Source organism: Chiloscyllium plagiosum, unplaced genomic scaffold, assembly GCF_037043375.1.
Source record: "Chiloscyllium plagiosum isolate Xiang-an unplaced genomic scaffold, Cpla_swu_hap1 HiC_scaffold_2, whole genome shotgun sequence".
In the NCBI taxonomy this organism is placed as follows: Eukaryota; Metazoa; Chordata; class Chondrichthyes; order Orectolobiformes; family Hemiscylliidae; genus Chiloscyllium; species Chiloscyllium plagiosum.
The window spans coordinates 106,790,520-106,934,698 of NW_028270140.1; the positions used below are offsets into that span (position 1 = coordinate 106,790,520).

A 144,179-nucleotide genomic window follows, 5' to 3' on the forward strand; every position below is an offset into this window, starting at 1 on the left:
TTGTGTGATTTTTAAATTTGTACACCCCAGTCCAACACATCTCCAAATCAATCCTGGAGTCCTCCTACTGTGGGACATGTGTTGCAAGGAGGGAGAGGGAGAGGAGAGCCCGCCTCCTCTCTGCGGTGATTGGCTGGTGTAGCGGACAGTGTGGATTGGTTGACGCTGCTGTCACTCTGGTGTTGGTGTTATTGTTGTTGTTGCTGAGGATGTTGTCGATGTCAACCCTGCCTCCGGACCCTTCCTACTTGGACTGGTTCTGTTGGGAGGAGGTGTCCAACGGATTATACTTGATCCGTGAGCGCTTTTTCGAGGCAGGGAAGCGGATCAATATTTGGCTGCTGCAGGGCTCCCAGCGGGACCTGGTGATAGACACAGGCCTGGGCCTGAGGAACCTGCCCAACTACCTGGTCTCCGTCGGCCTCATCGGCCACAAGCCGGTTCTCGCTGTGGTCACTAACATCCGCTTCGACCACTCGGGAGGCCTGTACCACTTCGGCAGGGTGGCAGTGCACAGAGCGGAGGCCAACGCCTTGATGCGGGGAGACAACTTCGAAACAGCGACGTGTCTGTATGACTGGGAGGTTAAAAGGCCCCCTCACCGGGGCTGGAGAGCCAAAAACTTTAAAGTACACTCTGTGGCACCTGACCGGATACTAGACGATGGTGTGTATTCATTAGTGATCCTGGTAACAGTGCAGGCCTTGCATTTATTGAGCGAGTTTAATACGAACGAATCAGGTTTCCTTGCCTTGCTGCTGCTCCGTGCAGAGAGTATTAAAAAATCCTGCCTTTCTCCTATAAAACCCTAATCTCGACCGGGAAGACGTTGGGTGTTATCCTCAGTTCTGAGTTGGGGGTTTCAGACCTGAGTCAAAAAGTATGGTGATGGAAAAGCACAGCTGGCCAGGCAGCATCCGAGCAACTGGAGAGTCTACATTTTGAGCATAAATTCTTCATTCCTGATGAACAGCTTATGCCCAAAACATCGACTGCCCTGCTCCTCGGATGCTGCCTGGCTAACTGTGCTTTTCCAGCACCATACTTTTTGAATCTGATCTCTGGTGTCTGCTGTGCTCACTTTCTCCAGGCTTTCAGACCACAAATTACGTAGCCTCCACGATGTTAGTGGAAAGATTTGTCTAGAATTGTTGCTCTGTGACTGTGTTGGTTGACGCTGTTAGGAGTTGATTCAGATGTCTGTGATAATTAGCAATGCTAATTCTACCAGTGCTGACACATGAATGATGACTTGGGAATGTTATAGATGCAAGTGGAGTACTATAAATGCCTTCATTATTTCAACCAAATACACACCATTTAACTTCTTTCTCTAGCTCTTATGTTAGTTGGTACCCATGGGGTTTCACTCTCAGATACAGCCTCTCACTTCTTTGACTGTTCCAGTGCCACTTCCTCAATTGGGTCTGTTTTACCTGGTTCCATTTCTACTTGTTTTGTTACAGGTAGAGTCACTTACAATAATTTAGTTTCCTAATTACCATTACCACATAAGTCTCAGTAGGCTGCATCCTATCTCTCATCCACACTTGTTTTATTTATTGGGTCAGCACATTGTTGGCAAGACTAGCATTTATTGCCCATTTCTACTTATAGAGTCATAGAGATGTACAGCACGGAAACAGTCCATGCCAACCAGATATCCCAATCCAATAAAGTCCCACCTGCCAGCACCCGGCCAATATCCCTCCAAACCCTTCCTATTCACATATCCATCCAAATGCCTTTTAAATGTTGCAATTGTACTAGGCTCCACCACTTCCTCTGGCAGCTCATTCCATACACATACCTGTACCTTTCCCTTCTCCCCTAAACCTATGCTCTCTACTTCTGGACTCCCTCACCCCAGGGAAAAGACTGTGTCAAATATCCTATCCATGCCCCTCATGATTTTATAAACCTCTATAAGGTAACCCCTCAACCCCCGGGAAAACAGCCCCAGCTTGTTCAGCCTCTCCTTATAGCTCAAATCCTCCAACCCTGGCAACATCCTTGTAAACCTTTTCTGAACCCTTTCAAGTTTCACAACATCTTTCCAATAGGAAGGAGGCCAGAATTGCACATTGTATTCCAACAGTGGCCTAACCAATGTCCTGTACAGCCGCAACATGACTTCCCAACTCCTATACTCAATACTCTGATCAATAAAGGAAAGCATACCAAATGCCTTCTTCACTATCCTATCTTCCTGTGACTGCACCTTCAAGGAGCTATGAACCATCACTCCAAGGTCTCTTTGTTCAGCAGCACTCCCTAAGTGTATTACTATTACGTGTATAAGTCCTGCTAAGATTTGCTTTCCCAAAATGCAGCACCTTGCATTTATCTAAATTAAACTCCATCTGCCACTTCTCAGCCCATTGGCCCATCTGATCAATCTTGAGAAAATGAAGATGTGTTACTATCTTGTAATGTTACCCTGCTACTTGGAAACAAGTTCCATCATTTTGACAAATGAAAGGAGTATAGATAGAGAATCCAAATCAGGATGGTGTGATTTCAAAAGAAACTCTCAGGTGGTGGAACCTCTTTAAGTGTTGTTCAAGCCGCACTCTTCCACACAAGTGGAAAATACTGTATTACACTCTTGATTCATTTAATGTAGGTGGGGAGGTCGATAAGTGAGTCATGCAGTAGAATCACCAGCCTATAACTGCTGTTGTAACTAGAATATATATGTGGCTGATCAATTAGTTTTAGGTGAATTTAAGCCCCGAAGATGTCGATGGTGGGGAATTTTTAAAAACCTATTTAATGGGTTGGGAGTATCGCTGGCAAGTTGAGCATTAGTTTCTCATCTTAATTGCTCTTGATCTAAATGGCTTGTTACATAGGACAATTAAGAGTCAACAACATTGTTGTGGGTCTGGAATCTCACACACAACCAGGTAAGGCAAACCGATTTTATTCTGTTATATACAGTTGTGAAGCAAATGGATTTTTAGGGCATTTGGTGGCACAGTTACCATTACTGAGACTAGTTTCATACTCCAGATTTCTTAGGGGAATTTAAGTTCTACCAGCTGTCTTGGTGGAATTTAAATCCATGTTCGAGCATTAGCATGGGCCTCAGGATTATTACTGCAATGATATTCCGAGTACATCACCACCTCTCAAAATAATAATGCTATTGTACATCAAATTCTCTATATTTAAACCTTTGACAAGGTGCTGCCCAGGAGGCTGCTAAATAAGATGGTGTTCAGGGCAAGGTATTGGCATAAATAGAGGATTGGAGGACTGGCAGGAGGCAGAGATTAGGGATAAAGGGGTCTTCCAGGATAAGGTCAGAAGTCAGAAGACACCAAGTTATAGTCCAACAGGTTTATTTGAAATCATAAGCTTTTGCAGCACTGCTACTTTGCGAGGCTCCTTTTTCAGGATGGCTGCTGGTGACCTGTGGAGTTCTACAGGGTTCAGTATTTGTACCATGATTCACATTGTATGTTAACGACCTAGACGATTGAACTGAGGACATTGTTGCTAAGTTTGCAGATGCCACAAAATAGATAGAGGGACACAGTAGTGTTGAAGAAGCGGGAAGGTTATAGAAGGACTTTGACAGGCTTGGAGGATGGACAAATAAGTGGGAAATGGACTACAAATATAGGAAGAAGAATAGAGGTGTAGACTATTCTAAATGGGGAAATGTTTTGGAAATCTGAAGCGCAAAGGAACTTGAGATTAACATGCAGATTCAGTTGTCAGTTTGGAAGGCAATTACAATGGTAGCATTCCTTTCAAGAGAGCTAGAATACAAGGGTAGAGATGTACCACTAATTCTGTATAAAACTCTTGGCAGATTGCATTTAGAAGATTGTGATTGATTTTGGGCCCCATGTCTAAGAAAAGGTGTGCTGGTATTAGAGGAGTTCCAGAGGAGGTCCACAAGAATGACGTGTGGAATGATGGACTTGTCACTTGAGGAGTGGTTGAGAACTCTAGGTCTGTGCTCAATGGAGTTTTGAAGAGTGAGGGGCAATCTCATTGAAACTTACATAATATTGAGAGTCCTGGATAGAGTGGATGTAGAGGCTGCAGAGGGTTATGGAGGCCAGGGCATTGAATGTATTTAAGACTGAAATTGATGTGTTCTTGATTAGTGAGGAAATCAAGTGTTATGGGGTGAAGGCAAGAGAATGTGGTTGAGAAACACATCAACTATGATGGAATGGGCACAATGGCCTAATTCTGCTCCTCTATCTTATGGTCATACAGAGATGGCCATTGCCTGATAACTCTGCTTTCTCTCCATAGATGCAGCCAGATTGCTGAGTTTTTCCAGCGATTTCTGTTTTTGTATCTGACTATCATGACTGGGTTGAGAAACACATGATTCTCCCGCTATCTCTCCATAATTTTTGATGCCTTACTAATCAAGAACCTATCTACGTTTACTCTGAGTGTATGCACCCCGGTCCTAGACTCTCCCATGAGGGGAAATATTCTCTCAATATTTATCACATCAAACTGCATTAAAAATCTTCTATGTTTCAATGAGATCATCTCTCATTCTCCTAAACTCCAGTGAGTAGCATCCCATCCTATTTAGCCTTTGCTTTTAAGACATTCCCTTTAAATCAGTGAACATCCTAGAGAACCTTCTCCGAACTGCCTCCAATGAAATGATCTCTTTCTTAAATAAGGGAATGAAATCTTCTCACAGTCCTCCAGATGTGGTCTCACTAACACCTTGTACAGTTGCAGCAAAACTTAAGGGCCAACATTCTGTTAGCCTTCCTGACTACCTGTGTACAAGCTTTCTGTGTTTCATGCACAAGTACCCCCAAGTCCCTTTGTGTTGCAGCTTTCTGCAGTTTTTCTATATCTAAATAATATTATAATCTTTTGTTCTCCCCTCCAAAATGAACAACTTTGCATTTGCCCACAGTATACACTTTGCCCATATACTGAAGCTATCAATATCTCTGGTGGATAGTTCACCTCCATCTCTGATTGTCATTGACATCAAAGTTGCTGAGGTTCCTTAATGCCATACTCAGTCAAGATGCTGTCTTGATTCACGGCAGTAACACTCACATTATCTCTTGAATTGAGCTTTTTTTTAACCCATGTTTGTACTAAGGTTGACAGAATCTGAAACTGATTGGTCCTGGCATATTGCAAGCTGAGCACTGGATAGCAGGTTGATGCTATTAATTGATAGTGTTATTGTTGCTGTCTTCCACTACAGTAGCCTGATGGGGCTGAAGTTTCCCAGTACGTGCCAGTATCCTAGCTATACTGGAACAGCTTGATGAAGGATGCAGCTTTTTGTGAGTACAAGTTTGATGTTTTGGTATGTCAGGGTCCTTAGTCTTTGTTGCATCCAGTGTCTTCAGCCTTTTTGATATCAAGCAGAATGAGCGGAAATGGTTGAAGACTGATCTATATAATGGTATGATACGATACTCCTTAAGAGGTGGATAGATTGACATCCACTCAGCATTTCTGGCTGAAGATAGTTGTAAATGTTCAGCCTTGTGTTTTCCATTACCATGCTGGGCAGCCCCATCATCCTCTAGTTCACTGTTCAGTTGTCTATCACAATTCATCAGTGGATGTGTTAGACTGCAAAGCTTAGATCTGATTTGCTGACTGTGAATGTTGCTTAGCAATGTTTGATGTGTACAGTTTCTGTTCGGTATATACACAAACATGTACCCGTTGTCTGGTGCTACTTCTTGCATGCTCTACCATACTCATTATCAAACCAGTGTTGGTTCCCTGCCTTAATGATAAAGGTTGTGAGAAAAATGCTAGGAAATGTGGTTACAGATTTTGATTGAACACAACTCTACTGCAAGTGATGGCCCTCACAGATGTCCAGTTTTGAGATACTGGTTGTTTTCCAAGTCTACCTATTTAAAATTTGGTAATGCAGAGAATGTGTCCTGTCCTTTGTTTACAGACTTGAGTTCATTTCCAAGGGGATTGTAAGGTGGCGATTCCAACCAGTACTGCTTTGGATAAATACACTGACAAAAGATAGATTGGTACAGACAAGAGGTGCTGGTGTTGGACTGGGATGAACGAAGTTGGAAATCACACAACATCAGGTTATAGTCCAAGATCAAAGTGTCATATAATTGAAATACATCGCATCGATTTGATGACACTTTGACTTTTTACTATTAATTGTGTCCTATGATCCTGTCCCACTAGGTACCTGAAAAGCTTGTACTTCAAAATAAACCTGTTGGCATATAACTTGGTGTTGTGTGATTTCTAACTTAATAAAATATCGGTCAATGATGTTCTCTTAAGTACATTTCAGATACGCCCCCCCCCCCCCCCCCCACCCCCCCCACCTTTCCTTCTTCATCTACTCAAATATTATCCCAATTGATATTTTGTTAATGTCCCCAGATGAATCACTATTTAGTCCTTGCACTTATGTAATTTCCAAACAGACTTGTCTCTCTACCTAAGTATCTCAATATTTGGAGATGTATAGATTATCCTCAGTAACATAATCAGAGCCTTTTTAGCTTCTTTATTCAAACCAGGTAGATTCTGTCATTGCTCGTGGTCTCTCCTCCCCCCCCCCCCCCCCCCCCAACACTTTAGGTATTTCCAAATCCATGTATTTTCATGCCATAACATAAGGTTTCTTTGAAAGGGGCGTAAATGATAATGACAGATTTGCTGTTTGTGTCAAGTAATTTTAGTGTGTTTTGGTAGAATCATGAGAGGTAATGTGACATAAATGGTGTACTTTTACAATGGATATAAGAACAATGAGGTCTGAGTTGATGTACATGTGTATTTGAAGTTAACAGGATAAATTGAGAAGACTGGCTATCTATAACACTGGAGCAGGAGTAAGTTACAGGAATAGTACCTTTGGCCCATGATGTTGTGCTTAACAGGACACAAATGTCATGACCTGAAAGAAGGTGCAGAGGAGACTTAATAGAATGGTTCTGGGTTCATGGAAGTTTGGATAGGTGGGAAAGCTACAGAAGTTAAGTTGGCCTCCTTGGAGAAAAGACAGTTTAGGAGATGTTTAATGAATATACCAAAAAATCATAAATGGTTTCATGGAGTAACTGATACTATTGGCAGAAGGATCGATAAGCAGAAGACAACAAATATATTTGAAAACAAAATTTACAGATGAGCTGAGAATTTAATTTATGAAGTGAGTTGTTATCAACATGCAATTGTTGATAGCATCCTTGCTATAGGAAGGATGTTGCAAAAAAATGAAAGTGTTCAGAAAAGACTTATAAGAATGTTGCCAGGGTTTTAGGATTTGAGGTATTGGGAGAGGCTGAATAGCTTGGAGCTGTTTTCCCTGGAATGTCAGAGGCAGAGGTTAATGGAGGTTATTAAAATCATAAGGGGCATGAATAGGGTAAATAGACAAGGTCTTTTCCCCGGAATGGGGAGTCTAAAACTAGAGGGCATAGGTTTAAGGTGAGAAGGGAAAGATTTTAAAAAAGACATTTTGACCCAGACAGTGATGTGTGAATGGAGTGTACTACCACAAGAAGTGATAGAGGCTGATACAATCACAACATTTAAAAGGCATCTGAATAAAATCCGAAAGAACTGCAGATGCTGTAAATAGAGTTTGAGGAAGGGTCACCAGATTTGAAACGTTAACTCTAATTGTTCTTTAGAGATGCTCCCAGACTTGCTGAACTTTTCCAGCAATTTTTGTTTTTGTTTAAAAGGCATCTGCATGGGTATGTAAATAGGAAGGATTTAGAGGGGAATGGGCCAAATGCTAGCAAATGGGACTAGATCAGTTTAGGATATCTGGTCGGCATGGACGAGTTGGACTGAAGGGTTTGTTTCCATGCTGAACATCTCTATGACTATTTCAAATGATCAAATTCAGTTAGAAATATCAAAAAGGATTGTATGGCTATTTTAAAATGAAAATAAATTCTTTCCTATAGGGAAAGATCCGGGAAGTGGGATGAATTGAATAGCACTTCCACAAACAATGTGTCAAAGCTCTTTTGCTATGATTCCATGATTAAAAATAGTGTAATAGGTTAATTTAGGTGGCAAATTGGCATCCTGCTAATTATTTAGGACTGTTACCACCTAATGTAAAATTGGCTGACTATTCATTACAATGCATTTTACAGTAATGCATTTTGATAAAATGTATAACAAGAGTGAACCAAACTGTTTTCAATTGTGATAACATATTACAAAGCAATGAGTAAATTCAGAAAAATACAAACATCTTTATTACTGGAGATTTCAACTATCCTTGCTATGTTAACATGAGTTCAAATATTTACATTAAATCTTAAATGTAATTAGCAAGGATTCCAAGAGAGATTTGAGACTTTTATGCTTTTCATGTCAGGTGACATTATTAATCTTGGAAACCGTCAGCTCACTGTTCTACACATGCCTGGTCACTCCAGAGGTAGCATCTGCCTTCATGACCAGGAGAACCGCATTCTTTTTAGTGGAGATGTAGTATACAATGGAACTCTGATTGACTGGCTCCCTTCCAGCGATGTCAGTGACTACGTTCAAAGTTGCAAACGTCTAATGACTCTAGTGGACAAGAACCTTGTGACAAAAGTGCTGCCAGGTCATTTTGACACCTTTGATGCTGAAAGACTTTACAATCTGGCCTCAAACTATGTTGCTAACGCTGGTATGTGCCATAAAATGATGTCATCTGCTGCAAGATACATTGCAAGTATAACGCTTTGGTGGAAGAATTATGGCAGATGAGTGGAACAATAAGACAGGTAGTTCAAATGTTATCAGTGTTTAAGCTTACAGGTTTCTTTTAAATAAGATTGCAAGAGGAAGGAATGTATTTATAAATCAAATAATGCTCTGTTCTTGGGTAGTTTTCAATTAACACTTACCATTGGAGGACAGTGTTTCTGAAACCACCTGTGCAAATGTAGGAGTAATTTGATAAAGCAAAAATTTGACAATAATTTAGTAATGTAAATTTTGATTATATTGTTATGAACGTATAAAAATAAAAGTTTATTTAACAAAACTTTCTTTGTAAAATTCATATAGTAGGTCAATTTTACATGAAAGACAGCCCTGAAAATTAGTCAGACAAAAATTCAAACTTTTTTTCATTCCATCCGTGAATTTAAAAAAAAAATCTGGGCTGTTTGTTTTTAAAATAATAGATTGATGACATTTAGTTCGACTCAAATGAAATGGGTCTCACCTGTTTTTTGCCTGGTAAATGGAAATAACTATAAAAATGCCTGCTTAAATTGTATTCACTATTTTTACACCCACCGTGGGTCATATCAAATAAACTGTTTTCAAGAAGGGAAGGAAACACTTCCTCGGTTTTATATCAGTGTTAAGAATGAGGCGAAGACAATCCTTAACCAATTTATGATAATGGAGTAGGAAAGTTGTGGTTCTAGTCTTCTCGGTGAGCAGCATACTAAGAATAACTTTTCTAAGATGAGCAGCAACCGTGAATGGCATGATACAGCCAGCTTTGTATGCAGGTAGGCCCCTTCCAACAATAGTATTTGGGTAAATTATTCATTACTAATTTTTCTGCATGAAATAAACTATATTCTGCCAGTGAAACCTATTTGCCTAGTCTATTAATTTGTTATTTGCTGAGTAAGTTGCCTCTATTAGTTCTAAACTTTTCCACATTTTATACTCTTTGTTACTGATTTCTCATCTTTAAAATATTTAGGCTTATATGATAAGATTGCCTTATCTTAACCTTGCCTTTGACAAGTGAAACTTCTAAGTTTGGACTAACCCAGTTTCATAACAGGGTTGATGGACTTTGTGGATTTGTAGTTGGGTAAGCTGTGTTTGCTGAATGTTTCAAACTAACTTTTGCTGCAACCCCTAATTGTAGCATTTATCCTATAATATTTGAAAAAAATATTGGTTGTTTTCACGAGATATGCTTTGCTCACAGAACAATATACAGCCTTATATTGTGCTGTATAACAAGGTCCTGTAGTCATTGTTGAAATGAAATGTAAAAACATCTTTCATAATGCAAATGCATCGCTGCATTGTAGATTCAAGGCTGCAATTTATAATTTTTAATGTAACGCTATTTCTGCAGACTGTCTGGGAAGAACCCTGTGGATGTGTGTATACATATGCATGGAGCTGTGCTTTTGGCAAGTAAATTTTACGTAAATGAGACATGGGCAGAATGTTTGCACACTCAAACACTTAAATAAGCTCCACTTCAATTTACAGTATGAAGTGTCAAGGAAAAATGAATCATCCATGCATGAGCTAAGGTTTAATTGAGGAAAAACTGTAGTCATACTCCCTGTAATGTCTAATAAAATACTATAATATTATGTACTCTAATTCAGCTTAGCCATGACTCTAATTTTATGTCCAAGAGAAGCAAAGTTTCGCTGCAACTTTGATGACTGTTTTGCAAATATCTTGTATATGTGTTAACCTCTATTATACTGGATAAGGCATTTCAATTGTTTTTCTCCATTGTGAAACACTTTACAGTAGTATTTTTGTCTTACATTGTGTGCTTCTTTACCAGTTGTACTTTCTTAGTGTTAAACTTAATTTGCTATATATTTTCCTTTTTGATTACCAGTCTATATTTTGCTGTGCAGTTTTTCCCATTCATCTTGGATTTCTTTGGTTTGTAAAGTTTGGCATGATGCTAAATAAAAATAAATCTTGGGGATCTTTGGAATATCTCAATTTTGAGGTAGTAGAAAAAATTAATTAATTGATTTTGACATTAGATGCAAAAAAAACACAAATGAAATACTTATATTTTCCCTTGATTGTTTTCAATTTTTATATTTCAAATAAATGATACAATTAGATCAAATATATTATGAGTATTTTTTTCTGAAAGTTATGTGTCTCTTATTGTATTTTAAAATGTGTGTCTAGCTTTTTAGAATTTAATTGTTATCCAAGCTGGAATAAATGGAACACAATTTGAAAATCACAGGATCCAATTCCCAATTATGGGATAATTATACTTCACCTCCACATTTGCTCATGAGTAACATCAGGATAAAAGCTGAAACCAAAAGATCAGCAGAAAAGTACTCTGGATGTGAGTGCTGCATCAGTATTCCTTGTAGGGATAAAAAGAGAACAGGTTTCTCAAATTTAAAAAAAAACTTTTTCTCTTGGATAAATTGATTCTAATAATCATTTTTAATACAATAGTTCAGCTTTTTAAAATTCACTCACAGGATGTGGGCATCGCTTGCTAGACCAAAATTTATTGACCCAACATTTATAGTAGTTTTTTTTAAATACTGATATCAGTTTCTAAATTCATTTAATCTTTTCCTGCCCATTCTAAAAAAGTGGCAGTTTCTACATTTATTTGTATTCATTGTGGATCTAACAAAATAAATGTGTTCCCATCTAGTAAATGTGTTTATCCATTGCACACACCTTGCCAATCCCACCCAGCTAATCCAAATAGTACTATTAGTGTCTACATAAGCAATGGTTGGCAACCAAATGCTGAAAAATATAGTTATGATTAGAATATATTTGTGAAAAAGATGGAGGGGGGGCAAGGGGAGATATTCCTGCTTTAGTGTAGTGGATGTAGAGTCTGTGCTGTTATATGTTGAGTCACGTGAACCAGGAGTGTGCTTGGTTAAACATGCAAACTTTCACGGTCAGATAAATCCATCGTTCTGTCCACTTTCTGCTGTTTTGGAAATTAAGATAGTTGTGTATATGGTCTCACAGAGATACAAGTTACTTACTATATCATCTGATTGATAACTTATTCTAATAACTCCTTTGAAGTAATAAAAGATATATTATGAATGTCAGAAATCTGAAATAAAAGCAATGTGCTGGAAACATTCAGCAGATCATGGCATCATTTTTGGAGAAAGAAGCAGTTACATTTTGTGTCGAGACTCTTCCTCAAAGAGTCATGTTCATCTTGAAATGGTAACTGTTTATCTCTCCACTGGTGCTGCCAGACCTGAGTATCTCCAACATTTTCTGTTTGTACTCTTAAGTAATATTTTCTTCCATTTGTTTAAATCTAATCTTGCTCAACTTGTACTGGTTTTTGGAGAAACTTAGTCGATCTGGCGGCATCTGTGGAGAGAAAGCAGGGTTTTGGGTCCAGTGTCCTTCTTACTACCAGATACTGCCAGACCTCCTGAGATTCTCCAGCAATTTCTGTTGTTGTTTCCAGCACCCACAGTTCTTTGTCTTTTTTTGTACTGATGCCTACTTGTTTTGCTGTTCTGTATCAAACTAAACATCCCTGTCTTATACTGTTTTTTTTTCTTTTCACCATTTCCCAACAAAATTTATTGGAAGTTGAGGTTTCAAAAGCAAAGTGCATTTGTACAACTTTACAAGAAAGCACTGGCATAAAGATTAGTTAAAATGCATAAAAGCAAATTACTGTGGATGCTGGAATCTGAAACCAAAAGAGAAAATGCTGGAAAATCTCAGCAGGTCTGGCAGCATCTGTAACGAGAGAAAAGAGCTGATGTTTTGAGTCTAACTGACCCTTTGTCAAAGCTGTTAGTTAAAATGCATATGGTTTAGGCTTCAAAATTTCCCCAAAACAGAAAACAAACTGTTCATTGAATTGTCTCAGTAATAGCTAAATAATTCACACACACAAGTTTCTTGGTGCTTTGTAGTAGTCGTCTGGCATTGGTCTCCTCTCTGGATTGGAGCACAAAGAGAAAAATGGGAACAAAACACAGCCTTTTAAATATCAAGTTGATGGGACAAGTTTTTGGAAGGTTTGAAAGGTCAAGATTGCAGGAATATAGCAATAATCTTTATGCCAAATTTTCTTTATATATAGCAGATATAAAATGTTATTTCATATTATTATTTGAAGTTAAATTGTATTGATGAGACACTTAGTTCAGTAATAACTGTGGCCCTGAATATTTGTTTGTGAAATAAAGCAGTTTACATATTTGTTTCTGACCTTCTCTTAATTAGCATTGGTGGACTTCAGTAAGGTGTTCGACAAGGTACCTCATGGTAGACTTGTTAGCAAGATTGAATCACATGGAATAGAAGGAGAACGAACCATTTGAGTACAGAACTGGCTTGAAGGTAGTAGACAGTGGGTGGTGTGGACAGTTGCTTTTTAGACTGGCAGCCTGTGACCAACAGTGTGACACGAGGATCGGTGCTGGATCCACTGCTTTTTGTCATTTATATAAATGATTTTGATATGAACATAGGAGGTACAGTTAGTGAGTTTGCAGATGACACCAAAATTGGAGGTGTAGTGGACAGTGAAGAATGTTACCTCTGAGTACAAGGGGAGTCCAAAACTAGAGGGCATAGGTTTAAGATGAGAGTGGAAGGATTTAAAAGGGACCTCGGCAGCAACATTTTACACAGATGGTGGTGCGTGTCTGGAATGAGCTGCCAGAGGAAGTGGTGGAGGCTGGTACAAATACGACTTTTAAAAGGCATCTGGATAGGTATATAGATAGGAAAGGTTTACAGGGATATGGGCCAAATGCTGTCAAATGGGACTAGATTAATTTACGATATCTGGTCGGCATGGATGAGTTGGACTGAAGGGTCAGTTTCCGTGCTGTAGATCTGTATGACTCTTTGAATCCAAGTTACCTTGATAGGTGTAAGATTGGAGCAATTTTAGTAGTGTGATTTTAAGAGAATATTTAAAGATCCTAAACTCTTTAAAGCCTGACTGATCCAAGCCTTGTTGGTTTGACTCCCTTCAAATATCCCCTCATTCACTCTCCAGTGACAAGTCCAAATCTTACTCTGTTCTCATGTTTTATTACCTAGTTTCCTCATCCCAACAAGTTTTCTCAAGGCTCTCCACAATTTAGTCCCTATTATTCTAATGAGAGCTCCAGAAGTGTGCACAACATGCCAAGTAAAGCACTTTACAGTATAAGGATGACATCTTTCGATTACTTTTTTTAAATCGAAATACAACATCCCATACGCTAATCTTCACAGCACCCAGACATTGACACAATGATTTATCTGCTATGACCCAAAGACTCCTTTCCTGATTTGTCTGTCAGTATCTTTTAACTCCTTAATGCATATTTCATTGCATAAATTTGAATTTATCTATCTTAGGCAGCAGCTGCCAGTTGTTCACCTACTTTGACAACCACCACATGCCCCCAAAGTTTTCCAATTGACTGTTATTTAGCCACTGCTGATACTGAGCTGGTTTCAGTCAAAATGCCAGTGCCATCAGATGATAATGAAAAAAAATACAAGACCATAAGTTACAGGTACTGACGTTGGCCATTCAATCCATTGAGTCTGCTCTGCTGATCTGGTGTTTCCCAACTCCACTCTCCTGCCTTTTCCCCATAACGATTGATTCCCTTTTTGAGTATTTTCCTTATTGTGGTCCAGAGACATTTTATAAGTTGCAAATGTGTTAAGTGGATGAGTTGAGGTTGGAAATGTTGTGGATAACCAATAATGCCTGACTTTAACCTACTGCTAAGTGTAACTGTTGTATTTCAACTTCTAAAATGTGTGTTTTGTTCTTTTTTTTCTGACTTCTTTTGATTGTATTCTGAACAATTGTATTCTTGAATTTAAAATAAAGTATTGGTGACGAGCCCCAGACTGTAACTGACATCATTCTGTATCAGCTGAAATGTGCAAAAGAACAACCTTTTTTTTATCTCCCTGTAATCTTCAACCCCACATCACCCATTGGTTTTTCCCCTCCTGGAGAAAGCCACATTACTGCAGACCTTTTATGAAGTCCAGTAGAGAAGAGGTGAAAATGAGGGGACAAAAGAACGAGAAATAATAGCAGGAAGGACTTAATGAGTAGATAGGATCAGGAATGTACGGCTGATAGTGTTGAATACAGATAAAACGATTCAATGAATGGTCAAAAGTTTTTTTTGAGAAGAACAATGATGGCAGAACTACAGGATAGAAGATGGTATCTGGTGAGATAAATGTTAACATTAAATAATGTGGAGATCAGTAGGGAGATTTGGTGGTCACCAGTTTAATGGGAAAAATATTTGCAAGGGTCACAAACTGGGTGTTATGGACAAGATGAACCAGGAAAGAGGAAATCGGGGCAAATAGAGAAATATGCCAGTTTGGGATCAGTTCAAGGAGAGCTGTAAAGAGGTTTAACCCAGTAAATCAATAAGCGATGGGAGTGGTAGGGTCACCTGGTCAGAAGGTCTCAAAATCTGTCACAAAGACACAATGAGCTAGTGAGTTTTGAGAAGATTTGTAGCTTAGGTTGAGGTTCTGGATGTAAGTTTGCTCACTGAGCTGGAAGATTAGTTTTCAGACGTTTTGTCACCATTCTAGGTAACATCATCAGTAAGCCTCCGGTGAAGCGCTGGTGTTATGTCCCACTTTTTATTTATGCATTTAGGTTTCCTTGGGTTGGGAATGTCATTTCCTGTTCTTTTCTCAGAGGCTGGTAGATGGGGTCCAAATTGATGGGTTGTTGATAGAGTTCTGGTTGGTGCGACCGTCTGTCTGATGGTTTTCAATGTTAAGCAGGAAAAAGGAAGGAAACACTCAATACACAAAGGAAAGCTTGATAAGGACTCAAAAAAGATTAAAAACATCATTATCCTACTTGCAGACAAAAGATGCTCAACAGTCATGTTAAACCAAACAGACTATTTTGAGAAAGTGAACACACTGCTTGTGGATACCGATACTTACCAATAGGTGGCAATAAACCTGATGCCACAACTAGAGAAATGAATCACAGCCTTTGTCAAAAACATTTCAGACATCTGGCAAATTAAACAAGACAGATTTTCAAAAAATGAAACCAGCCGGATCCAACATATCACGTTTTTCTGGATTACCCAAAATTCACAAATCAGGAACCCCCCTCAGACCCATCGTCTCATTACTTGGGTCACCAACATATACATTAGCCAAGGAACTACACCAAAGACTAAAACACTTAGTAGAAGACTCGTGCCATTCCATTCACTCAACCCAAGAATTCCTGAACACCAAAAACACCAAGGTAGAAGAGGATGAAATAATGGTCTCTTTTGATGTTCACATCCATCAACATCAATCTGGCCAAAGAGACACTGACTACACTATTAGAAGAACCAAAGACACGTACACCAAATACCACTAACTTTATCAGCAAGGACAACATATTCAAGCTAGTTGACCTATGCCTTACCACCCACTTCACTTTCAATAACAAAACCTTCAGACAAACCAACGGAAGACCCATGGGATCTCCGATATCAGGCTTCTTAGTAGAGGCAGTAATGCAGAGACTCAAACCATCAGCTCTGCCAACCATCCAACCCAAACTTTGGATCCACTAGAAGGATGACACCCTTGTCATTGCTAAATGAAACAAATTAGAAGAAACCTTCAAGACCATCAATATCCTTACTGGCATAAAATTCACAAGAAAGGAGGAAAACAACAACAAACTGCCGTTCCTAGATGTCACAGTAGAGCAAACAGTTAATGGGGAGCTTTAAACCAGTGACTACAGGAAAACAACACATACGGACTGTTAGCGCGGATGAAATGATATCAGTCCGAGCCCAGAGTGCGGTTCAACAATTGGTAACGTTTATTACTACAGTAACGCCAACGGAGACCAACCGAGGTCCGAATCTCGGCTGCTCTGCTGTTCCCGCGCGCAGCTTCATATTAGATACTTTTAGTTGTCAGGATGTGTGGGATTTGAGGATGAATGGGATGATAGTTCCCCATCATCACTGGAGTAGGTGCGAATAGGCTGTTTCCTGCCATCCCAGGAGAGTTGCAGGGCACGCACAATAGGGTGCTAATTGGTTTATGTAAAACGGGTCCAGGTATTATCTGCTTGTCTCTCTCTGTGAGGGCAGGGGCTAGCACCCCCCCTTTGTTCCCTTGGGGTGTTGGTGTGGATTGGTCTGTCCGTTCCTGTCTGGTGGATGCCTGTCCTTTGTGTCAGGATGGCTCCGTATCGATGGGTAAGGGTTTCAGTCAGTCTCTTGATGTGATTAGGAGATGGGTTTCCATATTTAATTAATTCCGGAGTTTTGGTCCATGAGTCATGGGTAATGTTGGTCTAGTGTGGATTCTATCTGTCCTCTGTCTCCTATCTCCCAGTCACGTGGGCGGACCGGCAGCTGCTGAGTTTTTGTGGGTTTAAAGCTGCGACTGCTGTTTAAAACACAAAAATGAATTCTTATCGTTTCCTGATGTAGGCATAGTCCCGTGGCAAAAGCAGGGCGGCTCTGATGCCCGCTTGCAGGACTAAATATTGAACTACAGAAGCAATCATCCCAACACCCACAAATGAAGCTGCATTAGAACATTATTTCAATGAGCCACAACACTCTGCAGCACAAAGGAACTATGAAGAGCAGAGGAAAATCACCTATACAGCGTATTAAAAAAAAATGGGTACCCAGTGAACACAGAAACTGATTTCTCAACAACAAACCCAAACAAGCAGACAAAACACATCGACAAACTCTAACCACTCTCCCCTACACGAAAGACATCTCAGAATCGACTGCCAGACTACTCAGACCTCTTGGCATCACTGTAGCCCAAAAACCCACCAACACACTAAAACAACAGCTAATTAACTTAAAAGACACTATACAGGCAACAAGCAATATAATGTCATTTATAAAATGCCTTGCAAGATCTGTGACAAGCACTACATTGGACAAACAGGCAGAAAACTAGCCACCCGGATACATGAACATCAATTAGCCACAAAAAGTCATGACCCACTATCCCTAATAAAGAAGAGCAGCACTTTGGCTGGGACAACAAATCCATCCTAGGACAAGCCAAACAGAAACAAACATGAGAACTTCTAGAAGCATGGCATTCCAACTGGAACTCTATCAACAAACACATTGATTTGGACCCCTTCTACCACCTTCTGAGAAAAAGAACAGGAAATGGCATCACCAACCCAAGGAAACCTAAACACAAATATAAAGCAGGACATAACACTAGCGCTTCACCAGAGGCTCACTGATGATGTTACCTAGTATGGTGATGAAATGTCTGAAAACAAACCTTCCATCTCAGTGAGCAAACTCATATCCAAATCATGAGTTTTTTGCACTTATTATTAAAGATAAGCATGATTGCAATAGAGGAAACAAACCAGAGATTTCACACTTGAGGAATCAGAGAATAGTAAAGAATTTTAACAGAAATATAGTGCTTTACATAACCACTGGGTATCTGTAGGTGCTTTAGAGTCATTAAGTACTTTTGAAGTGGAGTCACTTATAATACAGAAAATGTGGCAGTCAATTACACCCCCCCCCCTCACAAATAACAGTTTGAAACGGAATAGATAGTCTGTGATGATAGAGATGAATATGCACCACTGAGTCACCATTTCTCTGGCTGAAGAAATTCCTCCTCATCTCCGTTCTAAAAGGTTGTCCCTTCAACCTGAGGCTGTGCCCCCAGAATCTAGTTTTCCCTACTAGTGGAAACATCTTCTCCATGTCTACTCTACCCACGATTCTCATGATCCTGTAAGTTTCAATCAGAGCCTTCCCCCATCCTTCTAAACTCCACTGAGTACAGACTCAGTGTCTCATCCATTCCTCATATGACAAGCCCTTCATCCCAACAGCATTCTTGGAAACTACTCAAACGCCAGTCAGTATGGCAGTCAGTTACACACACAACTCTCACAAAATAATCTTTACAAGGTGGATGTGGAAAGATATTTTCTTCTGTGGTTGAGTGCAGAATGAGCAGACATTGTTTTAAAATTAGGGTTCAGCTTTTTAGGAAATAGATGAGAATTTTTTTTCCCTCTCAGAAGATTGAGAGACTTTGGAATATTGCCTCAAAAAGTAGTAAAAGCAGTCTCATTAAATCGTTTTGAGGCACAAAAGTAGATTCTTGTTTGGTAAAGACTATCAGGTGTGGTTTAGAATATGGAATTAAAACAAAACAAACTGATCTTATTTATGATTTGGAGATGCCGGTGTTGGACTGGGGTGTACAAAGTTAAAAATCACACAACACCAGGTTATAGTCCAACAGGTTTAATTGGAAGCACACTAGCTTTCGGAACGACGCTCCTTCATCAGGTGATAGTGGAGGGCTCAATCCTAACACACTGAATTTATAGCAAAAATTTAGTGTGATGTAACTGAAATTAAGCTATCACCATTGTTAACAGCTAACCCGAGAATGCAACTTTTTTTAAAAAAGGTTTTGTGATTTACACATGAAAGAAGTGAAACTATCACTGTATTCTAACAGATGAAAGGCTTAACAGACATTCAATTTTTCAATGTATAATTTCAGTTACATCATACTGTAAATTTTTGCTATAAATTCTGTGTTAGGATTGAGCCCTCCACTATCACCTGATGAAGGAGCGTCGCTCCAAAAGCTAGTGTGCTTCCAATTAAACCTGTTGGACTATAACCTGATGTTGTGTGATTTTTAATCTTATTTATTAGTGGAGCAGTCTTGAGGGCTTTTACTCTTTCATGTATTTGAACGTGGAAATTAATTATAATGTGTGTATCGGTGGGGAGGAGAAGCCATCTGTTTCTGGGGCTTCTGGAGAACTTGACTGAAATTTACATGATAGAACTTAGCAATAACCTGCTATTTGACACCCAGTTTGGGCGACTCAGCTCCTGACATCATTATAGCCTTGGTTGAACATGGACAAAAAGAGTTGAATACCAATCAGGCAAGAGAGTGACTGCCTTTGACATCAAAACTGCATTTAACTAAATGTGGCATCAAGCAACTCTAGTGAAACTGGAGCCAATGGAAATCAGGAAAAATTGTCCACTGGTTGAAGTCAAACTTGGGTCAAATCAAGATGGTTCTGAATGATAGAAGTAGTCATTTAAGCTCCAGAGCATCTCTATAGGAGTTCCACAGTGTTTTATCCCAGGCCTAACCTGCTTCAATCAATGTCATTCCCATCCATAAAGTCAGAAGTGGGGATGTCAAAGATTATTGCACAATGTTCATTATTGCAAAACCATTCTCATCTCCTCAGATATTGAAACAGTCTATGCCCAGCTAGCCAGTTCCACACTGACTCCTAAATATCCTGAAGATAATAGTGATGAGCTGCCCCTTGTGGTGTAGGGACTCATGCACTGCTGCTGTGGAAGTTCCAGGACTTTGACCCAAGGACATTCAAGAAATAGTGATTATAGTTCCAAGTCCAGGTAGTGTATGGCTTGAAGGGGAATCTTCAGGTTGTAGATCTGCCCCTTTATCTCCCCATTTCTTTGTCTCAAAGAGAGTACCAGAACAATCTAAATTAACTCTGGAACTGGTAGTTCCCTCCTTGCAACTTTTCAAGTTATAAATATAGATTTATGAAAGGGAAATTGTATTTGTCAAAACTACTAAAGTTTTTTTTGAGGACACAAGTAGTAAAAAGGATAAGGGAGAACCAGGAGAAAAAGTGAGGACTGCAGATGCTGGAGATCAGAGTCGAGAGCATAGTGCTGGAAAAGCACAGCAGGACAGCAGGTCAGGCAGCATCTGAGGAGCAGCAGAATCGATGTTTCGGGCATAAGCCCTTCATCAGGGAGAACCAGTAAACATGGTGTATTTGGATTTTCAGAAAGATTATAAGAGAGTTCCACATTAAATGTTATTATGCAGAATTAGAGCACATGGAATTGTTGGCAATACACTGGCATGGATTAAGAGTTGAGTAGTCAGGAAATGGACAGTAAGAATAAATGGGTCATTTTTGAAGCAGAGGATAGTGACGAGGAATTCCACAGGGACCAGTCCTTGGGCCTCAGCTATTCAGAATATCTATCAATGATTTGGATGAGGGAATCAATTAATACGTATAAGTTTACTGACATCTTAAATTAGTTGCAAGAGAGAGTGACAAGAAGGATTTGAAGAGGGCTCAGGGAAATTTAGACATGTTTACAGAGTGGGCAAATACATGACAGATGCAGTATAAATGTAAAGTTGTTAATTTCAGAAGGGAAAATAGACTGGCAGAGTATTCATTAAATGATGGCAGATTGGGAAAGGTTGATATACAGAAAAATATGGATGCCATTTTATATTGGCCATGTGAGAGACGCAGTGTTTTTTCCTCGAAGTCTGGCCCAATCAGGTCCATGATGCAAGACTCTGTGCTCTAAGGGTTGTTCCCTGGGATACACATGAAGACAAATAACAACTGCCCCTGGAGGACCATAAGCTCAATGAAAGACTCTCTTTAGTCTTCCAGAAACTTGTTGGACTTCCAATTCAAAGATCTGACCTTGACCAAGTGTTGTGGTCTGATATGTTCTAAGGTCCAGGAGTACATGCCAAGGGATGTGCTAAGATTAGAGTGGTGCTGGAAAAGCACAGGTGGTCAGGCAGCATCCGAGGAGCAGGAAAAATTGACGTTTTGGCCCTGATGAAAGGCTTTTGCCCGAAACATCGATTTTTCCTGCTCCTCGAATGTTGCCTGACCGGTTGTGCTTTTCCAGCACTACTCTAATCTGGACTCTGATTTCCAGCATCTGCAGTCCTCACTTTTGCCTAGGGGATGTGCTAAGCCTGGGGCAGGTATTACCAAGGCACAGTGGGGAAATGGCATAGTCTCAAGTCTTTCTGCCATAATATAATGAGGATCTATTACATTCAAGATCTCCTCATAGCTTTAATGAGAATGTGAATAGTTCTCTCTCATTTTGGTAAGTTACCTTTTTTGTGATGGATTGGAGCCCGCAATATGGAATGTTAGAATTTCAGTATATGCTTTGTGTTGTATATATTTAAAATTTATGAATAAAGTATATTTTTGCAATTAAAAAAAATCTACTTTTATTCCAGTCATCCTTATTTGACACCCACTGTCTTCTTTGAAACCTGCTCAATCCTGCACTACACATGCATTATTAAAAAGGGAGCATATGCTAATGGATATCCCACAATTTTTACAATGTGAGCATTACCTTTTTTATTACAAAAATATATTTTATTCATAAAAAATACTTCATGAACATACATAAGGTACTAAAACATTTCTGTACAATCTTTGCAGACAATGAAAACAAACATATTGAAATTTGACATCCTTTAGGGTTCCCTGCAGTTGCAAACAAAGGTATTTGCTATTCATGCAGGACACTATATACATTTTGAGGCGGCAAGGGAATGTGATAACCAAACAGACCCTCGTCGTACATTGGCAGAAAGACCTTAGATGTTGGTCTTTCCCTGCTACGCTTTGGCGGCAGCTGCTCCAAACTTTACTGCATCCCTCAGCACAGTCAATTCTTTACTGTGGAAGACTGACAAGTTTTGGGCAGACCAAACAGTTTTTCACTGAGCTGATGATCTCCCAGGTGCATTTGATGTTTGTCTCGGTGTGTTTCCCAGGGGACAACCTGTAGAGCACAGACTCCTGTGTCACAGAGCAGTTTGGTATGAACTTTGCCAAAAACTAATGCATGTCTGTCTGCAGACATTCTTTGCAAAAGCACAATCCAGAAGAAGGTGTTTAACAGTCTTTTGCCGTGCCACTGCTTCGAGGACAATGTGAATGGTGGTACGTACAATAAGGATCTGACAAGTTGTGACCTTCTTGCCACCATCTAAGCTACATTTAGTGTTTGCTAGAAAGTGCTGGCGATGATGCATTCTGCCAAACGATTTTGACAGTCTGTTCAGGGAAACTACTCTCTCCTTTTCCCACAATGTCTATTATGCTACATGCTGACACTGCCCGATGGACTTGTGGTCAAATGTGTATTCTTTTGCAAATGTTTCCATGAGGGACAGGTGATATGGAACTTGTACTACAGCAATAGGGCCAGGCCTATTGCTTGTAGTACAGGGTCAGGTTAGAACCTCAGCATTTAGTGACATTTGGTGCTTGCATATCGAGGATCTGTGCTCAGCACTCAAAGGTGGCCATCAGGATGAGGGTAGCATTAGGTACATTTACTGCCCCCACTTAACTAGGGCTTTAAACATGGTGTCCCTGTGGACACAGTCCATTTTTGACCTCCAGATGTAATGGAAGATGGTTTGGGTGACTGCAGTGACACAGGTGCGGGGAATAGGCCAGACCTGCACCATATACAATAACACAGAATACCTCACCTTGACGACCAGACTTTTACCTGCAATGGATAGGGAGCGGTACTCCCATTTGCCCAGTTTCTGCCTCACCTTAGTGAAAATGTCCTTCCAAATTTTGGTGCATGCCTCAATATACCCAGCACCTTAAGATAATCTGACCTAAAGGATCAGTCGCCATAGTTCTCAAACAGGATGGCCTCATTTTTGCCTCAATTTACTCCGGAGGCAAGTTCGAGCTGGTCACAGATGCTCATCATTCTGCACACTGACATCAAATCAGAGCAGAAAATGGCAACATGATACACGTCAAGGAGGCTTTCACCTGCAGCCCTCTGCTGCATGGAGTAGTCATCACTCTCAGGTTCACATCCTTCCTGATGGATTTAGCAAAAGGTTCTGTACAATCCACAAACAAGTCAGGAGAGAGTGAACAACTCTGCCTAAGTCCAGATATGATTGGAAACTTTGATTCCCATCCACTCATTGACTCAAAGTCATGTTCATACAGCATGGAAACAGACCTTTCAGCCCAACTCATCTATACCAACCAGATTTCCTAACCTGAATTAGTCCCATTTGCCAGCATTTGGCCCATGTCTCTCTAAACCTTGCATATCTATGTACCTATCCACATCTCTTTTAAATGTTATACTTGTACTCGCCTCTACCACTTCCCAACTCCTATACTCACTGCTTTGACTGATGAAGGCAGGCGTGTCAAATGCCTTCTTTACCAACCTGTCTACCTGTGATGCCACTTTCAAGGAACTATATACCTACTCCTCTAGGTCTCTCTGTTCAAGAACACTCCTCAGGCCCCTACCATTAACTGTGAAAGTCCTGCCTGGTTTGTCTTACCAAAATACAATACCTTGCATCTAACCTCATCTGCCATTCCTCAGCCCACAGGCCCATCTGATTAAGATCCTATTGTACTCTGAGCTAACCTTCTTCACTGTCCACTTGTTATGGACTAGGCCAGACCACTCAAAAACATTCTTAAGCTGGCAAACCAGACCATAACTTTGCAATTTGTTTTGATAAGTGTACAGTGAAAATTACATGAAGTTAGCTAGCTACGTTGACAACCAGATTTTAAAACAGACAAAAATGTATTCACAAAACTACACAATGAAAAACAAAGAATAAAATAAAGAACCCCTCCAGAACTCAGTCAATCAAAACTAGACTTAATTATGCTGTTCAGAATATACACAACAATCCCAATAAGCAAACCCCCTTAAAAAAACAGTAAAAATGGAACAAATGCTGACAGGTTGAAGTTAGAAAGGCAGAAGGAGAGAGACATCCTGTTTCCACATAGTCCACTGCTGAACCTCTAATTAGTTCTGGACTGAACTGCTCAGCTAGAGAGCTGACCACCCCACTTTCATTATACAGGTCACTTCTAAAATATGATCACTTTGGCCTGAAGTCTCATCTGTTTACATATAAACAAAAAAACTCTCAAGATCCTTTAATATCTAAACTAAACCAGTCTAGTCGGAACCAGGAGCTGTTTATGACCCCTTTGAAAAAAAAGCAAGGACACAGTATCCTTGAGAAAAAGAATAGCTTTTAGAAAAAAAACGACCAGCTTTGTGACACACTATATCACCAATTCTGGTGTCATCTGCGAACTTACCAACCATGCCTCTGTATTCTTATCCAAATTGTTTATATAAATGAGGAACATTAGACCCAGCACTGATACTTGCAACACTGTTGGTCACAGGCCTTCAGTCTGAAAAACAATCACCTACCATCAACATATGCCTCCTACTGTCAAGCCAATTTTGTATCCAATTGGCTGGATCTCCCCAGATCCCATGTGATCTAATTTTACTAATCGGTCTACCATGCAACATGTACCGGGAAATAGAGAAGGCATGTCAGAAAGGCAAGGTTACATTGATCATGGGGGACTTCAATATGCAGGTGGACTGGGTAAATAAAGTTTTTAGTGGATCTAAAGAAAGGGAATTCATGGAATGCTTACAGGATGGCATTTTGGAACAGCTTGTCATGGAGCCCACAAGAGAGCAGGCTATTCTGGACCTAGTGCTTTGCAATGAACCAGACTCTATAAAAGATCTTAAAGTAAGGGAACCCTTAGGAAGTAGCGACCATAATATGATAGAGTTCAGTCTGGAGTTTGAAAGGGAGAAGGCAAAATCGGATGTAATGGTGTTACAGTTGAATAAAGGTAATTATGAGGGCATGAGAGAGGAACTGACTAAAATAGACTGGAAGCAGAGGCTAACCGGGAAGACAGTAGAGCAAAAATGGCAGGAGTTTGTAGGTATAATTGAGGACACTGTACAGAGGTTCATTCCCAAGAAAAGAAAGACTAACCGGGGAGGGATTAGACAACCTTGGCTGACAAAGGAAGTCAGGAAATGTATTAAAGAAAAAGAGAGATCCTATAAAGTGGCTAAGAACAGTGGGAAATCAGAAGATTGGGAAGGATACAAAAGCAAACAGAGGATAACAAAGAGTGTAATAAGAAATGAGAGGATCAAATATGAAGGTAGGCTAGCCAGTAATATTAGAAATAATAGTAAAAGTTTCTTTCAGTACATAAGAAACAAACGACAGGCAAAAGTAGACATTGGGCCACTTCAAACTGATGCAGGAACCCAGTGATGGGAGATAAGGAAATAGCAGGAGAACTTAACAAGTACTTTGCGTCAGTATTCACAGTGGAAGACATGAGTAATATCCCAAAAATTAAAGGGTGTCACGGGGCTGAGTTGAGTATGGTTGCCATTACGAAAGAGATCGTGCTAGAAAAGTTAAAAAGTCTTAAAATTGATAAATCTCCTGGCCCCGATGGGATACACCCTAGAGTTCTGAGCGAGGTGGCTGAGGAAATAGCAGAGGCATTGGTTGAGATCTTTCAAGAGTCACTGGAGTCAGAAAAGGCCCCGGATGATTGGAAGATGGCTGTTGTAACCCCTTTGTTCAAGAAAGGATCAAGGCAAAAGATGGAAAATTATAGGCCAATCAGCTTAACCTTGGTTGTTGGTAAAATTCTAGAATCCATCATTAAGGATGAGGTTTCTAAATTCTTGGAAGAGCAGAGTCTGATTAGAACAAGTCAACATGGATTTAGTAAAGGGAGGTCATGCCTGACAAACCTGTTGGAATTTTTTGAAGAGGTAACAAGTAGGTTAGACCAGGGAAACCCAGTGGATGTGATCTATCTAGACTTTCAAAAAGCCTTTGATAAGGTGCCACACGGGAGGCTGCTTAGCAAGGTGAGGGCCCATGGTGTTTGAGGTGAGCTGCTGGGATGGATTGAGGATTGGCTATCTAACAGAAGGCAGAGAGTTGGGATAAAAGGTTCTTTTTCAGAATGGCAGCCGGTGACGAGCGGTGTCCCGCAGGGTTCGGTACTGGGGCCACAGCTGTTCGCATTATATATTAATGATTTGGATGAGGGAACCGGGGGCATTCTAGCGAAGTTTGCCGATGATACGAAGTTAGGTGGACAGGCAGGTAGTACTGAGGAAGTGGGGAGGCTACAGAAGGATCTAGACAGGTAGGGAGAGTGGTCCAGGAAATGGCTGATGGAATTTAACGTGAGCAAGTGCGAGATCTTGCACTTTGGCAAAAAGAATAAAAGCATAGACTACTTTCTAAATGGTGAGAAAATTAATAAAGCCAAAGCACAAAGGGATCTGGGAGTGCTAGTCGAGGATTCTCTAAAGGTAAACATGCAGGTTGAGTCCGTGATTAAGAAAGCGAATGCAATGTTGTCTCTTATCTCAAGAGGGTTGGAATATAAAAGCAGAGATGTACTACTAAGACTTTATAAAGCTCTGGTTAGGCCCCATTTGGAGTACTGTGTCCAGTTTTGGTCCCCACACCTCAGGAAGGACATACTGGCACTGGAACGTGTCCAGCGGAGATTCACACGGATGATCCCTGGAATGGCAGGTCTAACATATGAGGAACGGCTGAGGATACTGGGATTGTATTCGTTGGAGTTTAGAAGATTAAGGGGAGACTTAATAGAGACGTACAAAATAATACATGGCTTGGAAAAGGTGGATGCTAGGAAATTGTTTCAGTTAGACGAGGAGACTAGGACCCATGGACACAGCCTTAGAATTAGAGGGGGTCATTTCAGAACAGAAATGCGGAGACATTTCTTCAGCCAGAGTGGTGGGCCTATGGAATTCATTGCCACGGAGTGCAGTGGAAGCCGGGACGCTAAATGTCTTCAAGGCCGAGATTGATAGATTCTTGTTGTCTAGAGGAATTAAGGGCTACGGGGAGAACGCTGGTAAGTGGAGCTGAAATGCGCATCAGCCATGATTGAATGGCGGAGTGGACTCAATGGGCCGAATGGCCTTACTTCCACTCCTATGTCTTATGGTCTTATGCTACAGCTTGTTGAAGGCCTTGCTAAAGTCCATGTAGACAACCATCTATCACTCTGCCTTCATCTATCTTCTTGGTCACCTCTTCACAAAACTCAATCAAGTTTGTGAGATACAATTTCCCATCCATAAAGTCATGCTGACTATCTCTAATCAGTCCTTGCCTTTCCAAATGCATGTAGATTCTGTCTCTTAGACTCCCCTGCTAGGGGCACCACAATTTATTCCCTAGCTTCCCATAATGTCCTGGAGTACAGTTGATAAATCCTGGGGATTTATCTACCTCACTTTTCAAGACCTTCAGCACCTCCTTTTCTGTAATGTGGACTCTGTGGCTGGACAGGCCACTCAAAATAATGAACTTATCTTGGAGTTACAAAAGATGGACAATGATTAAAGCATGCTGGGAAATGGGAATCAGCCTCGACCAAAATGATTGTGCTAATCAATATCTGCAGAACCCAGATAGGCTGCAGCCACCAGCATCTGGATCAGTGGTGCTGGAAGAGCACAGCAATTCAGGCAGCATCCGAGGACAGGCAAAATCGACGTTTCGGGCAAAAGCCCTTCATCAGGAATAAAGGCAGAGAGCCTGAAGCGTGGAGAGATAAGCTAGAGGAGGGTGGGGGTGGGGATAGAGTAGCATAGAGTACAATAGGTCAGTGGGGGAGGAGATAAAGGTGATAGGTCAGGGAGGAGAGGGTGGAGTGGATAGGTGGAAAAGGAGCTGGGCAGGTCGGACAAGTCCAGACAAGTCAAGGGGATCGTGTTGCTGGAGGTTAGAAACTAGGATGAGGTGGGGGAAGGGGAAATGAGGAAGCTGTTGAAATCCACATTGATGCCCTGGGGTTGAAGTGTTCCGAGGCGGAAGATGAGGCGTTCTTCTTCCATGCGTCTGGTGGTGAGGGAGCGGCGGTGGAGGAGGCCCAGGACTTCCATGTCCTCGGCAGAGTGGGAGGGGGAGTTGAAATGTTGATTGGTTCGGGTGTCTCGGAGATGTTCCCTAAAGCGCTCTGCTAGGAGGCGCCACGTCTCCCCAATGTAGAGGAGACCGCATCGGGAGCAACGGATACAATAAATGATATTGGTGGATGTGCAGGTAAAACTTTGATGGATGTGGAAGGCTCCTTTAGGGCCTTGGATGGAGGTGAGGGAGGAGGTGTGGGCACAGGTTTTACAGTTCCTGCGGTGGCAGGGGAAAGTGCCAGGATGGGAGGGTGGGTCACAGGGGGGCGTGGACCTGACCAGGTAGTCACGGAGGGAACGGTCTTTGCGGAAGGAGGAGAGGGGTGGGGAGAAAAATATATCCCTGGTGGTGGGATCTGTTTGGAGGTGGCGGAAATGTCGGCGGATGATTTGGTTTATGCCACCAGGAGACAGTTTACAAATAAACCTCGTAGCTGTAGACCCTATAATACACACAAGAATTTGTGTTTGAATGGGACAACAGAATGTCATCCCTCGGATAATCGGAAACATCAAGATGTGCACCAGACATAGAGGTGCCTCGCATCCCTATTTGGAGGAGGCTATGTGTATCCAGCACCTCCACTAATGGACACTTAAGAACCAACCTTCCATCAACATGTCAACACTTGGTTGGGTTCAACCAATCAGGGTGACCAAACTTTATTAATCCATTGTAACTTACTCAAGACACTTCTAAAAGAGATGAATCACTGCAAAACCACACCTGGTGTGGTACCTCATGAATAACCAAGACAATCTTGAAATCATCAGAAGGCAACCAGACATCATCACATGGAACAGGGTCAAGTTGTTGTGTGGTGGTATATGATCATCCAGAGTTAGGTTAAAGCACAGATAAATTGGTAGAGTAAATTGTTACTTTATAGTATATTGTGTGAATAGTATTGTTAAATGAATAAATATTATTGTTTTAGTATTATTAAGAGTTGACTCACAGTTCTTTTGCTAGATAGGATTTGAAACACTGTGGCTATCACAATAACGCTTCAATACATCTTTATTTTATTTCCCGAGTTCCCTATCTTCCATATCTTTCTCTACAGCAAATACTGATGCCTTTACCTGCTTATGCTCCTCAGTGTTGACCCTCGAGTTGCATTCGGTGAACTGATGCATGCTGATACTAGCAACTCCGCTTTTTAATTCTGACTACCGGTTTTTGCAAAGTATTTGATATCCCGTGGAGAGAGCCATCAGTAGTGTCTGGAATGGTCCTCGCCCACCCACAAAACGTCACTATGCCACTAATTTAACCCCACCCCCGGCCTCGCGACCGCCTCTGATTTGTAACCGTTCTCCGCGAGCTTTCAGTAACGGTTGGTGAACCTCACATAATTGGCAGCACTCCCAGCCAATAGGAAGATGAAATTGACAGGTCGTCCTATCATAAGCAGTGGCGATGGTGATCGGTTCTGGCCAATGGGCATTGAGGAAAGTCGGGAGGTGGGTTTTTAGTGCTGGTGCGTCCCTGGTCCCTTTTCCCTGCGGGTGGTGTTGGGGGTTTATTCCTGCAGCAATGAGTGTGTCGCTGAGGTAGGTCACTGCTTGGCGTCATTGAAAAGAAATCCTTGAAAAGCAAAAGCCCTATTTTCTTTCCCTCTACATGGGGGGAGGGGAGGTCAGTGATCCTAAAGCCGCAGCTTTCACATTGTTTATTCCTCTGTGTGTGGTGGCGGCGGCGGCCTCTGCATCGACGGCTGCCAGTTGTTATCGCTGCCCTGAGGTCAGCAGGCCGAGCGCTAATACCGCCGTTGGCAGTTTCCTACACAGCTAGTCCTTTTAAAGACTTGAGATATGCCTAGCATCTCAAAACACCCCGTCGACATCAAGTGTCGTCAGATTCGGTCGTTGTTACGATGCATTTGGTTTAGTAGTTAGGGGTTGTGCTGCTCAGTGCCATCCAACAGCGTGTGAGTATCGTCACCCTGGATTTTTCATTTGATCAGCCAGTATCTGGCATATGTGGCCTCAGTACCTGACGTTCTACTGAAATTTACCAGTTAATTTTATACAAGTCACGCTAACAGCCACTTTAAGAACGTTAGTTGTGGATCCTTAATTGCTGGAGGTAACGCACTCCCATGCAAGGGACTCTTTTGCAAACAAAAGGCTCAGTGGTTAGCACTCCTGCCTCGTAGCGCCAGGGTCACGGTTTCGATTCCAGCCTTGGGCAACTGTTTGCGTGGGTTTCCTCTGGGTGCTCCGGTATCCTCCCACAATCCAAAGATGTGCAGGTTAGGTGAATTGGCCATAATAAATTGCCCATAGTTTCAGGGATATGTAGGTTTGATGCATTAGTCAAGGGTAAATATAGTGTAGGGGAATGGGTCAGGGTGGGTTACTCTTCAGAGGGTCGGCGTGGACTTGTCGGGCCAAATGGCCTGTTTCCACATTGCAAAAAGTCTATGATTCTGTCGAGAAAAGAAGACCAACCACCCAAGTCTTGTGGCCTTTTCAACAACTGAGAGCTCTCATTTCCTTGGTGCTTTCTCTATGGAAACATCCATTTAATCTGTTGACTTGCCAACCAAGCTGCATGTATTTGCTTTCTATTTTTGTTTTTCAGATTTGACTTTTTTTTGTAGCAGACGTAACTAATGGGGTAATTAATGCAAGGATCAAAACTTCGACATTGCGAATAGCTAGGGCCTATGTATGGGGATATCAATGACTTGGATATAATATTTCCAAATTGTGGATGATACAAAGTTAAGTGGGAATATGTGTTGTGAGGAAGAGATAATGTTGCTTAATGGGATTTGGACAGGGCTTAGTGAGTAGGGAAGAACATGGCAGATGGGATATAATGTGGGGAAAAAGAGGTTACCCACTTTGGCAGGAGAAACAGATGTGTAGAGTATTTTTAAATGGTAGGTAGTTGGGAGGTATAGATGCACAAAGGGACCAAGATGCTCTTCTTGATAAGTCATTGAAAGTTTAAGATGCAGGTGCAGCAAGCTATAAGACAGCTAACAGAATGCAAGCAATTATTGCAAAGCATTTAACAACAGGAGTAGTGAAGTCTTGCTTAAAATGTACAGAAGTTTGACACGCACTTATGTATTGAGTACTATTTTAATAGAATTAAAGGGTCATTAGCAATGTCGATACAAAATTGGATCACTGACCGGAAAGTGAGTAATGGCCAATGGATATTTTTTGGGCTGGATGAAGGAGTGGAGTTGAAGTGGAGTTCCCCAGGGATCTTGGTGTACAAGTGTCAGTTTGAATATGTAGTCGTTACATCACTTAAACTATGACGAGGACAATGTAGTCAAAAGGACATCAATAAGTTGAAGAAGACAAATGGGTAGCAGATGATATTCAATGCAGAGAAGTGTGAGGTGGTGCATTTTGGTAGGAAAAACATTGCATCACCTTTTTATTTCAAATGTCTTTCAATCTAGAGTGCAGGAGCAGAGGGACGTGTGTGTGTGTAGATCACTGAAAGTGGCAGGAAAAATGGAGAGCACTAAGTAAAGCATACAGTATTGTCTGCATTTTTGGGGTTGAGAGTATAAAAACAAGGAAGTGATGTTGATTTTTTTTTAAGATACTTGTTGGACCTCAGCTAGAGTACTGTGTGCAATTCTGGGTACTTCTTTATAGGAAGAATATAGACACAATGAAGAGAGTGCAGAAGGTGTTTACAGAAAATGTTTTGAGATGAGAAACTTCAGTTGTGAGGATAGACTTAAAAAGTTTGGACTTTTCTTTGAGACCGGGCCAAGAGGAGATATGAAAAAGGGTTTCAAAATTGAGTGGGCTAAATACAGTAATTAAGGAGAAACTTTTTTCTGCTTGTAAAAGGAACAAGGACGATGGGGTATAGATTTAATGTGATTTGCTAAAGGACAAATGTGATATGAGAAAAATAAACTTTTTCACTCAGCCAGCAGTTAAGGTACAGATTCCACTGCCTGGAACAATGGTGGAAGCAGATTCAACCGAGGCATTCAAAAGGGCATTGGACTATTTGGATAAAAATAATGTGCTGGGCAAGGGTTGTCAAGAAACCGAACTAGATAATGAAGCACATTCCTAGAGCTAATGCTGGCAGGATTGGACCAGTTGTAGAGTAATTCTTTTACTCTGAGGGTTATAAATCTTTGGAATTCTCTACCTCAGTGGTTTTGAAGCTCAGTCTATCTTTGCCAGTTTGATAGATGTCATTTTAACTTTGCTAAATTAGGACACCTGTTTTGGAGAGATTTGAATTGAGTGAAAAATGGGCGTGAATTTGGGAGTTCACCAAATGTGTAAGAAAGTTGGAGATTTGGCAATTTTTAAAGATTGAGATCTTTCTCCCCTTAACGAAAGGGTTGGTGATCACAAATTGGGAGGAGAGAGGCAAATCTGAACTGAGAACTGTTTAAAATGTCATTAATGTCGGAGCCAAGAAGGGGGTTTATCAACTGCAGTTTAGAATGAATAAGAATTGAAAGCACAGGAAGTGGGTCTCATGACATGAGAATGATGGACAATAGGAGAGATGTCTCAAGAAAGGAACAAGTTCAGCCCTAGAGCAGAGAGTTTTCAAGAAGTTTATGATGAGCTAGGAAAGGACCTGCAGTTGATTGGAATGGTTATGTCACACTGATTTTTTTTAAAACAAAATCCACAAATTTCTACTTGTCATGAGAATTGCGTGAAGTGGTCTTCCTTTATAAAAATAAGCATTTGAGAATTATTCTGGAAAAATGAGCAATTGCAGATATTAGCAGTACTTGAGTGCTTTCTGATTTGGCCGTAAATGCTTAAACCAGTTGATTACCTATTCTGTTTAAGTCTGTGTCCCTTCAACTTGTCCCTTGTGGCGATGAGGGTTATATTAGAAGGGAAGGCCAGTTTGTATATGTGTAATAGGTTTTGTAGGGATTAGGTTTACTAGGATTGAGGTTGGGATGTTGTTTAGTAGATCAGTAGCGGTAGAAATTTGTGCTGAAAGGATTCTGGAAGGCCAAAGGAAGCAAGTGCATGAAATCTCCTCCAACTCCCAAGTTATCTTGCAAGTCAAACGGCATATTGACTTAATGTTGAGTCTCTCACCTTGTCTTTTAAAACCAGATGAAGGATGAAAAAGTAACCAATGTATTCATTAATTTTACATTGTATTGGGTGATGAATTTATACTGATTTTTGTTATTATTAAATTTAGTAAATTAATTTGTGGATCCCTCTACCTTCAGGGAACATTATTTTTATGTGTAGTGATATTAATTGCCTGAAGCCTGTTTGGGAGCTACAAAATAAATGCTATTTATAGCCTATGAGCTATTTGATTTGAGTTAGTATCACAGCCACTAATGATCGAAGTTATATAAACACAGAACATTACAGTGCAGTGCGGCCCTCAATGTTGTGCTGACCTGTGGAACCAATCTGAAGCCTATCTATCCTTCACTATTCTATTTTCATCCATATATTTATATATTGACCATTTAAATGCCCTTAAAGTTGGCGAGTCTACTACTGTTGGAGGCAGTGTGTTCCATGCCCCTACTACTGAGTAAACTACCTCTGACATCTGTCCTATATCTATGTCCCCTTGTGCTAGCTGTCGCCAACTGAGGAAAAGGCTCTCACTGTCCACCCTATCTAACCCTCTGATTATATAACTCAATTAAGACACTTCTCAACCTTTATTTCTAACAAAGTGTCCCAAGTCCCTCAGCCTTTCCTCATAAGACCTTCTCTCCATACCAGCAACATCCTAGTAAATCTCCTCTACACCCTTTTCCTAAGTTTCCACATCCTTCCCATGATGCAGTGACCAGAACTGTATGCAATACTTCAAGTGCAGCCACACCAGAGTTTTGTACAGCTGCAGCTTGACTTTGTAGCTCTGAAATGCAGTCCCTCTAGCAATAAAGGCTTACACATAGTTTTCCTTTTTTAACAACCCTATCAACCTGGATGGCAACTTTCAGGGATCTATGTATGTGGACACCGAGATACCTCTGCTCATCTCCATTAGCCCAGTAGAGTCAGATGTACAGCATGGAAACAGACCCTTCAGTCCTACCTGTCCATGCCGACCAGTTATCCCAGCCCAATCTAGTCCCACCTGCCAGCACCCAGCCCATATCCCTCCAAACCCTTCCTATTCATATCCCCATCCAAATGCCTCTCAAATGTTGCAATTGTACCAGCCTCCACCACTTCCTCTGGCAGCTCATTCCATGCACGTACCACTGTGTGAAAAAGTTGCCCCATAGGTCCCTTTGTATCTTTCCCCTCTCGCCCTAATCCTATGCCCTCTAGTTCTGGACTCCCCCACCCCAGGGAAAAGACTTTGCCTATTTATCCTATCCATGCCCCTTATAATTTTGTAAACCTCTATAAGGTCACCCCTCAGCCTCTGACACTCCAGGGAAAACAGCCCCAGCCTGTTCAGCCTCTCCCCATATCTCAAATCCTCCAACCCTGGCAACATCTTTGTAAATCTATTCTGAACCCTTTCAAGTTTCGCAAGATCTTTCTGACAGGAAGGAGACCCGGATTGCATGCAGTATTCCAACAGTGGCCTAACCAATGTCCTGTACAGCCGCAACATGACCTCCCAACTCCTGCACTCAATACTCTGACCAATAAAGGAAAGCATACCAAATGCCGCCTTCACTATCCTATCTACCTGTGACTCACTTTCAAGGAGCTATGAACCTGCACTCCAAGGTCTCTTTGTTCAGCAACACTCCCTTGGACCTTGCCATTAAGTGTACAAGTCCTGCTAAGATTTGCTTTCTCAAAATGCAGCACCTTGCGTTTATCTGAATTAAACTCCATCTGCCACTTCTCAGCCCATTGGCCTAGATCCTGTTGTAATCTGAGGTAACCCTCTTCGCTGTCCACTACACCTCCAATTTTGGTGTCATCTGCAAACTTACTAACTGTACCTTTTATGGTCGCATCCAAATCATTTATGTAAATGACAAAAAGTAGAGGGCCCAGCACTGATCGTTATGACACTCCACTGGTCACAGGCCTCCAGTCTGAAAAACAACTCTCCACTAACACCCTCTTCTACCTTTGAGCCAGTTCTGTATCCAAATGGCTAGTTCTCCCTTTATTCCGTGAGATCTAACCTTGCTAACCAGTACTGTTCATTGCTGTTGCTTCTTCCAAAGTGAATCATCTCTCTCTTTTCCGCATTAAACTTCCTTTGCCACCTCTCAGCCCAGTTCTGCAGCCTATCTAAGTTGCTCTGTAATCTGAAACATCCTTCAGCACTATTCAAAACTCCACCGATCTTCGTGTCATCCATAAATTTACTAACCCAACTTTCTATGCCCTCATCTAGGTCACTTTTATAAAAGACAAACAGCAGTGGACCCAAAACAGATCCTTGTGGTACGCCACTGGTAACTGAACACCAGATGAATATTTCCCATCAACCACCACCCTTTCAGCTTTCAGCTAGCCAATTTCTGATCCAAACTGCTAAATCACCCTCAATCCCATGTCACTGTATTTTGTGCAATAGCCTACCTTGGGGAACCTTATCAAATGCCTTACTGAAATTCATATACACCACACCATCTGCTTTACCCTTATCCATGTGTTTTGTCACCATCTCAAAGAATTCAGTAAGGTTTATGTGGCATGACCTACCCTTCAGAAAACCATGTTGACTATCCCTAATCAACTTATTTCTCTAGATTGATAAATCCTATCTCTCATAACCTTTTCAGCACTTTACCCACAAACAAACTAAGGCTCACTGGTCTATAATTATCAGGGTTGTCTCTACTCCCCTTGAACAAGGCCAACAACATTTGCTATCCTGCAGTCTTCTGGCACTACTCCTGTGGACAATGACCACATAAGTATCAAAGACAAAAGCTCTGAAATCCCAAGTTTCCCAGAGAATCCAAGGATAAAAACCATCCAGCCCAGGGGACTTAGCTATTTTCATACTCCAGCATTGCTAACGCCACCTCCTTGTGAACCTCAATCCTGTCTTGTCTAGTAGCCTGTATCTCAGTATTCTCCTTGACAACGTTGTCTTTTTGCAGTGTGAATATTGATGAGAATTAGTTATTTAACGCTTCCTGTATCTCCTTGGACTCCATGAACAACTTCCCACTAATATCTTTGATTGGCCCTAATCTTTCTCTCGTCATTGTTTTACTCCTGATATACCTATAGACAGCTTTAGGATTTTCCTTGATCCTATCTGCCAGTGACCTCTCATGTCCCCTCCTGGCTTTTCTTAGTGCTCTCTTGAGGTCTTTCCTGGCTAACTTGTAATTCTCAAGCACCCTAACTGAGCCGTCACATCTCATCCTAACATAAGCCGCTGCCTTCCTCTTGACAAGAGATTCAACCTCTTAGGAAACCACAGCTCCCTCGCTCAACCACTTTCTCCCTGCCAAACAGGTACATATCAAGGACACTGAGTAGCTGTTGCTTAATTAAGCTCCACATTTCAATTCTGCCCATCCTCTACAGTTTCTTTCTCCATCCTATGCATCCTAGATCTTGCCTAAACTCATCATAATTACCTTTTCCCCAGCAATAACTCTTGCCCTGCAGTATATACCTATCCCTTTCCATTGCTATTGTAAACTTAATCAAAGTATGGTCACTAGCACCAAAGTGCTCACCTACCTCCAAATCTAACATCTGGCCTGGTTCATTACCCAGTACCAAATCCAAAGTGGCCTCCCCCCTTGTTGGCTTGCATACATACTGTGTCAGGAAACCATCATGCATGCATTGGACAAAAACTGACCCATCTTAAGTACTCTAACTATAATATTTCCAGTCAATATTTGGAAAGTTAAAGATCCCTATAACAACTACCCTGTAACTCTTACTCCTACCCAGAGTTATCTTTTCTATCCATTCCTCTATATCTCTGGAACTATTTGGAGGCCTATAGAAAACTCCCAACATGGTGACCCTCTCCTTAATGTTTCTCACCTCAGCCCATACTACCTCAGTAGATGAGTCCTCAAACGTCCTTTCTGCTACCGTAATACTAATCTTGACTAGCCATACAACACCTGCCCCTCTTTTACCATCTACTCTGTCCTTCTTGAAACATCTAAATCGCAGAGCCTGCAACAACCATTCTTTTCCCTACTCTATCCATATCTCCGAAATGGCAACAGCATTGAAGCCCCAGGTACCATGCTGCAAGTTCACCCGCCTTATTCTGAATGCTACAGGTGCTGAAGTAGACACACTTCAAACCACCTTCCTGCTCGCGGGCGAACTCTTGTGACCTCAAAACCTTATTTTTGACCTCACTACACTGAACCTCCTGGATGCTGGAACTACAATTCAGGTTCCCATCCTCCTGCTGAACTAGTTTAAATCCTCCCGAAGAGCATTAGCAAATTCGCACCAAGATATTGGTACCCCTCTGGTTCAGGTATAGACCATCCTGTTTGCAGGGGTACTACCTACCCCAGAAATGAGCCCCAATTATCCAGGAATCCCAAACTCTCCCTCCTGCACCATCCCTGTAGCCACGTGTTCAACTCCTCTCTTCCTATTCTTTGCCTTGCTAGCACATGGTATGGGTAACAAACCAGAGATGACAACTGTTTGTTCTAGCACTAAGCTTCCACCCTAGCTCCCTGAATTTCTGCCTTCCATCCCCGTCCCTTTTCAACTTATGTTGTTAGAGCCTATGTGGGCTACAACTTGGGGCTGCTCCCTTTTCCCCCTCAAGGAGCCTGAAAACACGATCTAAGACATCACGAATCCTGGCTCCTGGGAGGCAACACACCAACTGTGAGTGCCTCTCACTCCCAAACCTAATAATGAATGCTAAGCTCATCTCTTTCCCCCCCATTCTCTTCTGAGCAATAGGGGACAGACTCCGTGCCAGAGACCTGTACCCCTGGTAAGACGCCTCCCTTTCCCCCCCCACCCCCCACCACCACCAAAACAGTATTCAAAACGGTATACTTGTTACTGAGGGAAGCAGCCATAGGGGTTCCCTGCACTGCCTGCTGGTTCCCTTTCCATCCCCTGCCTGTAACCCATCTGCCTTTTTCTTGCACCTGAGGTGTGATTACCTTCCTGTAACTCCTCTCAATTACTACTTCCACCTCCCAAATGATCCCAAGTTCATCCAGCTCCAGTTCCCTAACACTGTTTTCGAGGAGCTGGAGTTGGGTGCGTTTCCCGCAGAAAGTCAGCAGGGACGCTACTGGTGACCCTTACTGCCCACATTCTGCAGGAGGAACATTCAACTGCCCTAACCACCATTCCCAACATTCTAAATTCCTAAAGATACTGCAGCAAAATTAAAGGATTAGAAGAAACCTAGTTATTTTACCTGGCTCACAGACCTTTTTTTTTGGTTAGAGGGGGATGGATGGGGGATATAAGCTAAGTAGTATTTTGGGTAACGCAACCAGCTAAATATGTTACTTCACTTACTCAGCAGTCCAGTGTCTGCTCCTGCTCAGCGTGCATTCCGCCTATTCAGGAGGTAAGTTTTTAAATCAGTGACTCCCCTTCCTGTCACACTCCTGGTCAGCGCTCCTGCTCTTGCTGCTGCTGAAACAACAAAAAGTTAAAAATCAGTGAGTTTTGACAAGATTTGAGAAAAATCACATGACACCAGGTTATAATTCAACAGGTTTATTTGGAAGTACGTGCTTTTGGAGTGCCGCTCCTCCTTCAGGTAGCTAGTGGAGCAGGATCATAGGACACAAGCGTATAGCAAAAGATCTTAGTGTCATGCAACAGATGCAATTTATTGAACAAACCTAGATTGGTGTTAAGCCTTTCATCTTTTAGAATGGGTTGCAAGTTTTGGTTTGTTACTATGTAAATTCCAGAACTACTTTCAAGTCACATTCTCGAGATAAGGTTTTATAAAAAAACGGTGACATCTCAGCTCAGACAATCCATTAAAGGTGAGGTTAGAGTCTGTGTATTCCAGTCTTGAGTCAGACTACTATTTTCAAAGTAGGAATTTATAAAATTTCACAGATTATAAAAAATACTGACTGCTGACAGATTGTGTGCTTTTTGAACGAAATAGAATGTATCTGCAAATTCACTATCTTGAAGCCAAAGATATCATCCAACTGAAGTCTTCAGGTATTAAAATAAATTAATTGGTACAGACAACATAGAAACATTAGAATCTCTACGGTGTGGAAGCAGGATATTTGACCCATTGAGTCCACATTGGCCCTTGAACAGCACCCCACCCAGACCTGCCCTCACACCTTCTCCCTATAACCCTGCATTTTCTATTGTCAATCCACCTAGCCTGCACATCCCTGGATAGGTTTAGCATAGCCAGTCTACCTAACCTGCACATCTTTGGACTATGGGAGGAAACTGCAGCATCTGGAGGAAACCAAGGCAGACACTGGGAAAATGTGCAGACTTCACACAGGCAGTCACCTGACAGTGAATTGAACCCGGGTCACTGGCACTGAGGTAGCAATGCCACCATGTCACCCTCTGGGTCTCTAATCATCTTTTTGAGATTCATTCTTAAGCAATGCAAAAGCAAAATGCATTGAGTGGTGGTGGGGGGGCACGGGCACGAGGTGGTGTCATATGGATACAGATGATGTGCCCTGCTCATCATAGCCAATCAAGGGTGGTCAGTGCCTCAGTGCTGGGGATGTTGGCCGAGTCGAGGATGCTGGTGTTGATATGTCTTTCTTTCCAGTGGATTTGCAGAATCTTGCGCACTACTCCAGCGCCTTGAGATGTCTACTGTAGACAACTCACGTCTTGGAGCCAGAAAGGAGGAGGGCAGGAACTACTCCCACTTTGTAAACTGTGATCTTGGTGTCGGATTTAATGTTGTTGTTGTTATCCTCTAAATACCCTTTTCCTCAGGTGGCTGAAGGCTGCTTTCGTGCACTGGAGGCGATGTTGGAACTCTCCTTCGATAACTCTGTTGGCTGATTAAATGCTTCCAAGGTATTGGAAGTGGTCAACATTCTCTAAGGTGTCCCCATGGACCAAGGTGATCCGGGGGGGTTGAGGTTGTTCCACAATGCCAGGTCGTGTTGATGGAGGAAATTCATTTTGTGGGTATTTATGGTGAAGCTCATAAATTTGTATGCCTCTGTAAAGGTGCTGATGGTGTGCATGTGTGCACGTGAGCATTGTCTTTATACTGTAGCTCAATGACATTGGTTGGATGGATTTTGGTTTTTGCTTGAAGGCAGCAGGGTTGAATAATTTCCTACAGGTCCTGTAAGTTAGCTCCACTCCAGTGGAGAGCTTGTCGACTGCAAGGTAAAGCCTTGTAGCAAGGTATATTGAGAACAGTGTCGGGGTGATGGCACAGCCCTGCTTGATATCGGTGCAAATGGGTCAATGGTGCAGCCATTTGTCACTACCATGACTTCCATGTCATTGCAGTGCAGGTGAAAGATGGTGAAAAATTTCACAGCGCAACCAAAGTGGAGAAGGACGCTTCCCAATTGACAGTGTCAAAGGCCTTTCTTAGGTTAAAAAAGACCACGTACAGGGGTAAGTTTCCTTCTGCAGCTGTTGCACGGTGTAAATCATGTCCGTGTGCTCTCCGTAGCAGAAGGTCAAAATGCAACTTTGGGAAATGTTTCTCAGTCACAGGGAGGAGATGGTTGATAAGGACCTTGGCAATGACTTTTCGACGAGTCGACAGCAGGAAGAATTCCCTGTAATTTGCAACTCTATTTTGTTCCCTTTTTTTTTTTTTTGAAAGTTCTCATGATTATGGCATCTCTGAGCTCTTCCAAGGTGTTCCCTTCTTTCCAGATAAGGCAGCAAAGGCGTGCAGCTGCAGGAGGTGCTCTTTGCCTCTCCACTTCAGTGCCTCTGCAGGGATATTGGCTGCTCCAGCAGCCTTGCTCTTAAGCTGGCAGACAGCCTTCTCTACTTTGTGCAAGGCTAGGGTGTTGTATTCTGTGGGATCAGTGACAGAGCCCTGGTTGACGAGTTCTCTGAAGTGCTTCCACCCAGCTTTTTTTTTTTTTGATGGCTTCTTTATCCTTGGTAAGAGTCACTCAGCCCGTGGCCAGCAGTTAGGTTGGGGCCTTGGGTGTTTGGTCTGTATATGGTCTTAACAGCGCTTGGTTGTCGGTCATTTGTTTGGTCTCCAGTGCTTTGTCCAGCGACCACCTGTTCTTTGTTGCGGGTTTGTTATTGGACATCTGCTTTCAGCTGCCTGGAGGCCTGCCTTTTTCTATTGTGTAGTTGTTGTTTTACACTAAAATGCCACGTCTTTCTGGCTTAATAGCTTGATCATTCTCATCAAACTAGTCTTGTTGTTTACTGCTTGAGTGGTCAACCGAGTATTTGCAGGCAATGATGTTGGCACTGGAGTAAATGAGTTGGTCCATCAGTTCGTTTTTGATGGCAAAGCCGCCTCCATGGATGCAGTGCTTTTTGGCTTTACCCTTTGGCAAAAGGTGTACCCAGCACCTCGCCTGCCAGGTTTCACTCAGGGTAGTGATGTCAATATCATAGCTCCTGAGTTCCTGGGCAATGATGGCAGTGTGACATTCCAGTCTGTCACTGGTGGGATTGTTCATAAGGGTCCTAACATTCAGGTCCCAAACATCATCCTGAGGATGTGGAAGGTACCTGTGCGAGGATTCTTTTAACGTGGGGAAACAGTTGCACACAGGTTACCACATGGGTTTAGCAGCGCAAGGTCTTGGTCCAGTGGCAAGGGGCGTCCAAGACAACTGGAGACCAGGTACAGCTGTTGGCCTGAGATTGTCTATACTCCACCGCAGTCAAACAGTTCGGCACTGGGCAGTGCCTCACACTTGGAGTGCGAGGTCTGAGGTGAGGAGAGATGGGGAAGGGAAAATTCCAAGGAGGACAGTGTGGTTGCTGCCATTGTCAGTCTGAGATCGTGAAATCACCGGACTGGGGATGGGGCTTTATAAGATTACGGATGGGGAGTGTATTATAACAGACAAGAGAAGTAACAGTGACCTGTCTTGGATAATGTATAGTAGCTGCAATGACTTAATCAAGATATCTAACAATCGGTCTCTGACTGTGATGTAATTTAAGTATTAAAAATTCAATTCCTTTTACTTTTGATTGTGACTCCACTGCAAATGAGTTTCGATTTGACTATTTTCATTCTTGCAATAAATCATCGAACAGTTATGACACATTTGGACAGCTGATCTTACAAGTTCTTTCTACCTTGCTATTCTAACCAGGACCGAATCTACTTCCACGATGCTGTCCTTGGCAGTGTATCCAAGACCAAAGCCACTTGCGGTGTAAAGAGTTCTTCCTTATGTTGCTGTTGCCTAATTTGCTATCACTAAATTGTGTGTTTTAGTTTTTGAGCCTTCTGCCAATTGGAGTAGTTTCAATCTAATATCTACTCATTTCTGTCTAGACTTTAGAGTTTTGAACATTTCTATCAAATTTCCTTTTTTTTTCCCCTCAGGAGAACATCCATCTTTTCCAATCCATCATGTAACTGAAGTCTAATATCCCTGAAGTCATTCTCGTAACTTTTTCCTGTGCCAGCTCTGAAGTGATTGATTGTCAAGCTGTTGCATGAATGGCGTGGGACAGCTCTCCCAATTTTGGCACATGGACCTTGGATGTCACTAAAAAGATTTGTCATATTGAGTGCCAGTTGGTTCCCTGTTTGCTGAGTATCTGGTACAGCTACATGGCTTGCTAGGACTTTTATAAGGCAACTTCATTTTTTGGAGTGGAATCCATATCTGGGTCAGACCCAGCAACAGATGACCGGTTTCTTTCTCTAAGGAGAATGCTGAACCAGATAGGATTTGTATTGCCTAGCAATTTCATGCTTTATCATTTCTGAGCTTAGCCTGCCAGTTGTCTTTAATCCAGTTTACCAAGGATTGGTCTGTTCTCAGCCCAATACAAATGACCCTTGTCCTGATTAGTGTTCAAAATCAAATACTGGTTAGAGAGAAACTCCTTGTACTGTCTGGCAGTCACCCATTCCCCTCTGCATGTTGTTCATAAGCTGAGCAAACCACTTCTATAAACATGCCATGCGACACTCAACCTCCTGAGTATGCAGTGACATTAGCTACCATTCAAACTTCAACCTGGAACATTGCTCGGAAAGCAAGTGGCTGTTAACTCTGATGGTGTTATGGAAAATATAATGTGGTGGTTTTCCCATGCAGTTAAATGTGAAAAGTTATAATTCCGAATTAAAAATAAGTTAATTGAGGATTGATTAGTTTAGAGAAATGTTTGCCCTAAGTGTTCGGTTTGGAGGAGACCCAAGTGAGGTCAGAAGCTCGTTTAGTTTCTCTCTTTTTAAGAGGTCTGAGAGTTCAGGGAAAACAACTGCCTTTGTAGAAATGTTTTTTATTGTGTAACTTTCACATCAGAGTTTGGTTAGAAATCTGCAGGTTACTGGAAACAGAAATTTTAAGTTCTGTTTTGAGAATATTAATGTAAAAGGTGGCGTCATCTTACAATTAAGAAACTGGGGAGGATCCGGTTTAAAGATTTTGATAGTGGGGTAAATTCTCTTGATCGCGATCTCGAAATTGGTGTTGGGAACTGTACTGACTATATTTTTCATTACAAATGGGAATGTGGCTAAATTAGCCCAAATATGATGGGATCCACGATGGTTAACTTCAAACGATTTTGTATAATCGTTAGTAAAACTACATTTGCTGTTTATATGGCTTAACATTTGGATTTGAGTAGCTGTTTATCAAAAGGTGAACAAAAATTTTAAAATTTTTACTTTTTTTTTCTTTCAGAACTGAGCTTGTGATAGATAAGCCAAAAAGGAAAAAACGCCGAGAATTAACAGAAGAACAGAAGCAGGAGATTAAAGAAGCTTTTGATTTATTTGATACTGACAAAGATGAAGCGATAGATTATCATGAACTAAAGGTAAATTTTGGTTTAAAAGCATTTTGATAGCTGAGTACTGCATATTAAGGAGTTTTATTGTTAATGCCTCCGCTTAGATTAGATTCCCTGCAGTGTGGAAACAGGCCCTGTGGCCCAACAAGTCCACACCGACCCTCCGAAGAGCAACCCATCCAGACACATTCCCCTACATTTACCCCTAACACTATGGGCAATTTAGCTTGGCCAGTTCACCTAACCTGCACAACTTTGGACTGTGGGAGGAAACCAGAGCACCCGGAGGAAACCCACGCTAACACTGAGAGAATGTGCAAGCTCCACACAGACAGTTGCCCAAGATGGGAATTGAACCCGGGTCCCTGGCACTGTGAGGCAGCATTGCTAACTACTGAGCCACCGTGCTGCCCAAATTTTTGATTTGTGGATTCATTCAAATTAATTTGCTTTTTCAGGCAGTTGGTGATAATGTTGTCTTCTGTAGAAAATGGATATTGTACAGTTACTAAAAATTTTACAGCAGGAGAACTTATCCTGCTATTAATTCATGCAGTAATAGTAACAAAATACCACCAGATGGCTGGATCACCTGCTATGTTAGACACACTGATAAAGTTAGGAACGCCATGAAAAACACTTTTTTTTAATCAAAACGTCCTGCATCTACTTGTAGGTTTGTTTAGAAGCCCAAACAATTGATTTGTCAGTTCGTAACTTGTCACCATATCTATGTAATCTTTTTTAAAAAACGTATCAAGTTTTATTAAATGTGTACATAGTTTTTTTTCAATGTTTTTTTTCTCTGCTGACGGTTTTCAGATCCTTTTTATTAGGTGGAGTGAAGCATCATCAATCAACAGGTGAAGTTGTATGCCTTCAGTAAAATTTTTATTTTCTTAATTTAAAAGCCAAATGCTGTTTTTTGTCATTCATCATCCCACCCCACTGCTGCTATCTTTTCTTTGTGAGGGGGTAAAAAAGCTTGTGAAAGTTAGTAATTAAGGTGATAGTCTCTTGAGAAAGTTGGGTTTTGTTTTGCAAGGCGAGTTAGACCTCCAATTCCAGATAATTCAGATGAATATTATTAACTAATTTGCAATGTAATTGGTTAATCAAAATAGTATCATCTTATAATTAACTACATTTTATATCACCTTCTTGCTTCAGGATTGGTTCAAAATGTATTTAAATGGTTAATTTTCTTTTCTATAGAAAGATCGTTCCTCTTTGCAAGCATATTAGAAGGTGGGTTTTGTAGGCTAAAACAATTTTGAACTCTGAAAAAGTTTCTTGCAATTTCTGACAATTGAAAAATGTTTTTGAGATTAACTTTTAGTATTTTCTCTCAATTCAATTTACAATTTCTAACATTTCTTTTCCTCTTCAAAACAATAAATTAATCACAGTCAGTCCAGAATATGATTTCTAAACCTTTTTAGACTACAAGATATAGGAGCAGAATTGGGTAATTTGGCCCATTGAGTCAGCTGTGCCATTCACTCATAACTAATGAACTGATTTTTAAACCAGACCATGCATTTTTAAATTTTCAATTAAGGCAACAGTATTGTTTTGAAGTTCTAATCAGGTTAAAGCAAAGTGTTTTGAAAAAATTAAATTGATGAGCTGCTGCTTTACACAGTTGCACAAACCTTTATTCAAAATAAATCCACCTAAGTCTTTACATAAAATTAAAAGATTTCCCAAGTCAGGGTGTACAATCTTAAATTGAAATGAACACAATCTCTCTTGTGCAGAATAAATACATTGATCCAAAAGTCTCATGATTTATTTAGATGATGTTTTCAGCTTGCAAGTTCAAGGATCATTCACAGTTCAATTAGTTCAGAGGAAATAAAACTAGTTATCCCTCAAAGTAGTGCACGAAGAAAACCATTTAAGTAGCATACATGGTGCTGCAAAAGCATTTGTGATATATGCTATAAGAAGCGTAATTAGTGTGTGGGGTTCAGCAGTTTTTTAGTTCCTTAGGGCTTTGGCTCCCATGTATTACTGGCACTCTCTGTAAAGCAGATTTTGTTTGGTTGAGAACCTTTCACATTTGGATGATGTCAAAACGTTATTTATAAGGAACTTGCTGAAAACACTTTTCAGTCTGTGTTTCTCATAGTAACGTTAACTGTCCGCTTTCATTTTTGTTCTTGACCTTTATTTTTTAAAAAAAAACTAAAGTTCTCTTGTCATGAGATTTGCTGTAGTGGTCTGTTACACTCATCTGTCTTTCACTGTTCATGCGCATCAACTAGTGATCATCTATAATAATGGTAAGTGATCAGCCTGTTGTTTTATCAGTCGCTATCTCACAATCATTCTGTTTCACTTTCTTTCATCCCTTGCATTATCTTTGTAATATTTCATTGTAAATTTTCAATTAGTGTAATTGGTTTGACATTTTGCAATTGGCTGCTCAATTTCCTGCACCTACATTCTTGGGTGGTATTCCTTTAGCTTTTGTTTATTTTTGTAGCTGTTCTATATTTAGGTGTCTTCCTTGGTCGCTGCCTTTTATTAGAGATGATATAATTACAGTATTAGCTCCTTTACTAGAATCTCCATATTTTGGTGCCTTAAATGATCACTTTACTAGTACAATTTGATCTTGCCATTTGCTAGTGCAATTCTTTTTAAATCAATTGCTAGGAATTAACATTTTTTTTAAAAAAGTTTTTATCTGTCTCTACAGCAATCAAAACACTGATCAAATCGTAGCCTTGTCTTGCTTATTGAATGGAACAATCCATATGCAAAAACTAGGATGTTGTGGTCCATGTCAGAATGGACTTTGTGAATTCTCCTGCTGGGGTTATATGGTTTCCTGAGTAATACGCTTCCTATCATAGATTATTTTACCTGAAAACCACACTCTCCACAGATCTCAATAATAGTTTATGACTGTAACACTTGAGTCATATTGAATGTGTCTGTGTGTAATTTTGGAATTGGCTTTTAAAATTTGCTTTTCAAAATCGGTCTGTTCACAGTTGTCGTATCTGGGGCAGATGGGGCTTGAACACAGGCCTTCTGGCCCAAAGGTAGGGATGCTACCATTGTGCCACAAGACCCTCCAGTTTTAGGTTTTTTTACTATGTTAATTAGGCAATGTTTGAGATTGTTGATTTAATTGCTTGGTGATCGTATATGCTTTATTAATTGAGGCCACCCTATCTTGGTAAAAATCCTATGAAGTTGGTAAAGTAAGATGGACAAGCTGTCATAGAAAGGATGATCTTACAAATGATTAACATGTAAAATTAATTTGGAGACAATAGGAAGTGCAATCAGTAAAATGATCATCAGTCCTTTTAAAGAGTACTCTGGACCTGAATATACATTAAATAATTTGAGATTGATAATGCATTGAGCTAGTGCATGTTCAGGATGCCTTTGATCATACAAGGGGAGTAGTGGACAATTGAAGTTAAGCTCTGGGTTTTTGTGATTCAGGAAACAAAGCAAAACTTCAACCAACATAAAAAGGCATTTGTGACAATCGACCAGTTTCTCAATCTGGCTTTCTGAAGTAAATGGACTGTAATATCAATACCAGAGAGTGGTGGCTGTGTGGAATGTTCTGCCCCAGAGGGCATTGGAGGCCCAGTCTCTGGATTCATTTAAGAAATAGTTGGATAGAGCTCTCAAAGATAGTGGAATCAAGGGTTATGGAGATAAGGCAGGAAGAGGATACTGATTAGGAATGATCAGCCACGATCATATTGAATGGCGGTGCAGGCTCGAAGGGCAGAATGGCCTACTCCTGCACCTATTGTCTATTTTAAAGTATTTCTTTTGTGCATTTTTTTAAAATTATGTAAAACTTTATGAAAATGTCGCTACCTGGAATGGATCTTGTAGTTAACAAAAACTAGTAAATTTTAAAGTTGGTTCTCAAATTCATTCTATAATGGAATTGACTCTCGTCTTAAGATTGAAGTGAGCACCAAAATCTTAACCTTTTGCTTAGATTCCACCTTCAGGTTTACTTGAGACACTTTGATTTCTATTAACTTTGTTAGCCTGTTTCAACATCTTTTTAACGTCATTGAGGTCTTGATTCTGTTGTATACAGTTTTAGTTGAAATAGTAATTTCTTTAGTAAGATTAGATGGTGCTGGATTTCTGTCTTTTTTTTTCTTTGTATACTTTCAATTTTAACAATTCTAATGAACTTTGTCTAACATCACTGGAGACAGAAGCATATCATATTGCAAAGGCCAGTGGCAGGCTGGAAGATGAAGACATTTTTAAACATCAACAAAAGGTTATTAAAATGTAATAAAAGAGCAAAGATAAAGTATAACAAGATAGCTAGAGAAGAATACAAAAATGGATAGCAAAGGCTTCTGTAAGAGTATACAAAGGAAGAGTAGCTAAAATGAATATTAGTCCTTTTGGACGATGACCCTGGGGAGTTAATAGAGGGGAACATTTAAATGGGGGAGATACTAAATCAATATTTTACTTCTGTTTTCAGTGGGGACACTAGTATCATCCCAGTAGTGATGTATAATGCAGAGGTTAGAAAAGGAAGAACCTAACAATTATCATCACAAAGGGGAAAAGTACTGAGCAAGCTATTGGGATTGAAGGTAGACATGTCCCATGGTCAGATGGCCTACATATTAGGGTCTGAAAGGAAGTAGAAGCAGAAAGAATGGGTTACTGGTCATAATATTCCAAATTTTCCCTGGATGCTGGAAAGATTCCAATGGATTGTAAAAATGCTAAAATAAAAATCTTATTCAAAAAGGGAGTGAGGCAGACAATAGGAAATGATTCAGTTAATTTAACATCTGTCATTAGGAAATTGTTAGAATCCATTGTTAAGGAAGTAAGAACAGGATATTTAGCAAGTCAAGAACGCCATTCATCAGAGTAAGCATGGTTTTATGAAGGGTAAGTTGTATTGACTAGAATTCTTCGAAGATGTAACTAGCAAAATGCATGATGGGAATCCTGTGGATGTAATACGCCTGGACTTCCAGAAGGCCTTTTGATAAGGTGCAACATGAATAATTAATACACAAGTAGATCACATGTGATTTGGGATAATTTATTGGCTTGAATAGAGGATCGGCTAACCAATAGAAAGCATAGGGTTTGGATAAATGGGTCTTTTACTGGTTGGCAAGATGTAACTTGTGGAGTGCTACAAGGTTTGCTTGTTGGGTACCAATGATTGACAGCTTGGGTGCCTGCATTGGAGACTGAGCATTCAATACATCTTTATTGTAATAGTAATTTAAGATCTGGGCATTTTCTTTTTCTTTAGGCCTTGACATTTTTCTTTCCTTTTAGGCTGTTTGTTTTTATTTCTGCTATTGTGTTTTTTTTAAATAAATCCTTGGTTTTTGTAACCAAGAAGGTGCTGGAGAATGATGACTGTGGAATATAGGAAAAGTAGTGTTACTTCTGCAATTCTAATTACTTATACAAAGTAAATGAACTCACACCAGTGTGTAATTGTTTTAGGAGAAAGTGAGGTCTGCAGATGCTGGAGATCAGAGATGGAAATGTGTTGCTGGAAAAGCGCAGCAGGTCAGGCAGCATCTAGGGAACAGGAGAATCGACGTTTCGGGCATTAGCCCTTCTTCAGGAATTGAAGGGCTAATTGTTTTAGCCAAGAGCTGAGTCAACAAGAATGGAAACTGTGGAGGAAATACATAATTGTTTTTTTATTAGCTAAAATTGTATGCAAGAATGAAACGTGACTGCAAAACAATGGTAGATATTGCAGGTGAATAGATAAGATGCTGTGAGGGGAGGAAGTTAAGCTAGATACGCCTGTACAAACAGTAGGTATAAACATCTGTTTCCCACTTTTACAGAAACACAGGAACAAACCCCAATTAAAAGGGTCATAAGGATCAGTATGGCAGGGGAAGGTACAGATGGAGGGAGTAGATAATGGTGAAGAAAGAATATGCCTAACAATGACTCACAGCGGGATGAGGTCAAACGGCCTTGAGGCCAGATCTAAGCATTTTGTCACAGACAAGGCCGGATAAGGCAAGAGATAAACAGGAGTAATGGGTGCCGGTCTTAGGGAAGTGGAAGATGTAAACAGGGGAGGAGCATTGAAAAACAAAAAACAAATTATATAAATATCGTGTAATAATTGAATTTGGTGTGTGTGTGTCCCTTGCCTTGTAGACACTAGACATCACACCCTCTTGCAAGAGTAAAATAAAGGACACTCCGAGACAAAATCTGAATCAGTACTGCAATTATTGAAGTGTGTAAGCTTTGTTTCTCACAATGACTTTGTACACACTTCACTATACTCCGTATTCTAAACCTTGAGTACACGTGACAAAATCTAATACTATATTGATGATTTAGATGCCAAGATAGAAAGTACTATAGCCAAATTTGCAGATGATACTAAAATAGATCTGGAAGGTAAGTTGCAATGAAGAAATAAAACATTACAAGTGGATACAGATACGTGATGTGTGTTTAGCAGGTGGAGTTTCAATGTGATTTAAGTGCGAGCTTTATCCACTTTGGACAGAGGAATAAAAAGACAACTTATTCTCTAAATGGAGAGAAATTTCAGTGTAAAGGGATCTTGTGTCCTTGTGCATGAAGTATAGAAACCTAGTATGCGGGTACAGCAGTTAATAAGGAAGGCAAATTGAATTTTGGCATTTTATTGCTAAAGGAATAGAGTAGAAAAGCAAGGAATTGTTGCAACAGAACAATACAAGATATTAAAGTGGTTTGACAAAGTAGATGTAGAGCAGATGTTAACACCATGATGAGATCAGCCATGATCACATTGAATGGTAGAACAGGCTCAAGGGGCAAAATTGCCTTCACTGGCTCTTGTTTTTCATAAGAATATGAGAACTCTCAGTTATGAGAGTAGATTTGAAGAAGTTGGGACTGTTCTCTTTTGGAGAGAAGGCTGAGGAAAATTGTTTAGAGGTTTTAAAATCATGATCAGGTTGCATAGAATAGATGGGGGAAAAATGCTGTTGCTTGTAAAAGACACAAATGCGATGGCATAGAACGTTACAGCGCAGTACAGGCCCTTCAGCCCTTGATGTTGCGTGACTTGTGAAATTAATCTGATGCCCATCTAACCTACACTATTCCATTGTTATCCATTTGTATGTCCAATGCCCATTTAAATGCACTTAAAATCGGCGAGTTTACTATTGTTACAGGCAGGCCGTTGCCTCCTAATGAGTAAAGAAACTACCCCTGATATCTGTCCTAAATCTATCACCCCTCAATTTAAAGCTATGTCCCCTCACCATCCGATGAAAAAGGCTCTCACTGTCCACCCTCTCTAACCCTCTGATTCTCATATACATCTCGATTAAGTCACCTCAATCTTCTTCTCTCCAGCAAAAACAGCCTTAGTTCCCTCAGCCTTTCCTCATAAGATCTTCCTTCCATACCAGGCAACAACCTAGTAAGTCTCAAAGAACTCAGTAAGGATAGTGAGGCATGACCTACCCTTCACAAAACCATGTTGACTATCCCTCAGCAAATTATTCCTTTCCAGATGATTATAAATCCTATCTATTTGAACCTTTTCTAATACTTTACCCATAACTGAAGTAAGGCTCACTAGCCTATAATTTCCAGGGTTGTCCTGACTCCCCTTCTTAAACAAGGGAACAACATTTGCTATCCTCCAATATTTTGGCACTACTCCTATTGACAACGGTGACATAAAGATCGAAGCTAAAGACTCCCTGGCATCCCAGAGAATCTGAGGATAAATCCCATCCGGCCCAGGGGACTTATCTATTTTCAGATCATCCAAAATTGCTAAAACCTCCTTTGTCAACCTCAGTCCCATCTAATCTTGTAGCCTGTATCTCCTTTTTCTCAATAACATTGCCCTTTTTCTAATGTGAATACTGATGAAAAGTACTTATTAAGTGTTTCCCTTATGTCCTCAGATTCCACACAAACTTTACACTACTATCTTTGATTTGCCCTAATCTTACTCTTGTCATTCTTTTATTCCTGATATATCTATAGAAGGCCTTAGGGCTTTCCTTGATTCTATCTGCCAACAACTTCTCATGTCCACTCCTGGCTCTTCTTAGCCCTCACTTTAGATCTTGGCTAACTTATAACACTCAGCCCCCTAACTGAGCCTTTACGTCTCGTCCTCGCGTGAGCCGCCTTTTTCCTTTTGACAAGAGCATCAACAACTTTAGTAAAAAATGGCTCCCTCTCTCATCAACTACCTCCCTGCCTGATATGTATATACTTATCAAGGACCCACAATAGCTGTTCCTTGAATAAGCTCCACATTTGAAGTGTGTCCATCCCCTGCAATTTCTTTCCCCATCCTATACATCCTAAATCTTGTGTAATTGCATCATAATTGCCTTTCTCCATTATAACTCCTGCCCTGCGGTATATACCTATCCCTGTCCATTGCTATTGTAAACGTAACTGAATTATGGTCACTATCGTCAAAGTGCTCACCTCCCTCCAAATCTAACACTTGGCCAGGTTCATTCCCCACTACCAAATCCAGTGTAGCATCGCCCCTTGCTGGCCTGTCTACATACTGTGTCAGAAAACCCTCCTGCGCACATTGAACAAAAACTGACCCATCTAAACTACTTGAACAGTAGTCTTCCCTGTCAATATTTGGAAAGTTAAAGTCCCCCAGAACAACTACTCTGACACTCTTGTTTCTATAGAGAATCATTTTTGCTATCCTTTCCTCTACATCCCTGGAATAATTCGGAGGCCTATAGAAAACTCCCAACAAGGCGACCTCTCCTTTCCTGTTTCTAACCTCCAGCCCAATCTACCTTAGTGGATGAGTCTTCAAACGTCTCAGCTGCTGTAATGCTGCCTTTGATTAACAATGCCACCCCCCGCCCCTGTTTATTACCATCTTCTCTGTTCTTGCTGAAGCATCTAAATCCCGGAAACTGCAAAAACCATTCCTGTCCCTCCTCTAGCCATGTTTCTGAAATGGCCATAGCCTCAAAATTCCATGCTGCAAGCTTACTTACCTTATTCCAGTCACTCTGGATTTTAGTGATTTGCAAAAGAAGCAAGGGAAATGATGGGGTATTAAAAAAAAACAACTTAATCTTCAACTTGGGATAGAAAATGCACTGGCTGGAAGTGTGGTGGAAGCAGGTTCATTTGAGAGGGAATTAGTTGATTGTTTGGATAAGACTAATGTGAAGAGTACTTTGTGGGGTGATAAAACAGGAAATTCCAGCTGGCTAATGCTTATTTTGAAGTGCCAATACAAGCATGATGGGCCTTCAGCACCATTAGACTTTGTAATTTCCAAATGTAAAATAGACACCACTAATGGATAGCTTCCACAGTTACATCAACAATTAAACCATTTAAAATATTAACATCATGGCTGAACAGTTCACATCCATTATCTTTGATGCATACCTAAATATATAGAAATTTACTTTGACCTAGCACTAATGACTGAGCTGATCTCGTATCACTTAAGAGTTGTAATTTGTCTGTCTAATTTAAAGACAAATGTTGAGACTTCACCTTTGAACCACAATTTCTATAGTTCTTTGCTCGTGCCTTCTCCAATAAAAGCAATTTAAAGCTATTGGTTTGTCACAAGCTCCCCCTGCTGGTACAGCTTCTTCTGCAATCACCATCTATTCCCACATGCTGCAGTTATGGCTTTTAATTTTCAACATTTGGCTTTTTGTCTTTTTTTTTTATTTTGACAATTAACCTCTTGATCCCCTTGAATTATATTTGACCTTCGAATTGTCTTTTAAGTGGGAAGTGTCTTTCCCCCCCCCCCCCCTTACCTTTCTCCGTATTCACTACTAGATACCTTCTCTCAAGCCTCTGTTGGTTTGCAAACAATGTTCTGCTACTACTTGCACACTTGTGACAATTCAGAAATCAGCCATTATTTCAGCTGCTTTTCTCTTGAGACTTTATTTTCTGCTATGTAGGATCTTCCTTTTGTAAAAGGAAACTTATAAAATTATTCATTCCACCCATCATATCACAACTCTTACAAATTTCACAGAATTTTGATTTGTTTCTTTTTGATTTCTCAGCTTTGTCTGCAAGCTTCTGAAACTAAGTCATATGTGTTTAAAACTGTCGTTTGCTATCGTAATCTGATTTTAGATCCAAAAAGGGCACCTATTTTTAATGCTTTCTCCTTGCATTGCATTGAAACCAAACTTCCTTGCAACTTTTGCAACTTTGTAGCAACTTGCATTACTGACAAAATTCCTTACAAAATCAAAATCAGAATTAAATTGAGTTTAATTTCCCTGCTGTTCTGTGGTTGGAATAATATTCTTTGTCAATCTGATTTCTACGCATTTCCTTTCCAGAATTCAGGATTTTACTTTTTGAAACCTATTTTCATGTTTTCTTTACGTTTGGAGTTCTATCAAGATTTTGCATTTCTTTAGATTTCTATTTGTTTCATTTTGCAACTGAATCCTAGTTAATTCAATCTATTTATGATCTAAATTACTCCTTTCAGTTGTTTGTGTTGAACAGTTGTTCAATAATGTTTACTTCCCAGCTGTTTCCAATTCTCTGTCACCAATTTGTTAACTATTCATAATCATTGATTTCCTGATCATAAAACATTTGCATATAGCTCCTCCACTTTGAGGGACACATTAGCAAATCTTAACATGCCTATTTCTTTTGCTGATGACCTTGAAATAACTGCTGATTAAAGAACTGGTTGAGCAACGGGAGACAGTAGTAGTAGTTAAAGGGAGTCTCTCGAAATGGAGAAAGGTGACCAGTGGTGTTCCACAGGGGTCAGTATTGGGGCCACTGTTGTTTGTGATATACATAAATGATCTGGAAGAGGGCACTGTTGGTATGATCAAGTTTGCAGACCACACAAAGATTGGTGGAGTGGCAGAAAGCATAAGGGACTGTCAGAGAATACAGGAGGATATAGATAGACTGGAGAGTTGGATGGAAAAATGGCAGATGGATTTCAATCCAGACAAATGTGAGGTAATGCATTTAAGCAAGACTAATTCTAGAGTGAATTATACAATGAACGGAAAAGCCTTGGGAAAAGTTGATGGGCAAAGAGATCTGGGAGTGTAGGTCCATTATACCTTGAAGGTTGCTGCACAGGTGGATAGAGTGGTCAAGAAGGCAACGTAGGATGCTTGCCTTCTTCGGACAGGGTATTGAGTATAAGAGCTGGCAAGTCATGTTAAAATTGTACAAGACATTGGTTTGGCCGCATTTAGAATACTGTGTACAGTTCTGAGCGCCACATTAACAAAAGGATGTGGACGCTTTGGAGAGGGTGCAGAGAAGGTTTACGAGGATGTTGCCTGGTATGGAAGGTGCTAGCTATGAAGAGAGGTTGAGTAGATTAGGTTTATTTTCACTAGAAAAAAGGAGATTGAGGGGGGACCTGGTTGAGGTTTACAAAATCATGAAGGGTATAGACAGGGTGGATAGAGACAAGCTTTTTACCAGGGTGAGGATTCAATAACTAGGTCATGCTTTCAAGGTGAGAGGTGGAAAGTTTAAGGGGGATACACGCGGCAAGTACTTCCCACAGAGAGTGGTGGGCATCTGGAATGCATTGCCAGCAGAGGTGGTGGAGACAGGGACAGTAGATTCATTTAAGGTGCGTCTGGACAGATGCATGAGTAGGTGGGGAGTAGGGGGATACAGATGCTTAGGAAATGACAGACCGGCTTAGAGGGCCGAAAGGTCTGTTCCTGGGCTGTAAACTTTCTTTGTTCTTTGTACCAGGAAATACCCATCTGATTCATTAATGTTCTTCGGGAAAGGAAATCTTTCACCTTTTTTATCTGGTCTAGCCTAAAGTGGCTCACAGCAATATGATTGACTCTTACTTTCCCTCTGCTGAGATTTTGTAGTGATTTGATATGACAAGGTGGCTTGCAAGGCCATTTCAAAGAAATGAAACTGGAGGGACCACCTGGCTTTGCCCTAGACACAAAATTGGCCATGGCAAAAACAGCCCTGCAAAGTCCCCCTAACTAACATCTGAGGGCTAGTGGAAGACTTATCACGCAGACTAGTGAGAAACAGCCTGATGTAGTCATACTCACAGAATCATACGTTACAATGTCCCAGATACCACCATCACCTTCCATGAGTACATCCTGCCCAACAGCAGGATAGACTGAGTAGATGTGCCTGGATCATCCATTTGACATTGGCTGCAGATCGTGCAAATGCTTCAGCCTTTATTCTGCACTAATGTGCTAGGTTCCCCCATTATTGAGGATCAGGATATTTGTGGAGCAGCATTCTCCAATGGAGTGTTGAATTGTCATCAACTAGACCTGACAGGACTACCAAGCTTAGATGTGATCCATTGGTTGTAGAATTGTTAGCCCTGTCTTTCTTTCTGCTTATGCTTTTTGGCCTGCAAGTCGTCCTGTTTGCGAGCTTCACCAAGTTGATACCTCCTTTTGAATGTACTTGGTGATGCTCTTGGCATGGCCTCCAGTTCTCTTGACTGAGGGTTGATCCTCTGTCTTGATTCCATTGATAGATGCATTTCTAGCAGAAATATGTAAGGAGGTCAAATGAGTCATTTCCCTCTTGTTAGCTCTCTTATTCCCTGTTGCAGACTCTGGTCCAATATTTGTCTCTTAGAACTTGATGAGCTCAGTCAGTAGTGTTGCTGCTGAGCCACTCTGAGAGGCATTGAAGCCCCTGCCCAGAATACATTCTGCTTCCTCGCCATTCTGCGTGCTTCCTCAGTGCTGGTCAACATGGGGAGTACAGAATCATTGCTGACTCAAAACCTCGGACCACACAAGTTTCAAATTCAGCAAACACTTTATTTTGTTTAAGCCAGCGAGAGATCAGTAGTCTATGATCCAGAGTATCAAACAAGATATCTCTGGATGGATTAATGACAGATCTGATTTCTAGCAAAAAGGCAGTATACTTTGTCGCCCATATGTACAAAACTATTTTGCATGTTTCACTTCTCACACAATGTAATGTTTCTACCTCTAGTGAAGTTCTCATAATTCAAAAGTTGATAATCAGTACATAAAGTCTTGTTCACATAAGTCAAAACAAAATTGATTTAAATGTTTCTACATCTGGTGGTGTGCACCCCGTACTGGCCTCCTACCTGCCCTCGACCTCTTCATAGCAAACTGCCGCCGCGATATTAACCGCTACCTGAACTCCCCCACCCCTCCCACCCACTCCAACCTCTCACCCTCGGAACGCGCAGCCCTCCACTCCCTCCGTTCCAACCCCAACCTCACCATCAAACCAGCTGACAAGGGAGGCGCAGTAGTAGTTTGGCGCACTGACCTTTACACCGCTGAGGCCAGACGCCAGCTCGCAGATACCTCCTCCTACCGTCCCCTTGACCATGACCCCACCCCCCACCACCAAACCATCATCTCCCAGACCATCCATAACCTCATCACCTCAGGGGACCTCCCATCCACCGCCTCCAACCTCATAGTCCCACAACCCCGCACCGCCCGTTTCTACCTCCTGCCCAAAATCCACAAACCTGACTGCCCCGGATGACCCATCGTCTCAGCCTGCTCCTGCCCAACCGAACTCATCTCGGCATACCTCGACACGGTCCTGTCCCCATTAGTCCAAGAACTCCCCACCTACGTTCGTGACACCACCCACGCCCTCCACCTCCTCCAGGATTTCCGCTTCCCCGGTCCCCAACGCCTCATCTTCACCATGGACATCCAGTCCCTGTACACCTCCATCCCCCATCACGAAGGACTCCAAGCACTCCGCTTCTTCCTTTCCCGCCGTACCACCCAGTACCCTTCCACCGACACCCTCCTTCGACTGACCGAACTGGTCCTCACCCTGAACAACTTTTTCCAATCCTCCCACTTTCTCCAAACAAAAGGAGTAGCCATGGGCACCCGCATGGGCCCCAGCTATGCCTGCCTCTTCGTAGGGTATGTGGAACAATCCATCTTCCGCAACTACACTGGCCCCACCCCCCATCTTTTCCTTCGCTACATTGATGACTGTATCGGCGCTACCTCGTGCTCCCACGAGGAGGTTGAACAGTTCATCCACTACACTAACACCTTCCACCCCGACCTCAAATTCACCTGGACAGTCTCGGACTCCTCCCTCCCCTTCCTAGACCTTTCTGTTTCTATCTCAGGCGACCGAATCAACACGGACATCTACTACAAACCAACCGACTCCCACAGCTACCTGGACTACACCTCCTCCCATCCTGCCCCCTGTAAAAACGCCATCCCATTCTCCCAATTCCTTCGTCTCCGCCGCATCTGCTCCCAGGAGGACCAGTTCAAAATACGTACAACACAGATGGCCTCCTTCTTCAAGGACCGCAATTTCCCCCCCGACGTGGTCGACGGTGCCCTCCACCGCATCTCCTCCACTTCCCGCTCCTCCGCCCTTGAGCCCCGCCCCTCCAACCGCCACCAGGACAGAACCCCACTGGTCCTCACCTACCACCCCACCAATCTCCATGTACAGCGCATCATCCGCCGTCACTTCCGCCACCTCCAAACAAACCCCAGCACCAAGGATATATTTCCCTCCCCTCCCCTATCAGCTTTCCGTAGAGACCACTCCCTCCGCGACTCCCTTGTCAGATCCACACCCCCCACCGACCCAACCTCCACTCCCGGCACCTTCCCTTGCAACCGCAGGAGGTGCAACACTTGCGCCCACACCTCCCCCCTCACTTCTCTCCAAGGCCCCAAAGGAAACTTCCATATCCGCCACAGATTCACCTGCACCTCCACCCACATCATCTACTGCATCCGCTGCAGCCGGTGTGGCCTCCTCTATATTGGGGAAACAGGCCGCCTACTTGCGGAGCGATTCAGAGAGCACCTCTGGGCCACCCGGACGAACCAACCCAACCAACCTGTAGCACAGCATTTCAACTCCCCCTCCCACTCCACCGAGGATATGCAGGTCATTGGACTCATCCACCGCCAAACCACAACAACCCGACGGTCGGAGGAGGAGCGTCTTATCTTCCGACTGGGAACCCTCCAACCGCAGGGGATGAACTTGGACTTCACCAGTTTCTTCATCCCCCCCCTCCCCCCACCTTGTCTCAGCCGGATCCCTCCAGCCCGGCACCGCCTTCCTGACCTGCAGTCTTCTTCTTGACCTCTCCGCCTCCATCCTACTCCGACCTATCACCCTCACCTTGACCTCTTTCCACCTATCACATTTCCAACGCCCCTCCTCCAAGTCCCTCCTCCCTCCCTTTTATCTTCTCCTGCTGAACACTCTCTGCTCATTCCTGAAGAAGGGCCTGTGCCCGAAACGTCGAATCTCCTGTTCCCTGGATGCTGCCTGACCTGCTGTGCTGTTCCAGCAATAAAGTTTCAACTTTCTACATCTGGTACCATTCTCATGCGTAAAAGTAGATACGGCAAGCCGGTTAATAATGTTTCTACAGTTCAGCCTTCAACGCTATTATCCCCTCGAGACTGATTACTAAATTTAGTAATCTCAGACTAAGCCCCACTCTCTGAAACTGGATCCTCCGTTTTCTGACCCATAGGCCACAATTACTGAAGATTGTGGACAGTATTTCATCCTCATGAACACAACACTGGAACCCCCCAGGGGTGCATACTCCGCCTGCTACTGTACTCACTGTATATCAATGACTGCGTCGCCAAATACCGAGTAATGCCATTTACAAGTACGCTGATAACACCACCATAGTCGGTTGAATCTCAGATGGCAGTGAAGCAGATGACTGAAGGGAGGTGGAAGACCTGGAACAATGGTGCACTAAACAACCTAGCTGTCAATGCTGGCAAAACCAAGGAATTCATGATTGACTTTTGGTGGGATGTTACTCATGCCCCCCCTACACATTAACAGCACATGTTAAGCTGCTGGGAGTGGTCATCCACAACAAGCTTTCTTGGACTCTTCATGTGGACACACTGGTTACAGAGGCCCAACAATGTCTCCTCTTCCTCAGGCACCTGAGAAAATTTGGCATGACAGCGAATACCCTTGCCAACTTTTATAGGTGCACCACCGAGAGCATTCTGTCTGGATGTATCGCTACTGGGTACGGCAACTGTACAATTCAAGATCGGAGACGGTTACAGAGAGTGGTGAACTCAGCCTGGACAATCACACAGGCCAACCTCCCATCTCTAAAATCCATCTAGAGGGCCTGCCATCAAGGAAAGGCCGCCAGCATTCTCAACGATTCATCCCACCCCACCCTGGCAATGCTTTTCTCCAACCTCCTTCACTGGGGAGAAGGTACAGAAGCCTGAACACATGTACCAGCCGGTTTCAAAACAGTTTCTACCCTACTGTTGTTAAAATACTGAATGGACACTCAAACTCTTAGCATTCGCCTGTACCTATGACTTTGTTTTTGCCACTGTTTACCTATTATTTACTTATCTATGCTATTTAACTGTGATCTGCCTGTATTGCTCACGACAAAGCTTTTCACTGTGCCTCAGTATATGTGACAATAAATTCAATTCAATTTGATTCGATTCATCTACGTAGTACGGGAAGAAGCGTATACTAAAACATCTCCAATGTTACGCAGAAACTCCTGCATTCTTACAAATCATGTTCTCACATTCACTGACTGCAGCTGCCATTTTGAATTTATAAGACCAATTATTATTGCAAATCAGTGACTTACTTTTGATTCCCCAATACTTTATCATCACCTGAGGGTAGGGTGGAAATTAGCAAAAGATTTTCTTTCTAATTTGATCTGATGCCATGAGGCTTCACAGTTCAGTCTGTTAAGAATTCAGAGTAACTCCCTCCCAACTCTTTACCACTGTGTTGTCACCTTTGCTGCATCTGTTCTGCTCTTGGGGCAAGATGTACTTTGTGTAGTGTTGTCTGGGATATAGTCATATTTGCAAAACCTACTTTACAGCCAATTTTGTGCAGTTACTTGACTAGCATATGTTGGCAAGGAGGCCATTGCACCTGAGGACTAGTGCCAAAATTGGGAGAGCTGTTTGCTGAGAAATCCCAAACTCTATGCCTGGAATATGGTTGGGGCTTATTTCACCTCTCTCCTGGGTTTATCAGTTGTTTAGGCTTTCATGAATCCTTAAATGTCCAGTCACATCAATTATCACTGATTCCAAAGATAATTGGTCACATTTTTTTTTGAACCTAAGTAGTATGACTCTAACCATCATCAGGTCATTTCCCATTTTGCACTGCTAGTGGTTATGCTAAGACATCTTGTGAGAAAACTGGCCATGATAATAGAACACGAGTAGTTAAGTATAAACAAATGAATAGCTTGACCAGGTTTCAAGTTTCACTTTCCGATTATTCAAAGAAATCCGTTATCAGAATTGAATCAAGAAGAATTGTATTCATGCAAGTCCCCCTAACTTTTTTAATCCACATAGGAGCATAATCATTCTGCTTTCTACAATCTCCTGATCTGGAATTATTGACTAAATTGACAAAGTATGTTAGTTAAACTTTGCTGAAGCTATATTCCTTAACAAAAGTCTTTACCTCCCAGTGACTGCTTGAGGTAGATTAGATTACATTACAGTGTGGAAACAGGCCCTTCGGCCCAACAAGTCCACACCGACCCGCCGAAGCGAAACCCACCCATACCTCTACATTTACCCCTTCACCTAACACTACGGGCAATTTAGCATGGCCAATTCACCTGACCCTGCACATCTTTGGACTGTGGGAGGAAACCGGAGCACCCGGAGGAAACCCACGCAGACACTGGGAGAATGTGCAAACTCCACACAGTCAGTCGCCTGAGGCGGGAATTGAACCCGGGTCTCAGGCGCTGTGAGGCAGCAGTGCTAACCACTGTGCCACCGTGCCGCCCACAAACAGTTATGTGTAGTTATGTGTAAATTGAATGTCTTGTCACTTTTGAACTAAATCCCCATTCTTTGGGCCATTGTACAATGCAGGTTGTGGCTCATTTTGTATTAGTTACTTTTTCCACATGAAGGTAATGTGACTTGTTTGACTTAGGAGTACCTGATACAATTTTGGATTGTATTTGCATTTTGTTTATGGAGTGAAGGATATGTTATCTACATTAGGTTAGGGAAGTAGTGTGCATCTTTTGAAACCTTTTTTCTAATTGTACAATTTGCTAGAAAATGAGGACTTTTTTTTAAAAAGATAATGGTCAAAAAGATTACATTTAGTTTTGTCAGTATATTGCTAGTGTTAGAATTATCACTAATATTTTTAACTGCTCTATCAGGTTGCAATGAGAGCCCTGGGATTTGACGTAAAGAAGGCTGACGTATTGAAGATACTGAGAGATTATGATCGGAATGGCACAGGCAAAATTTCTTTTGAGGACTTCAATGAAGTTGGTAATTTTGCTCTTAAGTTTTTGCATGTTTTCAATCCTGATCTGAAAAGTTCAGATTAAACTCCTAGATAGATAAAATCATGGAATTTTCACAATGTCATAGAGATGTACAACATGGTCCATGCTGACCAGATATCCCAAAGAAATCTAGATCCATTGCCAGCATTTGGTCCATATCCCTCTAAATCCTCCTTAATCATATACTCATGCAGATGTCTTTTAAATGTTGTAATTGTACCAGCTGCCTCTACTTCCTCTGGCAGTTTATTCCATACATGCACCCTCTCTGCATGAAAATGTTTCCCTTTGGGTCCTTTTTAAATCTTTCCCCTCTCACCTTCAACTTATACTCTCTGGACTTCCCCTATCCTAGGGAAAAAGACCTTGACTATTCACCCTATCCATAGCCCTCATGATTTTATAGGCCTGTACAAGGTCACCCCTCTGACACTGTGGAGAAAATAGCTGCAGCTTATTCAGCCTGTCCCTGTAGCTGTTTTTTTTTTAAACTTTTTCTTATCTCAGAGTTGGACTACTCCAGTTTAGTATGGAAGGGCAGGTGAAGAATGAATGTTTCTTTGGAAAAGCAAATTGATTTAAACCGAGTATTTTGAGCAAAAGTTATTTTAATAGTATCTTGGAATGATAGTATGTACATTCTTCTCTACTATTCCTCTCAGATGGAATCTGATTTTCCATCTTGCTTTTTGGATCGGATCTTTCAATGTTACTCCACATTTACAGGAAAGAAACAGGCCATTTGGTGTATGAAAGTGTTTTTTTTTGTTCCACATGAGTCACATCTCACTGAAAATTGACATTCAATTGTGTATTAATGTTGCAAATGTCTAATAATGTTGGACTGTAATTCATGTACGACAAGTTCTTGGTCTTTGAAAGGCATCAAATGGCTTGAGGAAAGAAAACCAGTCTCTCTGGGAAATGGGAGGGAGGATGAGGTACCCTCCTTGTGAAAGCTTTCTTTTTCAGTATGTAGTTAGAATCTGGAGGCAGGAATAAAAATTGAGACATTCAATAGGGTATTGGGTGATTGTTCCAATTGGAACAAATGTGCAGCGTTACAGAAGAGAAAGCAGAAGATCCAGAAAAACAGATTATTGGCACCAAGTTAAAATGCTGAGAGCCAGTTCAGATAATTGACCAAACAATTTCTCTCTGCACCTAAACCTAACTTTTACAGAATCATTTACTGCAATATTCCTTTCTATATACATCTCATTTTGTTCTTAAATTATGGTTATCCCTATTTTCTATAAATTTGAGGATGTGATTTTTTTTTTGTTTGCTATTATGTTATAAAGATCAAAATATTTTCAAGGAGGTCATGCAATTGTTGTCATCTACCATGTCTGAAGTGATTTCTTAAGTTTTATTGCTGAAGCTTGTTTCCTAAAACGCAATTGTCTAGGTTTGATCACCTTTTCTAATATATTACGTGTGACTATTGGGAAGCACCTGGGGCACAGGGCATTAATACTTGTAGTATGCTTCAATACAAACCTGCCGAAAGAATTATTATGCAAGTATACCAGTTAGGGTGATATGAGTTATACAGGTCAGGTATTGTGCAAGGCTTAACTAGTCTTTCATTCTAATATAGCATTCTTTATTAGCTGAGGTATATAATATAAGAATAGGAAAATGATGCTCAAGTAAAATACTAATTTGCAGCTGTGTTTAGTTGTGATCACTGCTGTATGTGTGCTTGCTTTAGTGAGGGTAAAGAACAGATTTATCACATCTAGTCTAGAGGATTTAGGATTTGAAGACAGATTGGACAAGCTCCTGTTATCCTATTCGGAACCAAGGCAGAGACGAGAATTAAAGTTATAATATTGAGGGGCTGAGAATACATAGGAAGGCTTATTCTTTTTAGCTGAAGAGTCTATGTAGGCTGAGAGGTAGGAATCTTACAATTCCCAGTGAAATGCGGAGTTCCAGTTCTGCCCAAAAGAATGGTCAGGGTAGAAATCCTTAACTCAAAAGCATGTGGATATGCACTTGGCAGTGTCATAACCTAAGACTATGGACAAAATTCTAGAGTGATTATGTAGAATGGCTCCTCATCAGCTAGCACAGATCAGATGAGCCAAAGGACTTTCTGCTTTGCTGGCCATTTCTATAATTCTATCCACTATTTTTAATAAAGCAACCTTTGTTTTAATCGGCACCTTATGATCCTCACTCCCATCAAACAAAAGGCAAAAAAAGTATTTATCTGAAATAACAGGCCTGCAGCAATGTGGTGGATTCTGAACTGCCCCTCAGAAATGGCCCATAAAGCCATTGGTTCAAGGTGAATTACAGATGAACAACAAATGTCCAGCAATGCCTACATCCAATCAAATAATTGAGCAAAGGACAGTGTATAACCATAAGGGGTAGTGAGAACCACGATTACACTGGATTGGGGGATGATTGATTCCTTTCTATCTTGGGAATCTATATCCAAAAAATGGGTGTGGAGGGTAATTAAGGAGATCCCTAGTGGTAGAGTTGACCACATAAAACCCCTCATACTGGACCCAAAACAGAAATAACTACTAACCTTTAAGAGAAGGTGGAAGGTAGACCCTAGGTGAAAGCGCCAATGTGATGTACATTGTGTTCATAGACCTTTGTTTTGCTCCATAACATGTGGCTTGATATTAGGAAGCAGAGGTTAATAGCCGAAGGATGCTTGTTGGACTGGAGGCCTTGTGACTAATGTGTTCCTCAGGACTTGGTGCTGGGTCTATTTGTTATCTATATCTATGATTTGAATTAGAACATACAAATCATGATTTGTAAGTTTGCAGATGACGTTAAAATAAGTGGTATAGTGGACAGTGAGGAAGGTTGTCAGAAATTGCATCAGGATCTTGATCAGCTGGGGAAGTGGGCTGAAAAATGGCAGTTTAATACAGATAAGTGTGAGGTGTTGCACTTTGGAAAGTCAAATCAAGGTAGGTGTTTCATGGTAAATAGGGCAAGGAGTGTAGTGGAACAGAGGGATTTTGGAGTTCCAGTTCTCTGAAAGTGGAGCCAGAGGTAGTCAGGGTAGTGAAGAAGGCTTTTGGTACATTCGCCTTCATCGGTCAGGGCACTGAGTATAAAAGTTGGGAAGTTATGTTGCATTGTCCAGGAGATGGTGAGGCCACATGTGTTCAGTTTTGGTCACGTTGCTATAGGAAGGATGTTATTAAACTGGGAAGAGTGTAGAAGAAATTTATACCAGGACTGATTTATAGGGAGAGGTTGGACATGCTAGGAAACTGAGGGGGAAATCTTAAAGAAGTGTATAAGATCATGAGAGGCAAGGGTAGATTGAATGCATTCTTTTTTTTTTTCCAGCGTTGGGAAATCCAGGATTAGAGGGCATCAGTTTAAGGTAAGAGGGAAAGAAAAAATGGGTACCTGTTGGACAACTTTTCTTTAAGAGGGTGGTACACATGTGGAATGAACTGCCAGCAAACAACATTTAAAAGGCATTTGGACAAATACATGGATAGGAAAGTTTTTAGAAGGATATGGGCCAAGTGCAGGGAAACTGAGTTAGCGTGGATGGACATTTTGGTCAGCATGGACCAGTTTGGGCCGAAGGACCTGTCTCTGTGCTGTTGGACTCTCTGACTCTTGTATTATCATGACCTCCAATGTCCAAGTAGTCAGTTGAGGCGCGAGTGAAAAGGGTCTCTGCTGCAAGTTTTATTTAAGTCATTTATGCTGGAAATGAAGTAATAAAAGTGATGAGCAATATGTTAGTGTGTGTTTCCACATTGATTATGTGGACCTCTTGATCAACTGGCACACTCCCAGTCCCATAGGCGCCAGTTAATAAAAAGCTTGCTCTACTTTGACATCAATTAAAATAGATTACATTGGGTTCTACTGTTTTTAATTAGAGGTCTCTCAGTAATAACTTTATCATGATGATCTGTGAAATTTATTTTCAACCTGCAAGCCCGCATTTAACATATTAAATTGCACAATTTTTAATGCATTTTATTAAATATACTATTTTGCAATTGTTTTGTTGCCTGATTAGTGACTGACTGGATTTTGGATAGAGATCCACAAGAAGAGATTCTGAAAGCATTCAAACTGTTCGATGATGATGACTCTGGTAAAATTAATCTTCGAAATTTACGCCGTGTTGCAAGGGAGCTTGGTGAAAACATGACTGATGAAGAGCTGCGTGCAATGATTGATGAATTTGATAAAGATGGAGATGGAGAAAGTAAGTGAATTAACATTAGCATGCAGTCACCTCCTATCTATTTTACCTATACCGAGAATTTTAATCTAAAAGGCAGGAGTAAATAATTTTACCCTTTTTACCTCGCTGAGATAACTCTCATCACTCTTAAGTGTTTTTTTTTTAAATTTCTATGTTCAACTACAACAGGAAGTATCTTTCTTTCTTGCACTTTGTCATGACCTCTCAGGGTCTTCTGTTTCAATCAAGGTACCCCTCACTCTTCTGAATTCCAACAAATACAGACCTAGTGTCTGAGAAATGTCCCATTTCCACTAAACCTCTTACGCAGACCTTGTGAAATTGACATGTTTGTTTATTTCACAATATCATGGGAAGAGGTCAAGACCGCCCAGCACTGATTAATCATAACCTCTCCACTCCGCTACAGGTGTACAGTATACAGTTTATAAAGGGTTACAAATGGCTGATTGTGTATTACAGAACAATACAGACTAACTACAATAGATAGGCTAACAATACTAGGAGTACTGCAGATGCTAGAGATTGTAGTCAAGGTGAGTAGTGCTGGAAAAACACAGCAGGTCAGCAGCATCTGAGGAGCAGGAAAATTGACATTTCGGGCAAAAGCCCTTCATCAGGAATGAGGCTGGGAGTCTCTGGGATGGAGAGAAATGGGAGGTGGGGGGTTTGGGGCTGGGGAGAAGGTAGCTTAAGATGCAGTAGGTAGATGGGGAGGGTGGAGAGGATAGGTGGGAAGGAAGATTGACAGGTGGGACAGGTCATGAAGACGGTGCTGAGTGGGAAGGTTGGAACTCTGGTAACGTGGGGGGGGGAGAGGGGAAATGAGGAAACTGGTGAAGTCCACGTTGATACCATGGGGTTGAAGGGTTCCGAGGCGGAAGATGAGGCGTTCTTCCTCCAGGTGACCTTACCACCCGACACCTGGACGAGGAATGCCTCATCTTCTGCCTCAGCACCCCTCAACCCCATGGCATCAATATGGATTTCACCAGTTTCCTCATTTCCCCTGGTGTTGTGCGATTTTTAACTTTGCGGAAGTACAGCAGCATTGTCAGTGAGAAAATCCAATTAGCGAGTCATTTAACTAACATGTTTCCTCCGGTCAGGAAAATTGCTGTTCACAGTCAATTCCTGTGAATAGCTGTCAGCAATTTAGCTAACATGTCTCCTCGCGTCAGGGAACATTGCTTCCACACTCAAAATGGATTCCCTTGATTTCTATTGAGTTTCGTTTTGTTTAAGAACCATAAGAACTAGGAGCAGGAATAGGCTATCTGGCAATTTTGAGCTTTCTCGGCCATTCAATAAGATCATGGCTGATCTTTTTGTGGCCTCGGCTCCACTTATGCCTTCTCACCATAATCCTTAATTCCTTAACTGTTCAAGAAATTATCTGTCATAGTTTTAAAAACATTTAATTTGGAAGCCTCTACTTGACAGGAAATTCCATAGATTCATAACCCTCTGGGTGAAAAAGTTCCTTCTCAGTTCAGTCCTAAATCTGCGCCCCCTAATTCTGAGGCTATGCCCTCTTGTCCTACTTTCACCTGCCAGTGGAAACCTCTTCTTGATTTCTATCTTCTTTGTTCCCTTCATAATTTTGTATTTCTATAAGATTTCCCCCCTCATTCTTCTAAATTCCAGGTGAGTACATTTCCAGTCTACTCAGTCTTTCCTCATAAGCCAACCCCCTCAACTCCAGAATTAATGTAGTGAACCACCTCTGCATCCCTTCTAGTGCCAGTACATCCTTTCTCAAGTAAGGAGACCAAAACTGCACGTAGTACTCCAGATATGGCCTCACCAGCACCCGATACAGCTCAACATAACCTCTGCTTTCATACTCAATCCCTTTTGCAATGAAGGCCAACATTCCATTTACCTGTTGCACCTGCAGACCAACCTTCTGTGATTCATGCACAAGGGCACCCAGGTCCCTCTGCACAGCAGCGTGCTGCAATTTCTTACCACTTAAGTAATTGTCCTTTTTGCTGTTATCCCCCTATTGAAATGGGTGACTTCACATTTATTAACATTGCACTCCATCTGCCTGACCTTTGCCCACTTGCATAGACTCTGTGCTTTTTTGTAAAGTTTCACAGTGCTCTGCATACTTTACCACTCATATTCATGTCATCCGCAAACTTTGACATACTACATGTGGTCCCCAAGTCCAAATCCTCGATGTAAATTGTGCATCATTGCGGTGCCAACAGTGATCCTTGAGGCACATCACTAGTCACTGTCAACTAGAAGAGCACTCATTTATTCCCATTTTTTTGCTTCCTGTTGGTTAACCAATCCTCTATCCAATCTAATACACTGCCTGTAATGCCAATCATCTATCTTATGCAGCAGCCTTTTGTGCAGCACCTTGTCAAATGCCTTTTTGGAAATCTAGATACACCATATCTACTGGGTCCCCATTGTCCACAGTCTAGTAATGTCTTCATAGAATTCCAAAAGATTACTTAAGCATGATCTGCCCTTTATGAACTGGTGCTGCATCTGCCCAGTGGGACAATGTCTATCTAGACGGTTTGCTATTTTTTTCCTTGATAATAGACCCAAGCATTTTCCCTATTACAGAAGTTAAGCTAACTGGTCTATAATTCCCTATCTTTTATCTACCTTCCTTTGGAAAACAGCAAATATGATGTCACTGTTTAAAATCTGCTGGGACTGCCCCAATGTCTAGTGAAGTTAGTCTCAGTGACACTAGGTCAGATGCTGCTTGTTGCCAAGGTTAGTCATATTCTAACCACTTTGGCCAAAACAGATAAGAGTTGAACTCCAATGTTATAATGAAATTAGCTCAGAAGCTGAATAGCCCCTGTAGAACACATTGCGTGTCAATGAACAGACATGATTGTAGAACATAGAACATACAAAAATACAGCACAGAACAGGCCCTTTGGCCCACGATGTTGTGCTGAGGTTTAGTCCTAATGTGAAATATAGTAGCTTAACCTACGCACCCCTCAACTCACTGCTATCCATGTGCATGTCCAGCAGTCTCTTAAATGTCCCCAATGACTCTGCTTCCATCACCACAGCTGGCAACGCATTCCATGCACACTCAATTCTGTGTAAAGAACCTACCTCTGACGTCTCCTTTTTACCTTCCTCCTAATATCTTCAAACTATGACTGCTCGTACCAGTCAAACCTGCCCTGGGGAAACGTCACTGGCTATTGACTCTATCTATCCCACGCATTATCTTGTATACCTTGATCAGGTCTCCTCTCTTCCTCCTTCTCTCCAGAGTCAAAAGTCCGGGCTTATTCAACCTTTCTTCATAAGGCAAGCCCTCCAGTCCAGGCAGCATCCTGATAAACCTTCTTTGCACCCTTTCCAAAGCCTCGGTATCTTTCCTATAGTAGGGTGACCAGAACTGGACACAGTATTCCAAGTGTGGTCTCACCAGGGACTTGTAGAGCTGCAGCAAAACCTCCTGGCTCTTAAACTCGATCCCCCTGTTAATGAAAGCCAAAACATCATCTGCTTTCTTAACAACTCTATCCATTTGGGTGACTACTTTGAGGGATTCTATGTACTTACACACCAAGATCCCTCTGTTCCTCCACACTGCCAAGAATCCTGTCTTTAATCCTATATTCAGCATTAGAGTTCGACCTTCCAAAATGCATCACTTCGCATTTATCCAGGTTGAACTCCAGCTGCCATTTCTCATCCCAGCTCTGCATCCTGTCTATGTCGCATTGTCAAATTTTTCACCCACCCCTCCACCTCCTCATCCAAGTCATTTATAAAAACTACAAAGAGCAGAAGCCCAAGAACGGTGCCCTGCTGGACCCTGCTCAACACTGACTTCCAGGCAGAATACTTTCCATCTACAATAATTCTGTCAGCCAGCCGATTCTGAATCTGGTTAGCCAAATCTCCCTGTATTCCATACTTCCTGACTTTATGAATGAGCCTACCATGGGGAACCTTATCAAATGCCTTGCTGAAGTCCGTATACACCACATCCACTATTTGACCTTCTTCGACCTGTCTTGTCACCTCCTCAAAGAACTCAATAAGATTGAGTTGCCCCTCACAAAGCCATGCTGACTGCCTTTAATCACACTATGCTTTGCCAAATAGTTATAAATCCTATCCCTCAGAATTCTTTCCAAAACTTTGCTGACCACAGACATAAGACTGCCTGATCTGTAATTGCCAGGGATTTCCCTAATACCCTTCTTGAAAAGAGGAACAACATTCTCCTCTTTCCAATCCTCTGGTATTGTGTTGGTATCACTTGATACTATTAATGATGACTTCCATAATTTTGCTGATGATCAAAATTACACTGGCATTTCATGACAGATTTGGATTTATCTCGCTTTGTGTGGACTGAACATACCCTGGGCAATATTCCACGTTGAATATATGTCAGTGTTGTGACTAATTTTGGAGTGCAACTCTCGAGTCTTGCTGTATTTACATGTTAACTTTGATTTCCAAACAAGAACACATGTTATTCAAAGTTTGTGAGAAGATTTGTAGCTCGTTGTTGTGGTTCTGTTCGCTGAGCTGGGAATTTGTGTTGCAGACATTTCGTCCCCTGTCTAGGTGACATCCTCAGTGCTTGGGAGCCTCCTGTGAAGTGCTTCTGTGATCTTTCCTCCGGCATTTGTAGTGGTTTGAATTTGTCTGTTCCGGTTGTCGGTATATTGGGTCCAGATCGATGTGCTTATTGATTGATTGAGTCTGTGGATGAGTGCCATGCCTCTAGGAATTCCCTGGCTGTTCTCTGTTTGGCTTGTCCTATAATAGTAGTGTTGTCCCAGTCGAATTCATGTCGCTTGTCATCTGCGTGTGTGGCTACTAAGGATAGCTGGTCGTGTCATTTTGTGGCTAGTTGGTGTTCATGGATGCAGATCGTTAGCTGTCTTCCTGTTTGTCCGATGTAGTGTTTTGTGCAGTCCTTGCATGGAATTTTGTACACTACATTGGTTTTACTCATGCTGGGTATCGGGTCCTTCGTTCTGGTGAGTTGTTGTCGGAGAGTGGCTGTTGGTTTGTGTGCTGTTATGAGTCCTAGTGGACGCAGTAGTCTGGCTGTCAGTTTGGAAATGCTCTTGATGTATGGTAGTGTGGCTAGTCCTTTGGGTTGTGGCATGTTCTCGTTCCATTGTCTTTCCCTTAGGTATCTGTTGATGAAATTGCGGGGGTATCCGTTTTTGGCGAATACATTGTATAGGTGTTCTTCCTCTTTTTGCAGTTCTGATGTACTGCAGTGTGTTGTGGTTCTTTTGAATAGTGTCTTGATGCAACTTCTTTTGCGTGTGTTGGGGTGTTTGCTTTCGTAGTTCAGGACTTGGTCTGTGTGTGGCTTTCCTGTATACCTTTGTGGTGAATTCTCCATTCGGTGTTCTCTGTACCATCACGTCTAGGAATGGGAGTTGGTTGTCCTTTTCTTCCCCTCTAGTGAATCGGATTCCTGTCAGTGTGGTGTTGATGATCCGGTGTGTTCTCCATTTCTGTTTTTAATTATTACAAAGGTGTCATCCACATGTCTGACCCAGAGTTTGGGTTGAATTTGCGGTAAGACTGTTTGTTCTAATCTTTGCATTACCGCTTCTGCTATGAGTCCAGAGATGGGTGAGCCCATGGATGTGCCGTTGATTTGTTCATATATTTGGTTGTTAAATGTGAAGTGTGTTGTGAGGCACAGGTCCAGCAGTTTGAGTATGCCGTCTTTGTTGATAGGTTCACCGTCCTGTTGTCTGTTCTGTATGTCCAGCAGGTTGGCTATTGTTTCTATGGCTAGGGTTTTGTCGATAGAGGTGAACCGTGCCATTACATCGAATGAGACCATGGTTTCTTCCTTGTCTATGTGTATATTTCTGATGTCCAAGAATTCCTGTGTTGATTGTATAGAGTGTCTGGATCCACTGATCAGGTGTTTCAGTTTCTGCTGTAGTTCTTTTTTTAGGTGAGGGAGGAATCTTCTTTTCTGTTTTCCCACCAATAAGACCATAAGTAAAGGAGGCCAAATGACCTAATTCTGCTCATCAAGCCTGCTCTGCCATTAGTTCATAGCAGATATTTGTTTCTCAGCCCCATTCTCCTGTCTTCTCCCTGAAACCCTTGATCCTCTTACTAATTAAGAACCTATCTATCTGTTTTAAGTACACTCAGTGACTTGGTTTTTACAGCCTTCTGTGGCAAGGAGTTCATCAAATTAACCATCTGCTTGAAGAAATTCCTCTCGTCAGTTCTAAAGGATTGTCCCTTCACCCTGAGGCTGTGCTTTCACGTCCCAGTCTCTCCTACTAGTGGGAACATTATTTCCATGACCATTTTATCCAAGCTTGCCATTATTCTATGAGTTCTGATGTGAGGAAAATCACTAGTCTTTGACTCCGAGTCGGGGATTCAATGACAGAGTTTATCGTACAAGGAAATACCAGAGCTCTGGGGAGCAAAAGACACCAACAGCACAGTGGTCAGCTGTGAGTCCTCTCTCTATCCGGAGCACATGTCAAGATACTTTTATACATTTTGTAATACAATAGGTCAGTGATGAGGTTAGTGTCTTTGTGACATAGTTTGTTTATTGTAAACATTGCAGAATCGTTAGTAGTTTTGGTGCAGTCATTGTCAGTTTCAGTGCAGACATTATCAATTTCAGCGTCTGCGCTGAAGTCCATTACTGTAGTAATGGGTGCTAATCGTTCTTCCTGAGAAGGACGATTTCTGCAGCCCTGGCTATTAGCACTTTGTATTGAGCCATATCAAACAGTTAGCGTTTCTATCAAAGGTATTAGCTGGACCCAGACACTTCGGCAGGCAGTATACGCTACTAATGTGTTCTCTCCCCCACCTGCCTTAAACTAATCAACTAAGTTGAGTGCATTGTGCTGGCATTCTGGTGGCCCCATGCAGTACCTGTGTTTGCTGTGCTGTCTCTCTCCATATTGTGGTCTGGAGGCCATCTTGTGTGTCAAGCAGCCAATTTATGGCTCAGCGGCTATCTTGTGTGGCTGTCTGCCTAGTTGAAAGTGAGGACTGCAGATGCTGGAGATCAGAGTCAAGGTTCGAGTGGTGCTGGAAAAGCACAGCAGGTCAATCAGCATCCGAGGAGCAGGAAAATCGATGTTTTGGGCCAAATCACTTCATTAGGAACTCCTTATTCTTCTAAATTCCAATGGGTATTCATGAGAAGGGCTTTTGCCTGAAACATAGATTTTCACGGCACGGTGGCACAGTGGTTAGCACTGCTGCCTCACAGCGCCTGAGACCCGGGTTCAATTCCAGACTCAGGAGACTGACTGACTGTGTGGAGTTTGCACATTCTCCCCGCATCTGCGTGGGTTTCCTCCGGGTGCTCCGGTTTCCTCCCACAGTCCAAAGATGTGCAGGTCAGGTGAATTGGCTATACGAAATTGCCCGTAGTGTTAGGTAAAGGAGTAAATGTAGGGGAATGGGTGGGTTGCGCTTCGGTGGGTCGGTGTGGACTTGTTGGGCCGAAGGGCCTGTTTCCACACTAAGTAATCTAATCTAATCTACTCCTCGGATGCTGCCTGACCTGCTGTGCTTTTTCAGCACCACTCTAATCTTAACTCTGACCTCCAATATCTGCAGTCCTCCCTTTTGCCTGATTGATTTTAACCGTATTGCCAATCCTGTTGCAAGCACGTTTGCCTAGTTTCATCCTGCCCCTTGCCATCTCCCGCTTCAGTGCTAATGAAATCCCCCTTATCTTTCTAAACTGCATTGAGCCCAAACCAAGAGTTTTCAATTGCTCTTCCTGTGACAAGCCCTTGATCCCCAGATCATTCTTGTAAACCTCCTCTGGACCCCCTGCAACACAAGCACGTCCATCCTTGAGACCAAAACTGCTCACGATATTCCAAGTACAATCTGACACCAATGTTATATAGCTTCAGCAGTACCTCCCTGCTCTTGTATTCTAGCCCTCCACAAATAAATGCTAACATTGCATTCCCTTCCCAACTGTCAACTGAACCTGCATGTTAACCTGAAGAGAATTCTGAACTACGATCCCCAAGTCCCTTTTGTGCATCAGATTTATGAAGCCTTTCCTCCTTTTTTAAAAAATAGTCTGTCTCTCCTTATTACCAAATTGCAAAACTTCACACTTTTCCCCTTTATTATATTCCATCTGCCACATTTTGCCCATTCTCCTGGCTTGTCCAAGTCTCCTACACTTCCCACGTCTTCAGCGCTATCTACCTCTCCAACTATTTTTGTTATCTGAAAACGTAGCAACAATGTCCTCCGTTCCTTCATCCAGATTGCACATATATAATGTGAATGGTCCCAACACTGACCCCTGAGGAACTCCACACATTACTGGCACTCATTCTGCAAAAAGACCCTTTTTCCCCCCCCCCCACTCTGACTTCTGCTAGTCAGCCAATCCTGTATCCATGCCAATACCTTGCCCCTAACACTATGGCCACTTATCTTTGCAGCTTCCTTTGCGGCACCTTGTCAAAGGCCTTCTTGAAGTTATTAATGTAGACCCACTGGGTTGCAGTCTGCCAACTTGAAAATGACTACTTTATTCTGCATTCTCTGTTCACTGAATCCAAATACATGTTATTATAACGTCCCATATATTGTGCATTATAGCAGCTGCTTTCTAACATGTCAATCAGAATGGTTTTGAAAATCCACATGTGCTCTAACTGCTGATTTTAATCCTTTAATATTTTACCAGTTGCAATATCACACAAATTAATGGATTTGTTAAAGTAGTTTCTCTGTCCTTTTAATGCATGTAATCTCTACTAATTCATATTGTGATTTTCCTTTTTTTTTTATTGCTCTGATATTGTATATTTTCTTAATGTCTTTTAGCATCCTGTTTAAATTTCCTCCTTGAATAACAGGTATATATTTCTGCTTTAATCCAAGGGGACTGTTCTAAAATCTGGGAAATTGTAGATGATCAAAACCTATAATATCTATAATTTTTTTGTAGTCCTATATTTTATTCAAAAAACAGTTTCTAAATCATTGGATATACAGAATTTTCCCCTTTAGACACTTAATGAGAAATGTACTAAATATTACTTTTTTACCAAAGCCTTGGTTCCCCACTTTTATTTCATTGTCTAGTACAGACAAAGTATTTAATGCTTCTTCCATTTCATTTTCTCATTTCTAATATCCTGTTTATTGCTTGTTTCTAATCTTGCTAGAAAACGTTTGACAGATTTCAGTGTATTGCACTAGCTTCATTTTTTTTTATTTTTGCCTATTGGGTTTGTTTTGCTGAATTCTAAAATCTTCATGGTCCGTAAGCTAACAAAGGAAAAGGCTTAGGTAAAAGTAATTCATTACATTATACGTTTTGGGTTGTGATTCAAGTTAAAATTCCAATATTTATTTGTTCAGAAACAGAAATTGCTGGAAAGACTCCGCAGTCTGGCAACATCTGTGGAGGGAAATCAGAGATAATGTTTCTGGTCCAGTCACCCTTCTGAGGAATGTTTCTGATGTGCTGGAGTATGTTAGAAACAGGGCACTTCAATTAACAGATTATCACCGTACTTTGACAGTTTATTTGGCAAGTTTACTTTGTGAAACAATTAGATTGCTAAACCCTTTCAAAGCTATTCTGCTTGCTCTGACAGCAAGTGTATATCTTGCAGGCAGCACTGCTGCCTCATAGCACCAGGGACCCAGGTTCGATTCCAGCCTTGGGCAACTGTGTGTGGAGTTTGCACATTCTCCCCCTGTCTGTATGGGTTTCCTCCAAGTGCTCTAGTTTCCTCCCACGGTCTGAAAGATGTGCAGATCAGGTGAATTGGCCATGTTAAATTACCTATAGTGTTAAGTGCATCAGTCAGGAGTAAATGTAGGGAAATGAGTCTGGGTGGGTTACTCTTCGGAGGGTTGGTGTGGACTTGTTGGGCCGAAGGGCCTGTTTCTACACTGTAGGGAATCTAATCTAATGTGTTTTGATTGTCTGAAGTATGCAATGTATTTATGTACATTTTATTTCATTTAATATTGCATGTGGTTTTTTTAATGTGGCAAATGCAGCTACCTGATTGCCCAGCATTTGGTGAAAATGTAGCAAAATCCTATTGGGCAAATCTGCTGTGGATGATTTGTTGTCAGGCCAATATGTAAAACTGTCTTGAGCATATTCCTGACCCTCACTATTGCTGCAAATTTGGTCTGCCCAGTATTTATAAAAGTTGAAGTCCTTCATGACTACTGTGTACCAAAAAATTGACGACTAAGCGGAGGGGGGAGGGGCAAATAACTTTTTAAAAAATTTTCCTAAACAGCAATCCCTAATTATAGACTTTGCAGTCTATAGAAACAAGCTCTAGCTTCTTTCTTGGCAAACTCCATAACTTTTTCATTTGTTCCAATAAGTTCATACCACACTTTGCTCCTGTTAACTCCACACAATTTTAGATCCATTTTAGTAATCTGTTCTTGTAAATAAATTGACTCCTGCGCTAGCCGGAGTCTTCATTGCACCTTTTCTCAGTCAAGTGTTTCCTCATCTCCTTAGGGATGAGCTCTGTATAATTGCAACAATACCTTTTTTCATTTATTCTCCAGTCTGTGTTAAAAGAAAAATGTTATGCAAGCTCTGAGTTGTGCTATCCCTATGTTAACTCCTTACTTGGAACAAAGACAACAAATCCCTTTGAATTCTAAAATTTGCTAGTGCCTTTCACCTTTTCAGATTCTGCCTTTTTGTTTTTATCTACCAAATGTTTAATTTCATTCTTCCTTATAACTGTTTAGGCTGTCAAGGTTACAGCTAGCTCTGATTTAAGAGATTAATAATCTACGATGAAATTTTGGCGCCAGCTTCAACACTGGAGTGCTACAAAGGACAATCGGGACATTTTGAGGATGTATCACCATTCAGTTGGTCTGAAGGACAAAGGATTTGCTGATCCAGCAAATCCTGTGTTTTAATTTTGTTCTTAATTCTCATCTGAATTTGAGCTCTTCTTCCATTTTGTCCTTTGCAAATGTTCCAATCCAGAGGTTTTTGGTTGGTTTTGTTTAACTTGCTGCATGTATTGGGCCAATTTGAGCCAAACAAATGTTAAGCAAATAAGAAAGAAGAGTCGCATAATAAGTGAAGTAAGGAAGTGGAACACCATAAATAAATGCCTGCCTATGACTTTCCCATTGTAGCTCAGTAATTTGGCTAAATACGTAGCTGATACCTTGGATTTTTGTGTAATACAGTTCCCGAAGAGTTCAGGAGCTCAATTACATATGTTGAGCAAGAGTCTGCATCATATGGGCTCAGATGAAATTTTAGTAAGCTATGCTAGAACAGTTGTATTTTGATCAATTCAAAGTTGAAATAAAATTAGTGATTCCTATTCTCCCTAGTAGTCTTGTAATGGAGTATTGTGCCTAAAAAGTTGTGAAATGTAATAGTATACATCAGCATGATCATTGGAGTCTCCAAATAATGTGAGCAGAGTTGTGACAAACAAATAAAACATTTAGTAACTGGGTTAATGTTGTTAAAATGAATTAATGTTGAAACCTTTCTCATCAAATGTTGTTGTAATTGTTTTTATTTTCCATAGTTAACCAGGAAGAATTCATTGCTATTATGACTGGAGACATCTGACCTTCATGAAAAAGATTACAGGAATATTGAACAAGTGATTAGATGACTTTTTTTTTTGTTGTCTCTGTCCAAGCACTGCGTGAGGAAAAAGAACCAAAAGAATACATTAGGATTTCTACAGTACCATCGAAAACCAACCAAATGTACTTAAACTCTTGTCATTGTTCCCAGATTATTTAATCACAGTTTTGTATTTGTTCTTTTGCTTCAAAACTCTATAAAACAATGTAATTTTATTTTTGGCATTTACTTAGCATAATTTTTATACTTTTTGGATACATCTTCAATGTTTATATTAATGTCACAGTGGAGTGTACCAGGTAGTCTTTAATAAAATATGCATTACATGTACCTCCTTAAATGTTTGCCATTTATGCACTTTTTTATATATATAAGGCTGGAAAGTGTAGTCACTTGTCATTTCTGCCAAACATTCTAGGTTGCTATTAGCAAAGCTGCTTTTTTTATCTTGTCTGACATGTCACCCTGAAGCTCAAAACATTGGTAATTTTCTAAAAATTATCAATTAAAGCATCCAAACTTGAATTAAGGCAGTCATTGCATTTCACATTTTTTTCAAACTACTAGTCTGTATCCTAAAATTATTAGAAGCAGGAGAAAGCCACGCGGCCTTTGAGACCACACTGCTGTTTATGGCTGAACTAAAGTTGCCTTACTGCTACTTCCATGCCTGCCTTACCCATAACTTTGGACTCCTTTAACATTCAAAAACATAGCTGAATATTTTCAAGGTAGAACATTCGAGGGAATGTTATTAATTCTATGTGCTGAAAAAATCAACAGTACTGTGGAAAACCATTTCCTCCTCCCAGTGGCAGTTCTGGACTCTGTGCAAACAGAAACATCATCTCAGAATCTTATCATTCATAAAGATCACCTTTTCTTTTAATGACAAAGAAGACAGGGATTTCTTTTAAATGCTTGAAGATGAACATTTCCTAGACTATGGGAAAGCTTAGGGATGAATTATATTGTACTTTTCAAAGAGTCACCACAAAAATAAAAGGGCCAATCTTCTTTCTGCACAATATCATTCTCCAATTTACATCCTGTCCTTTTGTACCAACATATTAGAGACAATAGAATAGTTTTGCAAACATTTATGACTTAGGTTCAACAATCAATTCTGCCTCTTGATACCATTTTTAATCACCCCAGTCTTGACCCTAAATGTTGTTCTGAATCCTGTATAACCACAATACGTTTGGGGAGGATGTTCCTGGATTTTAACCCTGCAACTCTGTAGCTAGGGATATGATTCCCAGCGAGGAGGATGATTGGCTTAGATAGGAACTTCGTATGGAAGTCATTTATTATCGCTAGTATATTTTTACAAAAAAAATGAAAACTTTTAAGTCGCCATACCTCTGCACCTATATTAATAACAGGAGGCATAGATGGGAAAAGTTTTTTTTTGAAAATTAAGACCATGCCTATTTAGTCCAATTCCTGGCTCCTGGGTTCAGAAAGGTAGTACTGCTGATCCCCGGAAGGAAGACATGGCAAAAGCCACCCAAAGGATTCCCAGGCCGCAGAATGCTGGGCTGAAACTACCACCGTGCTGAAGCAGCCAGCCTCTGCCAATGTAGCAGCTGATACCAGGTGCCCATGCTCACCTGTCTGCCTCCTTGACATTGATTCCAGAGTCTTACTCTGGACTCACCAGCTGTCTCGCTGCCATCCTCCAGGCTCACCAGCTGCCTTGCTGTCACCCTTCAAAGTCACACTTTGGGCTCACCAGCTGCCGACATGTTCCCAGACCCCAATGACCCCTTCATACTGCCTCCTGCCAAAAAAAATTGAGAAGACCAAGGAAAGAAATTAATGGTGGTTTCATGTATCTGCTACTCTTTCCTTCTAGATGGTTGGTGATCATATGTTTGAAGGTGCTTTGGAATGAGCCTCAGTAAATTTCTGTAATGAATCCTGTAGATGGTGCTGCTACTGTGTGTCATTGTGGAGGAAGTGAAGGGATACCGTGCCAATCATGTGGGCTGCTGTATTATTCTTATTATTCTCTCATGGGATGTGGGTGTCATTAGTCAGATCAATATTTGCCCAGAAAACAGTCAAAAATCAACCCCATTGCTTTAGATCAGGTTCACATTTAGGCCTGAAGAAGTAAGTTTGGAAATTTCCTTCCCTTAAGGGCAAGTCGTGAATGAGTTGGAATTTTACTACAACCTATTACATGGTCAGCATTTTCATTGATTTCAAATCTCATTGTAATCTATTCAAACCCATGTCTGTAGAACATTAGCGTGGAGTTCTGGTTGCTAGTCTCGTGATATTACTGCTACTCCACCCTTTTCCTAGATGGTGTCAAACATGTGTTTGATGGTGCTTTTGGAGCTGCACACATCCAGGCAAGTGGAAGTAATTCTGTCATATTCCTGATTTGTGGATGTTGGACAAGCTTTGGAGGGTCAGGAAATGAGCTACTCGCAGGATTCTTGTCTTCTAACCGGCTCTTGTAGCAACTGTATTTGTTGGCTAGTCCAGTTTCCAGTCAGAGATAACCCCAGGATGTTGATTATAGTGATTCTTCAACTGCTTCATCATTAGGTTAAAAGTGGGGATGTTCGCCAATAATAGCACCATATGTGACTCCTCAGATACTGAAGCAGTCCATGTTCAAATGCAACAAGATCTAAACAATATGACAAGTGGCAAGCAACCTTCATGCCACAAATGCCAGGCTATGACCATCACAAATAAGGGACAATCTAACCACTGTCCCTTGGCATTCAATAGTATTACCATCACTGAATCCATCAGTATCAACATGTTGGGGATGATCATTGACCAGAAACTCAACTGGACTCATCACACAAACACAGCAGCTACAAGAGTAGGTCAGAAGTAGTCGTGAGTAACTCACATCTTGATTCCTCAAAGCCTGTCCACCATCTCCAAGGCACAAGTCCAGAGAATGATGGAATACTCCCCACTTACCTGGATGAGTGCAGTCCAACAACACTCAACAATCTTGACACCATCCAGGACAAAGCAGCCCGCTTGATTGGCACTACAGTCACAAGCGTCCACTCGCTCTACTGACACTCAATAGCAGTAGTGTACTGTCTACAAGATGCACTGCAGAAATTCACCAAAGATCCTTAAATAGCACCTTCCAAACCCACAACCACTTCCATCAAGAAGGTCAAGGCCAGCAGATATATGGGAACACCACCACTTTCAAGTTCCCCTCCAAGTCACTCCCCATTCTGACTTGAAAATATATCAGCATTCCTTCACTGTCGCTGGGTCAAAATCCTGGAATTCCCTCCCTAATGGCATTGTGGAAGGCAGTGGTTCAAGAATGCAGCTCACCACTGTTTCAAGGGCAATTAGGGAGGGACAATAAATGCTGGCCAACCAATGATGCCCACATCCTACAAAATGAATAAGTTAAAAAAAAAATTAGTAATAGTGCTACTATTGAATGACAAGGGGTAATGGTTAGACCTGCAGTCCTCATTTTCTCTTGCAGTGGTTACATCTGTTGTTAGAGATGGTCATTGCCTTACACTTGTGTGATGTGACAGTTACTTGCCACTTACTAGCCTAAACCTGGCTATTGTCCACCTCTTGTTGTCTATAGACATGGCCTGTTTCATTGTCTGAGGAGAAAGAAGTGGTGGTGAATATTCTACAATCGGTGAAAATCCTCACTTCCAACTTTTATGGAGAAAAGGCAATTGAAGATGGCTACCTAAGGACAAACCCCTGAATAACTCCTGCAGTGTTCTAGAGTTGAAATGATTGACCTCGAACAAGTACAGCCATTTTTGCTTTGTGCCAGGTATGAGTCCAACCAATGGAGAGTTTTTCCTGAATTTATATTAACTAGTTTTGCTTGGGCTCCTTGATGCCACATTGTCAAAAGTTTCCTTGATGTCACGGATAGTCGTACTATCTTCACCTTTGGAGTCCAATTGTTGTTTTAATCAAGGCTGTTATGAAGCCAGGACAGATACAGTACATGGGTAAATACAGTAAAGCTCTCTATCTTTTTTTAAAACTGAAATTGAAACTCCCTCGACATCATCCCAGGATATGGACAGCACAGGGTTAGGTATAGAGTAAATCTTCTGCTGCACTTTTAAAATGAAAGCAAAGCTTCTTTGACATTGCCACCATCAAACACTCTCTGGAAAGAGAGTCAACATGGGGTTAGGTACAGATTAAAGCTCCCTCAACTCTTAATCTGAAAACAAACTGAAAGTAAAGCTCCCTTGACACTGTTCCAATCAAACATTCCCAGGAAAGGTACAGTATAAGGTGACGTACAGAGTAAACCTCCCTGTCTACTGTCCCCATGAAACTCTTCCAGGACTGTCATGAAGTCAGGAGAGTAATGCCCTGGAGGAGACCAAACTTATATCAGTGAGCAGGTTATTGGTGGGCAAGTGCTGCTTGATAATACTCCTGATGACCTCTTCCTTTAGTTGGCTGGGCTGAAATTGTCCTGCTTTTTATCTACAGCTAGTGTTGTAACTGGAACAGTTTGCCTAGAGGTGCAGCACAAGTCTTCAGTACAATTGCCAGAATATTGCCAGGGCTTATACTTCTGCATTATCCAATGCCTTCAGTTATTTTCTGATATCAAGAAGTCAATTGAATTGGCTAAAGACTAGGATATCTGATGTTTGGAGAACTCTGAAGGAGCAGAATATGGAGAATCCACTTGTACTTCTGGGTGGAAATGTTTTAGCTACTTCTTGTGCATTAATATGCTGGGCTGTCCACTATTGAAGATGTGATATTTGGTGCTACTCCTAACATGCTATCATATGGAACTCGCTGCCTGTGCTTTGGCCACTTCAACTAGTTTATGTACCAAAAATACTTTAAACAAATGCTCTTGATAGTGAGGTGGACAGAGGAACACAGAATTTGGTCTGCAGTTCAATTCAATTTTATTAATAAAATATTTCTTATTAACAAAATGTGTCTGACTAAAAAGACCATGTGAGCATTTCTCAAAATCTCACAACATATACTCTCTATCTAGCTCTATCTGTCTGAGAAAGAATATTATCCACAATGATTCACATGTCTGAACTGGGCCATTAGAATCCTCTTCTTCCTTGACATAGGGCTGGCTCTCTTCCACGAAGGTGGGTGTTGCAGGTAAGGATGGATATTCTCTTCAGTCTCCTTGGGTTGCTTTATGGTCTCTGTCCCTGCAGTCTTCACCGAGGGAATGGCACCTTGTTGTATGTTTTTATCCATCATCCCTGACTTTCCAGAATGTTCTGTGCCTTTTGGCCAAAGGGGTCATGAGCAGGGTTCAAATCACCCAATGGGGTCACACTGACAACCTTCACCGTTGCTATGCCAGGAATGTGTAAAGTGCGTGTCCTTAGTCAAGATGCCAGAAAGTCTAATCAAAACCTCTCCATTATACAACCCTTGGGCTGGTTGTAACTGGTTTACCTTGAACATTTGTAACCTCTTTGACCTTGCTTTCCACTGCTTTCTGAAGCTGATGGCTGCTGTTTAATTTAGTGTGACCAATTTTCTGTTGCTCCCAATTTCTCTGGCTTTAGGTCAATTTAGAATGCATAATTTTGGGCCTCTTTTGGTCACTTGACCACAAGCTGTGAAACGGTTACCCTTGCTGGTACTGTCATAAGCAGGCATATTTGTGACAGGCAGATGGTAAGGATGAGGTCAAACGTTTTTCCTTTCTCTTGGTTTTCTCACTCCCTGTAGCAGAACCATTCCAGCAGTTACGTCCTTTAGGATTCGATCACCTTTGTCACTTGTGATGCTGCTGAGCCAAGTTTGGTAATAGACATTGAATTTCCCCTGCTCCCAGAATATATTCTGTGGCCTTACCACCCTCAGTGTTTCCTTCAAAGGTGCTCAACATGAAGTAAAACAGATTCATTGGCTGAGGAGCTGCAATCCTTGCCATTAAACATCATGAGTTTGAGAGACAATATTGCGGAATCCCAGGAAAACTCCATCCCAACTGTGCACCATTGATGTTGTGTCTCTTGCTGGTGGGATAGGATGTCTGAGGGTTACCCAGGGATGTTGATGGTGGTGTCAGGGACATTGTAAGGTATGATTCTGCGAATATGACTGTCAGGCTGTTGCTTGACTATTCAGCAAGGTGGCATCCCAGCTTTGGCACTAGCCTCCATACGTTAGTAAGGAGGACTTCTCAGGGTCAGCAGGACTGAATTTGACATTGTCACTTCCAGTGCTTAGGTTGATGCCAAGTTCTCTATCCTGTATCATTTTTAAGAAAAAGATGTTTTAGTAGTTTTATCTAACTGAGTGATTTGAGGGCAGTTAAGAGTCAACCACATTGGAGTTACTGGATCTGGCCAGACCAGGCAGATTTCCTTCCTGACAGGGGATTGATAAATCAGATGGGTTTGCAACAATGGTTTCATAGACATGATTAAATATTTAATTCCAGAGACTTTAAAATTCAAAATTCACCATCTGTTATGACGCAATTGAACCTGAGTTCCCAGAACTTTACTTTGGACTACTGTGACAGTATCACTGCTTATCATTCCTTCCTCCCCATTTATGTTTCTGTTCTTTCTTGTTATTATGTACTCGATCAATTAGACCCCACTTCTTGGAATTTTGGCTCGCTAGTCAAATTTTCCATACGCAGCTACCCAAACCTCAGCAGCTAATAACCTCTCCACCTCCATTAATGGCCCTGTATATGCTAGCATACATCAGCTCCCCACTCTGTAGTACCTCAGATTTTAAATTTGCATCCTTTCGTTCAAGACCTTCCATGGCGTTCCCATTTCAATTTTTTGTATTTTCCTCCAGTGCTATAATTATAGCCTAAACTGTCTGCACCACTGCAACCTGTTTCTGTGGCTTCTCCTATCTTACAGTTACCTTTGACAGCCATGCCTTCAGATCTTCATTCTGGAATTATCTTATTGCACTCTCTTCCTGTACTAAGCTTCTTGCTGCTCCTTTTACATTTTATTAAAGTCTACTTATTTGGCAAAGTTTTAAATTCTTGTTCCCAGCAGAGACTCTGCAGTGCAGAAAGAAGCCATTCAGCCCATCAAGTCTGTAGCAATCCTCCAAAGAGCTTCCCCCACCCGACCCCATCCCTGTAATTCCACATTTCTCATGGCTAATCCACCAAACCTGCATATCTCTGAACACTATGCATAATTTAATATGGCCAATCCACCTATTCTGCAGAGACTGTGGGAGGAAACCAGAGCACCTGGATGAAACCCATGCAGACCCACGGAGAATATGCAAATTCCACACAGACAGTCACCCAAGGCTAGAATCAAACCCAGGTTCCTGGAACTGTGAGGCAGCAGTACTACCCACTGAACAACTATTCTTTTGAATCAGTGTGTGATTTCTTTAGGGCCCTGAGAGTTGCATTGTGCCTAAATACCAATAGGCATGTTATTATTTCCACGAGATTTGCAAAGGTGAAGCAGCTTTAATAGTGAATTTTTGTAGTGAAAAATTAAAGATGAGGGAAAGATTTGTTCTTTTGATTGAAGAATTGAGGCATCAATTTGAAATGGTCACGAGAGTGAAAGAAAAGGTTCAGAACACTGGGTGGAATCTTCTGAGCCCACTTGGAGCAGGGAAAAAGGCCAGCAGTGAAACTTAATTGTACAAGTGCTGAAAATTCAGCACCCAATGGAAGGATAAACTTGAGCAATTAATTTATTGGAAATTTAAAGATGAGTTGAAAGTCCTGACAGTAGCATATGCATATTCATTAAATGCCAGCTCAGCAGAATTAAGTTCCTCAATCAATCAAGCTCTACACAATGCCTTATCTGCAACATGCCTTCACATTCATGACTACATAACAGAGGCATGTAGCAAGTCAGGTTTTCATCTTTGAGAACTTTGAAAGAAGTGTCCGCTGCTTTGTCCTCTTTGCCTAGGAGATTTGAACACTCCCCAATGATTGAGAATTTATGTTGTGTGTTGATGGTCTAAGTGAAATGGAGGATGACAAAGCAAGTCAGACCTTTCATTGTTTTATAGAATTATAACTATCCTAATGGAATATTCTTGATAGTTGTTGAAGATTTTATTAGATAATGCAGTGAGACAGACCGATCTGTTGGCATTTCATTTTTCAAAATTTCCATCAGGATAAGACTTGACATGGTTGTCTTCAGTTGCTGCACCATGTTGTTATAGAATGTATTTCCCACATACATAGACGTACGTAGATTGACAGTGCAATTTTTAAAAAATATAATTTAAAATTGGATTTGCTGTGTTCATTTGTCTATGTGTATAAGAACATTTAAAAAGGAAGATATATTTTTCTTATGAAATAAAATATTAAGTCTTGAAGGATGGATTTTCACCATGGAGGCAGATAGCCCACGTCTCAGTGCACCCACCTTGCATGATTTTCATTTGATGTGGGGCAGGTGGGGAAATGAGCATCATGGTCAGGCCAGCGCAGATTGGAGGTTTCTACAGGGGTTGCCAAGTGTTGAGATTATCTGTGTCAATGGCCCACCTCCATTCTCTGGGCCTATATCATGATTGGTTCATTTAATATTAAGTTGTCTAACCCTCAGTCCTCACAATCCCATTGGCCCTTCATATCTTTCATGCTCACTCTCAACCCATCATTCACCGCCAATGGTCCCTCACACTTTATAAACCAATCTATACCTGTCCAACTACCACCATGGCCTCTCAAATCATCGAAACCAACCCATACACCCACTCATCTCCATGACTCCTATGCCAAATTAATGCCAAGCCATGCCGTCCTATGTGCCACCAGCCAACTTGCCTGGTATCCACCATTATCAGGACCTGTGTTTTTGCAGTTTACAGTGCTTTTAGTCATTTCCTGATATCATGGAGTCAATTGAATTGGGCTGAAGACTGGTATATGTGATACTGGGGAACTCTGGAGGAGGCAAAGACGGATCAAACATTTGGCACTTCTGGCTGAAGATTGCTGGAAATGCTTTAGCCTTATCTTTTGTGCTGATGTGTTGGACTCTCCATCACTTAGGATGGCATATTTGGTGTTATTTCTGGTATGCCCTCAAGTGGAACTGTGTAATGGTCACTCCTACAGATACTGTCATGAACACACACCTGGGACAGGCAGATTTAGTGAACACAAGGCCAAGTACATTTTTCCTGTTTCTTGGTTTCCTGCAGTAAAACCAGCCTAATCCCAGGAGAAATGCTGAGATGAGGTCAAATAAATTTCTATGTATCTATTACACTAGGTGTAACATGCATGTAATTCAATACAGTCCATCCTCTCAAATTCTTAATTGCTTGTAAGTATTTGTATTTATGATCACATAAAAGACATCTAATCCTTTAATAATCACTTTGAGATGTCAATCAAACTAACAGCCCTTTCCCAACCCAACCATCATAAAGATAGGTTGCAGAAGCAGTCAAGCATAATAATAGCCTTTAGGATTATATCTGTTGAAACTGCTAAAGCTGGCATTCTTTATTCTCTCAGACATAGGCAAGAAGTTTCTTTTGTCCAAATGGCAGGGGTTTTAAATATCCTGACATCTCTACAGATCTTATCCATTCTTCATGATCATGTACAGCTCCATCTAAATCAATGGAAAGCGCATTGCAGGTTGAGGCCATTCTTAGAGTGAAAATTGGATCTGTTCATCCTGTTCATTATGCTTAAATAGCCCGGCCGATTCATAATTCATACCTGAGCTCTTCACAAGTCATCCCCTACCTCTTACCAGCAAAAACAAGATGTGCCTGAAATAGATGTGAGACTTCAGATCCAGGTCTCATCTGTCATTTTTAAAGATCTTCAGAGTCTTCACAACTCTGTGAAAATTCAAATTAGTTTATGTGTATTTATATTTTCATGTTTTTTAGAGGTATTCATATCAACATTTTCCATGCTGTTTCATTATGCTTTTTTATAACCTGTCCTATTTTCAACAGTTCCAACGAACATAAAGGAAAGGCTGAATAAGTTAGAAATCAGTCTGTAAAACCTAGAGAAACCTATGTAAGATAACAAGTAGGAGAATATCAAACTCCACATCAATTTGTCTATCTCACTGCGACAATACAAACGTTTCTTTTAAATAGAATGCAAATGCTTGAAAATGATTTTACTATTTTTTTACTGACACCAGATGGCACTCTTTCTCCTGAATGATCAAAATGTCTCAGCTCTAAATTCGTGATAAACAATTAAAACAGTTAAATATCTGTATTCCCAATTTGCCTGCAGGAGAACAATATTTAGCTTTGTATTAATTTGCCATATTAAAAACTGTCTGTTACATATGCGATGTTACACTGCTGTCTGTACTCCAAATTTCACTTGCTCATATTTCTTAATTATAAGCATAACAATTCAAATCATAATTCAATAGCTTGTAACCACAGTTAAATCAGAATCAACAATTATCAACTAGGAACAGTAAAGTATTTTCTGCAAGATTAAATTAACAATCATTACACAGGAAAGTTGACCAAATAAAAGAGTAACAGTGAATCAAGCCATTTGTGCTGAATAGCTTGGTAGGAAGGTTTGTGAACTTTTGTCTCGAATAGACTATGGCAGTAATTTTGAACATGTAATAATGCTGATATAATTTGACTTCCAACCGATTGTGGGAAGCTCTACATTGGATTAAGAAATGATTGCATGTCTGTGAGCAAGAAGTTATTAACACGTTGGATCTCTTTGGAGGCCAGTTGCCAACAACATATTGCGAGGATCAGTGTTTAACCTGCTTCTCTTTACCATCTATATTAATAACCTGTGGATGTAGAGGAGGAAAGCTGTTATTAGGGAAATGGGCCCACTTTTGGCAAATGGCTTTGAACTTGGACAAGATTCTGTGGCTTTATGGAAATGGGAAGCACCAAAACTGACCTTATCCACAGAAGAACAGAACTCCAGACTTGGGTGAAAATAAAAAATGTTGCTATCTTAGTTCATAGGTGCCCAACTAATGCAGAGATGTAATCTTAAACAGTTCTCTACTGCATTTCTAAGATAATCCATTATAAAGTAAAACATATAAAGTAAAACATTTTGTTTGTGATCAGAGGTTTTGGATTTAGTGGAGAAGGAGGTTATTTCAGTGTGAAGGCCTAAGGCCTCATGGTCATTTTAACAGAGTCTTGGGACACTTAACACTTTGAAACTTGTTACTGGTTGTTATGAGGATTGTGGGACGGAGCGATAATGGATAGAATCAGAGGCCTCAGATGGACAGTGGGTCAGTGCTGTTGGGGAATCAGGGCCTTGTGATGGTCATTTTGGAATACCTCCTCAGTCAGTATAGAGAAACCTCCTGAATCCACCAAGTCCTCACCTTAATGAAGTTATCATAATCCCCACTGTTTATGAAACCTGGACAATGTCAGTAAAAGTACAAAAGTATTATTATAGTAAATATCCAACCCACTAGCTTGAATCAGCTTGGTTGTCTGCCCACAGTCTGACCTCAATTAAAGCTGGAAATGGATTAGAAAGGGATTCACATCAGGAAACTGTAGTATAAATAGCTGGAAGGGCCATGAAAGGGTTCGTAATAGATGTGTGAGAGTAACACCACCAACTGTCATGATATCAGACATTACATGGGAAGGAAACTGTCATGATTGGAACCAGGTGGATCTTATTAACTATGAGATCCTTGATTGGGGTTGTTAACCTGAGCCAATCGAGGGCCCTGGCTGACCAATGTAAACAGGGAATAAATTCCCGCATTGGATGACTGTGTGGAGTTTGCACATTCTCCCCGTGTCTGTGTGGGTTTCCCCTGGGTCCTCTGGTTTCCTTCCACAATCCAAAGATGTGCAGGTCAAGTGAATTGGCCATGCTAAATTGCTCTTAGTGTTAGGTGTGTTAGTCAGGGATAAATATGGGGTAGGGGAATGGGTCTGGGTGGGTTACTGTTCGGGTGGTTGGTGTGGACTTGTTGGGCTGAAGGGCTTGTTTCCATACTGTAGGGAATCTAATCTAAAGTGAGGATGATGAGTGGCTGGGAGGGGAACCAGCAAGTGGTAGTGTTCCCATGTACCTGCTGCTATTGTCCTCCTAGATGATAGACATTCTGGGTTTGGAATGTGCTATTTAACGAGCCTTGGTCAATTTCTGCAGTACATCTTGTAGATGACACACACTGCTTCGACTGAACATTGGTCATAAAGGGAGTGAATGCTTGTGGATGTGGTGCTAAACCAGGAGGTGCTTTTTAAAAAAAAATAAAAAGGGGATAACTAGATTGGCTGTCTTTGAGGTAGCTGGAAGGTGTGTTAGTGTGGACCAAGAGCTAGAAGGGACTTCGAGGTGAGATACTTTGTGGCCAGAAGATGGGATAAGTGGGTCATTTGTTGGGTTGCCAGAGGTATCTGTGTTCTGTGTGCACTGGTTTATTGTTTGGTTGATTGGACTGTTTTGTATGTGACTGTGTCTACTGTTTCCTTTTAGTAAGATAAGGTGGGATTTGGAGTTTGTCCGTGTTTCCCTGTGAACTGGTTGTACGATGGGTTTTGGGGTTTGGCCCAGCCGCCCCTTTCCCATGTAAGTTGTTGTTTCTTGAAAACTGCTGTTCATTGTTCATTGACTGTTTGTATGTTTGTATTTTGTATAATTTGATAAAATATAAAAAGTGACTTAGAATTTCCTCAGTTCAGGGGACTGACACTGAGCTGGCTGGCCACAGCCAGTGTACAGTGCACATGTAAATAAAGGAAGACTTGGTGATGGGATAATGACCTCTGTGCAGTTATTTCAGAGACCTTGCATGGACTTGACTTAAACATATTAATGTAGTGTGCATATTGTTTACAAGTAGGCAGCAAAGTAGTGTTTGTTAACATGCACAATTTCTTCTCGCCATTTCTTCATGGTCTCTGTCAAAAGTTTACAACACGCATTGATTGCTGAGAGTCTAACCTCCCATCCAACATAACTCATCTGTTTTCTTCAGTAAATTCAGGAAACTGGGTTGGATGCGTATAACGACTGGTTAGAGTGTGTGATAGATTAGTGAAGATTGCAGATCGTGAGTGAAAAGGATGCTACATATTTCTCTTCCCAAATGTAGTAATTCAATGAAACAATCCATTGCCTTATTGTGTAGTTACTGAATCGCTGCCTTCCACAAAAAAAATTAACTGCATCCTCCTGGGTTTGGTAATGGTGGCATCATGAAAGAGATGCATCATAACTAATATAAATTGTGGTCAATGTTTACATCTCATATGGACCAAATTGTTTGATCAGAGTCAAAATCCGATTTCTGACTTAGGTTATGTACAAAGTTACCTACTTGTCTGCTTGCAATTTTGGAGCCCGTCTCCCAATGCCTAGGATCCTTCATAACTGATGCAATGCAGCAATGCTCACCGGGAGCAGTGGACAGAATCTTTGGATAAGATACATCACCCTTTTGTGGACTAGCTATTGTATTCGACCAAGTAAAATGTTGAAAAGCCACTTTGTGAGAAACTATGAAGAAAAGTATAGGAGGTGAGGGTGACATGTGGGGGATTGGGGCAGCATGTGCATGAGTAAAGGAGTAGAGTGGTGGTAGGTGAGGAGATTCGGCAGCTGATCAGTGAGTGAGGGTGTGACATGACAGATGGGTGGGGGTGTGGTCAAGTCAGTTGGAGGAGAGAATCAGGCTTGGACAAGGTGGAGGTGGGCTGGGTACCAGTTGATAGATAGTTGGGTCAAGTTGGGGTCAGGTGAACAAATTGAGGAGGTGGGGTCTGGAGTGGTCAGTGGAGTAGAGGGCATGCCTGCTTTGCAAACATTCGACTTATGAGCATTTGTACTTGCTAACAGGATCCCATACAGGGGTGTAATTTTAAAGATCTGGACATTTCCTTTATTTACAAAAAGCTGCTTTATATTGTCCCACATTGTGTTCTGACCTGCTTAGAATTCATCTTGTAAACAGACTTACCCTTTACTATTAACATTCATGTCAATCACTTTCTTTGCCCTGCCTCATAGGCTTTATTCATTTATCCTCTGCCTCTCATTCCACACTTCTGTGCATACTGATAATTACTGGCATTCCCTTATCCTCTGATAAAGGGTATAGGCAATATTAATTCGCCTCCCACCTATACCCAATCTTACTCTCTTTCTCTCAGCCCCTTGTTTCCTGTCCTTTCCTCCATCTACTTATCTTCTTCCACTGCCCTAATTCTTTCCAGACTCTCATGTTCCTCTCTATTTTTTCCACAGCCTCCTTTAAAGTTATCAGCCTGTCTTTTCTTCAAATTCCCAAACTGGTTGTTCACATTTATAAGACATTTTGCTCTGGTTGCTAAACTCTTCTTGGTGCTTTTAGAGCCAATGAGAGCTCACATTAAATGCCAAAATCTATCAATACCACTGGTGTTTTATATCACCTCCTTGATGGGGTGCTCAGATAAATGTTATGGCTGCTCTCCAAGTTTGCTTCTGTTTTCCTTATTTACAGAAATTGGATAGCAGTGGCTTAGAGGCTGTCCTAAATTTCACCTACGCTTTCTTTCCATTTAATTCAATAAGGCAGAATATAAAATTGGTCACTACCTCACTGCTGCGCATTCTGCCCCTGGCAGAAACAGTTAAACCAAATTCTGCATGCAGCGAAGATAGACTTGTGCTGGATCCTATCACACAAATTTACCTGATTTGCCAACCTGAGCATTTCCCCTAATTCGAATAGGATACGGGCACAGGAAACACTTTCCCAGGGAGCTTGGCCTGTAGCACATTTGGCTGGGAAGCAAAACTTTGAGACAGGGAGTGGCTCCTGAAAGGACTGCAACTAGCCATTAGAGGGGAAGTTGTGGTAAGACAGGGAGGCTGAGTGATCCCAATGGCATAGTTGAGACATGTGCTGAAGACTGCTCCCTTTGATACTGAAGAGTCAGAACTCCTACTGCAGAAAGAGCACAAAAAGTCAATGATCCTACTTGGGACATGGAGACTACCATCTAATAAAAGTACAGATGCAATTTATTTTGAAATTCACTGACCAAATCCATGCATAAATACACTTCCTAACCAGTCAGAAATCCCTACAATGTGGATGCAGGCCATTTGGCCCAATAAGTTCACATCAACTCTCAGAGCATCCCACTCAGACCCACCCTCCTACCATATCCCTGTAACCCTGCATTTCCCATGGCTACTCCACCAAGCCTGCACACCCCTGGACACTCTGGGTAATTTAACATAGCCAATGCACATAACTTGCACATCTTTGGACTATGGGAGGAAGCTGGAGCTTCCAGAGGAAATTCACACAGAACAGGAAGAACGTGCAAACTCCACACAGATAGTGGATTCGAGGGTGGATTCGAGTTCCTGTCTCTGTAAGGCAGCAATGCTAACCCACTGAGCCACCATGCTGGCTAGGTTCCTGCTTGCTGTGCCTCCATTGCTCATTTGAATACTGATATCTAGTTTGCCTTGCTCTTATTTTATGATTCGTTCATGAGATATAGGTATCACTGGCTAAGCCAGAATTTATTGCCCATCACTAATTGTCCAGAAGACCGTTAAGAGACAGCAACATTGCTGTGGTCTGGAGTCACAAATAGACCAGACCAGGTTAGGATTGCAGATGTCCTGAAAAGGTCAATAATGAACCAGATTTTTTTTCTAATAATTGATAGTGATTACATGGTCAAGGAGAAAGTGAGGACTGCAGATGCTGGACATCAGAGTCGAGAGTGTGGTGCTGGAAAAGCACAGCCATTCAGGCAGCATCCAAGGAGCAGGAGAATCAATGTTTCGGTGAAGGGCTTATGCCTGAAACGTCAATGCTCCTGCTATTTGGATCTGCTTGACTGGCTGTGCTTTTCCAGCACCACACTCTCAACATTGATGTCCAGCATCTGCAGTCCTCACTTTCTCCTTGACCATGTAATCACTATCAATTATTAGAAAAAAATCTGGTTCATTATTGACCTTTTCAGGACATCTGCAATCCTAACCTGGTCTGGTCTATTTGTGACTCCAGACCACAGCAATGTTGCTGTCTCTTAACGGTCTTCTGGACAATTAGTGATGGGCAATAAATTCTGGCTTAGCCAGTGATACCTATATCTCATGAACGAATGAACACTCGTTACATTTCAAATTTTCATTGATTCATTCATCCTGCACCCAACCCCCATTCAGCTTCAATTCAGCCCGTCTGACATGCCACACTGTCTTGCCAAATAATGCGGGGTGACTTGTGACGTCTGGAAATTGGACACAGGTTCCGAGCTGGTCTTGCCTCACCATAATATCATCAAGCAGATGGATGGTGTATTGGTTTTCCCATTTCAACTTAGATAAATGAAGCTCTTGGGTGTTCTCTTGTTCAGTCAGGTATTCAAGGGAAAAAGTAATTTTCTTTACTATTCATTTTTAGAAAAGGCCCATGGATGGCAGTAGTGTAGTACATTTTGCTGCAAAATTACCCATTGTGACCACTTAACTATGGGCACACCCATAACGCCTTCCCAGCGTCTGCAAGACTTCATACATTATGTGGAGCCTTGGAAAAGCGACCCTCATGTTTATGCTGCTGAGAATCTTTCAATGCAGTTTGAACTCTGCTGTCTCCTGAGTTCTTTAGAACACTGAAGTTAACAGTTTTCTGATTAGGTGGAAATTTTCTAACCTTCAGAGATGACGAAAATGCAAATATAAAGTATTTTATTCTGGCTGTGAATTTGGATCTCCATTCACTGCACACTGTAATGCTGATACTACTCATCCAGCTCAAACATTGAAGATTTGGTATGGTTTTCTTGTAAGCCCTTTTGTGGTCTAAAAAATAGCTAACCTACCATTAGGTCACCCAGTTACTAGTTATTTATTCAGTAATTGCTATTTTTATGCACATTGTCTTTCGTCTTTGTGGTGGAGTAGAAATGCTATGTTATATACACTGATAAAACAACATCCGACCATAATGAGCCTATGCGATGTTACTGTGGATTCTTGAGTTGTAACACAAACAGAAGTATAGACCATATATTGTCTGCATGTCATCCGTGTGTTGAAATTTTTCCCACACGTCTGTAAATAGTGCAATTTACAGAACCAACTGCTTTATTAATCTCCTTCCAATGATATAGACTTTACTGCAATTTTTATTTTTGTAATTGCACCATCGGTTGTATAACATTCTTTTCCTCTTAAATCAAAATTGCTTAATTAACCTTTCACAATAAATTCTCATTTTTGTTACTTATGTGTCCTCTTTCAAATGATTGAATACTTCAATTCTATTTGTTGTAAAATACAACCTCAGACTATTAAGAGCAAATCTAATAGGCTAATATGGATATATGCACCATAGATACCAACAATTAAGTTATACCCACAGATTTTGAGGTTTTTAAGAATTGTTGTTAAGCAGTTTGAGTCATTTCTTTTTATTCCTGAAGTGTACTATAGAAGTTTCAATTGATGATGCTTACAATGCAAATTATATACAAGCTTTTATGGAAAGTACATTTACTAACTAACGGACAAGGTCATAAGATTCATCTTAAAGTCTGTGGATGACTATAGAGACAAATCAAGAAGTGGTTTGGAACTAACAGTGGATAGATATCAGCTTAATGTTTGATTGTTCTCAAGAACGCTCAGCAATGGAGTAAGTTGGGCAATATCGAATTGGCTGCCAAAGTATGCATCTTGTTTAATTTTCTTTAGCTTCAGTTGAAAAGAAAATCTGGCAGAGTGTATACTGAGTTGTCAGTTTGATTTTTCAAGTTTTGTGCAATCTCGGAAATTTAAATCATCCCCTGCAGAATATAGCCTGAAAGCTAGTTAATTGAGCACTGGTCAGATTGTTCCTGCAGTATTGTGGTCCCCACATTACACAAAGCTGCAACACTTTCTAACTGACTCCATGACACAGCTAGACTGAAATAATCTTCCTGACACACCCTGAAAAAGCATTGGACAGATTGGACTGAAGTCTGACCCTCATACTCTATGGCATTGCTGCTGGAGCAGGAACTTATGGACTGAGATCTTTCTCCCCAGTCTTAAGAGTTTTGTTACATTTCTGTGATATGACTGAGTGCTAATATAAAAGCAAATATTATGTACATATACTATCCTTTAATATGTCTTTTGCCAACAAGCTGTAGGCAGATCGAATCAGACAAAGTTTCACTAGTCTCATCCGTTGTGGGCTCTAAGTCTACACACCCTGTAATCTTTGACTGAATACAGTTTGAAGTTGTCAGATCAAAACTTCTCAGCATGTTCTTTTTCTTCCCTTTGAGCTATCCATCCAAAATGGATCAAATAATCTACCCACTGTTGTCACAAACTCTGGATGAAATTCATTCATTTTTCAAATCCAATTCTTGAACAATCTTGTCAGTTAGCCAGTTATATTGAACATAAGAGCCAGAACAAACTGTTTAGCCCCTTTGTAACCCTTGTTCTGACACCTTTCAATAAGATCATTGCTGATCTCTAACATTCCTCCATATAACCTTTGTCCCATATTCCACATTACCTTTGGCTACAAAAACAATCTTAGCATTAACATCTTAAATTTGATCTAGCATCAATTGCTGTTTACAAAGGGATGTCTAAAATTCTGTTATTCTTCACATGAAAATGTGTAGAGTAAAAATATTTCCATTCAATACTGCATAAAAAAGGATCAATGATATAAATTGTTTCTAATTTAGAGTGTAAAGATCTCAGAATTAATCTGTGAACAGTTAGCTGACCTCTATTTGAGCAGCAATTAGGACTCAGGATCTTGGAAGGAGAAAATATGCTGCCCAATGATTCTGCTGGAAACTGCTCATGCAGGATGGAAGTGACTTTATGTTTGGACCTGGTTGTGGTGGAGTCTATGATCAACTAACCTGCTGACTTTCAGGGCCGTCTCCTGACCCTAACAGCCTGTGTATCAGTTCACGGATAGCATGATTGGAATCAGAGAGGAGCTTCATTATAATAGAGCAAACTTTGTTTTAACTGACATCTTATAAACTGGCACTTTCGATAAACCTGCAAATAGTACAAACATCAAATATGGGAAATTTACTATTTTATTATGATCTCAGCGATGTCCAAGTAGTCAGTTGAGGGTGTGAGTAAGGAGGCTCTCTGCTGATAAGTTTTATTTAAGGCAACATTGCATTATTATTTAAGTGACTTTTATGTTGTAAATAAAGTATAATTGACGCATGTATCTCTTGCTTACTTTTCTATGACTTAATGTTTGTGTTTTACATTGCCGAGGTGGACCTCTTGATCAACCGGAATATTGGATCCAGCAGCACACCGCTGGTGCTATAGATGCCGGTTAAAGAAGTTTGTTTTATTATGAATGGCACAGAAATACTATGGAACAGGAATCTTTGTAGAATCATGAAGCCTACCAGGAACATTCAAAATGGTGGTGTGATCAGAATCTGGCAACCTCCCTGCTATTTGTAACAGGTATTATTTTTGCTGGTGGCAGAGGTGGGGAACAAGGGCAAGATGTGAATCCCTCATGTGGGAAACCCAAACTCAGCAGGGCCATTTGGACTCATCACTGAGTTCAAGGAAACCCCATTTACTCTGGAGCAAGAGCCTTAAACCACACTGAAGATGTTACAAATCATTCGAGAAGCTGCAAATGCTCTTGAAGGTAGGATAAGGTTTCTAGAACTGTCAGCTGTCAAGTTATTGAAATGGGTAGTCCTATGCACATTGAAAAAATACCTTACCTAAACCTGTGTCTGAGAGTTACAAAACTCAAGTAGACAAGGTTTTAAATAACCAGTCTGCTAATTAAAAAAAAATGCAGGTCTGCATTTGTAAGAGTTGAAAAAAAGCCTGTTCTAGGAAATATAATAGTTGTTTGTTCACACAAAGCTAAATGCTACCCTTACAAATATTATCTTGCCTGCTTTCCTCAGCTTTATCCTGAGCATACAGAGGTGAGGGTGTAAATTCACAGTTTGATTGATTAGGATTAACTGACTTTGATATCGGATAATGAATACAAATATTTGTTCTTATGAGTGATTAACTACTTGATGGGATTTAATTGCACTGAATGGGTTGAGAATGTGTTTAATACAGTGAAGTCTGCAATAATTTGTAAAAAAGTCACAGTATCAAACTCCTAAACTCCACTTATAGAATCACAGAACCCCTGCAGTGTAGAAGTAGGCCATTCAACCCATTATGTCGACACTGACCCTCCAAAGAGGATCCAACCCAGACCCCCTACCATATCCCTGTAACCCTACATTTCCCATGGCTAATCCACTTAGCCTGCACACCCCTGGACACTATGCGCAATTTAACATGACCAATCCACCTAACCTGCACATCTTTGGACTGTGGGAGGAATTCAGAGCACCCAGAGAAAATCCACGAAGACACTGGGAGAATACGCAAACTCTACACAGACAGTCACCTGAGGGTGGAATTGAACCAAGTTCTAACTATTGAGCCACCATCCCTTATGGTGAATACTGGATGACTTGACATGGAGGCTGTAATGAAAAAGGATGATAGATGGTGGAGGAGGCTGGTCACATCAGGGTGGTTGGAGGAATAGTTGGTATCAGAAGGGATGAGAGATGATTGTGGCTGGTTGGATGAATGAATTGACATGTATGGCCTGGGGAGTGGAGGGGGTGAAACTTGTGGATGTGAGGGCTAATGAGCTGAATGGTTACTGTCCAAATATCCCTGTGAATGAAGGCATATCTTTTAAACAGCTTGCCTGAACACATGATAGCCCCTATAGCTTCCTCTGATCTATGTCTGGAGGCAGTGGGCCGTACATCAGTCCCGATCCCCTGAGAACAAAAATCCAGCCATTTGTAGTACATTTTCCAGTGGCAGATGTGCTGAACAGGGTATTTCCTAACTCTTGCTACCTGACAATGTAGAAGTGAGCCAGGCTGGTGTCTTTCATATTCGTTACTGCACTATTTCCATATTTAGAAGCCAGAATATAATTTGATACCCAAAGATGGTAGAGTTTGTGCTGGAAGACACATAGGAATGGGAAACTGATAGGCCTTGTGGTGCAGAGGTTTTGTCCCTACTTCTGGACTAGGAGGCCCAGCTTCAATTTTCACCGGCTCCAGAGATGTGTAATCTCTGAACAGGTTGATTAGAAAATGTCTAGAAATGGGAATCATTGAGGAACTTGAAATTAATAAAGAACATTTTGAAATTGAGGATTGCCAAGCTGGGAGAAATGAAGGTCAGGGACCACAGGGCTGATGTATACCCAGGCTTGATGCAAGTTAGGACACGGACAGCAGAAGTTTGGATGAGCTGATGATTATGGTTGTCCAGAAAGCATTGGCCCAGCTTCAATTTTCTGGAGCCGGTGAAAATTGAAGCTGGGCCTCCTAGTCCAGAAGTAGGGACAAAACCTCTGCACCACAAGGCCTATCAGTTTCCCATTCCTATGTGTCTTCCAGCACAAACTCTACCATCTTTGGGTATCAAATTATATTCTGGCTTCTAAATATGGAAATAGTGCAGTAACGAATATGAAAGACACCAGCCTGGCTCACTTCTACATTGTCAGGTAGCAAGAGTTAGGAAATACCCTGTTCAGCACATCTGCCACTGGAAAATGTACTACAAATGGCTGGATTTTTGTTCTCAGGGGATCGGGACTGATGTACGGCCCACTGCCTCCAGACATAGATCAGAGGAAGCTATAGGGGCTATCATGTGTTCAGGCAAGCTGTTTAAAAGATATGCCTTCATTCACAGGGATATTTGGACAGTAACCATTCAGCTCATTAGAATTAACAAATCCAGAATTAACAAATGGATTCAGCAGCTGATGAGTTGAGATGGAAATATCATTCACTACTGGCATCAGTGCCTTTCTTCCTGTGATTTCCACCTCTTCTCCACCAACGAGATGTTTGGGAGAAATACAAGAGCCAACATGACACCAGCAGGCTAACCTGCTAAATGATATTCTGTTTTCTGCGCCTACCAAATACTGACCCCTGCACATCCACATCTAGAAAGACAGGTGACCAGAACTTGCTTTGGCAAATAATTGCAGAGGCATCAACTTTAATGATAGGCTGTGACAACAGACCCGAGAGCACAGTTACAGAGTGTAAGTCTAACTTTTGATAGGTCGTTAGTTATTTGGAGATACCTCAGTGCAGCATGTTATGGGTCTTACAAGTACTTCATGAAAGAGAGTTTTCCAAGGTTCTCATCAAAGCTGGACAAATGATGTGTGTGATTAATGCACACTTAAGGGCTTAATCGTGCCGCTACTTTATTTAGTTAGAGACAAAAAAAACTGCAGCTGCTGGAATGCAAAGTAGACAAGCAGGAGACTGGAAGCACACAGCAAGCTAGGCAGCATCAGGAGCTGGAGAAGTCGATGTTTCGGGTATAACCCTTTTTATTTGTCCAGTGATAGGCAGATAGCTAGCAATGCAGCAAGATGGAAAAACAAACTCTCAGCATGTTAATTGCAGACTTCTGAAGGATCCTGTGAGTGAAAGGGAGTCATTTGCCTCATCTGGCATCAGGAGAAATTATCAGCTGAGACTCTCCCCTTATCTTGCAGGAAACACCTCTCCATTGACCCTACCCCATGATCTACCACCATTCACTTGTGGCCTGGATCCTTCAGCCATCTGGGCCTCTATTGGGTGTGTTACTGGTAGCAACCATTGCCTCCTCAATGACAATGCTGAGCAATAGGAACTTTTGGCCTCTAGTTGACGAGCAACTTGATTCCAGGAAGGCCCACTATTGCCTAGTTAATTCCTGATGGGTATTTAATGTGGTGGGCCTTCTAAAAAGCTGTACAATCCTCCCTTGAAGTCAGTCAGCCAGAAAGATTTGGGGGAGAAAATGGAAAGTAAGTGTTTATTTTCCTTTTGGAGGAAAGGAGTTATGTTATCAATGCACCTCCACCTGAGTTTTGCTTTTCTGTTTTTGTTTGATTTCTCTACTGCCAAAACTCGAAGCCATTTGGAATGCAAGAGTTCTGGGCTGTAAATTAGTGATCACACACTTATTGTCATTGAGGATCTGGAAGGAAGCTGAGTACCTGTCTGTGAAAAGGGAACGAGGATTGTAGAACACAGGCAGCTTGTACAGATTTTAACAGGCGTGTCATGTCAGAAGTGCAGAAACAGATGTAGGAGTGCATTGTCTGCTTGTCATTTGACAGAGATAGATCACAGTGCAGAGAAACATCAGGAGAGAAAGGAAGAATATGTTTTTTCCTTTGACAACAGATTGTTAACTGGTTACTCAGTTCATATTTTTGGGCTCATGTGGCCCTGCATAAACATCTAGTAAAACTGCAGAACATAACACAAAGGAACCATAAAGTGGTTTGCAGCAACAGTGTGTTTTTGTATTGTAACTTTAGTGTCCATGCAATGTGACTTTTATTTCTCATTAATAACAAACTTGCAAAGCAAATGCAGTCCCAGATCTCTCCTAACATGGAAGAGAGGCAATATAAGATGTTACTTGGATTGTAAATTCAATACTGGCAAATCTGACTTATAGTGATTGGTTGCATCCCTAAGCATTTTACAAATTTATTTGATGTTAATGCATATTCTAAAACCATTTTGCAGCTAATTGACTTGAACTTTGACCCCAGTGAATGTTTATTGTGTGAGTCTAAAGCTGAAGCAATACAGAGCAGAAACACTATAATACCAATCCTAAACCCCCTTTACGTATACCCCCTTTATGTTTACGAATACTCAGGATTTCCTGAGGGGACATAGCTTTAAATTAAGGGGTGGTAGGTATAGGACAGATGTTAGGGGTAGGTTCTTTACTCAGCGAGTCGTGAGTTCATGGAATGCCCTGCCAGTAGCAGTGGTGGACTCTCCCTCTTTATGGGCATTTAAGCGGGCATTGGATAGGCATATGGAGGATAGTGGGCTAGTGTAGGTTAGGTGGGCTTGGATCGGCGCAACATCGAGGGCCAAAGGGCCTGTACTGCGCTGTATTCTTCTATGTTCTATGTTCTAATGACAGGGGTACAGGTTGACTTTAATAGAACCAGGCTCAGGGTTGCCATCAAAATATGGTGACAGGGTTCATTCATGGCCCATGTGTGAATTTCCTGTGCTTGTGGCTGAGATCAGATATTCAGATTCAGGGCATTCCAGGAGTTTTGCACCTTGAGCCCATCAGGGGTTTGAGAATTGGACACTTAGACTAAAGATTAAGTGCCATAATTCTTCTGCAGCTTCAAATCCAGATGTGCTCGGACTACTACTCCAGAGAAAGTGAGGATTGCAGATACTGGAGATCAGAGTCGAAAAGTGTGGCACTGGGAAAGCACAGCAGCTCAGGCAGCATCTGAGGAGCAGGAGAATTGACATTTCTGGCATAAGTTTTACTTCAGGAATGTGCTTTCCTCAAATTTGAGTGAGGTTTAACATTTTGGGAAAGCATTTATTAAAAAATATCAATTACAAATGCGTAATAGAATTAGTCAAAATATATCACAGTATTTTACAAATCAGCGTTTTCATCAGTGCAGTGGAAGGGGGCTGAGAGATAAATAGGAGGGTGTAGATGGGCTGGAGGGACTCTTTCACATCCAGCAGAGACTTTCCTGGACATTCAAGCACTCATCTACTGTGTCCGTTGCTCCCAATGTGGTTTCCTCTGCATCGAGGAGACAGGATGCCAACTCATGGAACATTTCAGGGAACGTCTCTGGGTCACACGCACCAAACAACCCCACAGCCCTTCAACTTCCCCTCCCACTCCACCAAAGACACGCCAAATTCTAGCCACCTGACACCTGGAGGAAGAACGTCTCATTTTCCGCCTTGGGACCCTCCAACCACATGGCATCAATGTTGACTTCAGCAGTTTCCTCATCTCCAATTCGGCACCGCCCTCTTGAACTGTCCTACCTGTCCGTCTTCCTTCCCACCTATCCACCCTACCCTCCCCTCTAAACCATCGCCATCATCTCCCCACCTGAATCTACCTATCGCCTTCCCAGCTACCTTCCCCCTAGCCCCACCCCCACCCTCCTATTAATCTGTCAGCCCCCTTCCCTGCCCCCACATTCCTGATGAAAGGCTTATGTCTCAAATATCGATTCTCCTGCTCCTCGGCTGCTGCCTGACCTGCTGTGCTTTTCCAGCACCACACTTTCTGACTACTGCATCTTAAGAAGTCAGGAGGCTTTGATAATGGAGACTAGAGTCACAGTTGCAGGCCACTAAGATTCCAGTTTCTTTTTGCATTTATAGATACAAGGGCATGAGAATGAAGAAGTTCTGTAGCTCATATGTGGAGGCTTGCCTGAGTAGCTCACCCTTCTGCATTTATTCTGGAGAGTTACAAGATACTCAGATCGGAGAATGAAGTTTCAGTTTGGAATAGAACCCTGCCCATGAGCAAATGATAGCCGAGTATCAAGAACAAGCCGGCTTTTGTACGTTTTTCATTGAACTAGTATAGTGTCTCATAACTATCTGCACATACAAAACCTACTTAGTGACTAGAGAAGCTGAGATGTTTTCATTTGTAGAGGCAGAATGACAATTTTACTGTTCTGTGTTGCTGAGATGTAATGTTGTTTAGCAAAAACAAGGTTTCCTCAAAGTTGAGTGAAGCTTAACATTTTGAGATGTGTTTATTAAAAAATATCAATTACAAATGCATAACAGAATTAGTCAAAATAAATCACATTATTTTACAAGTCAGGGTTTTTTGAATCGTGAAGAATATTCAGGTAGATCTAATCCTAAGGCATTCATCAAGGCTGATATTCCCTGGGGAGTGAAATTTCAGTAAGCATCACAGTCTTCAGAGAAAAGTGGGGCAGTTGATGCATTTCCACTTCGATTACAGCAATATATAACCTCTGAGTACACTTCACATTATCTTTTGATTGACAGCATATGTCTTTCTGCTGAAAGGGAACTGCTAAGTATATGAAGGTTACATAGGGTTAAAGAATAAAATGTCAATTGTCCTCAGGTTAGCTCCCAAGAGACAGTGACAAGCCAGCTGAGTTATGTTCAATTCTTTGCACAACAATAGTTATTTGAATTTAATTGAGGACTGAAGTTGCACAATGTGTTATCTAAACTCATCGACATGAATCAGTGCTTTTTTCATATGTTCATTCGTTGACCTATTTTTGTGTGTGTGAGTTGACAATACAGCTTAAGTATGTGTGTTATGAAAAGAATCCACAATAAGCCTTCAAAGTAGATAGAATCAGATCCCCAATTAAAGCAGGCAGTGCATGGGCAACCTCCTCAAACATCAAATTACATGCTAAAAACTAAGATTGACTTTGATAACATTTTCTTGTTTCTTGTCTGTTAACTTTAACAGTATTATTGTGATTTTTGTTAAAGTAAAGTGGTGATCACTGATGATGCCATTTTACAGAACTGTCTGCAGTTACTGTGGCTAAGAGATAATGAACATGAATTCATTTAATGATTCAAAATAGGTTGAAGTATCTTGAGCCAATTATGTTAATTCTTAAACAAAAAGCAAAATGTTGCAGCTATTAGAATCTAATGCAGAAGCAGAAAATACTGCAAAAATTTGTGGGAGACCAGGAGAGTCAATGAGAGTGATTTTCAGTTCTCAGAGATGTTGGGAATAATGGCAGGCATGATGATGTAATCAGGCAAGAATCCATAAATCAGCAATTAAGTCTTCCCTCCTTAAAAGGCAAACTACATTTCTCCCCATCAGCTCATGAAAACTCAATCTCCATCATACTAGTTTCAAAAACAAAACAAAGAACTGCTGATGCTGAAAATCAGAGACAATATCAAAGATTGCTGGAAAATCTCAGTAGGTCTGGCAGCATCTGTTGAGAGAAAGCAGAGTTAACATTTCAGGTCCAAAAACCCTAGATATGAACAAGGGTCACTGGACCTGAAGTGTTAACTCTGCTTTCTCTCCACAGGTGCTGCCAGACTTGCTGAGCTTTTCTCGCAATTTCTGATATTGTCACTAGTTCCACAATTCCCTGGAATTAATCTCTCCTTCATAGTTCATTTGTGCCCAGTTGAGATTCTCGATGGTTCACTCGACAGCATATAGCAAGCATCTGTATTTGTCATCTTGGTCTTCTATCTCCAGTTCTGGTGAGTGTATCGTTTCAGTTGCCTCTAGTGAAAACTTCTCAATGTTTGTTTTCTTCACATTTGCTATCAGTTTGACAAGTGCAGAAGGTGTGTCCAAAGAAATCCAAAAGCAAGGTGCAACTAGCCCATTATAGAACTCAACTGGAGGACAGCTATGCACTGGTGTCTGCTTTACAGTGGCAGCTTAGCACACAGGGTCAGCAAGTAGCTTTTGATTCACAGACACTCTAGCACAGAAGGGAAGGAGGCAGCTTGTGGCTGTAGGGCACAGTGAAGCATAAATGTGAATGTGGTGCTTCCATCATTGAAGGGCATGGGGCTGTGTAATTATCAGGGATGGTGTGTGTGCTATCAATATATAGGGCAAACACTGTCTGTGTTTGAAGTGCACAGCAGTGAGGGGACAACAAAGAGGAAACAGGCTTAGTGAGGTGAAGATGAAATCCTGTCAGTCAGGGGTTGCTGCCATAGGTAGGCCAAGAGCAGAGCCATTTCTAGTTGGTTGGAAGGGGAGGTGGGGTAGGCCATGACCAGTCAGGATGTTGGTCCAGTTCAGTTCACATCTGGACATTGGTGCTGTTTCTGTCCCAGGGAGTGGGCCACAGTCAGTCCTGGAAGTCAATAAAATCAGCTTGGCGCTTGCTGGTCAGTCATTCAGGGATATCTTTCAAATTCCACCTGAGGAGTGGGCCATAGTCAAAAGTGCAATGATTACTGAATGATAACCATCTGCCTTCAATTCTCTGATATGCAGTATGTCAAATAGTTCATTAAATACAATTTTGACCTGGTCTTATGAAGGATTGATTAGAAGCATATTGTGTTCTGATTGGCATCTTGTGACCTCTCAGGTGTACAATGGTAAATGAAGTGAAGGAAATTCACACAAAACCTCAGTGTACCCCTTCACAATGACAGTCTAGCTCTGCAACCTGTGACATTGCAGCTGCCGTACCCTCACACATTAGATGAAGGATGACAGGAGCGATCTAGTATGGTCAGATTTGGGGCTGGCACACAGCCTCCAGACAGAGAAGCAGCAGGACAAGAGGCACCATATAAAAAGAGAGATCTTGGTAGAAAATATGATTGGCTGATTGAGATGAGCCAGTGTTGGTGATGACTCAGCACATCCCAAACCAACACCTCATACCTCTGCCAGTACTGGATGAGGAGCTAGAGCCACATGGACTGAGAGGCAACCGTATCTTGTAACCCTAAAAGTAACAACCACCCTTAATTTCTTTGTTAATAGATTTTTTTCAAGGAGCTACTGGTGGACATCTTGTGGCATTTCACTGTCTTCAAGTCATATTTGCACCTGGAGATCACAGCTGCTCCCTTTGCATGTGCCCAGCAATTCATCTCTGCCCCCTTGACAACAGCAGCCCTCGCTGATTTGCTCAGATTCAGGGTGCAATCGATTAGCCTCACAAAGCAAACAGAACTCCCTATCATGTACTAGCAATATTAGTCAACAGAAAAACATTTCAGTGCCTTAGTGTTCAAATCATTTGTGACCTCAATAATCAGATTTTGCAGGTCTGTGCTAGAATGTCAAGGAAGATGCCATCCTGAACCAATCACAAGTAAAAGTCTCTTTCAAATGCCCTCAGTCCATATAAGGATGTTTACTGCACAACAGGGGATACCCCCTCCACACCCAGCTAATGACAACTTGAAGAAATCCTCAGAATTCTGCCAAGGAGTGATACATTGGTGCCCACAATTCTTCCAGAGTCTTTGAGAACTGACACTGACATTCCAATATTTGACTGATCAGGTATACACCAAACTGCAGTACACCCCAGACCCCAATCCTCCTTTATCATGGTGTCCATTACAATCCCAGACGCAACGGGGGATGTGTTTTTCAGAAGGAGTTTTGGGAGCAAGAGGAGACCCCTGAGGATCCTGTGATTGTGCAGGATAACCAAAGAGAAAGAACAGGGCAGTGGTTTGCCAAGCCAGAGATACCAGAGGCAAACTCATAGGTACTCACTTCCAGGGTGTAGAAATATTTTCTGTTTGTGTTCTGTGTTCATTTATGTAGTTGCTGAATTGCAGAACTTATGGGCTGAAGGGCCTCTTCTGTACTGTGTGATTCTATGAGTTGCCTGGCAGCCCTCTGCTTGCTATATTCCACATTTCACAAGGATTCAGTTGATGTTCCAATTGAGTTATTTCTGTAATAAAATGTTGACTTTTCCTTTCTATGGTGACTCTGACTTCCTCACCTCTGTGAAAGCTAAAATGCATGTCCAAACCTGGCCCTGGAATGAAGCAGTTGTGATACATTGAGAACTTTCCTGACCATATATTTCCTGTCTCCTTGCTGCTACACAAATGGTCTTCCTTGGCTATCTTTATTGCCCTTTCCTCAAAGGGTGTGGGGATGTGGATATTCACCTCGCCATACAGTTGTGGACCAGCCTTTCCTGCAAAGAGATAACGAGAGAGATTGAATGTGTTGGCAATGGGTGCAGCAGCACTTTGTGAGCATGCAGAACTATGCCATGGGGTGAGCCAACCCCAGTTAGTGAATAGGAAGCATATTTCCTAGGGATAGTATTAGCAATTTTAGAGAATGAGGAGTGTGTGAATTCTTCAGTGTATATCATGCAGATGATGCTGCTACGTCAGGCTGTGATCCTTTGTGAGATGCCTATGCAGTAACAGAGTTAGACTGACTGTGAGATAGCTGAGTGCAGGAGATCATTCAATTTCTTGCATCACTACAGTTGTGTGTATTTGTGAGGGTCATTGGCACGGGTCCTGCTTTGCTATCCCACCCCAAGCTGGATGGCAATTGAGGGATGGTCTCCTGATGAAACAATCCCTGGGAACAGGACCTCTTTTCTGTCCATGACTCTATCCAATTGTACTTGGAGTCACTGAATCGCAGGATGAACCTCTGCTTCTTAAGAGGCATTTCTTCAGGCTGATTGGATGCTCCTGGCTTACAGTGAGTCAGGTGGTGAGCTGCTGGTCTTAACATTTGCGTCACAACCTTGGACCCCATAAAGTCCAACAGAGGCGAAATCTCCCTGCTCAGTTGCCGAATGTGATTTGCTGAGTCAATCTTCCAGCATCTCGCTTGCATTGATAATGAGGTAAGAAGCATGCAACCACATGAGATAAGTTACCCTGAGCATTGGAGAATGTGATGCTATCTAAGATGACTGGTACATAATTTAACTCCAACATGGAAATTCCCAATTGTAGATCCTGAGTTCTGACAGGGTCCATATTTGAAATAATGCTCATCCTCTCGTTTGTAATCAATTTCAGTAACTGCTTTAGTTTACTTTTTCACTTGGATCGGCAGCATCTTTATGTTGATACAATTTTCCTAAAGGTAATAAAAAAAAATCCAAGTTACTTTTAGCTTGAGGCTGTGTATTATATCCATTCCCCTAAAAGTAGCTAAATTTTCCATCCACAGTTTTCTAGCCTAAGTTTGTTTTGTTAACTCTTTGAAAGCCAAGCAGCAATTTCAATGTGAATAATATGTAACTTGTGGTGGATGAGTGAACATAGAAGAGAAGAATATAAGAACTAGGAGTTGGAGTAGGCCATCTGGGCCCTTGAGCCCACTCTGCCATTCAACATGATCATGGCTGATCTTTTCATGGCCTCAGCTCCACTTACCCACCCTTTCTCCATAACCCTTAATTCCTTTTAAATGTTCAAAATTTTATCTATCTTAGCTTTAAAAACATTTACTGAGGAAGCCTCAACTCATTTACTGCGTAGAGAATTCCATAGACTCAGAACCCTTTGGGTGAAGAAGTTCTTAATTCAGTCCTAAATCTGCTCCACTTAGCATTACTTCAAGAACAAACAATATTTTCATAGTTTATGGCAAAGAAATTTTAAAACTACACCAGCAATTCAGAAATGAATGGAAAAGTTAAGTCTTACCAATACTGCCTTCTCCTTTGCTGCTACTGGAACAGGGAAAAGCAGTGAGAAGAGAGCGAAATAGTTTTCATATTTGTTTCCAGTACAGTACAAAGCGCACCTGGTATGAAGCCTTGCTGGCCTGTGTTGAATTTGGCTGATACCCGATAAATGTGGGAGCCAGCAGTGATCAAAGGATTCAGCACATAGTGTACTTCCGTGGGAGTGTTGACAGAATAAATTTTCTGCACAGTAAGGCGAGATTGTTAAACTGTGAGAACCAGAAAGCTTGATATTACAGAAAGGAGAAAGTGTCATTTGTTTCATCAAGTTTGTCCAAATCACGAGGAGTTTCTGAGGACAATTTTAAATAGGAAATAAACTATTGGAGATTCACATAAACAGGGCAGGTGGGTGGTGAAAATCACTTAATTACCTCCCTGTCTTCAAACTGCTGGGAGCTGATCACTTATGAAAATTGGAACCTTTGATTATAAACAGGAGTAGGGCAAAAAACCTCATGAGCTACTCAATAAATTCATGACTGATCTTTGACTTCAACTCCACTTTCACGTTTACTCCTCTATTCCTTGATTTCCTTGGAGTCCAAAAATATATAATTTCCAAACTTGAATTTGCACAATGACTGAGCACATACAACCCTCTTGGCTATAGCATTTCAAAGATTCACAATGCTCATATAGTAAAGAAATTTCTCCTCACCTCAGTCATAATGACTGACTCCTTGTCCAGAAGCCGCTCTCTGGTGCTAGACTCTCTAGACTACAAGAACAACCTATGAACATATGAACATACTCAGAGCAAGAGTAGGCCTATCGACCTTCTAACCTGTTCTGCAATTCAATGAGATCATGGCTAATCTGATTTTGGGCTCAACTTCACATTCTCACCTATCCACAAAAGTCTTAAGACTCTATCTACATTTGCCTTGAAAGTATTCAATAAAAGCCTTTCCCATTCTCTCAGGAACATAATTTCAACCACTCAGGAATCCAAGAGGGACAACAATTCCACATTATCAACATCTCAGCATCTGCCTGGTCAAGGCTTCTTAGAAATTAATATGTTTCAATGAGCTCACTTCTTAGTTTTCCAAATTGCATTGAGTATCAACCTGACCTGCTCAATTTCTCCTCATATGACCTTGTGCTCAATTTCTCTTATCTTGAACAGTCAGAATCTGCAAATTGCTGTTCATCTCACTCTTAGTTCTTTCTGAATGGAGGGGCAATGGGCAGTTAAGCAATAAGTGATAGCAGTGAAGAAGTAGCATTGGTGTGCAAGAACGTCAAGCCTAGAAAAGGCAAAAGTGAGGACTGCAGATGCAGGAAACCAGAGGTTTAGATTAGAGTGGTGCTGGAAAAGCACAGCAAGCCAGGCAGCATCCGAAGAGCAGGAAAATCAATGTTTCGGGCAAAAGCCCTTCATCAGGAATGGAGGCAGGGAGCCCCACGGTGGAGAGGTAAATAGTGGGGTTGGGGCTGGGGCTGGGGAGAAAGTAGCAAAGAGTACAATAGGTGAATGGGGGTGGGAATGCAGGTCATAGTTCAAATGGGAGATTGGAGAGGATAGGTGGGAAGGGAGATTGGCAGGTGAGACAGGCCATGACGACAGTGCTAAGCTGGTAGGTTGGAACTGGGGTAAGGTGGGGGGAGGGAAATAAGGAAAGTGGTGAAGTCCACATTGATATTTGCATCAGTATTTACTGTGGAAAAGGATATGGAAGATATAATCTGTAGGGAAATAGATGGTGACATCTTGCAAAATGTCCAGATTACAGAGGAGGAAGTGCTGGATGTCTTGAAACGTTTAAGAATGGATAAATCCTCAGGGCCTGATCAGGAGTACCCTAGAACTTTGTGGGAAGCCAGAGAAGTGATTGCTGGGACTCTTGCTGAGATATTTGTATCATCGATAGTCACAGGTGAGGTGCTGGAAGACTGGAGGTTGGCAAATGTGGTGCCACTATTTAAGAAGGGCGGTAAAGACGAGTCAGGGAACTATAGACCGGTGAGCCTGACCTCGGTGGTGGGCAAGTTGTTGGAGGGAATCCTGAGGGATGTACATGTATTTGAAAAGGCAAGGACTGATTCAGAATAGTCAACATGGTTTTGTGCGTGGGAAATCATGTCTCACAAACTTGATTGAGTATTTTGAAGAAGTAACAAAGAAGATTGATGAGGGCAGAGCAGTAGATGTGATCTATATGGACTTCAGTAAGGCGTTTGACAAGGTTCCCCATGGGAGACTGATTAGCAAAGTTAGATCTCACGGAATACAGGGAGAACTAGCCATTTGGATACAGAACTGGCTCAAAGGTAGAAGACAGAGGGTGGTGTTGGAGAGTTGTTTTTCAGACTGGAGGCCTGTGACCAGTGGAGTGCCACTAGGATCGGTGCTGGGCCCTCTACTTTTTGTCATTTACATAAATGATTTGGGTGCGAGCATAAGAGGTACAGTTAGTAAGTTTGCAGATGACACCAAAATTGGAGGTGTAGTGGACAGCGAAGAGGGTTACCTCAGATTACAACAGGATCTGGACCAGATGGGCCAATGGGCTGAGAAGTGGCAGATGGAGTTTAATTCAGATAAATGCGAGGTGCTGCATTTTGGGAAAGCAAATCTTAGCAGGACTTATATACTTAATGGTAAGATCCTAGGGAGTGTTGCTGAACAAAGAGACCTTGGAGTGCAGGTTCATAGCTCCTTGAAAGTGGAGTTGCAGGTAGATAGGATAGTGATGAAGGCGTTTGTTATGCTTTCCTTTATTGATCAGAGTATTGAGTACAAGAGTTGGGAGGTCATGTTGCAGCTGTACAGGACATTGGTTAAGCCATTGTTGGAATATTGCACACAATTCTGGTCTCCTTCCTATCGGAAAGATGTTGTGAAACTTGAAAGGGTTCAGAAAAGATTTACAAGGATGTTGCCAGGGTTGGAGGATCTGAGCTACTGGGAGAGGGTGAACAGGCTGGGGCTGTTTTCCCTGGAGCGTCAGAGGCTGAGGGGTGACCTTATAGAGGTTTACAAAATTATGAGGGGCATGGATAGGATAAATAGGCAAAGTCTTTTCCCTGGGGTGGGGGAGTCCAGAACTAGAGGGCATAGGTTTAGGGTGAGAGGGGAAAGATATAAAAGAGACCTATGGAGCAACTTTTTCACGCAGAGGGTGGTACGCATATGGAATGAGCTACCAGAGGATGTGGTGGAGGCTGGTACAATTGCAACATGTAAGAGGCATTTGGTTAGGTATATGAATAGGAAGGGTTTGGAGGGATACAGGCTGGGTGCTGGCAGGTGGGACTAGATTAGGTTGGGATATCCGGTCAGCAAGGACAGGTTGGACTGAAGGGTCTGTTTCCATGCTGTACATCTCTATGACTCTATGATGCCCTGGGGTTGAAGTGTTCCGAGGCGGAAGATGAGGCGTTCTTCCTCCAGGCGTCGGGTGGTGAGGGAGCGGCGGTGGAGGAGGCCCAGGACCTGCATGTCCTCGGCAGGGTGGGAAGGGGAGTTGAAATGTTGGGCCACGGGGCAGTGGGTTTGATTGGTGCGGGTGTCTCGGAGATGTTCCCTGGAGTGTTCTGCGAGGAGGCATCCAGTCTCCCCAATGTAGAGGAGACCACTTGGGGAGCAATGGGTACAATAAATGGCCTGGAAAAGACTGGAAAAATGGAACTGCGGAAAGCGGCTGAGTGAAAACAGACCTCTGAGGCGTGACAGCAAGTATGAATTGAGGTGGGCGAAGCCAATGACTGGGAGCGTAACTCTCCAAATGGGGAGGGAGACAACAAAGGTTGGGCTTGGTGGGGGAAGGGGTGGCTACGGATGAGAGACAGCAGTTTTGAACATTTGAACAAAGGAATAGTGAATTGTATAAATTTTATTCTTCACAGTCAAGTGGATAATTTAATACTGAAAATGGTTTTATTTCTTAATGGTTTATAATTCTGTGTTATCACATCTCAAAGCATCTCATCTGCTGTGAATTGCTTAAAATGTAGTGTCTGCATTGGAGACAAACGTATAAGCATTTAGGTGTGACCTCCCTATGGCAAGTCATACCTATGGAAATCATGTTTGTAGTGATGATTTGTTTGTGCATTGATGCATCCATCTGTCAGTTCATTTTTCATAATTTGTTGTGAACTATGTCTGTTATCTTGTGCCAATTTACTGTGGTGTCTTGACACTACCACATTTCTTATGTATTGTAGCTTTATGTTTAAAACAGTGTAGCTGACTGCCATAGTTGTGGGTATGTTCGCCGAGCCGGGAAGTTGATTTGTAGATGTTTCGTCCCCTGTCTAGGTGACATCTTCAGTGCTTTGAAGCCTCCTGTGAAGTGCTGCTGTACTGTGTCTCCTGGAATTTATTTGGATCTGTTCCTGCTGCTTCCGATTGCTAGTTCCGATTATTCGTTGTAGTGGCTATTGAGGATATTGTTGAATTCTTCTAATTCTATCTCCATGTGAGACCATGTGTCTCACGTGTCAACACAAATAAGACAGTAATGTCCCTGCATGACAGTATTACCTAATAAAACAGGTGGTGAGAATGAAAAAAGGATTCTCAAAAAAATAAAAAATGTAATCCCTCATAATTAAATTAAAACCCTCAAGAAAATTTCAAGAGGAGCTCTTCAGATAATAAAAAAAACTGAGGATTGGACTGCAATTTTTATTAATAGTGTGAAGGCAAAATGTAGTGTGTGTTTCCATAAAGCCAAATAAGGGATAGCAGGTCAGGTCAAAAGGGCTTCAAAATTTTTTATTTATTTTCCTTCTGGGATAGGATATGTGTGAATATGTCTTTGGGCTACACAGATTTTCTTGCTCCTCAACAGTGGGACCCTCATGGGATGGTTCAGCAGCCCATTCTTCCACTAACCTGGTGTTAGTGAGCACCGTATTACCCAACTTGCAGTTGGCTTCCCCAGAATGTGGAAAACTATCCTGAGAGTTAAAATGAAAATTGAAATTTTCCATCATAATTCTGGAGCATGGGTGTTTACAGCTTATCTGCTAATCTACCTGAAAGGGTTATAGATGCAGTGTCACTTAGTAAGTACCAAAAGGCAAGAATATAAACACTTGAAAGATTTGGAAGTCAATGGAAAAATAGGAGGAGCGGGGTTGTCCCACAATAACCTTTTCAAAGAGCTAACACAAGTAAGAAGTGCTGTGTAATTCTATGAGAACTGGACTAGAGTTAAAATCAGGACCCTGGAAACATTATCTGAAATCAGAACTTAAGTAAAATTCTAACTCTGTGCTTTTTGAAGAGAAGCTCTACAATGCAACACTCTCTAATATACCATAGTTGTCAGCAACGTTTTACTGTTTATAATGAACTAACAGAAAGACTTTACTGAGCATCTGGCTCGAATTATGAGAATTCTTTTAAACAAAAACCTCTAGTGAGTGGGTTGAACAAGAAACCTCACCTGTTCCTGATATTATATTGAATGAAATTAATTGCTCTTTTTCTGTCCATTTTTTAAACTAAACATTTTTTGTGATTGTTTACATATTTAGCCACATCTGAAGCACATGTGGAGCATCTGATGACCATTCGCAAGTCGCATTTCAAACAGCAAAGACTTTTAAATGCTTTGATAGGTGGTATTGTTTTAAAGTGCAGCCAAAATGTAAAAGAAATTTAGGAAAAGGTGATTAAAAATATGTTGAAAATCAGAAATTAAATAAGCAATCCGGCATGAGGGAACACTGAATCAGTTTAAAATTTTCATTCTTATTTCTTTATTCATCAAGTCAAGCAATTTGGAAGATTAGATTCAATCTCGTTATTCTTATGATTATACGCTGTTTTAAAAAATTTCCACCATATCTAAGGTGAAAGAACTTTTGATGATCATGAGGAACCTCCCTGGTAAAAGTCACCATAGCCTTAACAAACCATGGAGCTGCTCCTTCATTAAGACGGACAATTGCTGGCTGTTTAACCTGATGGCCACCGGGCCTCATGTTAATTCTGGCTGATAATGTAAACTGAGTGACATTTGATAAACTACCTGTTACATTCTGTACCTAACTTTACTTTGAAAGAAATGTGGGGCATTTTCTTTACTAGATGACTAATGCAATATTGCCTAATTTATTCCATCATTCGAAGTTCAAATTAGCCCCCTCTCTATACAGCTGAATGGATTAAAAAGAATAAGGCAAAAAAATTAAAGCTCTGAAAATAGGCCCAGGGGATTCTGATGCATAATTCATCCACACCCATTTAAAGAAAAGCAGGCAGCTTGCAAACTTTGCACTGCCCACTCATTCAACCGATATGCATACAGACCACGTCAGCAATGAACTCATATTCATGTCAGACTACTTAAATCCTGCATATACAACCAAGGAGAGGCCTGCAGCAGCAAGTTATTCCTGCTGAAAATGTGATTTGATTTGATTTTATTGTAGTCACATGTATCTAAGTACAGTGAAAAGCTTTGTTTTGCGAACAGTACAGGCAGAACAAACAAGGAGATACAGTTCATAGGGTGCTTCAAGCAAGGCATACAGGTTACAGCTGCACAGAAGGTGCACAAAACAAGATCCACATTATTTGAAGTTAGGGAGTCCATTCAGCAGTCTAATAACGGTAGGGAAGCAGCTGTTCTTGAATCTGTTGGTGCGTGTGTTCAAGCTTCTCTATCTTCTGCCTGATGGAAGAGGTTGGAGGAGATCATTAATGGGGATGGGAGGGGTCTTTGGTGATGTTGGCAGCCTTTTTCTTGGCAATGAGATTTGTAAATTGAGTTCATGGATGGGACGTTGGTTTCCACGATGGTTGGGGCTGGGCACACAGCTTCCTGTAGTTTCTTACAGTCCTGAGCAAAGCAGTTGCCATACCAGGCTGTTATGCATCTGTAGAGGATGCTTTCTATGGAGCATCGATAGAAGTTGGTGCAAACCCTCATTGACATGCTGAATTACCTAAGCCGCCTAAGGAAGAAGAGATGCTGTTGTGTCTTCTTGACTGTCACAGCTACATGGGAAGTCCAGGACAGATTGTTGGTTATTGTCACTCCCAGGAACTTGATGCTGTTGGCCCTCTCCACCTCAGCTCCGTTGATGTATATAGGGCCATGTCCTCCTCCTTTCTTCCTGAAGTTAATGATCAGTTCTTTTGTTTCACTGGCATTGAGAGAGAGAGGTTGTTGTCATTGCACCATGACACCAAACACTGAAGGTGGTGTGATATGGCAGAGAGTGGATACCCAGATTTCCTGATTCAGCAAACAAAGTCTTGGTGCAGAAGATGGATAGGGAGAAGAGATATCTTGTATCCACAAAGCTGTAAGAAACTCTCAGACAAGTGTTCAGAAGGGACTGGGAGTGGCTACCTATACATTTCAATGTAAACGGTGTCAATTCAGGTAACTGAATGGAGTTGAACAATATATTAGTTTAATGCACTTATGTGAGTAGACAAGATGTTCAAATGTCTTATTCTTACAACTGCTGTGTAACTTGATTAATGTTTAATGAAAAAGGATAGAAAGGAGGATTGGTAAAGGAACTCTTCCTCAACCTCCTGCTGCCAGTGGTTAATATCCCAGAGCCCAACATGATGGAAACAGTGGCCTAATCCTTGAGCACATTTGTGAATGTAACCATGAATCAGGGCCATTGTCTCAACTTCCATTGGAGTACAAACAGAAGCTACACATTGTCTGAATGCTTCAGTAATACCTCACATTGAGGTCATAAAATCTCAGCTTGTTGCTTTGCATTTAGACTGTCTCATGTCCTCTAATTCCTGTCTTCAAAAGAGTTTTAAGGTCTCACAGCATACTAGCAAACCGTGCAAATAACTGTGATTCCTCAGCTGCTTCCCCAGAGGAGTAGAAGTGTCTCTGTGGTGCTGATCTCCCTCGAGGTGACAACAGTTGTATGCTCATGACTGCCACCGGTTCAACTTGTCCATGCCGACCAAATATCCTAACCTAATCTAGTCCCATTTGCTAGCACTTGGCCCATATCCCTTGAAACCCTTCCTATTCATGTACCCAGCTGAGTGCCTTTTAAATGTTTTAATTGTACCAGCCTCCACCAAACTCCGCTGGCAGTTCATTCCATATATGTACCGCCCATTTTGTGAAAATGTTGTCCTTTATGTCACTTTTATATCTTTCCCCCCCTCACCCTAAACAAATGCCCTCTAGTTCTGGAATCCCCCACCCCAGGGAAAAGACCTTGTCTATTTACCCTCTCCATGCCCCTCATGATTTTATAAACCTCTATGAAGTCACCCCTTAGCCTCCGATGCTCCAGGGAAAACAACCCCAGCCTATTCAACGTCTCCCTGTAGTTCAAATCCTCCAACCCTGGCAACGTCCTCGTAAATCTTTGACGCTTTCAAGTTTCACAATATCCTTCCAATAGGAGGGAGACCAGAAATGCACACAATATTCCAAAGTGGCATAACCAATGTCCTGTACAGCTGCATCATGACCTCTTAACTCCCATACTCAGTGCTCTGACCAATAAAGGAAAGCATACCAAATGCCTTCTTCACTAACCTAACTACCTGTGACTCCACTTTCAAGGAGCTATGAACCAGCACTCCAAGGTCTCTTTGTTCAGCAACACTCCCCAGGACCTCACCATTAAGTGTATAAGTCCTGCTAAGATTTGCTTTCCCAAAATGCAGCACCTCACATTTATCTGAATTAAACTCCATCTGCCACTCCTCAACCCATTGGTCCATCTGATCAAGATCCTATTGTACTCTGAGGTAGCCTGCTTTGCTGTCCATTACACCTCCAATTTTGGTGTTATCTGCAAACTTACTAACTATACCTCCTATGTTCACATCCAAATCATTTAAATAAATGACAAAAAGCAGTGGACCCAGCACCGGTTCTTGTGGCACACCACAGGCCTCCAGTCTCTCAGCAACCCTCCATGACCACTCTCTGTCTTCTACTGTCGAGCCAGTTCTGTATCCAAATAGCTAATTCTCCCTGTATTCCATAAGATTTAACCTTGTGAACCAACCTACCATGGGGAACCTTGTGGAACGCCTCACTAAAGTCTATATCGATCAAGTCCTCTGCTCTGCCTCTTTGTTACTTCTTCAATCCTCTTTGTTACTTCTTCAAAACAAAAACTCAGTCAAGTTCATGAGACATGATAGCAGGAACCTTTACATGATGCAGATTTGAGATTACATTCACTAGAACTGCAGTCTGGTGAGGAGGTCATAGATAGCTCAATCAGAATGTGAATGTACCGGCTGTCTTCTCCTCTCCTGCTCCTTCTGCTCCTGACTCTTCTTCCTGCTCCTGACTCCTCTTTCTCTTCCTGAGGAGATTGCCATATTCCTCAATCGCAAGTGTTGTTTCCTCATGGTGGTTAGGTTGTTGAGGATACAGCAAAGTACAATGAAGTGGAATGCCTGCTCTGAATATTGCAGCATTTATCCAGAATGGTCTGTAGTGTCGAACCATGTGTTCCATCACCAACTGGTCTGCTTGAGATAGCAGCACAACTCTCATGGTCTACATTTCGGACACTTAAGGCTATATTGTGGAGTGGAGGCATGCTTCAGTTGAAGAGCCCTGCTCAACCAGCAACCATTCTTTGGTTTGGGGAGGTCACTGGAATATTGAGGTGAGACCAGACTGCAAAGAATGGATTGCGGCCAGGATAACAGATAATCATCAGCATTATTCAATGGAGGTGGTTACGCATCAACTGGACACTAATCAGTTGGTAACTTGAGCACTACTAGTACAACTCAGCATTGAAATGAGGTGTGCATAAAGTCAAGAGTGTTCTTGACACCCACACTTCCAAACCCCTCAAATAAACATACAAATTAGGACCACTGTCCACTAGAATAATGCCAGATAATTGGAGGGTGGCAAATGTCATCCCTTGTTCAAAAAAGGGAATAGAGATAATCCTGGAAATTCCAGACCAGCAAGTCTTGCATCTGTAGTGAGCAAATCATTGGAGAGGAATTTGAGAAGCAGGATTTATGATTATTTGGAAAATCATAGTTTGATGATTTTACTCAGCATGGTTTTGTGAGAGACAGGTCATGTCTCACAAACCTATTGAATTCTTTGAGGATATGACAAAACGCCTTGATGAAGGTAGAGCAGTGGATGTGGTGTCCATGGGTTTTAGCAAGGTATTTGATCGGGTTCCCCACAGTAGGCTCATTCGGGAATACAGAGAAATTTGACTATCAGGATACAGAATTGGAAGGTCCATAGAAGATAGAGGGTGGTAGTAGATAGAGCTGAGGGATCTTTTCTATGACCTCTGCTCTTTGTGATTTTTATAAATGACTTGGATGAGGAAGTGGAAGGTTGGTTAGTAAGATTGCCATTTGCACAAAGATTGGTGGATTTGTGGAGGGCTGTTGTAGGTTGCAATGGAACATTGACAGGATGGAGAGCTGGGCTGAGAAGTGGCGAATGGAGTTCAACCTGGAAAAGTGTGAAGTGATTCATTTTGGAAGGTTGAATTTGAATTCAATATGATGTTGGCTGATCCATTTGCATTTAGATTTTCAAACTCCAAGCTATCCCTAATAACCTATGATACCCTTGCCTAACAAGAATCTATCTACCTCTGCTATAAAAATATTCAATGACTCCACCTCAATCATCTGAGAGAAAAAAAGGTTCCTCTCATCTCTGTCTTAGGTTGACCAAATTATTAAACAGCGTGCCCTAGTTATGGATTCACTGACAAGCTTGCCCACTTGTTTAACAAAATTCTCTCCCTTTGTAACATTCTTTAGACTTCTTCAAAAGTTAACTTCCTACTCATCTTTGTCATCAGCAAATTTGCAATGATACTTTCGGTTCCTTAGAGTCATAGAGTCATACAGCATGGAAACAGAATCTTCAGTCCAACTCGTCCACGACGACCATGTTTCCAAACTAAAGTAATCCCATGTGCCTGCATTTGGCCCATATCCCTCCAAACCTTTCCTATTTGTGAACTTATTTAAATGTCTTTTAAATGTTGTAACTGTATGCATCACTTTCTCTGGCAGTTAATTCTACACACGAACCATTCTGTGTAAAAAACAGTTGCCTCTTATGTCCTTTTCAAATCCTTCTCCTCTCACCTTACAAAATATGCCCACCCTAGGGAAAAGACCCTTGCCATTCAGCTTATCTATGCCCTTCATGGTTTATAAACCTCAATATGGTCAATTCTCAACCTCCTATGTTCCAATGAAAAGTGTCCCAGTCTTTCTATTCTATTTTTCTACTTCAAAGTACCTATTCCTGGCAACATCCTAGTACATCTATTCTGAACCCTCTCGCGTTTAATAATATTCTTCTTATAGTAGGGTGACCAGAACTGCATACTGAACTCCAGAAGAGATCTCACCAATGTCCAATACATCCTCAACATGATGCCTCAATTCCTGTACTCAAAGGTCTGAGCAATGAAGACAAGCATGCTAAATGCCTTCTTAGTTTATGCCCAAAATGTCGATTTTCCTGCATCTCCAATGCTGCCTGACCTGTGTGCTTTTCCAGCACCACATTCTCGACTCTGATCTCTAGCATCTGCAATCCTCACTTTCTCCCTGTCTACCTGTGATGCAAATTTCAAAGAATCATGTGCCTGAACCCCTAGATCTCTCGGTTCTATAACACTACCCAGGGCCCCACCACTAATTGTATAAGTCCTGTCCTTATTTTGATGACTAAAATGCAATTTCCTATATTTATCCAAACTGGCCTCCATCAGCCACTCCTCAGCCCATTGACCCAATTGATGAAGATCTCTTTGTAGTCTTAGATACTCTTCTTTACTGTCCACTGGTGTAATCTGCAAATTTACTAATTATGCCTTTTATATTCTCATCCAAGGCATTTATATAAATTGTAAATAAACAGTCTGCAGCAGTGAACCTTGTGAAACACCGTTTGTTACTTCATGTTCACCAGAAAGTGACCCACTTATGTCCAACACCATTTCTTGTTAGCTACCCAATTTCTGTCCATGCCCATTTGTTATTTATTGCACCATGAGTTTTTATTGTTTGCAATAACCTTTGATGTGGCATCTTATCAAATGCCTCTGGAAATCCAAGTACAGTACATCCACCCATTTGACTTTATCCACATCACATGTCAATTCCTCAAATAACTCCAACAAATTGGTTAAATATGATTTCACTTTTATTCTGACTCTGCTTGATTACCGTGAACCTTTTAAAATTTCCCACTATAACATCTTTAATATTAGCATCTGACATCTTCCCAATGACAGATATTTAGTAAACTGGCCTATTGTTTTCTTCTTTCTGTTTCTCCATCTTTTTGAGTGAAAGAGTTTCATTCACTATTTTCCAACCTAATAGTACCTTTCTCAAATTAAGGGAATTTGGAAATTAAAATGAATACGGACTCCGTTCCCAGATTCACCTTGTTTAGGACCAATACTCACTTTGTTAACTTTTTAAAATAGCTACAGAAACTCTTGCTATCTGTTTTTATATTTTATCTAGCTTTCTCTTAAACTCTAATTCTTTCCCCTTCATTAATCTTTAAATGATTCTTTGCTATTTTTCTTAATGTATTCTGTCCTTCCTTATGTGCCTTCTCTTTCAGTTTGATACTGCTATCAACTTTTTTAGTTAACCATGAATGGTGCTCTTCCCATTATGAACTTAACTTTTTCATTAGAATAGATCTATTTGGTGTAATCCAAAATGTCCACTTAAGTATCTTTAATTTTACCTCTGTTGCAAACTTCTGTTTCATCCTAATCTGTGCCACTTTCATCATCATGGAGCTGTGAAATTGTTTGCCCTACATTTTCCTCTTCTTGGGAATATACCTTGATATCTCCGCTTTAAAGGCAGCGTGTTGATCAATTGGAGTTTGACTACTAATATTTATTTCAATATCTTTCTGGTGAGATTCAATTGTAAACTGTTGAAGTTGGCTCTTACTCTGAGTTGCTCCTTGTCCTTTTCCGTAGCAACCTAAGTCTTATGATACAATGATCACTATCTCCTAAATGTTCCCCTGCTTGATCTGTTTGGCCCACTTCATTGCCAAAATCTAGATCCTGCAATATCTTCTTTTTTTTATTGGACTAGAGACATATTACATATGAAAATTTTGTTGACTATACTCTTAGAATTCTTTTCCTTTATGTTCTTTACATAATGACTATCCCAGTCTGTATTTAGATTGTTAAACTCCCTGATTATAATTATGCAATGAATTTTGCACTTAGCTGTAACATCCTTGCAAATTTGTTCCCATATATCTTTCTCACCAGCTGGTGGCCTACAATTCACACTAACCAGTGTAATTTCAGCTTTTGTTCATTAGCTCTCGTCAAATAATTCTGTCTTTGAGCTCCCTGGGGCATGCATTCTCTTTGAAACCGTAATGTACTCCTTAATAGTGATCATTATTCTTCCTTCTTTTCCTCCTTTCCTATCTTTACTAAATACTTTGTCTTCTCCTTTGTCTATTCTCTGCCTGAGGCAGGTCTGATCCATATTATCCATAATAACTAGGACAAGAAAGTAGATCCTGAATTCAGCCCAGCCAGAATAGAGAATAAACCCTGTGCTGTGGAATCAGTCTGATCCACACTGGCTGTCCAGCCAACTGAACCAATTAACTCCCTGCGGAGTTCGAGCTGTTGTGTCAACATGCATTTTTATCTGCATGTTGTTAGGCTGAGACTGTGGATAGTGATGATTTAAGTCTTCAATTTCATTACTCACCATGGCTGGCCAGGAATTTCTTCAACTTTTCCCATCTGCCATTGATGTATGTTGGCCAGATTTACAAGTAGTTATTCAATCTCTTTTGTCCAATCTCTGTTATGACCACTACATCATATTTCCACATGGCTATCAGCCAATCTTATTTACCACATTCATCACATTCACATGTATTTACAATAACTCTTAAGTAATACTTTGTTACTTACCCTCTTAAACCACACCCACCTAATACCTTACAATTCCTCCTCTCATACTATTTGTCTCTCCCAGTATTCTTTGTACCTTAGCATCCCTCAGTCTATTACTTCCTGTTTCCCACACCCCTGTGAAGTTAGTTTAATCTCTTCCCTAGTGGCATTAGGAGAGGCAAAAGTCTAGTGGTATTGTCGCTGGACTGTTAATCCAGAGCCCCAAATAATGGGGACCCTGGTTCAAACCCTGCCACAGCAGATGGTGGAATTTGAATTCACTAAATATCTGGAATTAAAGAGTGTAATGATGACCATGAATCCATTGTCAATTGTTGGAAAAATCCATCTGGTTCATTAATGTTCTTTAGGGAAGGAAACTGCCATCCTTACCTGTTCTGGACTACATGCAATGTGCTTGATTCTTAACTACCCTCTGGGCAATTAAGAATGGGCAATAAATGCTGTGCCTAGCCAATGATGCCCTCATCCTAGCAAATCTTTCTTCATGGAAATCAGTCCAGGCTGCATTAAGGAGCTGTACATGTTCCATCTTCACCAAAATAGATCACCATGTCCTAAAGACCCCCCCCCCTTCTATAGTATCTCACCAGCCAACCATTCATCTGTCTAGCACCCTAGATTCTTACTGCAGGACCACAAACCTCTTTCTATCTATGTTGTCGCCATTGATACTGGCTGTTCACCATCTCCCATCGTGGTGCTCTGTAGTCATTCAGTGACATTCTTGACCCTGGCATTAGGGAGGCAACACATCATTCTGGACATATGTGTGATGGCAAAAATGATCACCTGTACACCTAACTATTGAATGCCCTATCTCTATTGGTCTAAGAGTTTTCTTTATGCCCCCCCCTCCATTGTGCTTGTGGTGCCATGGACTTGGCTGTGGCTGAACTCTCCAAATGCACCATAATTTTCACTATTATTCAGCTGGACAATGGTTGGTGAGTGACATGGGCTCAGGTGATTCCTGCACTCTCTGCTTATTAGATTAGATTAGATTTCCTACAGTCTGTAAATAGGCCTTTTGGCCCAACAAGTCCGTACCTACCCTCCAAAGAGTAACCTATCCAGACCCATTCTCCTACTCTATATTTACCCCTGACTAATGCACCAAACACTATGGGCAACTTAACATGGCCAATTCACCTCACCTGCAGTTCTTTGGTTTTGGGAGGAAACCGGAGCACTCAGAGGAAACTCATGCAGACACGGGGAGAATGTGCAAACTCCATACAGTCGCCTGAGGCTGGAATCCAACACAGGCCCCGAGCTCTGTGAGGCAGCAGTGCTAACCACTGAGCCACCGTGACACTCAGCTGATGGCATTTCCTGCATGTGTGACTATTCTGGATACAGAAAGTATCTTGGAATTCCCAAATGGAGTAAAATGTGCAGAATAGGAAGAGGAGATGCCCTGTCATTCCTGGCAGAGTTCCGTGAATCTCTCCTTAGTGAAGTACAGATAATGCACAAATTGGATGAAGATAAGAAAAGTACTTCCAGAAAACCTAGGTCAACAAAGTCCTCCACTGAGGACTCTCCTTTCTGTACTCTTCATTCCTTTCAAAACAGCTTGTTCTCATCTGTGCTACCTTTGCTCCATCTCCCTCTCCTGCTCTAGCTAGTACTAATGTAGTATATGGTGCTCCTTGTGATTGACTTAACCTTTAGTCAAGATTGTCTTTCTAATTTTGTTTACAGTGGAGAAAACTGTAAAGAATTTAGACCAGTATCACTTAACTTTAAATCTTCACATGCTCACAGATAAATACAACTTTAAAAATACAAAACATGTAACAAATTATACCAAATACTAATGTATTTAAGAAAATAAACATTACTCTAAAAAATACCATTCAAATACAAACCATGATGACAGCCGCAATTATAATCGCACTAACTTTTTCTTTTCGCTTGCTTGTATATTTACTGTTACTCTCAGGGTTTTGAGTTTTGTGTAATTTTTTTATGGTGGATGTAGAGTTTAATCAGTTGTGTTTAATCATCAAGAAACTGTGTCCAGTGTCTCCCGTCTGGCCTCAGAATTAGGTAGCCAATGCCACATATAATAATTCTTGTCATCATTACCTCCAACTGTATTGTAAATTTTAGTCTCCAAATATTATTGATGGCACAGTTTGCTGCCCAGATAGCTAGGTCACCAAGACTTAGACTACATTTTAGGGAGTGTGTATTTTACATTTTAGTGAAAGAATTTATTGACGAAGAAGTAAACTGTATATTCAAAAATCTTATAGCTTGGCTGCAATTACAGAAAAAAAACCATCCAAACAAATCCACAGAGCTGCTTAATGAACTAAAAAGAAATTGGAAAGGATGTAGAATTTAGTTCTCCAAATATTGTTGATGGCATTCTCTGTACAGTTTGCTATCCAGATTGCTGGTTGGGAGTCTCTTCATAGAGATCAAGAATCTAGTTGCCAACTCACCATGACACTTCCCTGTAGATACTGATGTTAGTAACTGCAATGGAATCTCTAGATATTAAGTTGTTATCTGGAAGGGTGACATGTCTGAATGGAGAGACCACGAACAGTAGTTGAATGTTCATGTCTAAAGTAGAGTTGGGTTTGGACCATGCTCCACATAGCTATAGTAAATTAAGCCCAGAATGCTAACCCTGAATAGAAAATCACAGAATAATTACTGCACAGAAAGAAGCCATTTGACCCATCATTTCTGTGCTGTCTCTCTGCAAAAGCAATTTAGTGACAATGCTTTTTCCCTTTTGCTCTACAAGTTTACTTTATTCATATGATTAACTACTTCCATTTTGAAAGGTATAATTGAATCTGCCTTGATGGCATTCTTTGGAAAGTATATATTCCGTCAGATTACCTTCAGTACTTTTGCGATTTGCCTGAAATTTGTGTTGTCTCATTCTCTGCCCTTCCAGTTTCTCCCTATCTACTCGAGCAGAGCTTTCAGGATTTTAAAAATCTCTATTAAATCTCTGCTCAACTTCTCTAATCTAACAATTGAACTGAAATCCCTTATCTGGCAGCAGTCCTGTAAATCTTTTCTGTACCTTCCGTAATATTTTCATAAACTTCCTGGAGTATAGTACTCACAATTAAATACAAATGAGTCTTTAACAAAAAAGTTATCATAACATCCATGGTGTTGTACTTCATGTTTCTAATTACAATGTCTAAGGTGCCTTATGCTGTAAGGACTTTCTTAACCTGACCTGCCATTTTCATTTTCCCTTTCCCAGCTATTTTCAATATTAATGAAGGATTGCTGGACTAGAAATATTAACTTTATTTTTCTCTCATGGATGTTGCCAGACCTGTTGAGTTTCTCCATCATTTTCTGTTTTTGTTTCAGATTTCCAGTATCCATGCTTCTTTATTTCTATCCTATCACTGTCAATGATCTGAGCACATACATCCTCATACATACCTCCTTCTGCTCTAGCACTACTGTAGAATTGGATCTTTTTCTCTATACTACCTTACTCTCTTGTTCCTATCAAAATCCATCGCTTCACACTTCTCTGTATTGAATTTAATCTGCCACACATCTGCCCATTTTACCAGCTTAAGCCCTCTCGAAATCCATAACTGTCCTTCTAATGGTTCACAATTTGTGAAAATGTCTATGTTTTGTGGCTACGCCTCCTTGCCTTCCTCTTTGCCTGCACATGGTGACCACATTAAGAAATGTTCTATCTACTAAACGTGCAGCCTCACAGTCCCTCCAGTTATTGTTCAAAATCTTAAACATGGAACTCAAACTTCTCCAGGTGACGATGTTTCCTGCTTAAGTGGTTATCTAGGATCAGGGATATTTCCTGAATTTCCCACGTGGGACAGAGGTGTCCTTCCATACCTTTAATTATTGGTTTAGTAACTGACTTAACAGGAATAACTCTCAAATAACCTATCTGCTCAACGATCAGCTTCTTCATTTGCACTAGCAAATTTCAAAGGGAAGTTAATTTAAATAATATGTAAGACTTGGCTTGTGTGTTTAAGTAAATGTGCCAAATTTGATACCTACCAACATGCTTATCAGGCAATTACTAAACTGGATTAACCTACTACTCTTACTATGAGAAATGAAAGCAATGGTAATACCCACCAATCACCTATCTGCCGACCTGTGCCATTGCTTGTTGACATTTTTCTTCCATGGAACATATATTACCACCACGTCTCTGCTTTTGCAGCTCAAGTTTATACTGTCTTGGGTCCTCTTTCCTGCTTTATTTATGCCTGCTGCCAAGGTTCAGCTCCATGTTTTATGCATCTTGGAGCCCAGTTCCTTCTATAGTTACTGCTGTTTCCACTGATTTTCCTTCTAGTTCTACTCAAATCTGCACCCAGTGTATTTTTCTTCCAACCACTGTGGGTACTTGCATTACAAAGAAGGAATTCTCAGGATAAATACTGGGAGGATGGCAACTGGAAACCATAATGGCTTCTCATCCCTCGTATGTGCTCAAGAATCTCACAATTGAAATCTGTGTTAAAACTTCTCCAAGGGAAGAGGACAACAGATAGATGAACAGATTGATGCTATTACGTGATTAAGTGATCATTTTTCTCCTGGCATGTTATTTCAGTGTTTTGTGCCATTTTGGTGAATCAACTTACTGTTGTTGATCAAGAGGATTCTACTTTGGGTATGTTGCTAAAGTGAAGCTTTTTAATTTACTGGTGCAAGGTCTACCCAAAGATTTGCTTCCCAATTTAATTAGCTCAGTAAAGTTGTTGCATTAAACTCATTGGATGACTTAGAGACAATAGTAGCACACACATATCTCCCTTTATATCATTTAGAGTTTTATGATGAGACAGGTAGATATAGTTCTCTCTTAATAATACTAATTTAAGTCAATACAGTATTATTTATTTTAATATAAATCTTTTAAATATACTGACAAACAAATATTAGATGACTGTGAACATAACAAATGAGTGTTAGAAACTATAACATTAATAAAATAGATAACTTATACAGAAAAGTTGCTGGATGCAGTGCAAGGAAGTTGCAGGCTATAACCAAAGACAGGGATAATAAATAATCCTGAGTTATGGAGCCAGTACAATGCTTCTAATCATTGAAGTCATTTATGCTGAGAATGCCTTTGTTGATCTGCAATAAATGTGCCTGCCAGAAAAACAACTTCTGATAAGACTCCATCCAGGTTAAAAAAAAAGGAGGTTTTTGTCTGAAAAAATCCATCTGTTATACAAATTTCCTCTTATAAATCAGGAATTTTGTTCAACACCATTTTACAGAATCTATAATAAAGAATTTTAACAAACATCTTGTTTGTCAGGACTTGTTCTATGAAAGAAATGCAATAGGATTGTCATGTATGTAATCATTAAGGCAATTTGGTCAGTTAATCCAAATTAATGGCCCCATGTTTACTGCCTATGTCACAAAGCACATAATCACATTTTGCATATAATTTACTGCCAAAGGAAAGTGAAACCATCCATAGAGCAAAAGTATAATAGACAGAAGACCAAATTAAATAATTTAACAACAGTACATAAAACACTTGACCTTTGTCAAGGAGGTACTTACTGCAGCAAAATTGAAAACTCACTAAAATTTATGCAACATTTCAGAGAACATGCATTTCATGTTTTAGTGGAGGAAGCACATTGAGGAATAAGACAACTATGAGCTCAAAACAAAGCAAGTTTTGAGTTTTGACCTAAATTACCTCAACATTTAAAAGGTCCACATCAGAGCAAATCCAGAAAATTATTTGATGATCTCAACTGAAAATTGCTGAAGCTACAATGAAGATGGAGGAAGGAATGAATGGCAACAAAAGCACCCCCTTTCTGCAGATATGAAAGGTAAGAAGAAGGTCATAAACTTTGGAGAGAAGGTCCAACAGGCCTCATTAATGAGATAAAGCAGCGATGAGATCAATAATATTTGATATAGTCAGATGTTCTGCAATGGGATATAGGTTTCACGCTGAAGACAATTTGTTTGTTGATTTCGTAGAATGTCCCAGATGCTGACCGGATGGAATTAAAGCCAGCTAATCAATGAGAAGTCCTGTCCTCGGAAGCTGTCAGCTAATCTGGATGGCTGTCAGCTCCAGCATTCCTAGCAGGGACAAGAATGTGATACAGCAAATAGGTACACAAGATAGGCACTAAAGAACACTGGACCAAGAGACATCAAAGTGCATCGGTCGAGCAAGCTTTGGCCAACCAGGGAGGGGGTGGAGTGAACGGCCTGGATTTTGGAGAGCAGGTGAGTAAAAAGGAGGACAGATGCTTCTCGGGGTGTGGGATGAGGTGCAAAAAGGGCACCCTGAACATAGTACTCTCCTTCTACCTCATCCACTTCCAAAACTTGTTGAAAAATTGAGTGGTCACTCCCACCCAACTGCTCACATAAGCCTTATATACCTTTTATTCACTCGTGGGATTGGGCATCTCTGGCTGGTTACAATTTATTGTCCATCCCTAGTTGCTTTTGAGGAGGTGGTGGGGAGCTGCTTTCTTGAACCACTTCCATCCAGGTTGACCCATAATGTTCTTAGAGATGAAATTCCAGGATTTTGACTCAGCAACAGTGAAGAAATTATGATATATTTCCAAGTGAGGATGGTGAATGCCTTGGGAGGGGAACTTGCAGGTTGCAGTGTTTCCATGCATCTGCTATCTTTATCCTTCTAGACCCAAGTGGTCATGGGTTTGAAAGGTGCAGTCTAAGGATCTTCCATGAATTTCTGCAATACATCTTGTAGATAATACACACTGCTGCTAGTGACAGTCAGTGGTGGAGGGAATGGATTTTTATAGATTTAATCAAATTTGGCTTTGTCCTGGATGGTGTCAAACTGCTTGAGTTTTGTTGGAGTTGCACCTATCCAGGCAAGTGGATATTATTCCATCACACTCCTGACTTGTGCCTGTGCATGGGCATTGGGAAATCAGGAGGTGAGCTCCATATTGCAATTTCCTAGCCTCTGATTTGCTCTTGCAGCCACTGTGTTTATATGGTCAACCCAGTTGAAGATCAATGGTAACTCCAAGGATATTGATAGTGAGGAATTCAGTGATGGTAACACCATTGAATGCCATGGGATGGTGGTTAAATTGTCTCTTATTGGAGATAGTCATTGCCCGACATTTGTGTGGCAGAAATTTTATTTGCCACTTGTAAGCCCAGGTCTGGATATTGTCCAGTTCTTGTTACATTTGGACATGGATTGTTTCAGTATCTGAGGAGTTGTAAATGGTGCTGAACATTGTGCAATCATCAGCAAACATCCCCACTTCTGACCTTGTGATGGAGGGCAGGCCGTTGATGAAGCAGCTAAAGATAGTTGTTCCTTAGACTACTCTGACATACTCCTGTAAAGATGTCCTGCTAGTTTACCAGCAAGTTTAACTCTCCTGCTTCCACTCTGTACTACACCCACACACTGTCTGACAGATGTTTCTGTCTGTCTGTCTGTCTCTTTCTCTCTGTGTATTTCTAGGTCTCTGTTATTGGGCAATAGCCCAATATTTTGTACGTTTTTAAAAATCCACTGAACTTTGTTAATTGTGATACCTTATTAATAATTCATGTCTACAAACAGATAATAACATCCTGCCTCCCCCCAACCCCCAACATTGGAAAACAGGAGGCAAGGTCTGCACAGCTTGTAGCAACCTGACCTCTATGAATTCTGCACTGTGTGTGAACCCCACTGCTCTCTGACCTTGATTCACTCCATCCATGAGAAAGATACATCGATATTTTTCCTGGGGTATTGAGCTTCAGTAACCTTCTGGATAAAACAGGGAATGAAATGCTGCTTATGAAGGCAGTAGTGACCTCGACAGTCACTAGCAGGACTGCCTATGCCCTGGCTTGAGTTTCCATTGTGGTTGCTGAAGGTGATATGGTTTGAGCATAACATCCTTGGCAGCAAGCTGAGGTATGTGCTTACTCTTTGTCAGTAAGGTAGCTGTCAGCAGAAAGTAAAATATGCATATCTTCCATTGTTAGATTTTGGAATTCATTTATGGAGTATTAAACTTGTAATAATTTGTAATGAGATAAATCCTTGATTTTCCAAGTTCTTTTCTGTACGTACTCAATTTCAAGGGCTTCCATTGCCGATGCTCACACCACTCTTTGAATACTGTATATCAATACAAGTGTCCCTTTGAATGGTTGGATTATGTACACTCCAGCACAATGAAAATGTTCAGACTTTCAGGGATACATGCTGGAGGGCACTTTGTGTTAGGTTGCCAAATACTCTGTCAGTCATATTCCATGTTATCCAATGCGCCTCATTATACTTGTACTCATGTGTGGTCTGTTGGCTGAGTTGAAGTGGCAATATCTCCACCTTCGGACTGGAGCCACAATCCCTAAGGAACCATCCATTCACCCTGTCATCTTGTTTAAAGGCCCTTGGCGATCAGCTTGACTTAAAGCAAATGAATCATGTGCTGAACGAGGGAAATTGACAGTTGCCTGGATGATTTCATGCTTGGCATTGCAGACAAGTTGGATATTGACAGAGTACTATCTCTTTGATTTATGTATGCCTTGGGGTCCTGATTTTCACATGAATGCAGTCTACTAGTCCACCACTCTAAACACACAAGGTAATTCAGCCATGGTGTGGAAATATTACTGGTTAGCAGCCTCGTCTTCTGCTAATTCTGAGAAACCGAAGAAGTGGGGGAAGTCAACCACTTTTTATTGGTGCTGTCGGCCAGCTTGCTAATTCTTAATTGCTAGTGATAGAGTTGTAGCAAGCAAAGATTAGGAGTCAAGACGGCATTGGCTTGTGGTAGGTGTGAATGATACATCTCTGGTGACATAAAAACTGCAATGCACACTGCTGCTTAAATTGACCCAAATATTTGGATAGTGGCCAGGAGATTCTTTCAGCAGGATGTCAACATTACTCACACAGGATGCTCTGATAGACACTCTTGAATGTGTCAAGGATCTTGGCATTTTGACTCTGTGAAAGTAACGTATCTCCCTTGTGCAGTGAGCATTCCTTCAACAATGCTGTTACTTCAGGTGTCAACCTTAACCCTATGATAATATATTTGCCTCTGAACAGACATGTGATGGGTTCAAGTACCACAGCTTTTGCATGAACAGATTATCAAGGCTGGCACTTCAGGGCAATGCTGTCAGAGCTGCAGTCTTTCAGAAGAGATATTGAAGCTGAGCCCCATCTGTTCTATCACAAAATGATATAAAGGATTTCATGGGCCAGGAGCATCTTTGGATCTGCATCTACTCTGACATTGTAAATTTGCCAGAAGTGGCATTGAAACTGCATTTCTACACTTCCAAAGTAGACACAGAGATTGAATGGAGCATGTCTCAGGCAATTCCTGACCTTTTTGTCCTGGCCAACATTTATCCTCAGTCATTAAACATATGGGGCATGTAAGGCCAAGTGAGGAAGAGTCATAGTCTGCCTCTGTTTTACCCCACTGTTGGTCAATTGCAACATTGGTTTTAGTGCATGGCCAACACACTTCAATTAGAATTCATTAAATAGATTAAACATGAAGGAATTCCAAGGTTTACTTGAGTGAAGTAGAAAGGAGCTTTATTAATTACTACCATCAAAACATTATAAAATGTGGCATCAAACAGACACACAAATACAAATAACAAGATTATGAAGAAGTAGATGTGAAGATTTGTCCAGTTCATACTGAAGGTAAAGATAAATGCAGATACAGATCCAAAGAGTCCCTTGTGCTGTGAGAATGAAAATACATTAGTCCAACTGTTTAGCTGGTATCCTGTTTCTTTAATAGGTTTGCAGATCTTAAGTTCTCAATAAACACTGATTTTTCTAAGTTGTTTTTTTCTCTTTGATGGTTTCAGCAATTAGTACTGAGACTTAGTGGGCAATAGCAAGAGTAGAGCTTCCAGCATCTTTGTTGTTTCAGTCCATGTTGTTTTCTCTCTGTTTTGATCAAAAGCTACTGTTGGTATACTGTTCTTTGTGGATTTTGGTTTCTTTGACATTGCTCCATTTCAAGCTGGTTAGTTGCAGGCAATCTTGCCCCTCTTAACTTGAGCAAATAACTTGCAAGTCTGACTAAAGCAAGTGATATAAAAATTTATGGTGCCTTGTGGGTTTCAGGCGCTTTTCATTAAAACAGTAATTTTGAGACAACCTGCTTTGTAATTGTCTATTATTTATCTGGTCTTGTCAGGTGATCACAGCAGCCATTTTAACTCCAAAGTGTCCCAAACTATTTTAGTTCATTAAAGTCTCAGATACTAAAGTCAAATGATGAAAACTGAATGTTGATAGTTTCTTTTTTACTACAATCAGTAAAGCTAGAAATTAGATAAGACTCTTAAATAGGCATCATAGTGTACAATTACTTTGTATTGAACACAGATGATGTAGATTGCGTTTCAACTTTGGCCAGTGGACCTGACAACAATGCTGTAAAATGTTCAATGACCTTGCGCAAATGGACATCATTAAATACCATTTCCCACACACCAGATTCACAGACTGTTGAGTGCCATCACTTAGCCATCAGCAATCTCGAGCAAACAGGCTTCATATTTAATATTCAGATGTCTCACTTCATCCTCACCACTTAGCACTGTTACAAATCTCATTTTCATATAGTGCTAGCAAGTAAGCAATAGTGGACACATCATGCAAACACATTGAGAGACACTCACTGAGACTCACCCTTTCAGTGACACATCATAGGAGTGAACAGAAGAGAACTGAAGGAGGCAGGCTCGACTGCATGTCTGTAGACCCTTGGAGGAATCAGAGCTTTAAATTCTTGGCACAGTTGTTGAAAGCATCATTGCTGAAATCAGTTTTTTTTTCTGCCTTGTGCATCTCATCAACTCTCATTTCACCTAATCTAGTATGAAGTACAAATTGTATATACTCTAATTTCTACAAATCCTTCCTTTTCCCACAATCCCTCAACCTAATGTTCCTCACATGCACATATGATTCTAGAGACTCAATGCCTGCACCCATCTATTGAATACAATGGCAGCAGTCTCTGCATTGACAATGAATAGACACTGAGGGCGGAACCTACAAGACGTGAAATCATGTGGGCTACGGAAAAAAGTCTTAACGGCAAGTAAGGCTGTACTTGATGTCAAGAATGACTAGTTGCATTTTCTAACAGAGTTCAGGATGTCAAGATAGGATTCTCACTCTGGAGTGACAAGAAATCTATTAATGGGGATTATTGTTTGTTGTCACTTTAATTCACTACAAATCTGTGCTCATTGTGCAACTTGCTGTTCTATTACTTATCAAAGACACTAGATGCCCAGAATTCCCGATATGAAAGTCAGAGTCGGTCGCAGGTGACTCCAGCTTACCTCAGATCTCCAAGTTGGACACTTGGCATTAATATTTCAGTTCACAGTCTAGGGCATTGACTACACACACCCAACACCTATGGATGCTGGCACCCTCAAATCATACCATTGCAGAAGTCTGCACTATGAAAGGTTTCTAAGAATAATGGGCTAATTGAAGTTAGCAGTCTCATTCTAACAAATAGAATTGCATAATTCAATGGTGCAATACAATACAACCATATTGACCTTGTCTGATTAAGTTTTTTTTAAAATTAAAACTGTATAAAATGTCATCCATTCATTGAAGCAGAAACAGGCAGATTGCTGAAAACATTCGACTTTACTTAGAAATGAAGTTGGGATCCAGAATTCTGTCAGTCATTGATATTTCGAGATCATGGAAGAACTGACTGTTAATTCTAATATTACTTTGCAGGCTAAATCAGCATTGGTGGCTTCCAGAGTCAAATATATCATAGAGTGACTCTGAGGAAATGAAAATGGGAAAGAAGGAAACAAGTTGGAAAGAAAATCTGGAATGTGTCAGTTGTAGTCTTCCTATCAACTCACTGGGAAGCGCTTTGACTTTACCCCTAGTTACTTTGCATTTTTGCTTATTGATGTTACTTTGACTCTCTATGATGAGAACTTTGTGAAACAAAGAATTATAAATTGTAAGCTGTTTCACAATGTCATATGTCAGAGTCTTACAAGTAGTTTGATGATTATTGTGCTTCTTAATTCTTGGAACAGCAGCTCTTTCTATGAAAAAGCATACAATACAACTATTTTCCAATAGTGGTCTTCACACTTTTGTTCCATTTTGTCAGAAATAAAATGAGTGAAAATCTCAATGACTGTTCCTGAGATCCCACCGTAGCTTCAGCATAAAAAAATACCTTGGAGAGATGGTGTAAATGACAGCTTTCAGTTGTTCAGCGGTCTAAGTTGTTTATTCCATTTAGCTCCACTGATCGCTGGCTGGAGAACCTCTGTGGAAATTCCAGGCACTGCTTTCTTTTAATAACTGGCATAGGGTCCAATTTTCCTGTCATTAACTCTGCATGGAGAATAAAAGAAAATCAATGATCCGTGATCCAATGATCCAGCAATATTTTCTGTTTGGTCAATGGGTGCCCTTTACATATTTCATGGCAATCTGGGGATGCATTGAAAGAATATATAAATATAAAGGAGCCGTTCACTATTATTTTGACCTGTGCAGTGTCCCAGTATAAAGATGATAGTGTAGTCTCCAGCCCTCTCTTATTACGGCCATTGAACTGTTTATCATATTGAAGCCAGATCACCTTCACAGTGCTGTTGGCATTTACTTAATCCACCACCTTTTGGCAATCTCTCTCAACCTTCAATTGATATGATACTCTTGATAACAGAAATTTGCATTTTTATAGCACCTCAGGATACCCCAAAATAATTAAACTGATGTATTTTTGCAAAAAGTTATAATATAATAATATAATTTCAGAAAAATGTAACAATGCACTAACACACACGTATAACTTTGGCTTCTTGTCTCTTGCTATCAATGTTTAGCAATTATTAAAGACTCAGTGCAGTTGAACGAGTGGTTAAGCTTGTAAGTAGTACAGTCATGACTTAGAGGTTCCAGTGCTGGACTGGAGTGGACAAAGTTAAAAATCACACAACACCAGGTTACAGTCCAACAGGTTTATTTGGAAGCACGAGCATTCAGAGTGCTACTCCTTCATCAGGTGGTTGTGGAGGTTACATATCAAAGAACAGAAACCAGCTTATCCCATTATAAATGATGAGAGTTTTAACCAAGATTGTGTACTGTACCACATCTCCATGACACTGGACTCCTCTGGCTATAAATTCTGTGAGCATGACCTTGACCTCCACAATCACCTGATGAAGGAGCAGTGCTCCCAAAGCTAGTCCTTCCAAATAAACCTGTTGTTGTGTGATTTTTAGCAGTACAGTATTTGCTTTATGTAAAAGAACAAGCTTGGAATTTGCAGAAAAACCTAGGACAGGACTGGCTCAGTCCTTTAGGGAATGAAGCTGCCATCCTCACCTGGTCTACCCCACATGAGACTCCAGAGTGACACCCACAGACCATGTACGAATAATGAAAAATCACTCAGAGGACATCTGCAGGAGCTGAGAAAGTCATTGTCTCTGAATGGGGATGTTGTGATGGACATGGAAGAAGCTTGCAAACGTTAATACTTCAACATTGATTAAAAAGGAGACAAGAAGTCAAAGCTTTTTGACTTGTATTCTTCAGGACTTCTCAAATATTTGTCATGAGATGCGAGTGTCACTGGCTCAGTTAAATTAGCTGTTGGTGAAATGCTGGAAACATGTTTGTGATTGGGTACTAGAGTGCAGTTTTGAAGTCCAAAGGAGATTAGACGAGGAAAAGAGGGAGATTGGTCATAACAGGAGCAGTCTTTAAGGCAGTGCATGACAAACAGGTTCTTGAGACAGAGTTTAAAGACAAATGGACAAAAGTGCACAATTGTGATCCCTTGAAGTAAATGATCTTTAATGATTCACTGCTTCATTAATGCCTGTGGGGAATTGCCAGTAAATTCATGGGGTCTGTCTTGATGAGGGTGTTTAATTGAAGTTTATTACCATACTTACCACACTTACCACATGTTAATTTTGGGTGTTAGAAACAAGTTGTGCTTATATTGTAGGTTGCATTCCTTTTCTAACATTGTATAGTAAAGTTTATCGTTACTTGTTTAAAATCATGGAATCACGTTGTTTTATTTTCTGAGTAAGTCATATGCCTTTTGGGTTCTGCTGCAGTTTTTAGTCAATGTCCATTCTCTCAAGACTCTACTCTCCTGTGGTATCCACAAGGTAGTTGGGCCTTTCACCCAGAACTGGGAGTTTAGTTCATGGAGTTGTCCATGTGTCATGGGACTGTTTGTCTGTGGCCAAACCTCTTCCAATTAACACTGAGGTTTTAACTTGGGACTGCACATGGCCTTCTTTCCGAGTGTAGCAGGAAGGAGACATAGCTAAGCACTTAGAAGAAAACGAGGACTGCAGATGCTGGAGAGTCAGAGTCGAAAAGTGTGGCACTGGAAAAGCACGGCAGTTCAGGCAGCATCTGAGGAGCAGGCTTATGCCTGAAATGTCGCGCTCTTGCTCCTTGGATCCTGCCTGACATGCTGTGCTTTTCCAGTGCCACACTTTGACTCTGACAACTTAGCACTTACCAATGGATAGCTGTGTACTTGGAGGGAGAGCATTTGGTGCTCTGCTATATATTGTTGCTAGCTAGAGATGTGGGTTTAAAACGGCAAGCAAGCTAACATAAACGTGGAAAGCAACATAAAATGTATCATTTTAACCTCCTGGACATACCACAGCAATGAAAGGTAATAACCAACTGATCTGTTACAGGAATATTGATTCAGAGATAAAAGTTGACCACAAACTTAAGGGACCCTTTCCTTGATTACTGCTGTGAATCCTGTAAATATATTCAATTAAGGTATGGGCTTCAACAATGTCTCATTCAAATAATGACACTTTTGTGCATTCAAAGAGCAAAGAAGAACAAAGAACAGTGCAGGAACAGGCCCTTTGGCCCTCTAAGACTGCGCCGATTCATATCTCTATCTAAACCTGTTGCCTCTTTTCTAAGGATCTGTATCCCTTTACTCTCTGCCCATTCATGTATCTGTCTGGATACATCTTAAATTATGCTCTCGTTCCCACCCCTACCACCTCCACAGGCAATGCATTCCAGGCACCCACCACCCTCTGAGTAAAGAACTTTCCATTTACATATTCCCTAAACTTTTCCCCTCGGACTTTGAACTCGTGACCCCTAGTAACTGAGTCCTCCATTCTGGGAAAAGGTTTCTTGCTATCCACCCTGTCTACACCTCTTGTAATTTTGTAGACCTCATTCAGGTCCCACCTTCCAATGAAAATAATCCTAATCTACTTAACCTCTCCTTATAGTTAGCACCCTCCATACCAGGAACATCCTGGTGAACCTCCTCTGCACCCACTCGAAAGCATATACATCCTTTTGGTAATGTGGTGACCAAAACTGTACACAGGATTCCAAATGGGGCCGAACCAAAGTCTTATACAACTGTAACATGACCTGCCAACTCTTGTACTCAATACCCCGTCCGATGAAGGAAAGTATGCTGTATGCCTTCTTGACCACTCTGCTGACCTATGTTGCCACCCTCAGGGACCCGAATACCTAGATCTCTCTGTATATCAATTTTCCCCAGGACTTTTCCATTTACTGTCAAGAGTGTAGTGCTAGAAAAGCATAACAGGTCAGGCAGCATCCAAGGAGCAGGAAAATCGATGTTTTGGGCAAAAACCCTTCATCAGGAATCAGCCTCATTCCTGATGAAGGGCTTTTGCCCGAAATGTCAATTTTCCTGCTCCTCGGATGTTACCTGGCCTGCTGAGTTTTTCCAGCACCACATTCTCGACACTAATCTTCAGCATTTGCAATCCTCACTTTTGCCTTTTCCATTTACTGTATAGTTTGCTCTGGAATGCATCACCTTGCATTTGTCCAGATTGAACTCCATTTGCCATTTCTCTGCCCAACTCTCCAATCTATGTATATTCTGCTGTATTCTCGGACAGTCCCCTTCACTATCTGCTACTCCACCAATCTAAGTGTCATCTATAAACTTGCTCATGAGGCAATCTACATCTTCCTCCAGATCATTTATGTATTTCACAACCAGTAGTGGTCCCAGCACGGATTCCTATAGGACACTACTTCTTCTCTCGCTTCCCTCAATAACCTGGGATAGACCCTATCCAGTCCTGGAGTCTTGTCTGCCTTAATGCCTTTTAGAATTTACAACACTTCCTCCCTGCTTATGCCAACGTGACCTAGAGTAATTAAAGATCTATCCCTAACCTCAACATCCACCATGCCCCTCTCTTCGGTGAATACCAATGCAAAGTACTCATTAAGAATCTTACCCATTTCCTCTGACTCCACGCATACTTTTCCTTCTTTGTCCTTGAGTGGCCCTCCTGCTCCTTATATATGAATAAAAGGCTTTGAGGGTTTTCCTTAACTCTGCTCGCTAAGGATATCTCACTACCTCTTATAGCCCTCTTAATTCCTCATTTCAGATCGGTCCTACATTCCTGATATTCTTCCAAAGCTTCATCTGACTTAAGTTGCTTAGACTTTATGTAAGCATTCTTTTTCCTCTTAGTCTCAATATTTCACCTGTCATCCATGGTTCCCTAATCTTGCCATTTTTAGCCCTCATTTTCACAGGAACATGTCTCTCCTGCACTCTAATCAACCTGGTCTTTAAAAGCCTCCCACATGTCGAATGTGGATTTCCCTTCAAACAGCTGCTCCAAATCCATATTCCCCAGCTCCTGCCGAATTTTGATATAGTTGGCCTTGCCCCAATTTAGCGTTCTTCCTTTAGGACCACTCTCGTCTTTGTCCATGAGTATCTTAAAACTTATGGAATTGTGATCACTATTTCCAAAGTAATCTCCCACTGAAACTTCAACCACCTGGCTGGGCTCATTTCCTAACACCAGGTCCAGTATGGCACCTTCACGAGTTGGGCTACTTACATACTGCTCTAGAAAACCCTGTTGGATGCTCCTTACAAATTCTGCTCTATCCAATCCTCTAACACTAAATGAATCCCAGTCAGTGTTGGGAAAATTAAAATCTCCTATCACCACCACTTGTTGCTCCTACATCTTTCTTTGATTTCTCTACATATTTATACCTCTATCTCATGCTCGCTGTTGAGAGGTCTTTAGTACAGCCCCAACATTGTTACCACATCCTTTCTATTTCTGAGCTCTGCCCATATGCCTCACTGCTCGAGTCTTCCATAGTACCTTCCTTCAGCACAGCTGTGACATCTTCTTTGATCAGTAATGCAACTCGTCCACCCCTTTTACCCCCCTCTCTATCCCGCCTGAAGTATTGATATCCTGAGACATTTAGTTGTCAATCAGGCCCTTCCCTCAACCAAGTTCTTTGGGCTTCACTGGCTCAGCCAGCATTTATTACCCATCCCTTGAGAAAATGGTAGTGAACAGCCTTCTTGAATCATTGGAGTCCACGTGCTGTAGGTGTATCCACAATGCTATTAGGGAGGGAGTCCCAGGATTTTGACCCGGTGACACTGAAGCAATGGCAATATATTTTCACGTCAGGATGGTGAGCAGCTTGGAGGGTACTTGCAGGTAGCAGTGTTCCCAAGTATTTACTTCCCTTGTCCTTCTAAACTGAAGTCATTGTAAGTTTGGAAAGTGTAGTCTAAAGAGTCTTGATGAATTTCTATAGCACATCTTATGGATTGTACACACGGCTGCTACCGAGCATCAGTGATGGAGGAAATGAAAGTTTTTGGATGTGTTTTCAAGCTACAAGCTGCTTTACCTTATATGGTGTCAAGCTTCTTGAGTGTTGTTGGAGCTGTTTTCATTCAGACAATTTGGGGAGTATTCCCTCACACTCCTGAATTGTGCCTTGTAGATAGTTGGCTGGTTGTGGGGAGTGAGGAGGTGAGTTAATCACTTCAGTATACCTAGCCTCTGACCTACTCTTGTAGCTATTTATATGGCTAGCCCAGTTCAGTTTCTAGTCATGGTAACTCCCAGAATGTTGATAGCAAGGGATTCAGTCAAGTTAACAACATTGAATATAAAGAGATGATGTTTCGATCCTCTCTTTTTGAAAACAGTCATTGCCTGGTATTGGTGTGGAGGGAATGTTACTTGATACTTACCAAACCCAGTTCTTGCTGCATTTGGACACAGATGTTTCAGTATCTGAGGAGTCGTGAATGGTTCTGAACATTGTACAATCATCAGCGAACATACTCACCTCTGACCTTATAATGGAGGGAAGGTCATTGATGAAACAGCTGAAGCTGGTTGGACTGAGGACACTAGAATCATGGAATCTCCACAGTATAGAAGCAGGCCATCTTGCCCATCAAGTTCACACCGTCTGTCCGAAGAACATGCCACCCAGACCCACCTCCCCACACTAATTGCTGTAACCCTGCATTTCCCAAGACCAATCCATCTAACTTGCATATGCTTGGACACTGTGGGCAATTTAGCATGGCAGATTCACTTCATCTGCACATCTTTGCAGAACCCTGAGGAACTCCTGCAGAGATGTTCTGGAGCTGAGATGACTGACCTCCAACAACAACGACAAGTATATTCCTTTGTGCCAGGTATGACTTCAATCAGCAGAGAGCTTTCACCCTCATTCCCATTAACTCCAGTTTGCCTGGGACTCGATGCCACACTTAGTCAAATGCTGCTTTGATGTCGTCAAGAGCTCTCTCTTTCACCTCACCTCTGGAATTCAGCACTTTTGTTCATGTTTGAACTAAAGTTGTAATGAGTTTAAGAGCTGAGTGGTCCTGCTGGAACCCAAACTAGGCATCAGTAAGCTATATTAGTGATAACTGTAACAACGTTTGCAGAGAGTTTCCAGGAGTAATCAATATTTGCAAGATACTACCTTCTGCCCAGTAGAAAAATGTTGGAAAATTTTTGACATAAAAATGTCAAGGTACAGTAAGATTAATCATTTCACACAAACCTTCCTGTGTATATAGATTCCACTGATAATGATCAAACATGTTCTGCTAAATTAGCACTGCATTTCAAACAAAGTACATGATGTTAGATGTCATATTCTTTGTAAACGTGAAGAACAACCCCACAAGTAATTAGGATTAATTATCCGTTTTGACAAAACTTTATTGAATACAAAGGTTTGTGGAAAGCAATTCAACAACATGAATAATAATAATTTGTATTTATATTCATCTTTAGTGCAGTTAAATGCCCCTAAGCACTTCAGAGCAGAGCAAAATTTGACATTGTGCCAAATGAAAAGATAACACAATTGTAGACCGAAAGAGGTGATATAAGTAGGGATAAAAATAGGAGCCAGAGAGGTTTGTGGAAATTTGTTGAAACTGACCATGTCCCAATCCCTGGACTGCAAAGACATGAATCCTTACAGACCCCCAATAGGACCAAGCACCTAAATAAATATGACTAACCCTTTGAACTGGAATCAGATGGGCCCCTTGACTGACTGTGGCAGTGTCCCCTCACTGGCCACAATCCCTTTTGACTCCAAAAGGGCTGGTCCCCTTTGACTTTCAGACCTCCCCATTTGGTTGAAGCATGTGCAATATGTTTGCCATGTAAGATGTTGGCACATGCTTATAGGTATGCCATTGACATAGCATGGTGTCATACAACAACATGTCCATCCCCTTGACTGCTTGAAATGGTGACAAGCTGACTGGCTCTCTTTCGCTACACTAAAAACTAATGCACAGAGTCTGACAACCTGCAACTTAGCATTGAAAAGCTGATCCGCTAAAAAGCAAGGTAAGCCACAAAGGTTGACAGCCCCCAAGGGCGTGCAAAGTGAGTGCGCGCTAAGAAATGAAACTAAGAGCTAAAAGATGTATCATGTGCAGACGCATGAGGTATGTGTGCATCTCGGAGCTCAAAGCAACCTGGCAGAGGCCTGTAAGTCATAAATGTCCCTGAGCTCCAAAGTAAAGCCCCCTAAGGCCGAAAATGTGTGTCCAAGGCAGCTATGATAATGTGGTCATACTGGTGGCTTTCTGATACTCTCTTAGGTGGAAAAAGGGTGGAAGAGCACGTTTTCCACGGAACACACAGAGACATTGCGGTGAAGACAGAGTTGGATGAAGAACCAGGGAAGCAAGCGGTGAGCTGCTGTTGCCAGGTAACCACTCTGAATTTCATGTTCAGAACTGGCACTACCTAGTTGCTTGGGCATGGTGTGAATTGGCAACATAGTCATGAGGTGAGTAGGGTTAATAAGAGAGGCAAATGCATGTAGATAATGTAGTCACCACTGACTAATGAGATTCTGAACTCGCTGCTTAAACCTTAAGGGGAAAATCAGAATTTTATTTCTTGATGTCAAGATTCTGAATTTTCTCTTTTTTTGCCATAATTTCCCACATTTCTGACCATTGTCACTCAAGGAAGTGGGAAATTCCATGCACAATCTAGTTTCAAATAAGTCTCCTGTGCACATCCATGATTTACCTTTTTATTTTGATAGCACTAGTCATTTGCATAAATTATTTTTCCCGGCATATCAGTTTGAAACTGCAGTGATAGAAGAATCAAATGGATAATATGTAGCTAGGCTGCGTATGGGTTGTGCAAAGCCATATATTAAACAGACCGAAAAAGGAACTTCAAAAAAAGGAAGTATAACGAGAGAAACAATTTTGATAATCCTTAGTTGCTAAAAGAGTGAGGCATAATAACT

The 144,179-nt window shown here is 41.2% G+C and overlaps 2 protein-coding genes across 3 annotated transcripts; both read left to right on the forward strand.

The window, feature by feature from the left end:
* The first annotated feature begins 217 nt into the window (after window positions 1-217).
* Window positions 218-14,586, forward strand: mblac2 (metallo-beta-lactamase domain containing 2). The gene is made up of 2 exons (XM_043708997.2): window positions 218-666; window positions 8,354-14,586. The coding sequence occupies exons 1-2, from the start codon at window positions 219-221 to the stop codon at window positions 8,731-8,733; spliced, it is 828 nt and encodes a 275-aa protein (XP_043564932.2). The 5' UTR covers window position 218; the 3' UTR covers window positions 8,734-14,586.
* Window positions 14,587-29,874: 15,288 nt separating this feature from the next.
* cetn3 (centrin 3) lies at window positions 29,875-78,809 on the forward strand. Of its 2 annotated transcripts, none has more exons than XM_043709022.2 (5): window positions 29,875-29,963; window positions 44,144-44,279; window positions 62,494-62,608; window positions 66,656-66,847; window positions 78,415-78,809. In XM_043709022.2, exons 1-5 carry the CDS (start codon window positions 29,947-29,949, stop codon window positions 78,456-78,458), a joined length of 504 nt encoding a protein of 167 aa, XP_043564957.1. In that variant the 5' UTR covers window positions 29,875-29,946; the 3' UTR covers window positions 78,459-78,809. The 2 variants fall into 2 exon arrangements, with proteins under 2 accessions (XP_043564957.1, XP_087855507.1); XM_087999381.1 differs by lacking the exon at window positions 29,875-29,963 and adding an exon at window positions 40,315-40,340.
* Window positions 78,810-144,179: the final 65,370 nt, after the last annotated feature.

Excerpts from the sequence above, each read along its gene's own strand:
- mblac2 (XM_043708997.2), top strand. The coding sequence starts at position 219 with ATGTCAACCCTGCCTCCGGACCCTTCCTACTTGGACTGGTTCTGTTGG. Across the intron at positions 667-8,353 it reads TGACCGGATACTAGACGATG|GTGACATTATTAATCTTGGA; the intron begins GTGTGTATTCAT and ends TTTTCATGTCAG.
- cetn3 (XM_043709022.2), top strand. Across the intron at positions 44,280-62,493 it reads TAGATTATCATGAACTAAAG|GTTGCAATGAGAGCCCTGGG; the intron begins GTAAATTTTGGT and ends CTGCTCTATCAG. Across the intron at positions 62,609-66,655 it reads TGAGGACTTCAATGAAGTTG|TGACTGACTGGATTTTGGAT; the intron begins GTAATTTTGCTC and ends TTGCCTGATTAG.